This window comes from Artemia franciscana, unplaced genomic scaffold (assembly GCF_032884065.1).
Source record: "Artemia franciscana unplaced genomic scaffold, ASM3288406v1 PGA_scaffold_1180, whole genome shotgun sequence".
Taxonomy (NCBI): domain Eukaryota; kingdom Metazoa; phylum Arthropoda; class Branchiopoda; order Anostraca; family Artemiidae; genus Artemia; species Artemia franciscana.
Window position 1 is genome coordinate 122,481 of NW_027062618.1, and position 144,179 is coordinate 266,659.

General features: G+C 35.9%; 2 protein-coding genes across 4 annotated transcripts; both read right to left on the reverse strand.

The window, feature by feature from the left end:
* Window positions 1-3,569: 3,569 nt before the first annotated feature.
* Window positions 3,570-32,807, reverse strand: LOC136041237 (t-SNARE domain-containing protein 1-like). Of its 2 annotated transcripts, none has more exons than XM_065725830.1 (6): window positions 32,574-32,807; window positions 25,391-25,556; window positions 20,880-21,008; window positions 15,512-15,653; window positions 9,854-9,936; window positions 3,570-5,318 (listed from the first exon to the last, which is right to left on the reverse strand). In XM_065725830.1, exons 1-6 carry the CDS (start codon window positions 32,789-32,791, stop codon window positions 5,226-5,228), a joined length of 831 nt encoding a protein of 276 aa, XP_065581902.1. In that variant the 5' UTR covers window positions 32,792-32,807; the 3' UTR covers window positions 3,570-5,225. The 2 variants fall into 2 exon arrangements, with proteins under 2 accessions (XP_065581902.1, XP_065581904.1); XM_065725832.1 differs by having other exon boundaries at window positions 32,570-32,770.
* Window positions 32,808-36,465: 3,658 nt separating this feature from the next.
* On the reverse strand, window positions 36,466-112,473 carry LOC136041236 (DDB1- and CUL4-associated factor 11-like). Of its 2 annotated transcripts, XM_065725828.1 has the most exons (12): window positions 112,396-112,473; window positions 100,236-100,446; window positions 89,966-90,116; window positions 86,930-87,037; window positions 79,000-79,153; window positions 67,140-67,286; window positions 64,606-64,787; window positions 59,616-59,708; window positions 50,904-51,153; window positions 47,484-47,639; window positions 44,294-44,400; window positions 36,466-37,421 (listed from the first exon to the last, which is right to left on the reverse strand). In XM_065725828.1, the coding sequence occupies exons 2-12, from the start codon at window positions 100,388-100,390 to the stop codon at window positions 37,014-37,016; spliced, it is 1,911 nt and encodes a 636-aa protein (XP_065581900.1). In that variant the 5' UTR covers window positions 100,391-100,446; window positions 112,396-112,473; the 3' UTR covers window positions 36,466-37,013. The 2 variants fall into 2 exon arrangements, with proteins under 2 accessions (XP_065581900.1, XP_065581901.1); XM_065725829.1 differs by lacking the exon at window positions 100,236-100,446 and having other exon boundaries at window positions 112,396-112,463.
* Between the last annotated feature and the right edge of the window lie 31,706 nt (window positions 112,474-144,179).

Genomic DNA, 144,179 nt, shown 5'->3' on the forward strand with positions numbered 1-144,179 from the left:
TAAAGAGCTCAATTAAACCAAAAATGGGCAAAAATAAAGTCGAATAATCTTTCAAGCGTAAAACTACCACAAATCACCGTCAATAAAAAATGAAAACCAAAAGCAACAGAAATTACAATAAATAACCGAGTCTAAGTCAAAACGAGCAAATTAACATGATTAGGGCTAAAAAAAACCCACGCCTTATCAAGACCAGAACATAATTCACATTTAATGAAGAAATAAATACATTTTCAACATTTTAGCTTTTAAAGACTTTAAGTCTTAATTTTTATTATTCTTTTTTTAGTTTTTTTTTCTCGTGATTGTTTGTTGTCTAATAGCACAGCCTCGCAAGCTATGCTTTGCTGTGCTATTAATATGATATATTATTGTTTTGATACTAAAAGTTGTTCTACTACTAAGGAATAAACGTTAGCATATGTATATTAAACTGACAATCCACATCCATCAGTATTTTTTTCGGTTATTTTATTGAAAAAGTTCCAGTTTAGGTATTGCATTAGAGAGCTTTCTTATATAATTTCAGTCAATTTTAGGAGAAAAGTTAATATAATTTTTCTTTTGTCAAGAACTTTGGAAATTAAACCAAAGTTTCGTTCTGTCTAGAACTTCGGAAATTAAACCGAGAGAATTTTGAAAACTATTTATTCAAAACTCAAAGGTGATGAAAAAGGGTTAAGCTTAGGAACTACAGTAGAAAGCTTTTAAAAACAATTGAAGTAAATCTTTTATAAGGTAAAAACAGAAGAATTTCGCAAAAGAAAACATTAATTGGTTAAAACCCAAAGTTGTGGGCAGTATAGTTCAAGTATAAATCTATTCAAATATAGGAACTTTGAATAGATTGAGACGGAGGAGGAGCGTGCGTAGCTATGTTGGCCTCAGAGCGGCTTGGTGCTGCAACGAGTTGTTAGTAGTAGTAGTATCACTTTTACCGTAGTAGTAGCAGAAGTATTGGGGTTTCGCTTATGTATTTTTCTTTCCTCCCGGACTTGGACTCGTTCGTATAACAAAATACACTATTTTTAAACCAAAACAACTTTATTAGGAAAAAAACAGCGAAAGTAAAAAAAAAAAAAAAAAAAAAAAAAAAAAAAAAAAAAAAAAAAAAAAAATCGATGATTCCCCCGAAAGGAGACAAACTCGGCCGTCTTAGAACAAAAGACGTTCCTTGCAAACTGTTTCTCAAAGTTCTAAATTAGGTAGATATAATAAAAGTGGTAAATAAAAAAAAAAAAAATAAAAGAGGTAAATATTAGGTAAATATAAAAGTGGTAGGTTTGTTCGCTGCTTAAAAATTTAAATTCTAGTGCTGAATTCGTTTAACTCAATGGCATGATCACGAAAGAGCAGTGATTTGTTTAGTACAAATCATGCGTCTTTTATGAATAGAATATTCATATTTACTGTTTCAGCCAGGGACGTACGACGGAGGAGCCCTGCGGCCCCCTCAAAGTTTTAAATTTATCCGAATCTCGGGGCACTTCTCATTAAAATTATCAAATACAATTTGTGTTTTTATTATTGGACCAGGACCCCCTCCCCTTTCGAAATTTCCTGCATACGTGCCTGGACCTGTGCGTGCTTGTGGAGCTAAAAGAAGGCTTGTTTTTATTTATCCATTTTAAAAATATACCATTTACAATTTTTCGTGATTGTATAAAGCGATTATATACCAATTTTCCTAAATTAGTTTTTATTATTATTGATTAGATAATAGCTATTTTAAGTGATAATTGGCTAAGTTCACCAGTCTTCTATGAAAAGTCTGCATACGCATGGTATATCTAGGACCTCTATATGAGGTTCTCTAGTATAGTGGTTACTACGCAATACGATTCCGGTCCAAATTCTCCCAAAATCGTTTTTATTTTGTCACTATTTTGCTCTCGAGGCAGAGAATTGCAGGAAATAGCATGAAAAGAATAAGAGGGCTAAGGGGAGAATTTCGTCGATGAGGGAGGGTGTACTTTCTAATAGAGTGACCAGAATGAATCTAAAAAAATAAGAGATATGAAACTAAAAGAATAAGCCAATGCAAGGATACCAAAATAATGAAAGGAGACAGAAATTTATTCATTTAATCATTTAGAAAAATTAAATACCAATTCAGTTGTTTGACTTTTACACAGACTATATTTAGCAATTTATAGTCTAATAATTGAACAGCTAATTAGTTTGAACAGTAATTGCTGAAAACCTGTTTTTGCAAGGAATGTATTTAGATTTTTGATGACCGAGTTTTAGAATTCTTCTCTTTTTTCCTCAATAAAGTACAACCTACAACAAACATTACATAACAATAAGGAATATTGAAAATATACTAGAAATACAGCACCTGGAGTGTAAATGAATAATTGGGTCAGGTGAAGGTTCCAACCGTTAAGGGGGGGGAAGCCAGAAAGTGATTTCTAATTGGAGTATAAGACAGGGAAATAGAAAAGTTAGGCAATAATTTTTACCTTTTCAGGGGGGGAGGGGGTCTTCAGAACAATCCCGAGGCAAGTTTTCTTATTTATCCCCCCCATCTATGAACAAACTTGGTTATTGGTAACATCAATCACATTTAAAAACACTATACATAAAAAATTAAATCGTAACCCTGCTGCACAATAAAAAAAAAAAAAAAAAAAAAAAAAAAAAAAAAAAAAAAAAAAAAAAAAAAAAAAAAAAAAAAATCAACCCTGCTGCACAATAACAAAAAAAAAAAAAAAAACAAAAAAAATTCGCCTTCAAAATGGACAAAACAGTAAAAAATTATTTTCTTCTCGAAAATTTCTGAAAATAAGTGAAAGAGAGGGGAGCGAAAAAAAAATGGGCTTACATAATATACATATCAAATTGGTCTAACTTATAAATGCATAAATGAAAAAAGTTGAGGAGTTAAGGAAAATGAGCTAAGATTCCTAGGCAGACTGGTAATTCGAAAGATTAAACTTGGTCTGCTGAAAAATGTCTTCATTAATTGGTAGGAACTCTATTTTCCGTTGAAACTCAGATCAAAAGAAGAAGAATACCAAGACGAAAAATACCCCAAAAGCAAAATCTAAACGAAAAAGAAAAGATGAGAGCGAATTTAAATAAGAAAGCTAAAATTAATCCCTCCACTGTTTTCAAATCTTGATGATATTATCACAGCATTCCCAAACAAGGAAGGCCAGTTTAGATCATGTCTAGATGATAGCCATTATTTTTCTAAATTCGTTAAAATCATCCTTAACAATGCAATTTGTAGTGCTATTTCAGTAAAAAACGAAGATGAAACGGAAAAACAGGGTATTTTAAAGAATTCAATCTGAAATGAACATTCCTTGTCTAAAGATAGTTTTAATATTTATTTATATTTATCTTTTTTTACTGATTAAATCTTAGCTAACTTTTTATAATGAAAAATACTATGACTTAGACCTTCGGACGCTTGTATATTAAAAAAAGAAGCAAAAATCAATATTCCCACGAAATATGAAAATAAGACACACTTTCAGTGCTCAAAACCATCCAGCATAACCGAATCGTAATTTTGAAACAGAAACACATCTTTAAGATAAAAAAGAAACCACAACATGTAGAAAAACAATGCTTGTGTTTTTAATCAATGTAAAATTGACATAACAAAAGTACTGTAACATTTTCAAGCCATTCTCAGTCGACATCTCTTTCCTTTAAATGAAAAACAGATGCAAAGTATACAAACATGTAAAGTGGATCAAAAAGGCGAGAGATCACTTCAAAACACAATGGTACATTATCGGAGAAATTGTCGCCGTACTCTACTCATAATGCGTTCCGAACAATTCAGACTGCAACGATCCTGGCCAACGTCATTACAGAGCCTTGAATTCCCGGATATTGGAACTTGCGAGTCGTCCTGAAGGATACGGACTCTAAAAAGTTGACTTTCATCCCAATATCAAATAAATATTTGAAAAGTTGATGTTCAGCTTTCTCGTGCAGAGCTACACCCTTTTTTTTCTCCTTCTTGAGTAGTACACGTAAACAACTTAGGAAGGGATTAACCTTCCCAACACTTTTTAATTTCTAGACAAATGTACGAGTTTTACTCCTAATAAACAAAACTTGTAACTCAATTATAATTTTGTAACGCAATTATAATTTTAAAGCTTATATTTTAAGGTAAATTTCATTTTTTTAAAGCTTAGAAATACTCAGTGTTTTTCTCATGTTATTATTCTTTACCACCACTTATTGCCTTATTTCCACTTCAAGACTCCTCATTTCCTTGTTGCTCCCAGTTTTCTTGTACACAGAGCTAGACCTATGTTTTATTTTGCCTTCTTGAGTGGTACAGATAAATAACTTAAAAAGGGATTAACCCTCCCCACCACTTTTTAATTTTTCGACATGTGTGCAAATTTTACTCCTAAGAAACAAAACTTGTAACTCAATTTCACTTATAATAATAAAGCTTATATTTTAAGGTTAGTTTCATTTTTACAGCTTAGAAATACTCCGTATTTTTCTCATATTATTATTCTTTATAAAAATTAACCCCAACAGAACTGATGAGAATGGAATATTGCTGCACTAAAATATTCATTATCAGAATGTAGATTTTTGGAACATGTACGTAGAGATAGGAAATTTAGGATTAGGATAGTCAAAGTCACCAAATTATCGTATTCCTTTACAATTGGTTAGTGGAAGAATAAAACCAAATTGTAACTTAAAATCTATAGTTTAGGAACAAATGACAGCCTCTTTTGCCTTTTTTTCTTTTTTGCGTAGTTTTTGTGTTCTTATTAATTTTTCTATGTTCGTATTAACTTCCTTAAACAAGTTTTTTCTTCTTATATGGTTTTCGTTGATATCAGTGTTTTGACAGTTAATCCAAAATATTCTGACTTGTGCTATTACAATATTCGGACTTATAGTTTTTTTTTTTTATTTCAGCGTTCGCTCGTTTATTAAAACATTATCCATTTTTATCTCATTTTAATTTTTTTTAAGGAATATCCTGGAATAATCTTGGGATGTGCCCCCTGCCCCAATGGGCAAGTATGACGACAAACATAATTGACTGAAAAAACATTTCTTGATTATTAAAGTCCATGGTACCTGCCTAGAATGATGATGCTTCCGTTAATCAGTTTTATGAACTTAGAAAAACAACATCACTGAATTAATTTTTCACAACTCGAAGGAAAGACATCTTATTTAAATTTGAATAATTTACACTAAAATATGAAACAGAGTTGTAAGCATTATCTTAGCTCAATGTAAAGAACTATAGCCAAAACCAGTAGAGCTGACATGGCCACTAACAGCAAGAAAATTGTACATCTTCGTCGAGTTCTCTGAAAAACAAAAGATGATGGTATACAAAAATGATGCATGAAGGGTTGAAGACTAAACCGTGTTAACTACTTCAAGAGCACGAAGTCAACAGAAACCAATTGGTTCCCTAAAGAAAGACCAGTCAAGGAGAGCCCCACAAAACTTGGCATTTTCTCAATCCTATGTATTATCATAAAAAATTTCTGTCGGGCAAAGAACAACGAAATTTACTGCTCTATCTGCACGAAGTCGACAGAAAACAAGTCGAATGTCCTACTAGAGATCAATGAAAATTAAAAAGGAGAAGATCCTTTATTCTCTTTTTAAGTCTATTGGTCTGTAAATGCTAGAATTTACGAAAATTAACGGAATGGCAATCAGTGTTTGGAGAATTGTCCTCCTTGCGATTTTAGAGTCGTCTTAGTTCAGTCTGATAAAAGGTTAAACATCCTGCCTAGATTCACAAAATGCCTTTAAATGTTTAAATGACAAGAATAAAACAAATACAGCTGTATTTGCGATATGATTAAAATCATGCGACATGATTTTATAAACAATAAAGTTGTATAAATTAGGACCAGGGCTGCCACATACCACTCCTCACAATAAGGAAAAACTAAAGAATAGATTGGCAGAATAGATTTTATAAGACGTGATTTTATAAACAATATAAAATTGTATAAATTAGGACCAGGGCTCACAATAATGAAAATCTTTAAAGAAAAAAAGAAAGAAAACAGAGTCTCATAGACCTAATAAGTATTCGAACCAATATGTAGCTTTGATGGAAAAAGGGTATAGTTTTGATAGAACCCAAGACTGATAGCGCTATATGGAGGCGTAGCGTCTAGCAAGACTGCTTTCCAGATATTAAGCCCAAGTATTTGTTCCAGCAGGTAATCAGAAAAAAAAAACTGTGAGCCTAAGAGCGATTTTATAAACAATTCTACAAGATTTTATAAGACGTGATTTTATAAATAATAAAGTTGTATAAATTAGGACCAGTGCTGCCACATACCACTCCTCACAATAAGGAAAGACTAAAGAATAGATTGGCAGAATAGATTTGACAAGATGTGATTTTATAAACAATAAAGTTGTATAAATTAGGACCAGGGCTCACAAGAATGAAAATCTTAAAAAAAAAAAAAAAAAAAAAAAAAAAAAAAAAAAAAAAAAAAAAAAAAAAAAAAAAAAAAAAAAACAGAAACTCATAAATCTAATAAGAATTCGAACCAATATGTAGCTTTGATGGAAAAAGGGTATAGTATTGATGGAATCTAAGACTGATAGCGCTATATAGAGATGTGGCTTCGAGCAAGACTGTTTTTCAGAAATTAGAACCAAGATACTTCTTCTTGCAGATAATCAGAAAAAAAATGTGTGCCTAAGAGTTTGTCTAGTGATCTCGCAAGCGGCGGTAGACGGGGAGACACCTCCTTTGAGGGAGGTAAACAGATATGCTTTTAGAAAGCAATGCACTGACCTTTTCTTGGTAACTATACGGCTTCACACCTTTCCCAAAAAGGTTGGTTAGATAATAAACTCTTACACAATTATTATTTCAGCCTCATATAATATTGCTGTGAAAGCGCTTTCAATCTTGAGTTTATTTAGTTGGATAAAACTGGTGTCAAAGTTTTTAATAATCAGCGTTGCCGTTTTTTTTTGCGGCGGATCATGTAGAATAAATTGATTGAGAAGTATGAGAAAACAATAAGAAAATATTGGCAAAACCCCAAATATTTAAAATAAATCATGTTTCATTCGCATGCTTTTAGCGAAATCATGTTTCTTCACATGTTTTTACATGCAAGGGATTCTGGGAGTCCTTGAGAAGCTCTGTGTTACAGAAAATTCTATGATTGCTTTGTTTTGTTATTTTTCTGTTTTGAAAATGTGCTTCGCATGTTTTTACATGCAAAGCCCTCTGGGAGTGCTTGAGAAGCCTTGTGTCACAGAAAACTCTATTATTACTTTGTTTTGTTATTTTTTACCCATACATTTACTATGATTGCTATGTAGACAAGTAATTATCGTGCATAGGTATTTTCGAAGTCCATACTACCTTTCCAAGGCGCACAAATAACAGTTCAAATAGGGATAAATTTTCTTTTTAGACATTGAAAAACAATAACAAAAATTCTGGATATTTCGACCACGCATATATTGACCGTCATCAGCAGAGTATATCTAGAATTTCACTGTATATATATAATCGAAATATCCCGCACTTTTCGTCATTGTTTTTCAATCTCCATTGAAAGGATTTATCCCTGTTTGACCTGTTAAGAGTGAATGATCGTGCTATATTGCAAAAAAAAGTGGAAGTCCAAAATAAACCTGATAAACTAAGATATTTGAGGCACCCGTTTCTTTCTTTTGAAATTTTTTGTCCATCATCACATAGAAAGTTGAAATTTTTTGTTTAAGTGATCGTTATAGTGATAACACGTGAGGAGCCTCTAATATGTACACCCATTTAGAAAGGCAAGTAGACCTTCTTAGAAATTATGCTTCTTCTAAAAGGAAAATGATTCCAATAGAAATTAGAAATCTGAGCGGTTTGGAACCCTTCAAAGTGCTACGACCAGGAGACTTATCCTCGCAAACGAATAATAATGATTTTAACAATGATGGAATTATTTTGTGCTTTATACATTTCTAGTGAATTGAATGTTTACTGTTTATGTGTGAATCCCGTAGAATTGCAAGTAGCGACTTTGAATACAGTATTGGCCCACTGTTTTTAACAGATTTCACCCTTTTTTGAGTCCTTCAAGTATAGACTTGACAAAAAATGGAACGCAAGTTATGGAACAACGAGTGAAATGCTATTTCCACAATGTCAACGTGTTGCTAGGAGGATGATACCAGGATAGAACCCTCTAAAGCAACTATTTACGAAATATGACTTTTTTTTCTTCTAGAGAAGGAAGGTCACGTGTGCAGGTTTGCTTTGTCTCCCCAGGTATGACCGTAACGACCCAGTAGCATTAGTTACTAACAAAGGCTAATTTGAACAAAAATCTGAAGATCTAGTTCCGTTTTTAAGCAATAAAAGACATTATGGAACAACAAAGCGCCGATTCCTAGCAATTCTGTCCTAAGAAAGAACAGTTTTGACCCGAAAAAAGCCTAAATACTACCGAGCAAAAACTCAAAGAACTGCCGACAGGTTATTTATATATTTCCACCTCATATATAAAACAGGGTATCTTTGCCAAAAGAAATAAAATGAGCATAGTTAGTGAAAAACTGTTTATTGCAAAAAAAACAATGCAAATCTTAACTACCTCAGGCTCGTTGCGTATAATATGTAAGATCAAGCTTAATGAGATTTGTATTTATGGAAGTAAATTAAAAAAACAAAACAACACTTCTTGTGAAATCGTTGTTTTCAAAATTCCTTTTTTTTAAGAGTTTGGTTACTATTGGCCCGAGTTGTTCCTTACTTGCAGTTCTTTTCCACGGATTGTTTGATTCTACATCATATATCCTACATGTGTTTTGGAATATAAGTAGAGTTCTCATAATCACTTTTTTTCTTATTTATTTTCTTTTTGTCTTAATTTCCTTTTGCTGCCCAATTTTCGCTATTGGGAGAAATTTTCACGGGGGAATTAACGGGAGGAAATTTCTCTGGGGGAATTTCTCCGGGGAATACACCTAACTGCATTTATGTTATGGTGGTGAGTATTTCATCGTTCTTTTTTTTTTTTTTTTTTTAGCAATTTTAGCAATGGCTCCTTTTGTGGGTAGTGGTGACAACCTTTTCGTGGTGCTCCTAAGAATAACAGGCACTAATAAAGGTAAATACTACTAGTTTTAGTAACCGTCCAGTCATTGACCATCCTGCCCGGAATCTGACCACGAGGCTGGGTATTTTGTTAAACAAGCTACCAAGATTGGATGAATTGAAATCGGTAATTGGATCCAAAATCAGGCCCTAAGGGAGAAAAAAACCGCCAATTTTGTCAAAAAAGAGATCCTTTGAGGAGCAATCCAAGATGGGAGAAAGAAGTTCTCTTGCTAAGACTGGGTGTACGGATTAGATATCATTTTCTACTTATGGCTGACAATGGAAAGGTTCTCCCTCACAGCGGTCTCACTCAAAAAAGAAGAGAGCGGTTAAACTTTCCTTGGCAGTGTCAAGATATCACTATCAAGGAAGGCTTTTCTGCATAGGAGAAAATAAGATAGCCAAGCCCTACAAAAAAATACCGCATCCGATGGGATACCAATAGCCTAGTGGCTATTTTAGGGGGTAACCAATGGGTCTATGTGACCTAAGAGCTAACAAATTTGTGAGTCTACCCATTGGACAACAATTTCCTTAAATTTGGCAGATGACTTCGAATTATTCATTTACTTACTTATTTTGAAAGTTTTAATGTTTCGATTATGTTTAATTAGGAGCTTAAAATCGTCTATTGGGAGGAATAGTGTCATGTTATTATATTTTAAACAAAAATAAAGCAATCTGCTATGCCCCCCTAAAAACGTAGAATAGTTTTAAAAGAACAATATCAATAAAGAATATTTATAATTTTACCTGGTACGAGCTTGCCTTACGCAATTCTTCAGTCCCACTAGAAATATTGACTACTGTTGATTCGACATTATTTTCTATAGCATCTATAAAAGGAAAAGACAAACAATAAGGAAAATCAAGAACATTATTAGAACGATATAATGAAAAAGACTAAAATCTACAACGAAGATCAACAGTCAAATACTTTTGTTTTCAATCCGTGGTCCAAAATTAATACCATTGATACAAAAACTTTACAGGTCAAATTATGCGAAACTACAAAAAAGAGCCCAGTTTATTTTGGTGTGCTCTTACACTGCTCAAATGGCACCTCAGTCCTTTAGTCTGAGGTGCCAGTTGATGTCTTTGCCGTTTAATAGCTTAACTGGGAAATAAATCTGGAAACGATAAACAAGTCTATGGCGAATATGAAGAAAAAGAAGAGAAACAATCAAACCAATATTTCGTTCGTATACAACAAGACAACATCAGCGTAGAGAACAAGAGCTCATATGGCACTTGTGACGAGGTCGGAAGAGCCAAGAGCTCATATGGCATGAGCTCTAGCAAAATTCTAAGAATCAATAGATTAATTAAAAGGAAAATCAGAGGCTTAATGCCGGTCTGGATTTAAAATAAGAGCTCTGAGACACGAGGTCCTTCTAAATATCGAAATTCATTTAGATCCGATCACCCACTCGTAAGCTAAATATATCTCATTTTTTCTAATTTTTCTTTTCCCTTCAGCCCCAGAATGTCGAATAAGGGAAAACTACTTTATCAAGTCAATTTGTGCAGGTCCCTGGCACGCCAACCAATTTTCATCGTCCCAGCATATCCAGAAGCACTGGACCCCCCTCTAACTTTTCCAAAAGAGAGCGGATCCAGTCTGGTTACGTCAATCAAGTATCTAAGACATTTGCTTATTCTACCCACCAAGTTTCATCCCGATCTCTCCACTCTATGCGTTTTACAAGATTTCCGGTTTCCCCCACCAACTCCCACCAATGTCACCAGATCTAGTCGGGATTTAAAATAAGAGCTCTGAGACATGAGTTCCTTCTAAATATGAAATTTCATTAGGATCCGGTGACCCGTTCTTAAGTTGAAAATACCTCAATTTTTCTAATTTTTCCGAATTAACACCCCCTCCGACTCCCCCAAAAAGAGTGGATTCAGTCCGGTTATGTCGACCACGTATCTAGGACTTGTGCTTATTCTTCCCACCAAGTTTCATCATGATCTTTCCGAAAACGGAGCATGGATCCCTAAATCCGGACGGATTTCCGCAACGTGTAAATTCACGATAACACCACAAGGCAACTCGTAAATGTGTTTAGGCCTCTCAAACTCATTTTGGTAAATGTATTTTCTGCGTCATTTCAACAAAGTTTCTATTTTGGGGAGTGTTTTCATTGAGGATGCTTGTTTTAGGTGTTTCCTTTAAACAAATCGAAAAAGGGACAAATTTACTCGCTCCCTTGGATGTTTAGATATACGTTTTGCATCCCACCCCCAAATTACCATTAATCAACGCAACGGTTCTGATCTAATATAAATGAGCATTAATCGTGTATTCCTAATGTCCAGTAAATAAGCAGCCATGGTCCGGTTATTCAAAGACGTCCTAGCCGAGTGGATTGGTGCGCTGGATTTAGGATCCCTTGTCCGAGATGGCGAGGGTTCGAATCCTAGTGTACCCAATTATTTGATTTCGGACGGCGGTGACTGGCGTGACTCTGTGAGCTCAACCAGGTTGAAAAATCACAGGATGGCTGGCCCTCATCCCCCCATTGCACTTCCTGGCTGAAGGGCTTTGAGACGGAGATCAACACCGCCGGTTCGAATCTTAAGGGTTTTGTGCCGCATCCTTTGTCTGTTTTTTTTTTTTTTTTTTTTTTTACCATGGACACAGCCAAGGAAAAATTAGTGATTTGGAGATAGAGTCCTATTATCAGAAAAACAAAAAGACATCTATAACCTGTATCAATAGAAGAACATTATAAGTATTCCCATTGAAATCATGATAAAAAAGGACCGATTGCAGTCCTTGCATTCCGCCCACCTCCGTTACAGTCTCCTGGTCATGCTCATGCACGATGTGGTACTAATTAATAAGGGTTATAAATAAAGAATGATAGCCGGAGGGATAGCATGCACGGTTCTGGAAAACAAAGCAGACTTTGATTACGAAAAATATTCACCACAATATCTCTGAAAACATGAATCCTGCATCTTTAAGGGCCATTACCACAAGATGATTCCCCCCTTCCAAAAAGTGAAGCCATAGCGATAAAAATCTGTAGTAGCACAGTGAATCGATGTACAGCTTTATAATAAGGGGCCAAGCGACCGACCTACGGTGCAGCAAGGTTGGGCGACAGGTTTGCTACTTGTCTCTGTAAAAAAAAAATGCCCAGTTTCTGAGACGTCAATTCGACACCTTATGCACCAGCAATGGTCCTTGAGGATTTTTATCCTTAAAGTAATAACAAGAGCTAAGAGCTCATATGGCACTTGTGACGAGGCAAGAAGAGCTAAGAGCCAAGAGATCATATAGTATGAGCTCTAACAAAATTCTATGAATAAATAGATTGATTTAAAAAGGAAAATAAGAGGCTTAATGCCGGTCAGGATTTAAAATAAGAGCTCTGAGTCACGATGTCCTTCTAAATATCAAAATTCATTAAGATCCGATCACCCACTCGTAAGTTATAAATACCTAATTTGATGGTCGAATCTGGGAAAACGACTTTATCAAGTCAAATTGCGCAACTCCCTGACACGCCTACCAATTTTCATCGTCCTAGCACGTCCAGAAGCACCAAACTTGCCAAATCACTGAACCCCTCTCCAACTCCCCCAAAGAGAGCGAATCCAGTACGGTTCTGTCAATCACGTATCAAGGACGTTTGCTTATTCTATCCACCAAGCTTCATCCCGATTCCACCACTCCAAGTGTTTTCCAAGATTTCCCCCTTCAACTCCCCCCAATGTCAAAAGATCTGGTCGGGATTTGAAATAAGAGCTCTGAGACATGAATTCCTTCTAAATATCAAATTTCATTAAGATCCGATCACCTATTCGTAAGATAAAAATACCCCAATTTTCACGTTTTCCAAGAATTCCAGTTTCCCCCTCCAACTCCCCCCAATGTCACAGGATCTGGTCGAAATTTAACATTAGAGCTTTAAAGCACAAGATCTTTCTAAATATCAAATTTCATTAAGATCTGGTCACCCTTTCGTAAGTTACAAATACCTCAATTTTCAAAATTACCCCCCCCCCCAACTCCACCATAGAGAGCAGATCCGGTCCGGTTATTTCAGTCACGTATCTTAGACAGGTTTCCATCCAGTTTCATTCTGATCTCACCGCTTTAAGTATTTTCTAAGATTTCCGGTCCCCCAACTGCCCCCCCCCCCAATTACGCTTGATCCGGTTGAGATTTAAAATAAGAGATCTGAATTACGAGGTCCTTCTAAGTATGAAGTTTCATGAAGATCCTAACACTCCTTCGTAAGTTAAAAATACGTCATTTTTTTTTAATTTTTCAGAATTAACCCCCTCCCCCCAATAGAGCGGATCCGTTCCAATTATGTAAATCATGTATCTAAGACTTCTGCTTATTTTTCCCACCAAGTTTCATTCCGATCCCTCCAATCTAAGCGTTTTCCAAGATTTTTCGTTCCCCCACCCAAAAATCCCCCCAATGTCACCAGACAGATCCGGTGGGGATTTAAAATAAGAGCTTTGAGACACAATATCCTTTTAAATATCAAATTTCATTGAGATAACCCGTTCGTAAGTTACAAATGCCTCCATTTTTCTAATTTTTCAGAATTAACCCCCCCCCCAACTACCCCAAAAAGAGCGGATCCGTTCCGGTTATGTCAATCATGTACCTAGGACTTAGGCTTATTTTTCCCACCAAGTTTCATCCCGATCCCTCCACTCTAAGTTTTTTCCAAGTTTTAGGTTTCCCCCTCCCAACTCCCCCCCCAATGTCACCAGATCCGGTTGGGATTTAAAATAAGAGCTCTGAGACACGATATCCCTCTAAATATCAAATTTCATTGAGATCCGATCACCCGTCCGTAAGTTAAAAATACCTCCTTTTTTCTAATTTTTCAGAATTAACTTCCCCCCCAACTACCCCAAAGAGAGCGGATCCATTCCGGTTATGTCAATCATGTATCTAGGACTTGTGCTTATTTGTCCCACAAAGTTTCATCCCGATCCCTCCACTCTAAGTGTTTTCCAAGATTTTAGGTTTACCCCTCCCAACTCCCCCCCCAATGTCACCAGATCCGGTCGCTATTTAAAATAACAGCTTTGAGACATGATATCCTTCCAAACATCAAATTTCATTAAGATCTGATCAACCATTCGTAAGTTAAAAATACTTCAATTTTTCTATTTTTCCGAATTAACGGGCCCCCCAATCGCCCCCAGATGGTCAAATGGGGAAAACGACTATTTCTAATTTAATCTGGTCCGGTCCCTGATATACCTGCCAAATTTCATCGTCCTAGCTTACCTGGAAGTGCCTAAAGTAGCAAAACCGGGACCGACGGGACCGATTAACATGGCACTTGGTTAATACCAAGTGCCATAAAAACTGAATAGACAGTAAATCACATATGCTCGGCAAATCCTCCTATACTTTCTTTTCCAATGATAATCCTCGAGCTGAAATTAACCAATGAACTTATGCAGCTACGTTTCAACATTGTTTCAATATACAATGTTTCAACATTGTAGCTATAAAGTTTCAAGCGTGTAGCTTTAATAGTTTGTTTGCTTATACAACTGAACCGCAAACCCATAACAATGTCAATCTGAATACAACAATAGATGGAGTGTTGTGGACATATCTGTTAAGACAGGTAACTTACGCATCAGTTCTGTCAAACAGATTTATCATATTCTTCAACAGTTTTTGAAAGAAATTATTGCAAGGGTATTAAAAAAAACAACCTAATTCTTCAAATACCACTAATACTTCTACTGTTACCAGCTTATTGGTACATGAAGCCACCAGAAGCCAATACAGTTCCCATCCTAATCTATTCATAGCGCTATTATTTATTCCCTCCCAGGTAGTTCCAATTTACTTTATAGTCTTTCTCATGATCTCTTCCAATATGGGGACAAACCGGTTTTTGTTCTGCCACCGACGGATTTTTCTTCGTTATATTCGAAAACACAGCCAAGCTTTATTAACATCCCTTTTATTAGAGCCCTAGAAAATAGGATCAAACCACATTTTTCATAAGGTTCAATATTAGATAAACGGTCAATTAAATTGCTACTTGTATCTATCCTTAAACAGCTCCCCTAAGAAATATATAACAAATCTTCAGTGTAACAAACCGCCAATGCTTCAGTCATACTTCATCACTGCCATTGCTATGACTTCCAATGTAGGCAAGATATCCATAGTTTTCTGGCTGGGTAAACTTTAAAGGGTCCATACAATCACCCCACAAGACAAAGCAAGCAAGATTTCCCTTGCAGGAAGAAGGAGGGAGGAAGAAACTTATTACAGAGTGGAGGCCCCAAACCATCTCAGAATACCAGCCAGCTCAAGCCTTTAATATACAGCCCTATCCTCGCCAGGGAGTGTAAGGCAAATGCATTAGCATTAGATAATCATGGAGAACGGCAGATACATACTGATCGATTCGCCCTGTTCAGTCACCATATTCGCAAGCTGTTTCATGATATCATTGATGTCAACCACATTCCTTTCAAGTTCTTGCACTATTTCCTGTCTATTAGCCAATATTTCTACGTCGGCCTGCACTTGACGCAGAACCTGAAAGCAAAACAAGAATACAGGAAATGAAACCAGCAATTTGAGTTTCGCAGCATATGAGGTTTTTATCAGCAGTATATGATCTAAGGATGGACCTCCCCTAACCTATATGATATGGCGAGTCCAACGGTATAGTCAGTTTCTTTTTCATCTGCCAAACTTTCTCATATAAAATATATTGTACAATGGATCTACATTAACGTGCATCTTGATATGGATCTACATTATGGATGCCGGTAATTTGACAAAAAAACACCGGCCATAAGAGAGAAATAACTGAAAGACATGCCAATATAACCCTCCCAAGCTTAACAGGCGTACCGCAAGGATTTTTTGAGTTACAAACACAAAAGGTCATTCAAAAATTGATTTAAAAACTACATATGATGACGACCCTTTTGATCATCCGTTTGTATGCTCGGTACACTTTCAATAATATTATTCTTTGCTTATTATAAAGTAAAGCAGGCCAAATCATCAGCTTATTCAGCCGCTTAAACTCTATTTCTTCTTCGATTCTTTCATTCTTAGTCACGTTTTCGAGCTTTTGTAAAATGTACGAGCTCACATGGTGTTCGCAATAATGTTTCGTTGTGGCTGAATGGCAGTTTTACTGCTCAATGATTAAATGGAAGCTTTACTTTGTAATTCCCAAAAAGTACACTTTCGGTTGTTTCCCCCCTTTTTTTAATGAAAAAAGTGCCTTTTCCAATGAAATGATTGAAAAAAGGTATTTTTCAAAACCTAGGCTGGAGAAAAAAGCTAAGGGGGCAAAGAAATCCCTTCCCCTCAATTCCTGCATTATACGACCTAAGGGTGGATCTCCCCTAATCTTGACACGGCGAGTCCAACGGTGCAGTCAGTTTCTTTTTTATCTGCGATACTTTCTCATATAAAATATATTGTACCATTAGGGATAAAAGCAGGTTTCACCACTTTCCCATGCACAAAAATCTAGCACGGACAAAACCTAAAATTAACAACTGTTTACATCTCATATACTATATTCCTTTCAAGTTCTTGCGCTATTTCCTGTCTATTAGCTAGTATTTCCACGTCGGCCTACGCTTGACACAAAACCTGGAATCAAGACAAGTATATAGGAATGAAACTAGTTAGTTCGAAAAAATCCTGCATTAATGAAGCTTGTTCAAATAAAAAGCTGAATTTTCAAGTTTCACAGGCTCCACAACTTTAAGTGTCAATATTTTTTCCGTTGTGTTGATAAGCAAGTTTCCAATAAGTGCTGACTTGATCAGCTTTTTTGGATTTCTAATTATAAAGGTTACATACGTACAGAAGAACATCCCTAACAACTGACCGTTTCCTAAAAGCTTTAAAAGTGCACAGAAAATTGCTAAAAGCAGTTGTTTTATTTACCAACTGCATTTCAAAATGTTTGAACTGTAAGTTCCACTATTTAATGCAAATTTAAATGAATTTCATTTTTGGAAACCCTCCTCAAAAACTTAATTTTCTTCAAACTGTTCTTGCAAAATTACTTGACCATTAATTCTAAAAACACTGACCAAAAAGTGGTTTACAACTGAAACTGAAATAGAGTCGAAAATAATAGTCCAACTGAAATAGAGAAATTTTTATTTTATCTATTCTGAGGCTAATGGAACTATATCGGTATTTGAAGAAACAAAGTTTTTTTTTTCTCGGTATTATCGAAGTCACACAGAAACATAAGTTGAACGTTTTTCTTACAATAATTTAAGACTAAAATTTCCGGTTAAAAACTTATTTAGCAGCAAGTGAGGAGGTCATCCCCACCTCCTCCAGCTCCCCATATTGCATCCTTAATCAAGTATACTTCCCCAAATGAAGAGATTTAGGGTCTAAACCTATCCACCTCCATATTCGCTGGAAGCATTTCCCATTGAAAGATTGAAAGCTGAACCTAAGAATACATTTTTAAAGCTTTAGGTATCCCTCCATTACTGAATTTCCGAATAGCTGAGCTCCCTCAAATAGCTGTTATGTAACTATGCTTCCGATATAAATTATCAAAAATAGGCAATTCACTGTTGTGCCATCCCTTTTGATACTTGCAAAGCGGATTTTTTCTCGTGAAAAATATGAAATTTGTCATATCTGCATTCAAGAGATTCAAACCTACCCTTCAGATGTAACAAGATGTAAGATATCCACCTACCCTTCAATGAAAAAGTACGTGTGAAGCATTGTTTTGCATAATTTCTTTTGCCTATTTCCAAAATTTGGGGTTCCTACTCCCAGGATCGCACTTATTATGTCAACCCCAAATGCCCATTTATTCAATCTTTCGACTGTTCTGATTAAAATGCCAACTCTGCAACTTCGTTCCTTAAAAAAGCACTAGAGCTCAGAATTTGCAATTGAATGAGCTTTATTTGACTTTCGATGACCATTAGTTCTACATGAAGACTTGGAAACAAGTTGGAAAGAGCAGGAAATAAGGTGAGACAGGCTCAAGTCACAAGAGAAGCCAAACTATATTAGTTTAAATCATCGTATTTAGTAGGTTCAAGAAGTCCTACCAACGAGAGATGTTCCAAAAATACTAAAATGACAGTTAAGAAATGGTATATTTTCTAACTATTGAAAGCCAGGTGAATTGTCAATTCAGGTAGTTTTCTCTTAAATAGCATAGTTTTGAATTTTTGTGCTATACCTTGATATTTTCTCCGTATACTTCATAGTTACTTCGCAAGCTACGAAAGTATACCAAATCCTCTTTGTATTTATTAACTTATAGGTTCTACTTAATAAATTGACCTATAACATAATGTTCAAGCATTTAGTTTCAAAACATAGTAATACAAAGAATGCCTACTTTCAGATGAATAGCCTTTCCCTTTTTATTCAACCCTTTCAAAACGCTTGCTTTGCTTATAATTTCTAAACTTGGATGAAAGAATATTTGGAGACAATAATAACTTGTATACTTATTCTCCAACCGTTTTGTTTTTTAATTAATCAAAAAAAACTATTTTTTTCAACTGAAAGTAAGGAGCAACATTAAAACTTAAAACGAACAAAAATTATTACGTATATGATGGGGTTCGCCCCTTAGGCAATACCTCGCTCTTTACGCTAGAGTTCGAATTTTGTTCCGATTCTTTGAGAATGACCCCTGAATCACAAAGGCCGTTTAATTAGAATAAATAGTTCTTTTGTAAGTACTAAAAAAAAGTTTAGCGTAAAGAGCAAGGTACGTACTAGGGTGCAACCCCCCTCCCCCACCCCGAAAACCTCTGTATACTTTCCAATAACCAATACTATATGTAAACAATAAGCAAAGTTCAAAACTTGCAGCCCTTTCCCCTGGAAATGTGGGGGATTGAGTCATCCTCAAAATTTTGATCGAGTGACTTTAGGGAAAAATGAGCGTAGGAGAGGGCCTAGTAGCCCTCCAATTTCTTTGGTCACTTAAAATGAGAACTAGGACTTTTAATTTCCGTTCGAATGAGTCCATCTCGAAATATTCTAGGACCACTGGGTTGATACGATCACCCCTGAAAAAAAACAACAACAAAAAACAATAACAACAAATAAACCGTGATCTTTCTTCTGGCAAAAAATATAAAATTCCACATTTTTGTAGATATGAGCTTGAAACATCAACAGTAGGATTTTCTGATACGCTGAATCTGAGAGTGGGATTTTCATTAAGATTCTATGACTTCTAGGGGGTGTTCCCCCTTTTTTCGAAAATAAGGCAAATTTCTCAGGCTCGTTTTGATCAGTAAGATAAACTTGAAAAACTTATATATTTGAAATCAGCATAAAATTCTATTCTTTTGATGTATCTATTGGTATCAAATTTTCGTTTTTTTCAAATTTCGGTTACTATTGAGCCGGATCGCTCCTTATTTACAGTTCGTTACCACAAACTGTTTGATGTTGTGCAGCTATGAAAATACTTCGACCAAACTAAATTAAAAGCTCTGGTGATTTTGCTCGGTTGCTTGTAAAATTTTAATTTTAGGGCTCTTTGGTCCAAATTGGTTCTCTGATCAGATGATTCTCATTTAAAAAAACAAGTATACTGTGCATATGGAAAAAGACCGATACCTCTAATCAAACAGTTCATGGTAACAATCTGTACGTAAGAAACCCGTCTCAATAGTAACTGAAACCCTAAAAACGGAATTTTGATGCCAATAGATACATCAAAAGCATCAGATTTCTATGCTGACTTCAAATATATATGCTTCATCACCCTTCAACAGTTACAAGCCCGAGAATATTTGCCTTATATTCGAAAAAAGGGGGAACACGCCTTAAAAGTTATAGAATCTTAATGAAAATCACACTATCAGATTCAGCGTACCAGAAAACCCAACTGAAGAGGTTTCAAGCTTCTATCTGCAAAAATGTGGAATTTTGTATTTTTTCCAGAAGATAGATCATGGACGCGAGTTTATTTTTTTATTTATCTCTTTTCTTCCCAGGGGTGATCGCTTCGACCTTGTGGTTCTAAAATATCGCGAGAGGGCTCATTCGAACTTAAATTGAAAGTCCTAGTGCCCTTTTAAGTGACCAAAAATATCGGAGGACAATTAGGCCCCCTTTTATATTCTTTTTCATCCCAAAGTCACCCGATCATAATCTTGAAATAGCCATTTTGTTCAGCATAGTAAAAATTTCTAATGGCTATGCCTTTGAGAATGACTTAACCCCCTACATTCCCTGGGGGAAGGGCTGCAAGTCATAAACTCTGCCCATTGTTTACATGTAGTATTGGTTATTGGAGAGTATACAGACGTTTTCGGGGGATATTTTTTATGGTGGGGGGGGGGGGGGTCAGGAGGAGAAGGTTACATGGGAGGATCTTTCCATGGACAAATTTTTCATTGGGGAAGGGAATTTTCCACGAAGGAGTGCCGGATTCTCCATTATTATTTAAAAAACGATTAGAAATTAAATAAAAAAAACAAGTTCTTTCAACTGAAAGTAAGGAGCAACATTAAGTTTTAAAATGAACAGAAATTACTAAGTATATGAGGGGCTCGCCCCTCCTCAATGCCTCACTCTTTACGCTAAAGTTTTTTTTAATACTTTCAAAAGAGCTATTTATTATAATTAAACCTTTGGTGATTCAGGGGTCATTCTTAAAGAATTGGAACAAAATTCGAACTTTAGCGTAATGAACGAGGCATTGACGAGGGGGCGAAAACCCCTCATTTCTATCCAGTGATAAAGTTGTCCAAAAATGTCAGCTCATTAGATACATACCTCTACCTGCTTCTGCCGTTGCAGCTGTTCTTCTTCTAATAGAAGTTGACGATCAGATGAAGTTCTCCTTTCATCAAATTCATCAAATGGGTTCCTCCGTTTAGGTCTGGATGTTTTTGAAATTAGAAACTGTAACATAAAATAGTAAACCAAAGTAAAAATAAGAGAGAAAAAAGTAAAACTAATAGTAACAAAAAGTCCCATGGCTTGAGAATTTCCAGGGGTGCAGGGGAAATTTAATACTTATCTGTCTTTAAAAAGATTGATAAGGAAAATAGGGAAAATTAATCTCCAAATTCTTCATGACTGTATTTTCACGATTTTTTACCTTTCTGTTGTCTAGGAATAATTGAATGGTTTGTTTTTTGTTTCTTTTTTTGGACAGGCAACAACCCAGGTCACGGATTTTACACCTTGTATTCAACCTTGTCATATTTCAATCCGGCACCGTTTTTAGGGGTTTCAGGTTTTTTTTTCTTACCATGGGCCTTTGTTAGCCCTTTAATTGGGCGAACCATGGCCCTAGTAAAGGGCCATGTTCTTTTGAGTCTGATATATGTTCAGACTCAAAAGAACAAACTCTCTGTGAACATAGTACACAAAAAAGCAGTTTTAAAAGGATATTATGCCATTCTTGTTTAATAAGATTACAACCCAGCACATCAAAGTGATAATTTATGTGTCATTGTGCCTCAAAGCAGCGAAATTTCTGGGCTTGGAACTTCTAAGATAGCCTATATGTTTCCTAAATACCCAAACGGAGGTTTACAGTCATTCATCATGGCAATAACAGCTGCAAGATTCCAACCTAATGATTTCGCAATCCCACATGGAGCTAAGACTTAACAATCAGTTTATATTATCATAATATGTCAAATATTAGAAACATGAAACGTGATATTATACATGTCTGTTTTTTTTTTCTTTTCAGAGAAAAGAAAGTGGATTAGAAATTCAATCATGCATTCATCCTCGTTTAGCTTGAAACAATTTAATATTTTGAAGCGATTGGGGAATCCTTGACCAATATCCTTCATACTATACCTACTGCCTGAATATGTCACCCGGCATATTGTATTAGATGATCATGATATCTCTTTGTATGCAGCGAGTTAAAACTCTGAATTGTCAAAACCTACCAACTCAGAACAATACATTTCTAGCCAACCATAACACCTATCTAAGAACAATGAATTATTTCCAGGAATTTGTAGCCTTCGTCACTGGGTTTGGCGTGGGTCTTGTTATCCCCAAAGCATACCAATCAGACCTTTCAACTACTCGGAACATAATCGCTATCTGAAAATTTTGATTAGATATCATAGGATGATGGACAAGGGCAAAGAATGGCATGGAATGAAGAATGGTTGCTCTTAAATCAGTTTGGTCCCTAAAAAGGTCACGTGAAATTTCAGTTACCACTCGAAGGAGCTTCCATCCAATTTTCTTTAACTGCCCTTCGACATAGAATGGGTATAAAGAAAAAGTAACACATCGGAAACACACCCCTCTTTCTTATTTCTACACTAGCGTAGACTCTGATCTGTTCACATACAACACACTTTTTGCATTTCACACATTTGCATTTGGTGAGATGGTTCATCTGGTTTATTTCTTGCAACTCTTAGCGCACACATTCCAGATAGTCCTTTACTCCTGGTTATTCATCATGACTGAAGTCGTTTGGGTAGACATATTATCAAGAATAACTCTGGCCAGTAGAAATATTGCCATTACAAAAGTCATGTGACAGGACCCCGTGGCTAGGATACCAGGGTGTCAGGATGAATATCACAGCCATGCTTCGATACCAGTAAGGATAAATACAGGCAGTGCGTCGCAAAATTTTCAAGTGCTGTTCTGCTGCTTTGCTTTGAAAGAACATAGACATTACGAAAACTAGGATGGGAAGCAAGTTCTATAAAATATTCTGAATTCATATTGTGTTTAGATTTGGGGAGGGGGAAATGAGTCAATTTTCTGCATGCAGTACTATCCAATTGGGACAAAATAAAAACAGCGATATATACAACACACCAATGCAACTTAATTTTCTGGGGAGATTTTTATATTTCAAAGATATCGAATTTAAAACATACATTTTCCAGTTGGTAATATTTTCTTCTTTTACTAACCTTAGACCCAAGGGTTTTACTAATCATTGATTAAGTTTAGTTTTACGGCATTTATTACGTCAGTCTCTATTTTTTTTCCTATTTGCTCCAGTATTCTGTCTAAATCCACAAGCAACACAAAACAGAAGGACAGGAACGGCTACCCACAGCAAAGGAGAGCGATGATTGATAGAAAAGCTACAAGCAGAAAACTACTTCACAAATAGATAAGATTCTGCATAGGCGTTCGCTGTTCTTTGCTGCACTTAATGCAGCTCAGATGCCAAGACTCTTTTTTGATGAATGACTCAGAGTACAGAAAAAAAATAAACAAAAATAAATCAAAGGTGCCATGCTAAAAGAGCATATTTAATAAGTAAAAACTTTTCAAGACTGATAAATTTTAAAAGTGTATGCATCCTCCATTTGTTATTTCTCTAAATTTTAAATATCTTTCCATGATTTTCACTTTGATTTTCATGTAAGACACTTATTTACTAGCATGTTTAAGCCTTTAAAACTATATGTATGCAGATAAGAGTAAGTGCATTTCCTTGGTTAAGCCATGATCTGTCTAGTAGTAATCTCAATTCACACATCTTTTGTTTAACCTCAGAAATTGCTTCTGTCGTTCCTTAAGGTTCAATCCTATAGTTCGTGTTGCATGTAATTTATGCTAACAGCCTTTTGTTTGCAGTCATAAGATGAAACTTGCAGCTCTCTGTAGGCTATGTCATCCCACATCTTTTCAAGCTGGTAGCGTTAGTTCTACAGTTTCAATTAAAGCAACTAAGAGACAATTTTTTTAGGAACGGCCTCCGCTGGGAAGTCATGCCGGCAGTACGCCAAACAAAAAAAAAACTTTTAGGTACTTCTGGCAGGAAATTCCCTGATGTAGGTAGTCCTAACAAGTTGTACTAAGATGAGTGTATCTTGTCAGCTTAGCTCTGCATGTAAAGTTTCGACAATTCCTCCGACAGAAGATAGTGCATATTATGGTGCGCAGGGTAGCACACACCTAAGAAAGAGCAAAGCTCACCCGATTATAACATAACATTAAAAAACGCGTTTTTAAATAAATTTTCAAATATAGAAGAATTGTCATTTAACACTGATTCAGGAGTGATAATTAATATCCAGTTAAACTTAAAAGTAACAATAAAAAAAATTATTGAAATTTCTAAAAGAGCTTGGAAATCCTCAAAAACACTGATGGATAGAAAAGTATAGGATTGACATTCCGACGCTCAAAAACCCCTGGATTGTAGTGTTTAAGAGAGGGTTTAAGGAAAAGAAGTGTGGTTCAAGAAATGATTCATGGATTGTGGTTTTTAGTTCTTTATCTCAAACTGAAGAGACTCACATTTCAGCTTGGGTAAGACCAAAATGACATGTCAAGTCTCTTCTATTTGTTTTTCCTTTTAGACCAGGGCTAGCAGGCGACAGGAAATAAAAGAGAGATGAATAAAGGCTCATTTGAAAACTTATCAAAATTGGCATATCAATAAAAATTCATATTTTAATTCCACCTAAAAAGAAAGTCCCATTAGAGAACTTAAAAAGAACTTGCAGAAAAAAGTAAGAAAAATTATGTCTACTTATCCCAAAAAATTAATTGTTGTTTTTTTTTTTTTTTCGTTAAAAAATGGGAATTCAAAACATAGGCGAGTGATATTGATGAACCAGGTTCACCACCCTGAATTTAGCTGTCCTAACCACTTAGCCGTCCTAGCTAAGGAGTCGGCGCGCTGGTTTGAGAATTCTTTGTCCAAGGGGCAAGGGTTCGATCAATGTCATAGCCAGTTATTTAATTTGGGATGGGGGCCAGTTGTGTGACTCTGTTAGCTCAGCCAGAGTCGACCCAGCTTTTAAATGGGAACCTGGAGAAATCTAGAGAAGGTAAGCAGGAAGGGCATGGGAAAGCACAGGATGGCTGGCCCCAAACCTCCCATTGCACTTCCAGGCTGAAGGCCCACGAGACAGAGATCAGCACCGCCGGTTTGGACCTTGAGGGTCTAGCGCCGTCGTATTACTACTACTACTACTACCCTGAATTACTCTTTCAAATTCATCTGGACAAATTAATATTTCCTGCCTAGTTGTAGGTTTGTTTTCCTTGTATTTACATGTAGTTTTATACATTCGAAATAAAAAAACAAAAAAACATTCAAAATCATTCCCAAAGGATAATTTTTTTTCTATCACAAAACCTGCAAAACTTGGAATATTTAGATCATTTTGACAGAAAAAAAATTAAATTAGCATAGTTCTGATTGAATAAATCTTCCTTTAACTGTAGTGACTGTTGGACCATTTGCTTAGTGATTTTTTTTTCAGTGGCAACACTGACCTAAGGTTCACACTTAGCAACATCTTTTCGAGTTATGCAGATTTTACCTTTTGAAGATTTCCATATGACTGAACAGCAGCTTCGAAATCACTTTTTAAACGCTTAACATGTATCTTCTGTGTTGGGGATAGTGAGGACATCAACTTCATAAGTCCATTCACATCTACGGTTGTGTCTGATATTAGATGCTTAACAGAAGCCATGGCAGATTTCCTAAAAGATTACCAAAATCTAGTAAATTTAATGATAGGGGTATAAAAGAAAAACAGGTTTGTGAATATACATAGGTTCGTTGTTCTTGTGCTGTTATAAAGTAAAAAAAAAAAAAAAAAAAAAAAAAAAAAAAAAAAAAAAAAAAAAAAAAAAAAAAAAAAAAAAAAAAAAAAATCAGAACAGAGTACAATGTGACCAAGTATGGGGTTCTGTATAAGCTAATCAACTGGTACACATTTGACTGATGACATGTCAAACAGCAAGCTGTAAAAAAAACGACGTTTTAACTACCTTTCTAAGGCTACAATGAAAGAAAGGTTAAGATGGCCAGGCCACGTTGCAGATGACTACCATTGTTTACCCCTCCCTCCCTGCAGAAAATACACCCCCACGCCGTGGAGAAAAAGGCTTTCCAAATTTGAGGATTTTTATTTGAGGTTTTTTTTTCGGTAGGGGGAAAGAATTTTTGTACTTGTGTACGCTATTATTTGCCACTCACTCAAGTTTACGCCGTATAAAACTCGAGAACAAACCAGTTTCTTCATTAGTTTCTTTCACTTAGCGTAAGACAATACAAAGACAAATGACAGAATAGATGGGAAATATATAATTTGGGCTATATATTCGCACATAAGAGGGGGGGGGGTGAAGTATTTGGACAGTTTCAAGTCAGAAAACAATTCTTACTTCATAATATGCAGAACAATTGTACCTATCGCATTTTGCATGCAGACCCACTATACTTTACACCCCTTAATATGCAAATATTTAGCCCAGATTTGTTTCTAAAGTAACTAAGGAACTAACAAAGAAACCAATTTGTTCTCGAATTTTACACACCGTAAACTTGAATGAGTGGCATATAAGAAAAGATATTTAATTTCAAAAAATGAGTATAACAAACCCCAAAGGACCGTATTTGCATTTTGGAGTCATAAAATCATAAAATAAAAAAAATAATAAAAATACAACAACAAAAAACTGGCTAAACAATAATAAAAGTAACAAAATCAGAAAGGTAAAGCAAATCATTAGTCAGAAAAAAAGAAGACTCTGAATGTCAGAAAGTTAAAAAGGTAAAAACAAAACAAAAAAAAGTGAGATAAAATTAGCATTGGAAAAGTTTAAAAGAGAACATATAAACAATGGGGAGGAAACAAAAGAATCACACGAACATAAAACTTGGATATCACCATTACCAAATAAAAAAAGGAAACTAGTGGTTTATTTTATGAGTAATGAAGGGGACAAAGGTTTTTTCCATACCTGGAGGTTAAGCAATGGATGGGGGATAAGATAGGAACGGCCTCAGAAACAGTACTTAGCAGGCGGTTTCTGGATAAGGAGTGTCTTTTGGGGAAAATGTTTTTGGTAAGAAGGTTTATTATTGCATCTTTGCGAAGCAGAGGGACAATGTTCCTCGCCTGTGCTCAACTCAAAATTTTTCATGGAGAGAGCCGGATTTCCCGGTATTAATTGAAGACGGTCACAAATTAAATTAAATAAAAAAAAGTCTTTTCCAACTAAAACTAAGGAGCAAAATCAAAACTTAAATGAACAGACTAGATGAAAATGTTAGCAAAATGATTGAGCTTTTGTGAGTTGAGGGTGCAAGAATACAGGGTCCAATTAGTATGAGAGGGAATCAAGAAAAAAAAACTTTTGATCACTCACAGGCCCTAGTGTGATGTGCTGAATTTTGGACAATGGTATAGTAAAGGAACCAGCTCCAGAAAGCTCCAATGGATTGGCATAGATGTATTCTTCAACTTTGTCAATTTCATTTTTTGTTTAGGCCAGTCGTATGAATAGTTGGCTATGCTTAAACAGTGAAAATGAAACAGGATTTTGGTGAGGAAAATCAAGCACCCTTCCAATATATCAGCCTTGTTGATCATCTTTGCTTTGGTATGCTACAGCATATCATAAAGCAAAATCATACATACCTGTCAGAATTGTAACAGCAGAATCATATATTCCTGTCATTTAAAATGATTTTTTAACCAGTGAAGGGGTAAGGTAAGTCTCCTGGATCTGACATAAATTTTCATGAGTCTTCCTTTTGGTAAGATGTCATATGGGTTTGTTTGTTGCCATTTCATGAGCTTGTGCTCTTTGAAAATGACCCTGTCAAGGGGCTGCAGTACATGGAATGCATGGGCTGGTAGCTTGAGAATAGCAATATTCTTTTCTGGAGCAAGCTCCATAAGTGCAAATAACAAATGGGAGCCATCGTCATCAAGAATAAGAAGTGCTATTTCTTTAAACCAGTTATAGAAGAGGTCTGCTGTCTCCCATCCTTTCTTAGTATCTGAAAAATATCCATCTGGAAGGTCTTTAATAGGTAACCATGAACTCCAAGTGTTTTTCCCCAAAAAGATTACCAGTAGTGGAAGTTTCTCATCTGATGTATCAATATTTGTGGAAAGAGGTGTGTTATTATGCCCATTGGCACTATGGGATTTGAGGATTTTTCTGGGGCAAACCCCAAACCCCCCACAAAGAAAAGCTACCACGATGGGTTTTTTTCAGGGGCAAGTCCAACACTGCTTGTATCTCCTAACTGCTTTGTGAATAAAATAGCATACTAATAAATAACAGTAATTAGTTAAGCTATCCTATTAACTTATCAGCTATTCAGGATCATTTTATTATGACTATATTTTTCTACACTATCATTTAAAATTTGCTACCTACCTTGTGGCCAACAAAAATGCCCTCCTCAAAATTTTGAAATTGCTTTATTACAAAAGGAATTGAAAATGGTGGAAATATTGAATACTGTTGTCAAGCATACAAGAAAAAGGAAGAAGAAGGCATACAGAACGAAAGAGATGTGTCATTACTGTGCCAAATAAGACAGGGATGTCAGGGGGTCACCCTATCTGGTAACTCTGCTTCTCAAATTTTTTCAGGCATTCAAATTCAGAATCATAAACTTTATGAAGTAACAGTGTTCTGTCATTCTTTCTATTTTCAATTCTGCTTTTGCCTTCAGAGAGTAAACTCATCTTGTACTAATTAAAAATACAGATACAGACAGTTCCTCTGCACCATCTGGTCTCTGGGCAGACCCAATCACCTCCCACTCAAGCCACCCCAGTGAGAGTAATTTGTCACCATAAATTCAAAACGTGGTCTCTGTCTTGATAAGCAGTCGAAGAACAAAAATTATATTGAATATGTGTTTAAACTTGAATAATTTTAATTGTGGTAAAATTCTAGTTTACCTGCTTTTTGTTATCTTGGAAGAAAGTTAGGTTAGGCAAATGAAACTTTCAGTAATGATTTTAGGGCCAAAAACATACTCAGGAAAGGTATTGCCAAGCTTCCATGTTAACCCTCTATTGTTAACCATGTCTATATGTATTGAAATTTTGACAAAACAACATTTGCAGATCATTGAAAACTCTTAAATTGGGATTGAGCAAAGTTGTGAAGCTGAAGACAGTTTTTTTTTGTACTCCATTAGAGCAGAAGATATCCCCCCCCCCTTGTCCAAGCAACTCCAATCAGCAAACTACAATTGATTTAATCTATCTAGTTATATTAAAAATCCTATCATAAAAAGCATTAAGTCCTGTTTTTGGTGATTTCTTTTTTCATTTAGAAAATAATATTTAGTCTATATCTTTCTTCTGATTTTTCAATGACTCCATTTCTGTTCTATTTATAGAAATATGAAAAAAACCTCGTTTTCTTAAAGAGTTAAAGAGGCTGCATCCCAAAGTCGAACCTTAAAACATACAGGAATTAGGAGAGGCAGTTGGGAGGCTGCTGCCCCCCAAACGCCCTGCTTTTAAAGACTCTTTTGTACAGGTTTTTTGTTTTGTTAATTAAAAGAGGGCCTTTCTGAAGCCAAGAGCAGGGGGTTAGGGGGGCGGCAGCCCCCCACAACAAAAAACCTGTATATGAAGGAAAAGTCGGAGGGGGATGAAATTTGGCAGGTTTCTTAGTTGGAGCTTGGGCTACGAAATGCATCCCTCCCCATCCCTCTGCGACCACTGGAACTGAAGATCGCTTAACATTGTTGTGGTTCACCTCTTTAAAGAGGCACAAGTGTGCCTCCTTGATGTAGGGGGTGTGTTAATATTCACCATTCACTCCACTTTAAAATGTTTCAACAAAAGAAAATCTAATCCAGAACTGATAGATTGTTAAGAAAACTATGAATATGAGGACAAATATTTGACCTGCTTAAATGTTGTGAAATAAGAGGCATAGGCCTAGAAAATTTTTGTAGTTGCAATTAACTAGGTTTGCCTATTATCTTGATGAAAATGCTCTGAGGTCTATACATGATAAGGAAATATGGCAGGAAATCAGAAGTTTCAAAGGCAGTATATTTGCATAAATACTAATCTGGAACACATTAGGAACTGTAGGGAATCATTATTTTGCATTTTTTATTAATCAGCTTTTTGTATGATCTATTTGATTGAATCATGAATCTATGTGCTATATCTTAAGAACTCACTAGATTTAGGAAAAAATCACTAGTTTTAGAACAAAAATCACTAGCTAGAAGGAAACCACTAGGCAACATAAAAAAAATCATTAAAAACATTAATAAATCATGGGCGGCAACCCTGAAGATAAGTCTTCGAACCAAGATTAGGATATTGGGAGCTAATACATAGCTCTCTATGTTTATGCATTAATGCATAAACATATAGCTATCACCTTATATCACATTTACAGCCAGATAAGGTGGACTGCATCCTCCTGTAGAACAATCTTGCTGTTGAATTGATGAAGTGACACAATTACTGGGTGTGATGAGGTGAGGCATCCTACTGGTACTTCTATTCTGCATTACTCCACTTCAAATCAACTGCATTTTTGAAATAATTAATTGATTCACTAGTGACAATTTCATTGGAAAGACTGCTCCAAGTTGAGAAAGCACATACTGAGCAAAATGTGTCCTCTCTGTATTTTGAGGGCTCCTGTTGAAGCTTCATTGAGTGGCCTCATGTCATAGTGGCAGGGGAGGGAGTAAAAATGGAGTTAGCCATGTTATTCTGGTGCAATTTCTTGACAAAAATGAAATCTCCTCTGTGCTGCTGGTAAACCAATGTGGGTATCTTCAGGCAATACAGACAATCAGGATAGGGAAGCTGTTGGTGTGGGGCACAAAGCTTAGTTGCTCTTCTCTGTATGCTCTGTAGGGCTGCCATATCTCCCTTATATTGAGGATTTGTAACAGGGCAGCCAAACTCCAAATGTGGTCTTACAAGAGCATTATATAATTTTATAATTATCAGAGGTTGACACAATGATATGGTTCATTTAATTAGTCCCAGGGCTCTGTTGGCCTTAGGAACTTGTTGTATAGTGTGCTCATGGAACCTCAACTTCCTGTTAACAATCACCCCTAAGTCTTGTTCACTCTCAACAGCCTCAATTTGGATATGTGTGCCAGATTTATTCAGCATAAAATATGGAATCTGATTGTTGTGGGGACCCATGTGAAGGACTTTGCATTTTGATGGGCTGAACTCCATCATCCAGGGTTCAATAGTCAGGGTTATTACCTTAAATTACCTTAAATCACATTTGCCAGCGAGATAAGGTGGTAGATCCTCCTGTAGTTCTTGCTGGTGGTGAGTGATGTAATTATGTTGGCTTAGCTTCCCAGTCCAGCCTCCACTCGGCCCTCTCCCAGTCCCTGTCAACTCCAGCCTTGAAGGAGTGGGGAGTCTCAGCTTGGATGGTAGACTCAGATAGGCTATTCCAGAGGGGGACCACCCAAATGGAAAAGAAACCATGTTGTTCCCTTCTCCGACATCCAGGCAGGTGAAGCTTAAGACTGTGACCTCTTGAATTGTTAGCCAAAGAGGGGGTGAAGATCTGGTTCATTTCCGAACCCAAGGTTCTGAAATGCATGGAATGTAGGGTAAAAAAACCAGCAAAATTATGTAAAACTAAAACCCTTACATCTTGTTATCAAAGAGGAATTAAGAAGAATTGTATAGGCTACATCAGAGATAAGTCAAAAATCTAAGCTATGCATCAATATGGTTATTGTTAAAATTGTTTAATATCAAACACCTGAAATTATTACTTTATTGACTTACCTACAAGGAACTCTTTTTGGATATACCAATTGTCTTATTTTGATGCATATATCCTTTTGGTGTTTCAGTTTTATTCACATATTAACAGAAAGCTGATTTTCTTCCAAATCTATAGGCCTAAATGTAACTTGTATTTCTTGATATTTGTTCCATAAATTGCAAATATTAATTTTTTGTCAAAACAGAGACTAGATTTTCAATTTATGCTGACAAATTATTGGTGAAAATTTGACCATGAAGGTGGGGTTCTTTTTACTACCTTCACATTGCATTATACTGTAGTAAAACATGGGTGGTACAAAAACCCATTGCTATTTTTCTGAAATGACAAAGAAAAGTAGGCTAGTCTTTCCTAAAAAGAGGTCTTTTACCCTAGGCCTAGGCTATACAGTTTGGGCTATAGCCTATATCTCTGCAGGTGATGTTTATTTTAACAGCCTATTCAGATAGCTAAGAAATACACTTATCACCATAGTCAGAAATGCATCCTGAATCCAAATTTAATATTCATTTTTATCAGAAATGAATTTCTACCTTCAACCGTATATATACCAATTCAGAGTATATATTTTCACATTAGGGGAGGATTGGTTTAAATTCTAACTTATATTTATAGTCAGAATTGCAACCTAAATTAAAATTTAACATTCATTTGAATTAGAATTGAGCTTTACCCCTCCCCCACTAATGTACAAATTTATACCCTGAATTGAAATATACCTCAGAATTAGTAAATAAGGATGGGAGTGAAGTTAATTTCTGATACAAATGAATGTTATAGCCTACTTGAATTCAGGATGCAATTCTGATTGTAGAGGTAAGTCTGTTTCTTAATTACCTGAATAGTCTGTTAATATGAACATTATCCATTTCCTTTTGAGTAGGGCTAACAGTACATTAGTACCATATAAGTTATACAAAAACAGTCAATACCTACAGTTTAGAAAACTCTGCAGGATCCACAGTTTGGCTATCAGTTAAGGAACTGAGTTGCTTAGACAGGTTCATAATAACTAAACACTCTTTTTGAATATTGTGGATACTCTCAGCAACATGAAGGCTGCACCTTCGATATTTTTGACTAACATTGGAAGATGTTCCAGAAGCATTGTCAACAGCTCCATAGTTTTTAAAATCTGCTTGATTTAGCGCCATTGTCTTCGATTTCTTCAATAAAAAAATTTAGCTTCTATAGCATGAGTGTAAAGTGATTTTACGCATCGCCTAAAACACATACTATTAATAGAGGGTTCTTCCAAGATCAAAATAGCGTTCATCAAAAACTACACTAAAAGTTTAAATAAATGTTTTTCTAAAACAGAAACGTTAAAAATTAGCAATTTTACTTTGAAAACTTCCAGTTTTATTTTGTCCCCCTGTGAAATACGCAGCTTGACGGCAAGCAAAAAAAAAACAATATTCCATTCATAAATAGAACTCGAATGTTCCATATTTAACTAGGTTCCTACAATTTAAAGCAGTCTATTACCATTACTATATCCCCTTCCTATATCAAATTTGCCTAAGCTAGGATCACATTTACCAATTTGAATAGCAAATTGACGATAAAAAGGTTCATTGTTAACTTTAACCCTCAGATTCTCCTTAAAAAGACTCTGATATAGGGTATTCATGACGCCAATAAATTTTGGTAGAAAATTTATCCAGTTCACATAAGATTTTACTTTTTGTCACTTTACGGCTAGTTTTTGGCTTTACAGCAAGTTAGCTGACTTTCTTGGTAAATTCATACAACCTTTAGCTTCTTTCCGACTATAATAAGAGATTGTCAAATGAAAAAAAAACGGCTTTATAACTTTTAGTAAACGTTATTAGCTTTACTGACAAGGTGTGAGTCCCGTATGAGGAACTGACTTCCTTCACAACTTCGTATGGAGCCGAGAGGGAATGGAGTACAGGACTCACGATTGTGCAATTAAAGAGATGGTGGTGGATATGCCTTCCAACATATAAATACGAATGCTGGTGATAAATGACGGATTTTCACCAACTACTATAAGGAATTATCTGGCACACTACTTCCTTTCTCTTCGTGCTTCTTCACCTTGCAGTGGAAACTCATTTTAGGTAGGCAAAACACGGAGTAGCATTAGGCTATTTTGAAATGTATATTTTTTTTTATATGTCAAATAAGAAGTTTGCAAACCTTCATATTTTTCATAAAAAAACAAACAATTATACAGTCTGAAATATATATTAAAAATTTTCTTACCTGACATGTTTATTTCAGCTGTCGCCATTTGCCAAACTTTCTCTGTCACGTCTTTCCTTGAGTAGGCTGGAAGTTTATAGTTGTACAGTTCTTGATGCTTCTCCACCTCTGCTACGAATTTCACGTTTAATTCCTGGCCTGATGTGTTGGGAGCCAAAATGATTGGATATTATCAATACGGTAGCTCCCGATAATGTGGGGGCAACACTTTGCAACGCAGCTGTGACCATTGCTCGAGGCTCACATGGAACGAATTTTAGACTGATTGGAAACCCGTCTCATCTGGATTGCCTCGTGGGCTGGCCCCCACTCTACTTCGAAGCCATGATCACCAAACAGCTCTGTGTGCAATCGGTTAGAAATTCTAGTTTCAAAATAGTTAACCCATCGGCGCTGGGCCTAAAAGCCTGAGTGCGACCCGAACGTCATTTTTTTTTTGCTGAGTAAACAGTGATGTCCCGTAGCAATATTCAATTTCACCATCTCCGCAATGTGTATATACATTTCCTAAGATTCAGAATACTTATGATCCTTTATACTCTAATCATGACTACTTTTACGCTAAAACCTTCAATAAATGTAACAAGAGACTTGAGGTCAAAGTGATGATTTGACAAAATTAGGATGTGACCTAATTCCCTAGTACAAAGCTATTTCAGTTCAGTGACGGTTCTGTTGTCTTGGGCGAAATCTTGAAAAGCACTCCCCCTGACAACCCAAAAATTTCAAGTCGAATTTTTAACAAAAAAAAAAATTAATTACATTCGGTCTATTTAATTTTATTTTCAGGGAGTGGCGATGAAGATATAGGAAAAATAAATTTCAGATTGAATTCGCTTATGCTTACTGGTAACTGCCCTGTTACTTTACTTTAATAAAAATAGAATTTCAAAATCCCACAGTGGTTATAACCGTTAGGTTATTTATTTGAAATTTTGCTCCCGGGTAAGTGCTCCCTTTGTTCCAACCCCCCCAAAAACCGCCTCCTTTTCAGTGAGATAATCTCTGAGGCTTATCGTTGGTATGTTGTCTAGAAGTAATTCATTTTTCTCAGTATTGTAAAACCCCTTGGACAATATACATTGATTCATTTCTAATAAAGTAGTTGAGTTCGTCGCGCTCTGACTGGGTTAAGCAAAGTTCGAACAAATATGAGAGGCCAATTTTTCCAATACCTACGGCGCTTAAAACTACAACAGACACAAACGCGGCTGGGGGCATCTTAAAAACAAATACCCGAAATAGATGGATCATGTAGAAAACATGGAATCTAAAAGCTCTCTGAACACATTTTGGGTCTAATCACCATAGTATGATAAGCGATGCCGCTTTTACGTGCATACATCTGTTAAACTTTTGGTAAAAAGTTTAACAGATGTATATATATATATATATACAGTATATATATATATATATATATATATATATATATATATATATATATATATATATATATATATATATATATATATATATATATAAAATATTATTAAGCTTTTTTACAAAGAATTTTCCCCCGAGGGCAATGCCATTTTAAAAGTGACAACATTCCCAATTAAAATTTAATAAAATCAAAGTAGCAAAAATGCGCATGATTCAAACTATAGAAGTTTCCAAATGATAAGATTTAATACCGAGAAATTCATGAACAAAATTAAATTATTATTTGAAGTACTTTAACAAAATTCTTCGTCAATTCACTATAATCATTTTTGTCCATAAATAATACAGATATAATCTATGATCCCCTACCACAGGTTAATGAGACAATACTGACACCTCAAAAATGTTCTGGTGGGAACCACTAAAGAATCGTCAAGCAAAAGCCTTAACTATATCTCGGACAAGAACTTTTACTTCTTACAAGGCCCTTCCAAGGTAAAAGCTCTCTTCCTAATGCATACAAGGTCTATATACGCACTTCAAATTTTGGAGGGTCATTTACCTTCCTGGTACAAAGAATCAAAATGCCAAAAGTAAGCCTTTAAAGGAAAAATTGTGAAAATTCCGAGATTTCGAAATTAGTTGCGGAACCAACGGTGTGCTCAACGGGCTTGCCTTTACAACAACGTTGAATTTAAAGTTAAGATGAGTATGTTGACGTTCCTTGCACGTAGAGCTACTAATTGCTCTTACGCAAAATTCATCTAGTGAATATAAAAATTAAGTTCAGTTTTTGAACATGAAAATTCACACTCTACACTCAGTTTCTGGTAAGATTTGAGCGAGTTAGACTTTGAAAAAATAGGTAATTTATTTAGACAAGTTTTTCTAATTTTTGAACTAGTTTTTATGGTATTTTTTTTCAAAAAATCAAAAAGACTTAAGACAGAAAATCAGCTTAAAAACGACAACAATCAAGTTTTACCTATATCTTTTTAATTTTCAAAAAGGAAAATACAATTCTGTTTTTTACTGGCCAACGAGTAGCCTCATTCTTAATGTTAGGACAGTTGCAATAGCCTTTCTAAATACTTTACCAAAAATTCAAGCATTATAAATTGATACGGTCGGTGACATCTAAATGCCCAAGAAGTTTCTCATGGGCCGAGGATCACACGAACGCGTAGAAAACATACCTGTTGTGTGGAAACAATTCTGTTGAAAAACAATATACTTTTATTTCGACAATAAACCAATATTGTACTATCAAATAATATGTATAAATATTCACTTATATACAGAAAAGACAAGGATTTACCGTAAAATTAACGCCCAGACTTTGAAAAAAAAGGAAAGAAAACAAATACAGAAAAAACCACCCTTTAGAGCTTACCTACAAGTGGACTGCATTAGCCATTGAGCGTTGTACACATCTAATATCCTAAAATTAATTCTAAAAATACATCCTCATTTGTTTTCTTTCGGATTAATATTCCTCTTATCAATACAAAAGAAATGACGAAGGAGGCAATATGGCAAATCATAGCAATAAACTTTAATTAAAAAATGTAAAGCCTTACCTTTCAGCATATATTCTTTAAACAAAATGATAGCAACATATTCTCACAGATAAAAGATTCAGCCTTTCAGCTCATAGGTAAGTTCTATAAGGTCGAACTTCTGCTTTTAGAAAAAAATATAAAGCTATTGATTAGGATGGTGGGAGCACAAAACTCTCCTCCTTAAACCATTATCAATAATTCACCTGGGTGGATTGACACTTGACATGGTAATGCTATCTGTTGAAGTACTATGATTAATGGTCCATCCTTCAGCCGATGAATCACCTTGCTGACGAGCTAGAATACGAGCACTTCGACGAAGATTGGATGGAGTTTGCGGTTGGGAGATTGAGACTCTAGAGCTCCTTCTAGGATCCTGCCCTTCATTCTCAGATCCCGTATGAACGGTTGTCCAGCCTTCATTTGAAACACGTGCATTTCGTCTAGCAGATAATCTTAGACTTCGACGGGTGTTTGGATGCAAAGATGATAGAGATCGAGCAGATGCTGATTCATCTGGATGTGGGGAAGGGGAGGTGATTTCAACTATCTCATCGTCAATAGCCATAAGTCGACGAACAAAATATCGACACATAGTACCATCCCACTGAAAAGAAAAGGAAGGTTGAATTACAATTTTGCATCTAAAACGGGAGGCAGAAGAGATAAAAAAAAAGTTGTATGGAGAAGGGACTTGGAAGGAGTTACGGGTTATCACAATTTTTAGTGTTGAACATGATCGTCTCTTACTAGGTTGCTAGCTAACGCTGCGATCCGGAATATAATTATTTTAAGATGCCAATTAGTATAGCCATGAGTTCGTTCTTTATTATAACTTTAAATATAACAAACCATAAGCCGACGAACAAAATATCGACACATAAGACCATCCCACTGAAAAGAAAGACGGAATTACATTTTAGCATCAGTAAGAGGAGGCAGTAGAGAAAAAAAAATGATGTATGGGGAAGGGACTTGGAACACGAAAAGATGTTTTTATAGGCCCTTTCAGCTACTGAATAAGAATGAAATGTGAAAAGAATTTTTCACATTCTTACGGGAATCGAGGAGGTTTAAATCCCGTCTTTCCTTTCTAGAAAAAAATTATCCATCTTATACTGAGACTTTCTCAGTTGAATAAATTTTAAAGCAATTCTAAAACAAAAATCTCACGTGTCCCATAAAAAAAAAAAATTAAAAAAAAATCAGGAAGCAAAGTCTATTTCCCTGTCAATAAAGGTCAACACTGCGAAGTAAAACACATACAATCAATGGAGGATTTCAGAGGAGTTCGGGGATTCCGTAGAACAGAAAGCTATATAATATCAAGTCGGTTCCTAATTGCGGAAGACAGTAATATATATATATATATATATATATATATATATACTAGCTGTTGGGGTGGCGCTTCGCGCCACCCCAACACCTAGTTGGTCCCCCTGTGCACCCCGGCGTCCCCTTTGTAGTTATGTCCCTGTGTCCCGGTCGTCATTTATATTCCCTGTGTCCCGGTCGTCATTTGTGTCCCGGTGTCCCAGTCTGTGATTTCTCTTTGAGCGTCCCGGGCGTCATTTATATTCCTTGTGTCCCGGTGTCCCGGTCGTCATTTATATCCCCCTGTGCCCCCGGCGTCCCCGTTGTAGTTGTGTCATTTATATTCCCTGTGTCCCGGTCGTCATCCCGGTATACATTCGTTTTTGAATTGGTATATGATGAAATAAATTTTTAATTTTTTCCCTTTTTTTCCTTTTAGTTTTTTTTTATTGGTTTTGACCTTTTTTTAGGTTTTTTAGTTTCTTTCTTTTTCTTTTTAGTTTTTTTTTGAAGTTTTTATCTTTTTAGTTTTTTTACTTTTATTTATATTTTTTTAGTTTTCTTTTTCTCCTTTATTTTTCAGTTTTTTTCCTTTTTTTAGTTTTTTTTTCTTTTTTAGTTCTTATAGTTTTTACCTTTTTAGTTTTTTTTAGTTTTTTAGATTAAATTTTTTTTTAGTTTTTCACCTTTTTTCTTTTTAGTTTTTTATTGGTTTTTACCTTTTTTTTAGCTTTTTTATTTTTTTTTCGTTTTTTCTTTTTACTTTATTTTTAGTTTTTATCTTTTTTATTTTTTTTTTATGTTTATTTTTAATTTTATTAGTTTTCTTTTTCTCTTCTATTTTTCAGTTTTTTCCTTTTTTAGTTTTTTTTTAGTTTTTAGTTTTTTAAGTTTTTTCCTTTTTTTAGTTTCTTTAGTTTTTTTAGTTTTTCGGCTGTTTTATTTTTTATTAGTTTTTATTTTTTTTGTAGTTTTTGCCTTTTTTTAGTTTTTTCAGTTTTTTTTTTAGTTTTTAGTTTTTTACCTTTTTTAGCCTAACCAGGATTTGAACCTGGGACCTTCATTCTCCGTTCTGACACCCTCTCTCACCGAGTGACTACTCCAGCATGTTCATTTTGGTGTTTTAAATGGTATATTATTAACCAAATTAATGTGTTTTACAATATACTAAGCATCGTCATAACAAAAATGACGACAACTAATTTCATGACGTCAGCCGACACAGAAACATGACGTCACCTGATCCACGATCCACAGATCCACAGACAACTTATTTTTATATATATAGATATATATATACAAAAATCAATAACTTCAAGTACCAAAACAGCACTTGAATTGCAGAGAATTTTTTTTTAATGCAGAAATGGTAATCTTAATTTTATAAAAATAGTCTGTAAATAGAAAAATTGGTTAAATTCAAAAAGACTAGCTCAGACTTACTAGGGGTAAAGAAACAGGGATCAAACAGTTCGTGGTAACGAACTGTAGTAAGGAGCGGTCCGGCTCCATAGTAACCAAAACTCTAAAAAATTGAATTTTGATATCAATAGCTACATCAAAAGAATCGCATTTTAATGCTGATTTTAAATATATAAGTTTCATCAACTTTAGTCTTAGCCATCAAAAGTTACGAGCCTGAGAAAATTTGCCTTATTTAGGAAAATAGGGGGAGACACCCCCTAAAAGTCGTAGGATCTTAACCAAAATGACACCATCAGATTCAGCGTATCAGAAAACCCTACTGTAGAAGTTTCAAGCTCCTATCTACAAAAATGTGGAATTTTGCATTTTTTGCCAGAAGACAAATCACGGGTGTGTGTTTATTTGTTAGTTTTTTTTTTTTTTTCCCAGGGGTCATCGTATCGACCAAGTGGTCCTAGAATGTCACAAGAGTGCTCATTCTAACGTAAATGAAAAGTTCTAGTGCCCTTTTTAAGTGACCAAAAAAATTGGAGGGCATCTAGGCCCCCTCCCACGCTAATTTTTTTCCCAAAGTCAACGGATCAAAATTTTGAGATAGCCATTTTGTTTAGCATAGTCGAAAATCGTAATAACTATGTTTTTGGGGATGACTTACTCCCCCACAGTCCCTGGGGGAGGGGTTGCAAGTTACAAACTTCAACCAGTGTTTACATATAATAATGGTTATTGGGAAGTGTACAGACGTTTTCAGGGGGATTTTTTGGTTTTGGGGGTAGGGTTGAGGGAGGGGGCTATGTGGGAGGATCTTTCTTTGGAGAAATATGCCATGGGGGAAAAAATTCAATGAAAAGGTCGCAGGACGAATCTGGTCACGTTAGAAAAAAACGTCAAATTAAGAGCTTAATATACAATGCTGGGTGTTCGGAGCCTCTCTATTATGGAGTATAATTTGAAAATAACACAACTATACGAGCGATAAAACATATATACCACAGCCATAACTCAACTAACGAAAGAACTGCTAAGAGATAACACAACTATAAAGCGAAAACAGGTGAAAACTAACGGGAAAATAAACGAACTAAGAGGTGGAAGGGGCCCAGAGAAAAAATATAATCCTTTTTCAATTTTGAGCCTAACTTCCGCAAAGGAGTAATAATGTCAGAAGCCCCGAAATACCGAATTATTTTCTTTTCAAACAGTTCGTGGTAAGGAACTGTAGTAAGGGGCGACCCGACTCAATAGTAAACGAAACTCTAAAAAACGGAATTTTGATGCTAAAAGATACATCAAAAGAATCGAATTTTTACGCTGATTCTAAATATATAAGTTTTAATTAATTTAGTCTTTGTCATCAAAAGTTACGAGCCTGAGAAAATTTGCCCTATTTTGGAAAAAGGGGGGAAACATCCCCTAAAAGTCATAGAATCTTAACGAAAATCACACTATCGCATTCGGTATATCAGAGAACTCTATAGCAAAAATTTCAAGCTCCTATCTAAAAAATGTGGAATTTTGTATTTTTTGCCAGAAGACAAATCACGGGTGCGTGTTTATTTGTTTGTTTGTTTTTTTTTTGTTTTTTTTTCCCAGGGGTCATCTTATCGACCAAGTGGTCCTAGAATGTCGCGAGAGGGCTCATTCTAACGGAAATGAAAAGTTCTAGTGCCCTTTTTAAGTGACCAAAAAATTGGAAGGTAAATAGGCCCCCTCCCATGCTCATTTTTTTCCAAAAGTCAACAGATTAAAATTTTAAGATAGCCATTTTGTTCAGCATAGTCGAAAACCATAATAACTATGTCTTTGGGAATGACTTACTCCCCCACAATCCCTGAGGGAGGGGCTGCAAGTTACAAACTTTGACCAGTGTTTACATATAGTAATGGTTATTGGGAAGTGTACATACGTTTTCATGGGGATTTTTTGGTTTGGGGGTGGGGTTGATGGGAGAGGGCTTTGTGGGAGGATCTTTCCTTTGAGGAATATGGCATGGGGGAAGAAAAATTCAATGAAAAGGGGGCAGGATTTTCTAGCATTACTATAAAAAAAAAACAATGAAAAAAAATATATGAAAACGTTTTTTCAAATGAAAGTAAGGAATAGCATTGAAATTTAAAACGAACAGAGATTATTACGCATATGAGGGGTTCTAAAAATACCTTAGCATAAAGAGCGAGGTATTTAGGAGGAGATAAATACCTCGCTCTTTATGCTAAAATATTTTTAGTGATTTCAACTATTTATTCTACGGCCTTTTTGATTCAGGGGTCATTTTTAAAGAATTGGGACAAAACTTACGATTTAGTGTAAAGAGCGAGGTATTAACGAGGGTACAAACCCCCTCGTACACATAATAAAAATATAAGAATATAAAAGTTTGTTATGTAAGTTAATTCTTAAGTTACGTATATGTTTTACTAATAAAAACGTTCGTTGAATATTAAAAGTTTTAGTAGCCTTTTTAAGTAACCGAAAAATTGGAGGGCAGCTAGGCCTCCTTCCCCACCCCTTATTTCTCAAAATCGTCTGATCAAAACTAAGAGAAAGCCATTTAGCCAAAAAAAAAAATTAATATACTAAGTTCATTCCAATGATTTATGTGCGGAGAGCCAAAATCAAACATGCATTAATTCGTTCAAAACGTTCAGAAATTAAATAAAAAAAAAAATAGTTTTTTTAACTGAAAGTAAGGAGCGACATTAAAACTTAAAACGAACAGAAATTACTCCGTATATGAAATGGGTTGTCCCCTCCGCAGTCCCTCGCTCTTTACGCTAAAGTTTTTAATTGTTTTAAAAAGTAGAATTGTGGCAAAGAGTCAAACGTTAGCGTAAAGAGCGAGGGATTGCGGAGGGGACAACCCATTTCATATACGGAGTAATTTCTGTTCGTTTTAAGTTTTAATGTCGCTCCTTACTTTCAGTTAAAAAACTAGTTTTTTTTTATTTAATATTCATCTATATCGACTGGTGTCGCAGATACAGAAAGTAGCATACATTTGGTTTTATACTTGTGGACTTTTTTTAATACTACTTCTACTAACACCTCATCACATCATCAAGTCTACTATCACTAGTCAAGCTGCGCACACCCCTGTTCCACCCAACCCTGATCAGCCTTACATTTCATTCCATTCCAATGTGTTTCTACTTCCATTAAATGTTTTCTTACAGCCTCCTCTAGCAGATCTGAGGACGCTATACTTCCCGTTGGTACCAGTAGGACGGCCAAACAGCACGATTTAAGGCAACCTTTCATCCCAAGAATATTATTCCAATAAAAAACACTTGTCACTTTGATGTTCTTCTCTAGTATCGTGGTTGTAGCGTTAGATGCAACCTAATAAAGGACGAATACGGTCTATAGTAATATAAAAGGCCAATGCCTTCACTGAGAATATTCTGTCGGGTGAGTTAGATGCCTGTTTGTAATTAAGAAAACTATCAAACAGTTCATCGTAACGAACTGTAAGTAATGAGCGACGCGGCTCAGTAGTAACCAAAACTCTAAAAAACGAATTTTGATATTCATAAGTATATCAAAAGAATTGTATTTTTATGCTGATCTTTAATATATAGATTTCATTAAGTTTAACCTTACCCATCAAAGGTTACGAGCCTGAAGACATTACCTTATTTTCGATAAAAAAGGGGAAAAACCACTTAAAAGTCATAGTATCCTAATGTAAATCACACCATTAGATTCAGCGTATCAGAGAGCTCTGCTATAGAGGTTTCAAGGTTCTATCAGCAAAAATTTGGAATTTTGTGTATTTTGACAGAAGAAAGATCACGGATCCGTATCTTTTTTTCCCTAGGGGTGATCGTACTGACCCAGCAATCCTAGAATATCGGGAAAGTTCTAGTACCCTTTTTAAGCGACCAAAAAGAATTGGAGGGCAACTAGGCCCCCTCCCAAGCCCTTTTTTCCCAAAATGATCTGATCAAAATTTTGAAATAGCTTTTTTGTTCAGTAATGTTGAAAGATCAAATGATTAAGTATATAGGTGTTAAATGACCCCCCACAGTCCGCTGTAAGTTATGAAATCTTTGCCAAACCTTTTATGTGGAGATAATCTAGGGAATTATCCAGTGGTTTTCTTATACGTGTTTTGTTTTCTGGGAAATGGTTTCCACGGAAGGGGGCATTTCTGAAGTAATCGAGAAACCGATTAGAGATTAAAGTCTTACTCAAATGAATAAATGCATGGAAAATATTTCAGGGTGAATCGTCCACAAGCCATTTTACAGGGAGGTGGGATCCTCAACAAAGATGGAACTATCTGGCAAGAATTTGACGGTTAGGTGCGCTTTTCCTTGGACGAAATTTCCACGAAGGAGTTTTTTGTGAGCTGGAGGGGTTTATACAAAAGAGACTGTACCCTCATCAACGACTCACTCTTTACGTTAAAGTTTTCATTGTTTTAAAAACTAGATTTTTGACAAAGAGTCAAACTTTAGCGTAAAGAGCGAGAAGGTGAGGAGGGGCCAGCCTCTTATACATACGGAATAATTTCTGTTCGTTTTAAGTTTTAACATCGCTCCTTACTTTCTGTTAAAAAAAACTTGTTTTTTTTAATTGAATGAAATAAAGAAGTCTGATGAGAGATAGATAGATAGATAGATAGATAGATAGATAGAGAGAGAGAGAGAGAGAGAGAGAGAGAGAGAGAGAGAGAGAGAGAGAGAGAGAGAGAGAGAGAGAGAGAGAGAGAGAGAGAGAGAGAGAGAGAGTACTCACAGAGGATGTGACTATCTCATTTTTGTAGGGATGCCAAGCCACATCTCTTACACAATTCTTATGATCCCTGTACCTTTTCACCATTTTTCCAGTCAAAACATCATAAACTGCAAAAAATATGGAGGCTAGTCATTATATAATGGATAGCTAGAACTATAACGTACCGATTTCGGTACGAGATTGAGATAGTTTTTTCTTAATGCCAGAGGCAACTATTGGTCATTAAATATTTTTTTTTTGCTGTCCAAACGGTAAACACATAAAAGACAAAATCAATTCAATATTTGTGCCGACCAATGGAAAAAATAACGAAATGTAGGCTTTTTCATTTCACAACCAAGAAATCAAATAAATTTTTAACTTTTTATTTTATTTTTTAAACTGGAAATACTCTTCCACATTTGATGTTTCCCTGAAGTTGACTATAGGTTGGATTATTACTGAAGTCACTCATTTTTTTATATCGGATACGAAGACATTATCTTAATAGACTTTGAGTGTCATAAAATTAAATTGAGTACATCGAAATGACTTCCCCTTTGGCAAAGCATATATATATGCTGCCATCAAAATGAACAGTTTTTTTTCGAAATTGTGAAATATTCTTAATAATTCCAGTAAACATTACTTCTGGAGAGAGATCATTTTCCAGGCTAAAACCAATAAAAAAACTATCTAATATCAACAATAAATAAGGAAAGATGAAATAATTTAGTAGTTATGTCGACTGATATTATAGGCTGATAAGCAGATATATCATGGCCTAAGCGATAGCTGCAACCTAGTTCTAATTACCCTTCAACTGGGCGGCAAGATTAATTTTATGGTTTGTTAATAAAAAGAGTGTCTTATGGGACCCGGAGGGGCTGAGAAGCAGTTATATCATGGTTGAAGCGATAGCTGCAACCTAGTATAGGTAGCTGCAACCTAGTTTTAATTACCCTTCAACTGGGCCGCAAGATTAATTTTATGATTTGTTAATAAAAAGAGTGTCTTATGGGACCTGGAGGGGCTGAGAAGCAGTTATATCATGGTTGAAGCGATAGCTTCAACCATGATATAACAAGAGTGTCTTATGGGACCCGGAGGGGCTGAGAAGCAGTTATATCATGGTTGAAGCGATAGCCGCAACCTAGTATAGGTAGCTGCAACCTAGTTTTAATTACCCTTCAACTGGGCCGCAAGATTAATTTTATGGTTTGTTAATAAAAAGAGTGTCTTATGGGACCTGGAGGGGCTGAGAAGCAGTTATATCATGGTTGAAGCGATAGCTGCAACCTAGTATAGGTAGCTGCAACCTAGTTTTAATTACCCTTCAACTGGGCCGCAAGATTAATTTTATGGTTTGTTAATAAAAAGAGTGTCTTATGGGACCTGGAGGGGCTGAGAAGCAGTTATATCATGGTTGAAGCGATAGCTGCAACCTAGTATAGGTAGCTGCAACCTAGTTTTAATTACCCTTCAACTGGGCCACAAGATTAATTTTATGGTTTGTTAATAAAAAGAGTGTCTTATGGGACCTGGAGGGGCTGAGAAGCAGTTATATCATGGTTGAAGCGATAGCTGCAACCTAGTATAGGTAGCTGCAACCTAGTTTTAATTACCCTTAAACTGGGCCGCAAGATTAATTTTATGGTTTGTTAATAAAAAGAGTGTCTTATGGGACCCGGAGGGGCTGAGAAGCAGTTATATCATGGTTGAAGCGATAGCTGCAACCTAGTATAGGTAGCTGCAACCTAGTTTTAATTACCCTTCAACTGGGCCGCAAGATTAATTTTATGGTTTGTTAATAAAAAGAGTGTCTTATGGGACCTGGAGGGGCTGAGAAGCAGTTATATCATGGTTGAAGCGATAGCTGCAACCTAGTTTTAATTACCCTTCAACTGGGCCGCAAGATTAATTTTATGATTTGTTAATAAAAAGAGTGTCTTATGGGACCTGGAGGGGCTGAGAAGCAGTTATATCATGGTTGAAGCGATAGCTGCAACCTAGTATAGGTAGCTGCAACCTAGTTTTAATTACCCTTCAACAGGGCCGCAAGATTAATTTTATGATTTGTTAATAAAAAGAGTGTCTTATGGGACCTGGAGGGGCTGAGAAGCAGTTATATCATGGTTGAAGTGATAGCTGCAACCTAGTATAGGTAGCTGCAACCTAGTTTTAATTACCCTTCAACTGTGCCGCAAGATTAATTTTATGGTTTGTTAATAAAAAGAGTGTCTTATGGGACCTGGAGGGGCTGAGAAGCAGTTATATCATGGTTGAAGCGATAGCTGCAACCTAGTATAGGTAGCTGCAACCTAGTTTTAATTACCCTTCAACTGGGCCGCAAGATTAATTTTATGATTTGTTAACAAAAAGAGCGCCTTATAGGACTTGAAGAGGCTGAGAAGTAGTTATATCATGGTTTAAGCGAAAGCGGCAACCTAGTTATAATTAGGCTACCCTTCGATTGGGCGGTCAGATTAATTTTATGGTTTGCTAATAAAAACAGTGTCATATGGGACCTGAAGAGGCTGAGAAGCAGGTAAAGCTGTTATATCATGGTTGAAGCGATAGCTGCAATCTAGTAGAGAATGAACCAAGGCCCAAAATAACGAAAAATTCAAAAACACGTAAAAAAAAATACAACAAAACTGGATGATGAAAAAAAAAAAATACAAATTGTAACTGATTAGGAATGGTAACTATTATTTCCATTAGTTTTAATAGTAAACTGTTATTTCGAAAAGTAATTTATAGAAATTTCGAAAAAAAGCATGAAATCCCTCGAAAAAGACAACAGATCAAAACGAATGGAAACTTGCAGCCCCCATCCAGAACAACTAGGAAAATCACTTTTTTTTGCGAAGGCAGCACACTGCGATAAATTTTTTTTGATGAACTGAAACAGCTTTACTAGGAGAGCTACTAGAGCTGAAATAGCTGTTAGGAGAGAACTGAAACAGGGTACAGACCTGAACAGGGAGAACAGGGAACAGGGTACAGGCTCATTTGAAAGAAAGTTGCAACACCTAGTGCCTTTAGTAATTTACAAAATTTTACGAAGAAATTACCGGCTCATCGTGTCCCCCTCCCCCCAAAAAATTCCTTACGTACGCTTTGACCTTTAATAGTTAGAAATGCATGACTAATCCTAAAATTCAATTGATATGTGTCTTAATTCAATAAGCAAGAATCATAAGCTTACCAACTAAAGCACCTGAGGCACATCCTGAATAAATAAACCGCTGCCCGGTTGAAAACTTTGGTGAAAAACGTGCCCTTATAAGGGTATGTTGAACTCTGTGTCCAGTATATGTCATGATGCTTGTATCCCCTTCCAACAGAGAGAACGGGTATCTTCCTATGAACAAAATGTTAAATTACCAAAAAAAAAAAAAAAAAAAAGTCTATGGTCTATACATCAAAGCAGTTGAACAGTGTTGGATCAGGTCACGTGAATTGTACTAGTCAAGTTGGCAACGTTGTTTTAAAAAATAAAAATTAGTAAAACTTGAAGTTAATATAAATAAAAAGAAAGAAAACGTTAAACCACGAAAAAAATCTGTTCATAGTTTTTCCTGTCTACTTATAAAAAAAATCCTTTACGACGCTCAAAAAGACCAAAAAGGCTCACCTATTCTTTGGGGACTTTAATTACTATCCGTCATTTTATAAAGAGGGTTTTACGTACATAGTATTGTCTTTTTTTATTGCTCATTTCATAGACTTTTTTTATTATTCAATTTCTGTTTTTACTCAAAACATTACGATTTCTAAAAATGAAAAAAAATCCCGATTTATAAAAAAAAAAACATCGAGACTAATTTAATTTTTCCTTCCGGAATTAGAACCACTTTCGTTGATCAAAGTTCTCCAAAGAGATCAATAAATGCCCAGTGTTTATCACATCCTGAAGTCAATATCAACACAGAATGTGGAGAAACACACAAATACATTTACTCAGATGGCTGTAAATTCAAAAAAACAAACCAATCCAACAGTTCGTGGTAACGAACTGTAGTAAGGAGCGATCCGGCTCAATAGTAACCAAAACTCTAAAAAATTGAATTTTGATATCAATAGCTACATCAAAAGAATCGCATTTTAATGCTGATTTTAAATATATAAGTTTCATCAAGTTTAGTCTTAGCCATCAAAATTTTAATTGTTTTAAAAAGTAGAATTGTGGCAAAGAGTCAAACTTTAGCGTAAAGAGCGAGGGACTGCGGAGGGGACAACCCATTTCATATAAGGAGTAATTTCTGTTCGTTTTAAGTTTTAATGTCGCTCCTTACTTTCAGTTAAAAAAACTAGTTTTTTTTATTTAAATACATACTAACTACAGGAAACTTTGGAGAAAAAAATATACAAGAGATTACAAAAACCCACGGGCAAGACCAGCGAATACAGAATTTATGTTTAGGTGCGGTCGGGGGCTGCACTACCGGAACTCGGGCTCCCCATCCATATTTATCATCCCTTTGCCCCAGTAAACAGTGCAAATTCTGACATTCTAGTGGGGAAAGGTGGTTCTGTGTCTCCTGGATCCACACCTGGGCAAGGTCATGTAATTTAGCTGAATAAATCTCCTCTAAAATATTATCGCCTAATTTTTTCTTCAATCGTTGATTAGTGCTAAATGGTCGTGGACAATCAAGATAAAAGTATATAGATTGGGTGACATTAGGCTGGTCATGCCCAGGGTTGCTAGGGGTATACTAACAATTTTGGTGATTGCTCTCCCTATGTAATTTTGAAAATTTTGTAATTATTAGAAGACAAAAAAATAAAAATAAAAAATAATGGTGATTTTCTTTCTTAATCAGAAATGGTCACCCCGAGTTTATGCAACTAGCGATAATGTTGTTGTTGTAGTAATGGTAATTCTTTCAAACAGTTCACAGAAAAACAGACCGACAGTTCAAACAGAACTGTAAGGTGGGAGCAGGGTCAGTAGTAACCCCCCCCCCAAAAAAAAAACAGGATTTTGATACCGATAGGTACGTCAAAAGAATCGGATTTTATGCTGATTTTAAATATACAATTTTCATCAAGTTTAGTCTTACCCATCAAAAATTACGATCCTGAGAAAATTTGCCTTATTTTCGAAAAGAGAGGATACACCCCCTAAAAGTCATAGAATTTCAATGAAAATCATACCATCAGATTCACTGTATCAGGGAACCATACTGCAGAGGTTTCATGCTCTTATCCGCAAAAACGTGGAATTTTTTGTTTTTGCCAGAACAAAGATCACAGATACGTGTTTATTTTTATTTTTTTGTTTTTTTTTTCTTCCCAGGGGTGATTGTATCGATCCAGTAGCCCTAAAGTATCGCGAGAGGGCTCACTCGAAGGGAAATTAGAAGTTCTACAGCCCCTTTTAAGTGACCAAGAAATTGGAGGGCAACTAGGCCCCTTCCACTTCTCCCACAGCCACGCGATCAAAATTTCGAGATAGGTGAGAATGTCACGAGAGGGATCATTCGAATGGAAATTAGAAGTTCTAGTACCCTTTTTAAGTGACAATAGGGTAAGATTGGTCTTTGAATAGATAATAGATTAAATTTACCTTCTATTTCTTCTACATAAGCAGGGCAATATAAGTTATAATCAATTTTAGGTAATGTATAAAAGATTGGGTTACATTCGAATGGAAAGACAGAATTTGAACACAACGAATTATAATTCTAAATTCTAGGAAAGGCGTTCGACACGAAAATAGTGAAAAGTGCTATTCAAATACATGTATTAGCTATAGTTTCATAATAATTATCCATCCACCCCGTCATAATGAGAACGTGGGCAAAAAACGCGATCCCCGTCAGAGCGTAAAACGCGGTAAAGCAGCCATCCTTGAAAAAAGGTTAAACAGAGATTTAACTTTTAGCAAGGTTGAAGCTGAAAATAAAGCCCAAGACTTAAAATTTAGCCCTTTTCTGATTAGCACTAAATATGGATAATAATAATAAAAAATATCTGAACAAGACGAGTAAGAGCCCTATATTTCATTGAAACTTAAAAAAATCTAGTCGTATGTGAATCAAACGAAACGCATGAGAATCCTTATTTCTATTGAAATGATACTACCTATAAGAATAGTTGAAAGTACCATTCAGATGTGCATGTTATGTAGTCCCATGATCATTATCCGACAACCTCGTCACAATGCTCCGATCGAGAAAACACAAGGAAGCACCAATACTTGTATAAAATTAAATAAAATAAAAACATTTATTTTAGATTAGAGTAGAAAGCGAGGTTGAACCTAAATAAATAGGCAGGTTTACGGGGAGCTGCACCTCTTCAACCATCTACTTTTCCTGTAGGGGCTTAACATGTGCTCCAATAATAAAAGACATACCTCTTAATTACACTATTTCGATAATTAAGTAACATATTTTGGCGTAGTTTCATTAAAAAATTTAATCTTTCAGCAAAGCGTAAATAACCAGATGCCTCCCCTGTTACTTCTGGATTTCCACTAGTCTTATCATTTCTTACATTTTCAATATAGTTAACCTTATTTTTGGCTCTTTTCCAAGGATTCCCCTCACTTGAAACAAAACCCTCCGCACGCAAGTTCTTGAAATATTAATTGTCACTAAAAATAAATTGTACTCACTAAACTTCACCGGTAGTTGTTCCCAACGATAATCCCACTGAGCACTTCCAACAGCTTTCCTTGTATTTGTTTGTGCGTTTTCGCTAGAGAACCGTCTCATATCCCATAATTTTATTGTTTGATCTTTTGAATTGGTTATCAAATAGCGACAGTCTTTTCTCGAGTCAACAAAGGCGATTCCATCTTTGTGACCAGCGAAGACACCGACGGGCTTACTCTGTGACGTGTCCAACAGTCGTCGATCCCAGACCTAATAATTATCTTTAATTATCTCGGGTCAAATTATCTAGGTCAATTAATTATAATAAATGGCTAAATAAGTGTCCAATAGTGTCAGGGCTAAATAATGATGTATCCAAAAGTCGTCGATCCCAGACCTAATAATTCGGTCAAATTATCTCACTAGTTATATAAATAAGTTAATAAGTGTCCAACAGTCATGGCTAAATAAATAAATGGCAGTGTTATGGCTAAATAATGTGTGTCCAAAAGTCGTCGATCCCAGACCCAATAATTCAGTCAAATTATCTCAGTAGTTATATGGCTAAATTAATAAGTGTCCAACAGTCATGGCTAAATAATTGCCCAATAGTCTTATGGCTAAATAATGATGTGTCCAAAAGTCGTCAATCCCAGAGCTAATAATTCAGTCAAATTATCTCAGTAGTTATATGGCTAAATTAATAAGTGTCCAACAGTCATGGCTAAATAAGTGTCCAGTAGTGTTATGGCTAAATAATGATATGTCCAAAAGTCGTCAATCCCAGAGCTAATAATTCAGTCAAATTATCTCAGTTATTATATGGCTGAATTAATAAGTTCCGTGAAACAACAACCACGCATTGCGCTCTCAGGCAAAGGCAGAGAATCTGGAGATCGGTACCTGCGCTAAAAAAAATGAAATGAAACAACAAATTGTCTCCTCACCTTCTCTCATATTTAAGCCAGTGAATCGTACGTACTCAGTGGTTCAACATTCTTCAATTCCAAATCTGATAATTCAAAACGATTAAGTGAATATTTAAGTTGCCAGATTTATTGGATTTACAAAATAGCAAATTTTTGCTCTGACCTCTTTTGTGCTTAATTTCTTGAATGAAAAAAAACTTACAAAAGCATCTTAAAGTGTTGAATTTAGTACACTTCTGTTTATTGCATTTGAGATAATTCATAGCTCCATCCCTAGCTTAGCTAACTTGGAACTGTGTATTCTCGAGTCTACTATGAACCACTCTCCTCTCAATTACATCTGTATATTGGATTTTAGTTAACAAAGCTTGACTTTTATTGCTATATTTTTAGCATTTAGTCAAACAGTTCGTTATAACGAACTACAAGTAAGGAGCGATCCGGCTCAATAGTAATCGAAACCCATAAAAACTAGAATTTTGATACCAATAGACACAACAAAAGAATCAAATTTTTATGCCGATTACAAATATATAAGTTTCGTATTACCTATCAAAGTTTACAAACGAGAGGAAATTTGTCTTATTTTCAAAAAACGGGAAAACCCCTTAAAAGTCATAGAATCGCAATGAAAATAACACCATTAGATTCAGCGTATCAGAGAATCCTACTATAGGGGTTTCAAGCTCCTATATGCAAAAATGTGGAATTTTGTAATTTTTGCCAGAAGAAAGATCACGGATGCATGTTTATTTGTGTTTTCGTTTTTTCCCCCTGAGTGATCATATCGACCCAATGGTCCTAGAATATCGAAAGAAGGCTCATTTGTTTTTCCTAGTTTTTTTTTTTCCAGGAGTGATTATATCGACTCCTATCAACCCAGGAGTGATCATATTGTATCCTAGAATCGGGAAAGCGCTCTTCGACCAGAAATTAAGTTCTAGTGCCCTTTTCAAATAACCAAAAAGAATAGAGGGCAACTGGACCCCCTCCCACACCAATTTTCCCCAAAATCATCTGATCAAGCTTATGACATAGCCATTTTGTTCAGTATAGTTGAAACATCGAAAAATTATGTCTTTAGGTGTAAAATGATCCCCCACAGCCCGTGGGGAAAGGCCTGTAAGTTATGAAATTCGCCCATTATTTAACGCATAGCATTTGTTATTGGGATGTATACTTATATTTTGCTTTGGGGGAGGGTTTGTGCTTAGGATGGATTTATATGGGGAGAATCTTCCTTGAAAAGGGAAATTTCTGGGAAGTGAGTATTCCAGGGGAAATTCTGCAAGGGGGGGGGGTGTTTGACAGAATTATATTTCGAAATTCTTTTCATTTTTTTTTACATTCTCTTTCTGAAATTTTTTATGTGGAGATCTTTCGGGAGAGTTATCCAGGGGCAAAAATTATAACGCTGCAATGCAGATGCAGCTGATTTGGGGGGTTAGAGCTCATCTCTTAACACACAAATATTTCTAAAGTAAAATAAAAATATTCAATTATTAAGCTGTACAATTTCGAGAAGAATGGCATCCTCCAAGAACAATATATATACAAGTTTATCTTTAAGACGAACTTGTTGGGATACGATTCATTCAGAAATAAAATTTCCTGTCCACCCAACTTCCTAACTACTCTTAGAAGTTGACCTTGCTTATGCGTAGACTACTTCCTTTTTCCGTGATTCGAACCTCAATTTCATCTTAGAAAAAGAACAACATCATCCGAAGCTAATTAGCACAATTATAAAGTTAGTTACGAAATAACTTAAATCAAAATGTTAACTCAATTGCTATTTTTCTTCTCTCTTTTTTCTAATTATCTTTAAATTGGACTTAAGATTATGGAGACACAAATCAAACAGTTCGTGATAACGCACTGGAAGTAGGGAAAGACGCGGCTCAATAGTAAACTCTAAAAAATGGATTTTGATATTATAGGTAGCGCAATAGCGCTGCCTAAGTAAAGAACAATATTGGCCAAGCATGACTTTCTTGTTCGGTCTTAGACCAGGGCACTTCGTATAGAGGGAGCTGTGATAGAAACTTCAAAAACGACTCATTGGATTGGATATTGATAGGGCTAGTGCTCTTTTTCATAACCGAAAGTGATTGGAGGGCGACTAGCCCCCCTTATACGCCCACCATTTCCACAAACACATCCAAACAAAATTTGGGGTAGCCATTTTGTTTGACGTAGTTTAAAGGTCCAGAAATTATGTCATTGAGGATGACAACTCCCGAATCCCTCCCCCCTAAAAGCCATTAGGGCAAAGGTTGTAAGTTATGCCCTGGGAGCATATAGGTTTTTATAGAAAGCGTTGTCGTAGAAATCCCCCCCCACAAGGCAGTCACTCCCTTAGACTTCGTATCCATATTTTGATACAGTCATTTTGTTCAACATAGTTTAAGAGCTGGAAATTGTGCCTTTGAAGATGAAAATCCCCTCCCAAGCCCTCAGGACAAGGGTGTAATGTATATGCCCTTGAGGCATATAAGGTTTTTATAGATTACCGTAGAAACTTCAAAAAGGACTCATTCGATTGAAAACTGAGAGGACTAGTGTCCTTTTTATTAGTCAAAAGTGATCAGAGAGCAAACAACCCCCCCCCCTCCGACACCCATCATTTTCCCAAACACTTCCAATCAAAATTTTCAGATATCTATTTTGTTAAGCGTAGTTGAAAAAGTACAGGAATTATATATTTGAAGATAGCAAATAGCCCCCCCCCCCACAGCCAGTCCTCAGGGCAAGGGTTGTACGTTGTGCCCTGGGGGATTATAACGTTTTTTATAGAAAGGTTGGTCGTATATACTTCGGAGAGGACTCCGAAGTATATATATATATATATATATATATATATATATATATATATATATATATATATATACATATATATATATATATATATATATATATATATATATATACATATATATATATATATATATATATATATACATATATATATATATATATATATATATATATATATATATATATATATATATATATATATATATATATATATATATATATATATATATATATATATATATATATATATATACTTCGGAGTCCTCTCCGAAGTATATACGACCAACCTTTCTATAAAAAACGTTATAATCCCCCAGGGCACAACGTACAACCCTTGCCCTGATATATATATACTTCGTATAGATATATATATAAGTATATATAGTATATACTTCGGAGAGGACTCCGAAGTATATATATATATATATATATATATATATATATATATATATATATATATATATATATATACATATATATATATATATATATATATATATATATATATATATATATATATATATATATATTTATTATACATATATATATATATATATATATATATATATATATATATATAATCTACTTCGGAGATTGGATTAGCAATCTGAATTTCGAGTGCCCTTTTTAAGAGTCAGTGATCGGAGGGCAGTTAAAGTTCTTATAGAAAGGGTGTCTGTATATGCTTTGGAAGGGACTCATCTGATTGGTCATCCGAAGTTCCAGTCCACTTTTTAATGGTCAAAGTGACCAGAGCACAGCTATCCCCTTGTTTCCCCACACAAAGACAATTGGCAATTTTTTTCAAATAGCCCGAAGAACACATATGCCCCCCCTAGGCCTCAGGGCAAGGGCTGCAGGTTACGCAGCTTGTTCACTGTTTACATATAGCATATGTAATTGGAAAAAATAAGATGTTTTCAGTTTTATAACTTTAATAAATCAACAATTATTAAGGTTTTAAAGAATAAATATGACCATATCTATATTTAAGTGACAATGCATATTGATTTGTATCAGTAAAGCGGAAATGGTGTTCTGGCCTTGGGACGGCATAGGGGTTGTGACCCTTAATCATGTCAGTTTCTGCTCGGTTTAAGATTGCCTCTGTTGTTTATTGTAATTTACAATAGAATATATTTTATTCACTGCAATAGCTGGAGGTAACATGAGCATGTCATGACAAAAAAAAAGAAAAAAAAAGAAAAAGCAATTGCTGTTTCAAGGTCGAAAAAATTAAATGAGCCATAAAAAAATTAATACAAGTCGGGAATCTATTTTCACGATTAAAATAGTAACCGTTTATATAGAACATTTCAAAATAATTAATTATATAAATAGTTGATATAATAAAAGCACTCACAGACAAATACCTGAAATAAATTGTATCAAACATCAACTATTTTTCAAGGCAACATCGTTAAAATACCGAGTAAAATAAGGGACAAATGATTTACAATATCTCTCGGTACTAGAGACTGGGTAAGTCATTAACCGTGGACAATTATTTTTTATTTGTCAGAGTCTAGTGACTGGTCCTTCAGTATTGTGGCTTTCAAGGTCGGGTAGAAGAACACAATGAGCTGAGGAATTCAAAAATATAGTCCAAATCGATAAGTCAACTCATGCCTACGACTATCAAGCGAGTTCAAGTTGAGTTGTTTTAGTGCATCATCATATGTTGAGTAGTTAGGTTCAAATATAGTTTTTACATCTTTTTTGTTATCATCTAAATCTATCTGATTGATCTTTCGTCAAACCCAGATGCCAAGCTGGGCACGCATACTCAAGAGAAGGTCTAACATAGCTGCAGTATACAGATTTCAAAACCTCGGTTGGTATTCCAAATCTCTTCAGGTTGGAAAACGATCGTAAAAGTGAGGCACCTTTTTTAGTCAGATAGTCAACCTGCAAGTTCCATCTTAAATCATCGTCCAAAAGTACCCAAGTATTTTAACAGTTTTTTTTTTTTTTTTTTTTTTTTTTTTTTTTTTTTTTTTTTTTTTTTTTTTTTTTTTTTTTTTTTTTTTTTTTTTTTTTTTTTTATCGTCAGTAGGGAAATAGAAGAGTGGCTGCCAACCTTTAGGAAGGAAAAAGTCATATAAGAGCTCTTATTTTCGCTGACCGTTAGTTTTATCTTTCCTAATTCAGCTTTTAGGTCATTAGAAATTCTCGTCAAGTCAGACTGTTTCTCAAGTCAAGTCAGATTCAAAAACGTTCAGAAATTAAATAAAAAAAAAACAAGTTTGTTTAACTGAAAGTAAGGAGCGACATTAAAACTTAAAACGCACAGAAATTACTTCGTATATGAAAGAGGCTGCTTCCTCATCAACGCCCCGCTCTTTACGCTAAAGTTTTTTACTGTTTTAAAAAGAAGAATTGAGAGAAAGAGTCAAACTTTAGCGTAAAGAGCGGGGCGTTGATGAGGAAGCAGCCTCTTTCATATACGAAGTAATTTCTGTGCGTTTTAAGTTTTGATGTCACTCCTTACTTTCAGTTGAAAAAACTAGTTTTTTTGTATTTAATTTCTGAACGTTTTTGAATCAATGCATGTTTTGATTTTGGCTCTCCGCAGAGGAATAATCAAAACGAAATTTGAATATTTTTTTTTTTTTTTGGGGGGGGGGCTAAATGGCTTTCTCAGAATTTTGATCGAATGATTTTGAGAAAAAAGAGCGGGGGCGAAGCCTAGTTGCCCTCCGATTTTTTGGTTAATTAAAAAGGCAACTAGAACTTTTAATTTTTTACGAATCTTTTTATTGGTAAAAGATTTACGTAGCTTATAAATTAGCTTACGTAAAGAACTTTTGTATTCTCATGTTTTTATTACATATATGAGGGGATTCGCCCCATCGTCAGTACCTCGCTCTTTACACTAAAGCTTAAATTTTATCCCAATTCATTAAGAATGACCCCTGAATCACAAAAGCCGTAGAATAAATAGTTGAAATTACTAAAAATACTTTAGCGTAAAGAGCTAGGTATCATAAGGAGGTGAGCCCCTTATATGGGAAATAATTTCTGTTTGTTTTAAGTTTTATTGCTGTTCCTTACTTCCAGCTGAAAAAGCTTTTTCACATTTTTTTTTTTTTTTTTTTTAAATAATGCTAGTAAATCCTGCTCTCCCTTCATGGAAGTTTTCTTTTCCCATGACAAATTCTCGATGGAAAGTTCCCCCAGCATATCCCCCTCTTCTCAACCCCTCCCCCAACCAAAAAAATCCTCCTGAAAACGCCTGTATACTTCCCAATAACCATTACTATATGTAAGCACAGGTCAAAGTTTGTAACTTGTTGCCCCTCCCACGGGGACTGTGGGGGAGTAAGTCGTCCCCAAAGACATAGTTATAAGGTTTTTCGACTACGCTGAATAAAATGGCTATCTCAGAATTTTGATCCGTTGACTTTGGGAAAATAATTAGCGTGGGAGGGGGCCTAGGTGCCCTCCAATTTTTTTGGTCACTTAAAAAGGGCACTAGAACTTTTCATTTCCGTTAGAATGAGCCCTCTTGCAACATTCTAGGACAACTGGGTCGATACGATCACCCCTGGAAAAAAAAAAAAACAACAAAAAAACAAATAAACACGCATCCGTGATCTGCCTTCTGGCAAAAAATGCAAAATTCCACATTTTTGTAGAAAGGAGCTTGAAACTTCTACAATAGGGTTCTCTGATACGCTGAATCTGATGGTGTGATTTTCGTTAAGATTCTATAACTTTTAGGGGGTGTTTCCCCCTATTTTCTAAAATAACGCAAATTTTCTCAGGCTCGTAACTTTTGATGGGTAAGACTAAACTTGATGAAACTTATATATTTAAAACCAGCATTAAAATGCGATTCTTTTGATATAGCTATTGGTATCAAAATTCCATTTTTTAGAGTTTTGGTTACTATTGAGCCGGGTCGCTCCTTACTACAGTTCGTTACCACGAACTGTTTGATTGAATCTCTCAGTCCAAGTCTCCGCAGTTAATATATCACTAAATTCTGAGGGAATTAATAATATTCTAGCAAAAATGTCAGTAGCAAGTAAATAAAATAATCCGATTGTCAATATCTATGGGAAAATAATACAGATTGAACCTTACTTTATTAAAAGGTGAATATCCAAAAACAAGGTCTTCCTTAAAAAAGCTTATTTTGGGGGAAAAGTTTTTTATTTTAAATTAACTCTTTAATAACGACTCCAGAAACACAGGGTTCCTTTAATCAGAATAATAAGAAGCTTTCTTAAAAGTAATACGAAATTTTAGCGTGAAGAGCAAGATGTTCAGGAGGGGGCAACCTCCCTCATTTACATAATATTTTTTTCTTACTTTTTTAAGTTTTGATGTTGCTCTTTACTTTTAGTTTATTTAATCCCTAAAAGGGCCTAATAAATGTATTTACGTAATTCTTTGCCTTTCTTCTGGAAAATTATTTAAAAAAGAGGATCTACTAACTTTCAAAAAATTTTAGGTTGGATTTAAATAATTAAGAACTTTTGATCGCCATATTGATATACTATTTTTGAGAATTTTTGATCAACTTCTAAATTTTTACTTCTACTAATTTCAACTTCTAAATAATTTTTGTTCGTTTTAAGTTTTGATGTTGCTTTTTACTTTTAGTTGAAAAAACATGTTTTTCCTTTTTATTTAATCCCTAAAAGGGCCTAATAAATGCATTTACGTAATTCTTTGCTATTTTTTTTTTTAGCTTTTGTTCTGGAAAACTATTTAAAAAAGAGGATCTACTAATTTTCAAAAAAATTTCAGGTTGGATTTAAATAATTTAGAAATTTCGATATAATTTTGAGAACGACACCATATTGATAAACTTTTTTTGAGAATTTTCGATCAACTTCTAAATTGAGCTTGTTGCGATTATTTACAATTCTAAAGCATAACATTGTCATGTTAGTACGGCTAACAACTTCTCATTTCTATCAAAATTTCTCTTTTAATAATCTCCCATACGCTGTACATAAGACTTTGACCAATTACCTTGCAGAGTCCATCGTCACTACCACTGAAAAATATTTCAGACTTGTCATCAGCAAATGCTATGGAATTAATGTCGTCAAAGTGACCATGAATCTAAAAAAAGAGTAAAAATTATCACAATACTTAAGGTTTACAATGTTACACTTAGTAAGACATATACCGTATTGTGCTTAAAGACCGTATGCCAAACTAGCGTAATTTTCAAAAGTTGAAACAAGGTTGCTACAATTTTTACAAGTAAGTTTTAATTTTTATTCATTTTTTTAAATCTTCTGAAACAAAGCGTGTTTCTATATGACGTTCTTTAATGTCAAACAACAACCAATGTCAAAGTCCATTTAATCTTTCAGCTGGAAGCTCTGGCAATAATTTATTCTTATCCTGTCCAGTTTCCTTTACCTTATATGAAGTAAATAGTCTCAAATAAAGTCCGGTAGTCTTAGACGTTCTGAAACAAAATTTTAGACCTGGCTTGCCCAGACTCTCTCACATTCAATGATGAAAATAGTCTCTTGTAGTCTCTTATGAAGTCTTGTAGTCTTTCCCATAGGACAGTGGTATACAAACTTAATCTTACAACGTACCTTTAAAACGTTTGATGATAGGGTGACTCCCTTCCATTTTATAAAATAGAGATAGAAAATAACATATTATAAAATATAAAATGTATAGAAAGAACAAAATAATATAGGTACGAAAATTTTTACGAAATTTAAAAAGACAAACTATTACAAACAAAGGAAAAGAATAATAATTTTATATTACTGTCTTTTAACGAGATGGATGTGCTTGCCTATAATTAGCAAATAGTTTGTCAAACCTCAGTGTCACTGATAAGACGACTGCGCGAAGCTCCTTTTCTATAACCAAAGAAACACTATAATTGTTTTTCGATTAGCTAATGCAGAAAATCCTATTCAAACAGTCTGCAGTAACAAACTGTAAGTAAGGAGTGACTCACTTCAATAGTAACCAAAACTGTAAAAAACGGAACGATAACATTAGAAACATCTAAAAACTGGCGTTTTATGCTGGTTTATGCTGTTTTATGTATATGCTGTTATATGCTGAACATATAAGATTCATTAAGTGTAGTGTTACCAATCAAAAGTTACAAGCCTGAGAAAATTTTCCTGGATTTCAAAAAAGGGGGAAATACCCCCAAAAACTCAAGTTATCCTAAAAAAACCACACCATCGGATCCAAATATATATAACCCTATAGTAGACGTTTTAAGCTTGCATCTGCAAAACTGCGAATTTTTTTTTTGCCAGAACAAAGATAGCAGATGCGTGTTTGTTTGTTTTCCCCACTGATGGTCGTACTGAACCAATGGTCATAGAATATCGGGAAAGAACTCATTCATACAGAGAAAAAAATTCCAACGCCCTTTATAAGTGACCAAAAAGATTGAAGGGCACCTAGCCGTCTCCCACTCCCCTTTTTCCCAAAGTTGTCCGATTATAACTTTGAGATAGCAATTTTGTTCAGCAGATTTAAAAGGTCCGATAACTATTCTTTTGGACATAAAATGTCTCCACACAGCCCTTGATGAAAGGGCTGCAAGTTATGGAATTCGCCCATTGCTTATATATTGCATTTGTTATTGGAAAGTATAGAGACATTTTTAGGGGAAGTGGGTATACTTGGGGGAGGGAATTTTCCACGCGAAGGATTTTCCGGGGGGTGAACTTTGCAGGGGAATTTTGTCAGAATTTATATGCTTAATTCTTTTTATTGGTCCTAATTTCTATTTGCCAACTCAATTTTACATGTGGAGATGTTCCAGGGGAACTGTCCGGGAGAAATTTTTCGGCGGAAGAAACTTTCCACTGGAGGACGGGGGGATTTCTGGGAAAATTTCAACGGAGAGGAGATTTCTAGCGTTATTTGAAAAATGATCAGCAATATAGTGTTTTTTTCAAATGAAAGTGTGCTAACGCGAATTTTTCAATCAAAATGGTCCTTAATAAATTTTTCGAGGGAAAATTTTCGGCGAGGATGGAATTGTCCGGGGGAAGATTCCCTACTGGGGGGGGGGGGGATTTTTGCGAAAGCTTTATTTGACAAAATACTATATTCTCTCTTAATATGTAGCCAAAATTGAATTAGAGATGCTTCCTGAACTTCCGTTTTAGAGAATTATTAAAAAAAAAAACAAGTTTTTTAAATGAAAGTAAGGAGCGACATTAAAATTTAAAACGAACAGAAATTACTCCGTATATGAAAGGGGCTTTTCCTTCTCAACGCCCCGCTTTTTACGCTAAAGTTTGACTCTTTCTCTTAACTCTACATTTTAAAACAGTAAAAAACTTAGAGCTGGCACAACCTTTTCAAAATTGTATAGAAATAATTCATTTCACTTGTTGATAGACAGTCTAGAGAACTAAGGTAGATAGGCATAGATTAAGGGTAATTCAAATTCTCGGCACCTGGGGAGCCCCGAACAGAAAAAAAAGCAGTACAAGGACTGCTCTGTGGAGCACGCAGTATGACTAGAGAATATCGAATGTTTACATTTTAGTTAATGCTAGAAGGCCAGTTTTGCCTCCTAACATTGACTTTGTACTCTTTGTACGAAGCCAAACTCAATTTCTCTGCAATATCTCAATTACCTTAAAAATTTCAATGGATGAGGCTGTGCAAAAAATATGTCTTCAGTTATAATATTCTCTTTAACACATAGAGGACATCCAATTAAGTAAGCAGTTTTAAGGCGAGTTTCGAAAGGCGTATCTGAGAAACAAATTAATCGCAAAGATCGTCTCTAACGATTGTGTTGAACGGAGTATCATCCATAAATCTTGCTAGTTTTACTTTGAGATGGCAAACTTAGCTTTTTTTTAGCCTGGGCCTCTGAATCCCGTCATTCACGAAAGGGTTAATATATTTCACGTGACTGCGTAGTTTTAATTTTATCCAATTTTTTATGTCAATGCTGACTAATATTCCAGCCTCCCCCTTAGACTGATCCGTACCTTGCTAGGGAGGTGCGCCTCTAAGTTTTGAGAACGCTGCACTAGAATGTTCTGGAACATACGAGTCGAACCTATTTTTTCGGGGGAGAGGAGAGAGGGGGTAACCCTCCACCCTGATTCAAGCCTTGAGTGTATGGAATATATATTTTTGAAACAAGTTATAGGTTTTCTTTTAGGTTTCACCCCTTCAAAACAATATAAAACCACAGTGCCTTTGGAGGTTGTATTGGAGCCTTAAACACGGGCATGGTAGTAGCGACATATCATGATAATAGCGAGGTATTATATAGTAGCCTTTCGCCCACAGATTATGATATTCTTTGTCCTCATCTTATCCAATCTCCCCTACCTTCCAGGAAGTAAATCTGTACCTCTCTTTGAATCCGGCCAGTAAATAGAATTCCAAAAAAGAATCTCTTTCGCTTTTGAGTTGACTTCAGATTGATTTGCGGTATGCGGCCATTTGCTCCGGACACGATATGTAAACGATCCAGGTATTCAAGCAATCTGCACTTTAGGGAAGCCATAGTTCATTACAAAGCAAAGAATAATTTTTATTTTTAGTAGACTAACTACATAACTATCTTCTCCCCTTAGGCCTGAAAACACATTCCAAGAAATCGCAGTAGGGTTATAATGAAATAAAAGGTTGAGATGGCTAGGCCACGTTCTACGGATTAAGGATGACAGATTACCGAAGATTGTCCTTTTTGGCCAACCGTCTGGGGCTAAAAGAAAAGCAGGTCGTCCTTGTCTGGGTTGGGAGGATGTGATAAATAAAGATTTAAAGGAAATTGGAACTTCCTGGGAGGGTGTCAAGAGGGAGGCTTTAAATAGATTAGGTTCGAGGAGGAGCGTCCGTAACTCTGTTGGCCTCAGACGGCTTGGTGCTGCAGTGAGTTATTAGTAGTAGTAGTTAGGATAGTTGCTTTTACGGCGTCAATATCATTTGTAGGGTAGCTATGCAGTATCTGCTGCCTGTATGTTCAGATTCGTTCTTATAAATATGCTTCCTTTTTTTCTTTTATCCTCTCACTATGTGTACAAAATATCTAAGAATGCAGTAAAACTTAGTAAAAAATTACATACTAGAATTTATCTGGAATTTTTTTTAGGAGAAAATGCGTGATCGCAATTTTCCTCGGTTATGGCTTTGACGTCTCTAGCTCAGGGACACCATTTAATTTTTCCTGGATAGAACGAAGCTTTTCTAAGAGGGAGAGAGCTGCAACATAATACTTGAAGAAAATTGAATTGTTCCCCCCTTTGAAGGAAAAACTTTCAGTTTTTTTCATCAAATGTCTTATTCAAATGTACTATAAGAAGTTTATTTCTTCACCAAAAAGGAGGAGGCAGAGTTGCCATGAGCTCTTCTTCTCGCTCGAGTTCAGTACCGCCAGTTTAGATCTTAAGTCAGGCGGCACACCTTTTATCTACTTTTTTTTAACTATAGAGGAGTAGTGACATGTTTTCCAAGGTCATTGGTTAGTATTCAAGGTAAGTATTCTGAGGACTTTGATTCCTTACAAGCGAGCTAAAGAGACCCAAAAATAGGGAGTTCTATCCATGTTTTTTTTTTCGTCGAAATTTTGTCTAACACACAGTAATACAACAGGTTTTTATTACTATAGGGTATAGGGCAACAACCTCTGAAATAGTTACATATGTGGTTTTAATTTGGTCAAATTAAAATACCATTCACTTACCCGAGTATTAAAGTAGGTTTTGTAGCACTGATTCAGACACGTAGCTAAGTAGGTGGACTCCACACCTGACCCCTCCAAATTCACACGATTTTACCCAGACCTTGCAATAAATTGACCGTTATTAATCTAATCTTCTTTTGGGTAATAGCGAAAAGTAAATTTTTAGAATGAACACCAAATGAAAGAACTATTTTTTTTTAGTTCAAGTGTAACCAACCTTTTTTCCGTTCAAAATCCGTGGCCAGAATCTGAATCCTTATTAAAAAAATTTACTGATGAACAATTCTAAGCAATGCATTGACATACCTGCATCTTTCTTTGATTGGCTTCAAGATCATATATATACATCTTCCCATCTGTGGCCCCGCACAAAATTTCACTTCCATCGCTTGAGTATGATAATGAAAAGACACAAAACCGCCTATCAACAGGGTTTAAGGGTAATGCTTCCTGGCGACCAGATTCATCCCATAAATTAACAACATGTACTGAAAAACGAATAAACTTGTTTGGACAACCAGTTCATTTATATTCTCCGTATAAAAGAAAAGGAGAGAAAGAAAGAGCGACAGAGAGAGAGAGAAAGAGCGAGAGAAAGAGAAAGAGACAGAGAGAGAGAGAGAGAGAGAGAGAGAGAGAGAGAGAGAGAGAGAGAGAGAGAGAGAGAGAGAGAGAGAGAGAGAGAGAGAGAGAGAGAGAGAGAGAGAGAGAGAGAGAGAGACTCTCCAAGTTTTGCTGCTTCTTGTTGGTGTCTTGTTCGTTGGGCTACGGTCCTTGTTGGTTTTCGCACAAATTATTGTTGATTATTATATACAAATTATAACTTAGCAATAAAATATACAATTAGCAATTAAATATACAAATTATAACTTAGCAGAAGTTGACATTAAAAAGATGCAAAGAAGAATTGAAGCTAAGTTTTTGCCGAGTGAGGCCAAATAGATTAAGCAAAATATATGCCTACTTAGGAGTTAAGTGAAGAAAACGTTTTGTACTAAATATAGCCAAATTGAGCCGAACTATTGTATAAAGTGCAGAACTTTCATAGTCTTAAAACCTTGAATCTGATGCTTGACAGAAGATAAACCAAAAACGTCACTATCTGAGCTCCAACTGGCATGTTGGATTCCAAGAAAGCTCGTCTCATTTTTCTAGAGAATACAAACAAAAATACTTTGAATATCTATCTGAGGCAACGTTCTAGCATTGCCACAAACATTGGATCTGGCAATTAGACTGGAGGGCAACCCCTACCTTACCCTGTTTTACTATCCTCCCTAACCCTTAAGCACGTCAGTGAGCGGGAATAAAAACACATTATTCCGTTCTCAGTCTCATGTGTTTAAATAAAGCCCAGATAGTAATTTCGATCTTTTTTTTTGCGTCCTATGTTAACACAAAAAAGTTTTGAATTACAATCAAGTTGTCAACAATCCATGGCTAATTGGAGAAAAAGCCGAGACAGACAGTGAGAGGGAGAGGTACAGATGGCATAAGCTCTTTTCGGGGTTGTATAAAAAAAACTTCAGGATTATTTTTTTTCTAGGAATGTATAAAAACTTTGATACAGTCATTTTGTTTAAAACAGTCGAAAGATCCAACAATCCAAAGAGACACTTGTTCCAATATCTGATTTATGATGGAAAATGTAGAGTTGGTCAAGTACAGTTCCGAAACGTGGGCGCTTAGGAAGACGAATGAAAATTTGCTAGGTGTTTCCCAGAGAAACTGTCTATGGATTGTTTTGGGTATCCTTTTGACAGCCCGTATTTAAAACATTGACTTGTATAAAAATTGGGTCCATCCCGCCTTTTATAGCTATTTTCATAAAAGGAGAGAAAGTCGGTATGAGTAGAACATGTTTTGAGGGAAAAGGAAACAAACTCAGGGTAGAATTATACAAAAACAAACATTTATATAAAATTACAGATTCTCTAAATAAAGATTGGTTAAATTAATGATTCAAAATTTACGAATAATTGATGTCAACTGTACTTCTAAGGAACTTGGATATCTCTTAAGAAAACTTCAGCTTATAGCGTCGTACCGTACTGAAAGCATTAGTGTTTCTATAATTATGTTTTATGAGCTAGTTCTTTTAGTGAGTATTTAACGAGTGGTCGTGTTATCCATCCATTTTAGCATTCGTTGAAACCCTTCTTTTGGACATCTTTTTCTAGGATGTACTTTCAAACAGAATATAGATTTAATCCACATTACAAACATTTTTTCACCGGTATGACTGCTAGATAGTTTTTCCTCTGTATCTACAGTTACAAATAAATCTTAGATGGTACTAAAAAGCGCTTTATTTTTTTTTCATATTAATCGTAGTCAAACACCAAAGTCACTTTAAAGTCGGATAAAAAAAAAACACCATGATCTGCCAATGATTCGTGTCATTGGACAGTTTTAGTGTCATACTTGTGCTACAGAAGCACACAAACTGAAATTGCGAAAATTTTCTTACCAACGTTAATTTGTTATCATGTATTTTCTACTAGAACCATGTCTTTGTATCTTTGGTCAGATTTGGCAATCAGATAGGGAAATAGATGGCATACTGTATATAAAATAGATGGCACTCAAATAGCAAGCTATTCAAAGCCTCATCTCTTTTTGAATAAGAATCTGCCTTAAAATCTTCATCCCCATTGGTTGTTATAGTGTGAACACTACGAATCTTTTATACATAAATTTTACATGCAAAATACCTATCTTACCAGTGAGTCAGAGCTTACCTCGAGATGAGACTGACGATTTTGCGAGTAGTTTAATTACAAGAAAAGTTTTGCTTCATTTCCAATTTTTGTAATATTAATTAAGGAAAACTAACTTACTATTTTCGGACCAACTTGAGTAGATAACTTGTCTGCCATCTGGAGAAAACGCTGTATCTACAATACTCCAGCCAACGTCTAGAGCTCGAACTACTTTCATTAACTTCAAGTCATCACATTTTGAATTATACAGCCTTATATTTCTATCTAAAATGTTCATAAATACAGTTAATTGGTGCTCAGACATCCTGAATTAAAATAAAACTTTAAAGGCTATTTTCTTCAGCTATTGCTACCATTATTATTACAATTGATCACAGCAAAAAACCACCTAAGACCTATATAGCTCTGTATCTTCCTCCTCCGCCCTAATATGGTCAAAACTTCACTCTTTATGCCTCAAGTACGAATTTTCTTTAAATACTTTCTTATGACCTCTTCGTATCCCATTCAGAGATTGCTTGCGTTTTGTTTGGCCTCACATAGACAGGCAGTAAGGAAAATCGTTTACATTCTATCATCTGTAACCCACTACCCAGCAATCTCCATCTTCCTTCTGTTCTAGTCCTAGAAAGTGGAACCAACTGCATTTCTCACACAGTTTGTTGTTTCTTAAGCGTAGCGCAATAGCAATGTTTCCTATTCCTTATACCAACTCTTTAAATTAAAATTCCCAACCTTTAATCTAAATACTCAAAAACAGTGGATATTATAAGTCAATTTGAGACTCTTTCTATTTATCACGCTTCTTATATATTACGTGGATATCAAAACAGAATGATATAGAAAACAGAATGGATATAGAAAACAGAATTCGTTATTTATATAGAAAAGCAGTAAGATCCTTATTCTTAATTGTTCCAAGTACAGATAGCACCTACCGACAAGTCTAATGTGTGTTTGTGTGGATGGGGAAGGAGGTCCCATTTTATAACCTAATTATTAGTAGCAATTATTGGTCATTTGCTTTTATCTTCATCTAGAAATGGGGAGAAAAACAAATTGAACCTTCTTTTTATGATCGTAACAGATCACTTCATACATATATAGGTTCACAAAAATACAACAAAGCACAAAGAATATTAAAACAAACAAACATAATTTGAATACCAATATATTTAAACTTGTACAAAATTGAAAATCAAGACAATGTTTTCTATTCTCGAAAATACGAAATTTTGAAATTAAAGTTTAACCTTACTGTTTCAGTTATAGACACGGAAATATTTAAAGATGACACCGCAAAGAGGGGAGGGATTTTATTTGATCCCAGATAAGACTGGCTTTTATATGAATGGAAAACAGATACATTTACCCTGGACACACCATGAGTAGGTAAAACGTACAATGCTTCCCCCTTACTAAGCTTATACCTTTAGCGCCATCTATTTGGTCACAAATGGAAGCTATAGATGGTTGCAGAGTCGCCATGTTTATCCCTCATAATACGAAAAACTACCAAAATAAAATCAGGTCGATCTCCAACATTCAAACGATAACTTTAAAACAGAGATTCGAAACCTTTGAGTTCTATCGGCCGTTTTAAGAAAATTCTGACGTAGATTTAAGTTTAAGACACAAACAGCACTGATAAGGGACAAACAGATAAAGAGCTCCGTGGGTATTTTTGTAATGTGTTTTTGTTAAATATAGAACCATAGGATTTCAGAGTTTAATTTCAGTGAAATCTATAAAGGAAAGACATATTCATAAAGACATAAAAGGAGTTAAATCTGAAGGGATCAAAGGTTAAGCTAAGCTCGTATACTTTCATGGCAGTGATGATGGTTGTAGGCATTGAGAACCAACCTTCCATCCTTAGGCTGCAGAGGGAATCTGTCAACGCACAGCAAAGTTATGGAAGGGTGTAAAAACCACTGAGCTTCCCGTCGAGCAAGGTGGTGAGCTGACAAGCTCCGGATGACCCACAAGACTGGGAGCTTGCGACCAACCCTATTCCCGAGAAATGCCAATGGATCTAAAACCTAGAAGAAAGGATAAAAAATTGGTAAGGATGTTCCCGGCAATCGGCATGGCCTCGGTTTTTGCGCGGATGTCGAGAAGTAAATACCGCTGGTAAAGTACATCTTGATGAATTATTGTTTTATTACTGATGTCATTTTTAACATAGGCTAATACACCTTTCAACATGACATTCCAACGACAGTGTCACTAACTGACTTATTTGTACTTTTACGCCTGGGCTAGGACACGCACTATGTAGGACCGCCTGGCGACAAGAGCTGGCGGACAGTTGACTTCCAAAGGTTACGGTCTTGGGTTAATCTGTGATCATGTCTACAGAGACCATCGATCAGATTTAGGTCAGACTTAAGAGTTGATCCAAGTTTTAATTTGTCCTCCAAAATGTTTTCTCCAATCCGGCTCTGCTTTGCGACCTAGGCTTTGATTTATGAAAAATTCAGGTGGTCTTCGGCAAACGTGGTCGAAATAGGACAAGCTCCGGCAGCAAACGAGATTTACAGTATTGTGTTTCTGGTCACATTGCTGGCAGATGACCGTGTTTGGAACTCAGTCGCTGAGACGTAGCTCTAGCTTTCTCCAAAGACGTCAGCGTTCAAAAGTACTGGGGCCGTGTGTCCCGGCAGCTTCTGAGAGGCACATCTCAGAGCCATACAGTAAGATAAATCAGACTAGGGCATTGTAAATACGGTTTTTATTCTTCGGTGAATTTCTTTCTTATCCCAAAGCAGCTCAAAGACAGTAGAAGCTGGTGCAGGGCGAGATCAGAATTCTTCACTGCATTTACAATTTACCTCAATATATCATACGAAACACTTGAAGCTAATGGCAACTTCAATTTGTTATTGGTTCAGGTTCATAGACGTAAAGTGTATGTTCGGAGCATTAGACATAGTTCCAGTCTTTTTAAGATTAATCTTGAATCCGACTTGGACTGCAACTTTGGAGACTTTCAGAAGCATAGCCTGGATTTCATCGACAGGTTTGCCAAGAACAGCAACATCATCAGCATAAAAGACGTCAATGGTGCTGAAGACAGGGATAGAGTAGACTCCATCGAAATTTAACTTTTCTTTTTTTCTTTATCGAATCAACAACAAAGTTGAATGTTGCGGGAGAGAGCAAACCTCCCCACCAAAGCCTAAGTCGAATAGCAAGTAGAGTTCTCCTCAGACTTGAAGGCTGGATGGTGTTTGTTCAAATAAGTCAAACGATCTTAAGCAGGACAGCACTTCCTTCCATAAACGTCCCTGGATGACTGAATTGAAGGCCGTATTGATGTCTACGAAGACAGTAATAGGTTTTTTTATGCTTGGTTCTGTGCTCAAAAACCAGTCTCAGGGTAAAGAGTTGGTTAATACAACCCATGCCGGGTCGAAAACCAGATTGGTTAGAGCAAATTCTTTCGTTGCGGACCCAGCGGAATCGGTTAAGGAGGAAAACTGCAAAGAGCTTTCCATCAATACTTATAAGTGAAATTCCTCTATAATTTTTATATTAAGAAAATGATTTCTTAGACCTGTCCATTTACAACTAAATTAAAAATATATAAAAAATGGGTAGAATTTTTAACATTCTACCCATTAACAAACATACCGGACATAAAACAAAAATGAACGGAAAACTCATACTTAAACATAATAGTTCCTTAACTTTTCATTCTGTGAGAGCCCCATATCAGGGGATAGTACGGATGTACAAAATTACACGTATAGCAGACAGCTTGCCTTGTTACTTCATTGTCTGTGCTTTGATGGTCTACCATATTGGAGCTTGTTTAAATGTTTTTTTTTCTTCTCGTTTTTTTTTCTGTATAGCGTTTGTTTTCTTTTCTTCATATTTTGTTTAGGCTAGTTTTTTTTTTTAGCCTTTTTTTTCCGTTGATAAAGGCTTTCCAGATGTGAAGCCAAAATATTTGGACATTTTTTATTATTTTCGTCTTATTCTTTTTTTTATTTTTCCGCTTAGTCACCTTTCTTAAAGACTGAAATTATAACTGAGCCAATAAGAGTAGCTTTGTAGACTTTAGCCGGGATAGAAAGAATTCCTGGCACTTATGATTTCTCAGCTATTAATTGTCTCTTTGATCTCTTGTATTGAATAGTCGACAATGAAGAAATAGAGATACTTGGCTGGAGCACAATGGCACTACTATAACAAGAGCTAAGAGCTCATATGGCGCTTCTGACGAGGTCGGAAGAGCCAAGAGTCAAGAGCTCATAGAGCTCCAGCAAAATTCTAAGAATCAATAGATTGATTTAAAAGGAAAATCAGAGGCTGAATGCAGGTCGAGAATTAAAATGAGAGCTCTGAGACACGAGGTCCTTCTAAATATCAAAATTCATTAAGATCCCATCACCCACTTGTAAGTTCAAAATACCTCATTTTTTTCCTAATTTTTCCTCTCTTTTCAGCCCCCAGACGGTCGAATCGGGGAAAACGACTTTATCAAGTCAATTTGTGCAGGTCCCTGAAACGCCTACCAATTTTCATCGTCCTAGAACGTTCAAAACCACTGAACTCGCCAAAGCACTGGACCCCGCCCCTAACTCCCCCAAAGAGAGCGAATCCAGTCCATTTACGTCAATCACGTATCTACGACATTTGCTTATTCTACCCACCAAGTTTTATCCCGATCTCTCCACTCTAAGTGTTTGCTGAGATTTCTGGTTTCCTCCTCCACCCCCCTCCAATTGTCACAAGATCTGCTAAGGATTTAAAATAAGAGCTCTGAAATGTGGGTTCCTTCTAAATATCACACTTCATTAAGATCCGGTAACCCGTTCTTAAGTTAAAAATACCAAAATTTCTCAAATTTTTCCGAATTAACAACCCCCCGCCTCCCCCAAAGATAGAGGATTCAGTCGGGTTATGTCATTCACGTATAGGACTTTTACTTATTCTTCCCACCAAGTTTCGTCCCGATCTCTCCACTCTAAGCGTTTTCCAAGATTTCCCGTTTCCCCCTCCAACTCCCCCAATATCACCGGATACGGTCGGGATTTGAAATAAGAGCTCTGAGACGCAGGGTACTTCTAAATATAAAATTTCATTAAGATCCGATTTCCCATTCGTAAGTTCAAGAAAACTCAATTTTTTCCATTTTTTCTGACCCTCCAGCCCCTCAGATGTTCGACTTGGGGAAACGACTGTTTTCAAGTCAATTTGTGTAGGTCCCAGACCCGCCTACCGATTTTTATCGTCCTATCACGTCCAGAAGCACCGAAGTGGCCAAAGCACTGGAAATCTCCCCTCCCCCAACTCCCCCAAAGAGAGCGGATCTGTTCCAATTATGTCAATCACGTATCTAGAACTTGTGCTTATTCTTCCCATCAACTTTCATCCCGATCTCTCCACTCTAACCGTTTCAAGATTTCCAGTTTCAAAGATTTCTGTTTCCCCCCCTCCAACCCTTCATGTCCCCGGATCCGATTTAAGATTTTCATTAAGATCCGATCACCCATTCCTAAGATAAAGATACCTCATTTTTCACGTTTTCCAAGATTTCTGGTTTCCCCCTGCAACTCCCCCAATGTCACCAACATAAGCATGTCACCAAACAGCTCACTTGTTTCAGTTTTAGTAAATAGTCAAACTTTAGAGCATAGAGTAAGACATTGAGATTGGCCCAGGGGCAACCCTTCATATATGAAATAATTTCTGTCCGTTTTTTAAATAATGCTGGTAAATCTGGCTCACCATCTATGAAATATATCCCTCCCTTCACGGAAAACTCCTACATAGAAATTTATCAAACGCAAGGTGCACCCCCCTCCCCCTGTCAAATTCCTTCCAGACAGTTCCATTCTCGCTGAGAATCCCCCTCCCTGTAAAATTGCTTACGGACGATACAGCCTGAAAAATTCTCCTTGACATTCTTCTATCTGAATAAGAATTTCATCTCTAATCGGTTTCTCGATCACTCCAGAAATACCCCTTTCGTGGAAACTATTTCCCAGAAAACGAAACACGAAAAAAAACCCCTGGATAATTTCCCCGGAACATCTCCACATGCAAATTTTGGCAAAGAAAATTAAGATAATTAAAAAGAACTCCACAGAGTAATTCTTTTAAATCACCAAGTATAACATAATACCCTGGAATATTCACCCCCCAGAAATTTTCCTCCCCATAGACTTCCGCCGCAAGCACCCCCCCCCCCAAAAAAAAAAGAAGTCTGCATACTTCCCATTAACAAATACTACTCGGGAACAATGGACAAATTTCATAACTTACAGGCCTCTCCACACGGACTCTAGGGAGGTCATTTTACGCCTAGGATAACCTATACGCCTAAGACACGATTATTTAATCTTTCAATTATACTGAACAAAATGGCTATCTCAAAATTTTGATCTGATAATTTTTGGGGAAAATGGGCATGGGAGGGGGCCCAGTTGCCCTCCAATCTTTTTTGGTCACTCAAAAAGGGCACTAGAACTTTAACTTGAGTCGAATGAGCCCTCTCCCGATTCTAGGATACAACGGAATCCTAGGTTAATGGTCCTATTATAGAACCACTGGGTCGATAAGATCACCCCTGCAAAAAAACAAAAAAATAAACATGCATATGTGGTCTTTCTTCAGCCAAAAAAAAAAAAAAAAAAAAAAAAAAAAAAAAAAAAAAAAAAAAAAAAAAAAAAAAAAAAAACAGAATTCAAATTTTTTGCAGCTAAGAGCTAGAAACCTTTACAGTAGGGTTCTCTGAAACGCTGAGTCTAATGGTATAACTTTAATTAAAATTCTATGACTTTCAAGGGATGTTTCCCCCCCTTTTTTTCGAGAATAAGACAAATTTTCATTGGCTCGTAGGCTTTGATGGGTAAGCTTAAACTTAATGCAACTTTCATAATTGAAATCAGGACAAAATCCGATTTTTTTTATATATCTCTTGGTATCAAAATTCCGTTTTTTTAGAGTTTCGGTTAATTTGAGCCGGTTCATTACCACGGACTATTTAATAAAGTTACTTTAAAAATTCGGTCTCAGTGCATTCAGATGAAACGTCAAGGAAAATATAAGAATATAAATTACATATACAAATGAACTAAATATACTCTCATAGAAAGGTTCAATAGTTATGGCTTTGATAGAACGTCAACGAAAAAAAAAAAAAAAAGATCAGGTTATTTAGCTGCCGTGCAATTAAGTACCAGTGCTTCCACTATCCCCAAACTTTCGAGATTTCCCCAAATGAATATCCTAATACTACTACTAATACAAATCCCCGCAGAACGAAGCCACCCGAGCCCAACATAACTGTGCAAGCTCCTCTTCTATCCTAACACATTCAAAGCTTCCCTCTTTACACCCTCCCAATAAAATCCCTGTTTCCTTTAAATCTATTTTTACGAAATCTTTACACCTTATTTGGGGAAGACCTCCTTTTCGTTCGGTCCTAAGTGGATGCTTGAAGGGACTTTCTTTTAGCTATCTGGCATCCTTCATCTGCGAAACATATCCTAGTCATCTTAGCCTTTCTCTTTATGCAGTCCTAGAAAGTGGGATAGAGCCACAATTTCCATGCAACTTAATGCAACAAAATATCCCACAGACAATTCCTGTAGAAAATAGCGAACAAATCCTCCTCCATCTTCTTAAACACCCACATTTCAGAATAATACTTGGCCTCTGTCATCAAATTAGCTTTCAATATTAAAACTATGGATCGAAGACTTATATTAATATTTTTAGTTTTTTAGACTGTGAACGAACACCCTGAGCCTTAGCTATTTTACTTTTAACATCTTTACTGCATTCAACATCTTTCCAAGTAATACTAACAATGCAAGGGAAGCTATCTACTTGATGAATCTTCTTGTTACCACATTTGTAAGTCCCTAAGCCGACTCGCAAAAAAGCAGAAGATTAAAAATAACCTTTTCACCTTCATTTATTCCTAGTCTAAGCAACTTAGTCTTGTTAGCGTTAATTTTCAAGTTTATTCTTACACTCTCAAAACCTCAAAAAAAAAAAAAAAAAATCAGTGTGCTAACTTTTTCATCTAGGACACTCAAATCATCAGTATAATCTAAGCCTAGGAGAGTTTTACCTTCCTACTTGATTTCATGTTCTCCAATAATCTTTGCAGTGTTCCTTAGGACAAAGTTCACCGTAATGATCCACATAAATGGGGTGTTAACATTTTCATCTAGGACACTCAAATGATCAATATAACCTAAGTCTAGGAAAGTTTTACCTTCCCACTTGATTTCATGTTCTCCCATAGTCTTTGCTGTATTCCTTAGGACAAAGTTCATCATTACAATCCATATAAAAGGGGATAAAAACGGAATCTTGCTGAACTTCTGATTCAATACGAAACCAGCAACTCGTAAACCAGCAAATTCCAGACCACTTCTCGTAAATAGCATTAATCACTTCTATACACAAAGAACTGATAACCGATCTTTCTTTCAGGGTAATTCAAGATAATACCAGAAAATACAAGGACAGTAAACTACTACTACTACTATTAACTCACTGCAGCACCAAGCTGTCTGAGGCCAACACAGCTACGCACGCTCTTCCTCCAACCTAATCTATTCAAGGGCTCCCTCTTTACACCCTCCAAGGAAGTTCCCATTCCCTTTAAATCTTTATTTATGACATCCTCCCAACCCAGACGAGGACGACCTGCTTTCCGTGTAGCCCCAGACGATTGGCCAAAAAGGACAATCTTCGACAATCTGTCATCCTTCATCCGCAGAACGTGGCCTAGCCATCTAAACCTTTCTTTCATAATAGCCCTAGAAAGCGGGACTGAACCACATTTATTGTACAACCTACTGTTTGAAATACGGTCAGTCAGCCGTCTGCTGACTTTTCGTCTGCTTTTCGGAGCGCCCATGCTTCAGAGCCATATTTGACCACTGTCATCACTGTAGCTTCCAATAGTCTAATCTTGGTTTGCATACTTATCTTCCTATTCTTCTAAACTTTTTTTAACTGTGAAAAAACACCCTGAGCCTTAGCTATTCTACTTTTAACATCTTTACTGCTCCCACCATCTTTACTAATAATATTACCAAGGTAATGAAGCTGCCAGCCTGATCAATCTCTTCGTTACCCAACGTCACATTTCATTTTCACTTATTCCTAGCCTTAGTGACTTAGTCTTCTTAATATCAATTTTCAAGCCTATTCTAGCACCCTGGATTCGCAAAATCTCTAAAAATTTATTCATGTTGCTCACACTTTCATCTAATATGCTTAAATCATCAGCATAATCTAAGTCCAGGAGCGATTTTCCTCCAAATTTGATTCCGTGGTCTCCAATTGCCTTTCCTGTGCTCCAAATGATCCATATAAAGGGGGATTGAACACAACCCTGCTTAACTCCTGATTTAATACAAAACCAGTTGCTAGACTCATTTCCTACCTTAACCGCAGCAGTATTATTCTCGTACATAGCACAAATCACTTTAATGTATTTTTCTGGTATACCATATAAGGATAAGACCTTTGCTAAAGCTCTTCTGTCAACAGAATCGAAAGCTTGCTCATAATCGATAAAACTGAGGACCAAAGGTGTTTGACAGCGAAGGGACTTACCAATTATTAACCTAAGAGTGAAAACTTGGTCGACACATCCTCTACCTTTTCTAAAACCGCACTATTTTTCCCTTAAAACTTTGTCTACAGCATCTCTCAGTCTAAAAAGTATCATATTACTAAATAATTTGCTATCACCAGAGACTAGACTAATACCTCAACAATTAAGACACTCACTCTTGTCACCTTTCTTATACAGTGGTTTAATTAAGGTTTTCCTAAAATCATTAGGTACTTCTCCTTTTAAAAAAATCCTATTCATAATCTTCAGTAGCTTATTTCTAACCTCAGAGCCACCATATTTGAGAAACTCATTTATCAGACTATCAGCACCTGGAGCCTTATTATTTTTTTATCCTTTCAGTACTGTCGCTAATCCTTCCTCACAAAACAAATCTTCCTTCACATCCAAGGTATCACAAACTTCTTCATTTTCATCTATATTTTTTCTTGCAACTGTATCTCGGTTTAGCACATTCTCAAAATGTTCCGCCCATTAACTTTTTCCTTATCACTAATTGTGGCCCCATTCCTATCTTTAACTGGGACTAATCCGGATGACTACTCTCTTTTAATTTATTAACATGCCAGTTTAATATTTTACTATTATGCCGTCTAGCTGCATCTTCCAGATCCTTAGCGATTTTATCCATGGCCTCAACTTCGCATCTCCTTAGTTCATATTTTAATGCTTTCTCCACTTTCTTTACATTCCTTTTGTTTTCATATGATCTATCACTCAGGTAATTTTTGCACAAGCCCCTTCTACTCTTTATTAAACATAAAGCTTTTTCACTAATATTCCTAGCTGCAGTCTTAGCACTCTTCCCTAAGACACCATCAGCAACTTCACAAATTGTTTTTCTAAAATTATTCCATCCATCTTCCACATTGTCAAATTTTAAACTCTCAAGTTTAGTATTCAACTGTTCCTGGAAGGTTTTTCTCAAATTTTCATCCTGGAGTCTACCAACATCATAACTTTCCGGGAGGTAGTTACCCTTCTGAAATTTCAGCTTTAAATTAACCTTAGACACTAGTAGATGGTGATCTTTACTTTTAAGATCAATAACAGCACTCCTATACACCCTAGTGTCTTGCATTGATCCTGCTAGTCTTCGGTTTACAATAACATAACTAATAAGGTTTGCTGTCTTACCATCACGTGAATACCATGTCAACTTATGGGCCATTTTGTGACCAAACACCGTATTGGTTATAACTAGGTTGTTATACCTACAAAATTACATAAGTCTATAGCCATTAGTATTTTCTTTTCCTAAGCCAAATTTACTTAGGTTTAAGATACCATCTATCCCTATTCCTACCAACCTTGGCGTTAAAATCTCCTTGCAAATACACCATATTTCTACCTGGTACCCTGTCTATTTGCTCCTGTAACTGCAAGTAAAATTCATCTGAGTCAATAGTATCTCCGTCAGTTGGTTCAATATGGGCATATACTACTATAACTGATACCCTGAGCTTTTTAGCCATAAAATGAGCGATTAGTATTCTATTATTAATACCTTCCCAGCCTGAACAAGACTTAGCTTCCTTATTCATCATGAGCCCTACTCCCTGTCTATGTACCCCATCCTTCCTGCCTGAGTAAACAAATTCTATGTCACCTAATTTCATACTTCCTACCCCTGGGATATGAGTTCTGAAACTCCTAATAAATCCAGTTCAAACCGTCTGAATTCGTCAGTCAGAATGTCGATGCGATAGTCATTTTTTAACGTCGTAACATTCCAAGTTCCAATTTTCATGTTCTTTAAATCTTTAAAATTATTTTCGCCTCAGGAAAAGCAATGATCCCGGATACCAGAGCAGGACGGGGACCAGCATATCTTCTCAAGTCTACAAAGAAGTGCTTAAGCCGGCTTAGAACCGGACAGCAAAAAGTCCCTGGGACCTCCAGTATGTTGGAGGCTTTGTGCAATCCTGGGCCCATCCTGGTCACAACATGGTTTTCAGCACTTGGCAATGCTCTTCTATCAACAAGAGTCAAAATCCTGCACAGACAGTCTCAAGTCTATTACCTCCGAGTCATTATATATTCATGCCTACAAATATTATGCTACTACGGGGAGGCAACCCATAGTAGATAAATTAGCTAGGAAGAGGTTTTTCAGCCCGAAAACGCCCATCAAAACAAACCGGGTCCAGAAAAATATCCAATAATCAGAATCCCGTGCGAGTAGCGCTAATCATTTCCAGACCCCTCGGATATTTTCCCTCCATATTTTTGTAAGTCCCAAAGCCGACTCCCAAAAAAGCAGAATATGAAACTGGCAACATTCCTTGTATTCACACAGATTTTGGCAAAAAACAACAACAAAAAAAAAACAAAAAAAACATAAAGACAAAAAGGGAATACCTTGCGAGGCACTTAAGAAGTGGTTGCCATCTGCAGAATACTGACCACAAAAGAGCTTAAAACCATTGACATAATATCGCTCATCACCACTCGGTAAAAATTCATTCTGAATCATCACTTTGTTTCCAAGTGTCAGTCCATGTTTTGGACTTACCTACAAACAGTACAATGAAATAGCCACAATAACTGCACATTTTGATAGAAAAAAGCCACATTATGTGGCTTTTTTAAATTAATTTATTTTCAAAAGTGCAACATTTGTTGTCGTCACTTTTGATGGCGCATGTGTGTAAGCACATCAATACCATATAGGCACATAGTTCCCTTCATCCAGACCTATATCCAAGTAAAAACGAATCGAAATACAACATAGAAGTTAAAGAAATACAACATATCTCATGAGAGGAGGGGAGGGCAAGAAACCTCTACTGAAAAATAGTTCAGCTAGTTTCTAAATATTTTATTTTTATCTTGATCCATGATTCTTGTTCCCCTGATTTATTTTTCTCTCGTTGAAGATGGGGCCCAAGGGGAAACATGCACCAAGACACATCTGAGGGATAGATTTTGACACCCTGACTAAAGGGTTCAAGGACAGAGCTAGAGGATATGAATAGATGTCAGGCCTAAAGCATTACACATGATGATTCTTTCCTAAATATACCAAAATATTTTGGTCAAGATTCGTCAGAATGAGACGTTCACTAAGTTAAGCAATCCCAAAAGATAATTTTAACCTTGACAACGAACCCCCAGAATCAAGTCCGGGAACGCAAAATTTAGAGAATGTAATTAAAAAAGCGCACCAGCTTGTGGGAGGAGATGGCTGTACAATGTTGGCAACGCTGGCCCTTGAACTAAAGATATCCAAGGAATCAATACGCAAGATCTGGCCTTTGATTTGAGGTTTTTAAAGAAGTCCGCTCGTTCGATTTCTGTCTTCTGACTGATTTAAATAAAAAAAACAAGTTTTTTTAACTAAAAGTAAGGAGCGACATTAAAACTTAAAACGACCAGAAATTACTTCGTATATGAAAGAGGCTGCTTCCTCATCAACGCCTCGCTCTTTACGCTAAAGTTTGACTCTTTCTCTCAATTCTTCTTTTTAAAACAGTAAAAAATTTTAGCGTAAAGAGCGGGGCGTTGATGAGGAAGCAGCCTCTTTCATATACGAAGTAATTTCTGGTCGTTTTAAGTTTTAATGTCGCTCCTTACTTTTAGTTAAAAAAACTTATTTAATTTCTGGACGTTTTTGAATCAATGCATGTTTTGATTTTGGCTCTCCGCAGAGGAATAATTAAAACAAAATTTGCATTTTTTTTTTTTTTGGCTAAATGGCTTTCTCATAATTTTGATCGAATGATTTTGAGAAAAAAAGAGCGGGGGAGGAAGCCTAGTTGCCCTCCAATTTTTTGGTTAATTAAAAAGGCAACTAGAATTTTTAATTTTTTACGAATATTTTTATTAGTAAAAGATCTACGTAACTTATAAATTAGCTTACGTAAAGAACTTTTTTTATTCTCATATTTTTATTACATATATGAGGGGGTTCGCCCCCTTGTCAGATCCTCGCTCTTTACACTAAAGCTTAAATTTTGTCCCAATTCATTAAGAATGACCCCAGAATCACAAAAGCCGTAGAATAAATAGTTGAAATTACTAAAAATACTTTAGCATAAAGAGCGAGGTATTAGGAGGAGGTGATCCCCTCAAATGGGTAATAATTTCTGTTTGTTTTAAGTTTTAATGCTGCTCCTTACTTCCAGCTGAAAGAACTTTTTCATATTTATTTTTTCATTGTTTTTTTTTTTAATAATGCTAGTAAATCCTGCGCTCCCTTCATGGAGATTTTCTTCCCCCATGACAAACTATCGATGGAAAGTTCCCCAGAATATCCCCCTCTTCTCAACCCCTCCCCCAACCAAAAAAATCCTCCTGAAAACGCCTGTACACTTCCCAATAACCATTACTATATGTAAGCACTGGTCAAAGTTTGTAACTTGTTGCCCCTCCCACGGGGACTGTGGGGGAGTAAGTCGTCCCCAAAGACATAGTTATAAGGTTTTTCGACTACGCTGAATAAAATGGCTATCTCACAATTTTGATCCATTGACTTTGGTAAAATAATTAGAGTGGGAGGGGGCCTAGGTGCCCTCCAATTTTTTTGGTCACTTAAAAAGGGCACTAGAACTTTTCATTTCCGTTAGAATGAGCCCTCTTGCAACATTCTAGGACAACTGGGTCGATACGATCACCCCTGGGAAAAAAAAAACAAAAACAAAAAAACAAATAAACACGCATCCGTGATCTGCCTTCTGGCAAAAAATACAAAATTCCACATTTTTGTAGATAGGAGCTTGAAACTTCTACAGTAGGGTTCTCTGATACGCTGAATCTGATGGCGTGATTTTCGTGAAGATTCTATGACTTCTAGGGGGCGTTTCCCCCTATTTTCTAAAATAACGCAAATTTTCTCAGGCTCGTAACTTTTGATGGGTAAGACTAAACTTGATGAAACTTATATATTTAAAATCAGCATTAAAATGCGATTCTTTTGATGTAGGTATTGGTATCAAAATTCCAGTTTTTAGAGTTTTGGTTACTATTGAGCCGGGTCGCTCCTTACTACAGTTCGTTATCACGAACTGTTTGATGAACAAATGAAGACTGATTTTGACTATTGCGCAACGTTTTTTCTTAAGGTTTTGAGCTCAAGAGCTATAAATATGACAACCCAAACAGAGGAAGTGCAGTCTTATCTGCAGACCAAGAAGGCATGGTTAGGTATAAAAAAGAAAAATAAGCCCTCATAGCCCTGTTAAGACCCGTTGGATCAAGTCGACCAAGAAGACAATTTGCATAATCTTTCTCAGCACTGATAGCCTTGTGACTGTGATTTCAAGCAGTTACGTCACCAAGTGTCTCCTCGTAGGAACAGGCCGTTTTGTCCCATATTGCTCGCAGTAACCACTATCCAAGCAGTTCTCACATAATGATGACGCCCTAAGACATATCATTCGCTCAGTCCAGGAGTAAAGTCGAGAGCTCTTCACCAAACGGAATTGCATATTGAATTGAAGATATTCCACATTTTTTTTACGAAAAAGATAAATAAACAAATAAAAACGCCAAACCATTTTGCGATTATTAAAATACACTTATTCGCCAAGAGTTTCAAGATGAATAGAGCAACCAGTTTCTTTACTCATTATTTACAACCCTACATAAAAAAAACGACAGCAGAAGATACAGCTGCTTCAAATTAAAAAAGATTTTCTTATCAAATCTAAGCTTTCGGAAGTGTCATGTTTTAAATACGCTGATGGCCTTCTGCTTATTACTCGGTCAAAAGTTGGTCTATCAAAGAGCGTTAATAAGAAACGATCATCTCTTAAAAAAATTTGTTTGTCGCTAAATATTGCTAAATGTGAATATTTGTCATTTGATGGTAAGTTATATAGATATGTCAGTATTCTATTGTATAATCTGTATTGCTGTCATTGCATTATTCTTCGTCTTCCAGCCACGGGCGCCTCAGAATCCTGATGCGATTAAATTTCAGCTCCCCAACTATGTCTGATATTAAAGAGAAATTAAGAATTGGTCAATTTTAAGACTGTCACATATCGTGGTTGCTACAATAGGCATAGTCTTGCAAAACTTCATTCAACGTTTTGTGATCATGCTATTTTTTGTTCCTGGGCCTTACCCTTTGTTTTGTGATAATGATCTGAATTTAATTCGTGTGCTCCATTTACGGTACCAAGTTTTTTTTTCCGTACCTGTAGCACACTTATTAAAATACATAATAATTAAAAAAATCAATATAGTGATACTGACGCCTGTTTTTTTATTATCATCAACATGAACTTGCCTTTTATACCTCTCTATGGCCGGACTGACATCAACGCCTCATCCGGTTCTTTAATGTTATTTAAATTTTGCATAGCTGTTGATCTGTTATATATATGTATATATATATATATATATATATATATATATATATTATATATATATATATATATATTACCTTCTGTTTCAGGTACCTTGTTATAGGTACCGGACCGGACTGACTGGCCATATCTCAAACAGTAAGCTATACGAAAAGTGTGGTTCAATCCTACTTTCTATAATGAGACAAAGCATGAGAGGACTTGGACAAGTTCTGAAGGATGACATATTGCTAAAGATTGTCCTTGTCGGTCAACCGTCTAGGGCCAACGGAAAAGCGGGTGGTCCACAAATGGGATGGGAGGATGTCGTTAGGAAAGATTTAAGGGAAATGGTAACTTTTTGGGAGGGTGTAAAGAGGGAGCCTTTGAATAGATTGAGATGGAGCAGGAGCATGCGTAGCTGTGTTGGCCTAAGGCGGCTTGGTAATGTAACGAGTTGTTAGTAGTAGTATGTGAAGCTCTCCACTAGATCAATCTTTTCGTCTCCCATGATGTTTCAAGGCCCTCTTTCCCCTTCAGGATTTTTTTTCAAAGGAATGCTGAAGACTAGGACATGTCGGCCCAAAGCACATTTTTTTATAGCTTTAGGCCCCACTCCCATTGAAAACATTTCGATTTACAACATTTAAATTAACATCATTGTAACAAGAGAACCCTACTTCGTTCAGTATATTTTAAATTTGCAAAATATTTACTTCATTTACCCCCCGTGGACCCAAAATTCAGCATTAATCCGTAATTATAAAATAGCCAATCCATGGTATCCGCTTCTTATACAGTGATATTTAAAGTTGTATGTATGTAAAAGTTGTTCAGTGGTTTATAGACGTTCTTTATTAATTGTTCTGATAGTTGTGATGACTCTTTTCTTCTTTCTCCTATTCCCTTTTCTTGTCGTTTTCTCTATGTACTCCGTCTCTGTGTACTATTGTATTGTATGATGGGCGAAAAAATGGGTTAAACTGCATGGTGAAGCAGAACATCACTGTGGGACGATCCTTTATAGAAGGACAACTGCAGCAGGGTGGAGGATTCATATTCATGGACAATGGCCTCTCTAAACTTGTTGTGTTCCCTACCTGCTGGGTATCATCTTGTCACAGTTGCCGGTCCTAAGTCCGGAAAAAGTGAGGATGGTTGGGCGACAAGCTTGCACCCTGTCCCCTGGACTTGCTTTGGCAAGGACGACTATCTTGCAACGAAAAGCATCAATCAAGCCTCGGATATTTCTTCGAATTTACGATGCCGACCCCAGCATGTCCCCAATATCCTGACAACGGTGGTCAAACCATTGGATGATTAAACCTCCTTGAAAAGGGTGGTATGAAAATTACTAACCAGTGACATTAACAGTCTCATTTGGTCGGATACTGGCAACACAAGGAGAGCTGGTGTTGGTCTGGTTCTTCATAAGAGAGCTAGAAATGCATTTATATCCTATAATGCCATATCAGAGCGTCTCCTTGCAGTCCACCTGAGACACGGTCATGGAAGATTCTTTGTAGTTGTATGCTATGCGCCAACAAATGAGGCTGACCCCGATGATAAGGATTAGTTTTATCAAACGAGCCACCAAAATGAAGATTCTTTGAGAGTCAGTCTATCCGATCCAGCTACACGGAGCTGAAACTTGGTCTATAACTGCAGCTGTCCAGCGCCGTCTCCACACTCTTAAATCTAAGTGGCTTCGGACAATCGAGGGAATCCGGACAGACTTTGTCAGCAACGACCGTCAACATAGTATGACTTTCCAGTCACCTTTGTCGCACCTGGTTGCCGACCAGACTCTTCGCTCGTTTGGACATCTTTTGGGATTGCATACCGACACTCCGGCTCAGATTCTTTTCGACTTTGAACCAACTAGTAGTGGCTGAAAGCGTCCAAGAGGAAAACCCCAGTTCATCCTGGATCAAGCTGGAATTTTGCTTTCTGATGCAGAGGCTCTTGCTGCAGACCGTCCCACGTGAAGAAGGCTGACGACGCTCTCAAAGCCACCCCGGCATAAGCATTAACTAAGTAAGTATGTACAGACACAAGATATTTCTGTCATAAAAGTATTATTTCATATATCGTACTTCATATACATTATTATTACTTATCTCGTACTTTATGCATATTTAAAACGTGAAGTAAAACATATAAAACACACAAAAACATAAATAGAAAACACTAATAACAAACACATAGAAAACACTACATTAATAGAGCAACAAATAAAAATAAAGGAAAAAAAAATAAAGTGAAATTCCAAACCGAAAGAAACTAACTAGCCGGTGATGAAGAGAAGCACAGACGCAAGATGCATTTGTGATATTTCTGTGCTCTAGTTCTAGTTTCTCAGTAATATCAGGAACTAGAATTTTTTTTCAATAAGAGCCCGGTTTTTCGATCAAGGCGGTAGAAACAATACAGATTTACAAAATCGAAAATAGTTAATTCAGATTCTTTTTAAATCTTTTCCCTCAAGAAGGATACAAACTCTAGCAGCAAAAAGGATCTAGTGGTTACGGAAGTTGAGCAGAGCTTGGCCAACCAACGTCTGTTATACTGCCCTCTTTTAGAAACAGTCTTGGCGTATCCTAATTGGACTTTCTTGTTAATATTTACGACTCTCTGCTGACTCAGGCTTGGGATACTGCTAGTAATAGAAATACTTAGCCACCAGAGAGAATCTACAAGAGGGATAAAATCTACAAGAAGGATACAAGAAAGCTTGTACTGTTAGTAATAGAAATACCTAGCCACCAGAGAGAATCTGCAAGAAGGATAGAAAAACCCTTACACAAAAGGGGAGAACCAGAATACAAAAAAAAGAATTCACATTTATCTATGTTAAGAGAAAGGCCAATATCCGAGAAAGAAGTAGCAACGAGAAGTTATATCAGAAAGATAAGTTTTTATTAGATAAGTCATATTAGAAAGGAATTCACGTTTATCTACGTTAAGATAAAGATCAGTTTTGGTATGGCTTATAAGAAGCAGGTCATCACATATGCAAGATAATAGACATAAGGAAACCCCTATAAATAAGCAGCCAAAATCTTAGCTAGAACCCTGTAAATACATATTTTAGATAGGATGGGAGATAAAACTCCCTCTTGACTCAAACCTCTTTTCGTTTTAATAATATTTGTTGGCAACGGTTTCAGCCAAAGAAAAGAGTTATAATACAAATAATGAAGAAGCATTTTAACCAAAAGGTTAACGTCATAACCATTAAGAGCACGAAAATGCTGCTGTGACATAAACTATCAAATGCTTTAGATAGATCTAAAACACATAGATAAATGCTCTTCTCTTAGAACAATTTTCAAGAAGTAAAGAAGATAATACACGATGAGCATTCTGACACTCTGCTTCAGGCCGAAAACAAAACTCAAACTCAAAAACAAAACAAAACTCAGGCCCTTTCTCTTAGAACAATTTTCAAGAAGTAAAGACGATAATACTGACACTTGCTGTCAGTATTAGCTGATGAGTATGCTGATGAGCATACTGACACTCTGCTTCAGGCCGAAAACAAAACTGATTGTCCCCCTTAAATATATTATCGGTCACAAATGGTAGAAGCACATATTCAAAAACTTTACTTAAAGCATAGGAGGCAGTAATGGGTTAATACTCTATACTCCACTGTGGCTTCCTATGCCCTCATATCAATGGAAAACTAACCATATTCCCGTTCAGCATAAACATTCTGGTATATAACGAGCACCCAGTCTTCACAATCATCATTGGTTACACTATTTTTAGGTTTAGTAACATGATTAGAAACAAGTATCATGTCAAAGACAAGAAAAATCGAGCTTTATTTAAAGAAAACTAAATTTTTTCTAGCTATTTGCCAATTTATATGAATTTGCAACTACTGATGATTATGACGAAGTAGGGGAGATAATACAAACCACGTAAATCCGTTAGAAACACTAATCTGGACTAGGGTAAGCCTGTATAGCATAATATATTCTTTTACTTACTTCTCGGGCTGTGATTAGATTGAATATGTTCCTGTTCAGATAGTTTTCAGCGCCTGGATAAGGATGTACGCCACCTTGCATAAGCGTTTGAACAAAAATATCATTTTCCTAAAAAATTAAAACCCTGTTAACTGCTTGTAATTACTTATAGTCAATTTTCAGTTTATCTAACTCACGGTAAGTATTTATAAGTCATCGTTTTTTCCCGTTGCATGTCTTAGGTAGTTTAATATATTTTTACTTTTTAGTTTCATGATATTCGCATGGTTTCGGGAACCTCTGTAGAACTTCTGAAAAATCGTTGGGATGCAATGAAATGTATTTCATTTCAGCATTACTTTTACTGCTGCATATACTACTGACAACTCATCGTCAAACCGCCTGAGGTCGGCACAACTGAGCACCTCCTCTGCTCAGATTCTCACTATTTACTCCATCCATATAGGCCCCACTGCATATAAATCTTCAGTTATAACCTCTTTGGACTCCACTCGAGGATGCCCCATTTTTCGGGGGCAATCCATAAAGGACAGGTTTCAGCAGCCAATTACCATAAAATGTGACATAGCCATGTCACAGTGTAGCAATGTTCTTTCAATATAACCTCAAAAAGTATGATCTAAGCAATGTACGGTTTAGTGTTTGATATAAAATTTATTCTAGCGAATTTTAAAAGTATTACGGGAGGTGAATTACTCAAATCTTTTCTTAATCTATACTCAAAAAATTACAAAACGGAAAAAATATGAATTTTTAACAGCATCACTAAAAAGAAAACTAAGAAAGAGTTACTTTAATATTATTGGTAACTCGGTTAAAAAATCTGTGTCGGCACAAGAAACTCACTATTCAAATTCGACAAACAAGAAGACGAAAATTAACAGGATAGCAAGAAGAGCGAAAGAAGATGAAAAACCTTGAAAGCTTGCACTGCCAAAAACCCGGTTCTCAGTCAGTAAATACAGCGGTTTTATTGACTAAATTCCAATTAGATTAAGAAATGAATAAAATCAATAAGAAGATAAAATTAATCAAATAGATGAAAATAGCAAAATAATATTTACTAATTCCTTCATCTCATTTAATGATTACAACAGTTTCGCAGCCAATAGGTGATTCCATAAAAACTTTGGTACTCGGTAGAAACTAGAGGGTGGTAGCACCGCATTTGTAGTTAATATAGTTAAAAACTTGAGCTTGGTGTTGGAAAAATGTTTAATAAAGATTTTTCTTCAATGTTTGGTTTTTTCTTCAGCGTTCAAAAACACTTTCATCAACAAGTTAAGTAACTTAATAACACAAGTATTTCCGAAAACACAGTAGTTAGTAGTTTTGACATGGTTTCCATGTAAACGAATATAGAAGTGGCTATTTCTGAGAACTTAAAAACAAAATAGAAAAAAATTATAACTTCATCGAAGTTTCGGCGACAGGAATTGATTGTGAAGTGTTAGTGACTCCACTTAAAATTTGTAAGAAGTTTTCAATGCATTTTCAGTTTCGTGATTCCTTTTATCAGCAAATAAATGGGCTTCCAATGGGGGCACCTTTATCCGGGGCTACAGGCAAATATTTATGTCGAGAACCTTGAAAATTGGGTATTAAATTCTTATTTTTGAAACACGTCTATTGAGGTCACATGGATGACGTAATTTCACTTTGAAATTGTGAGGAAATTGAACTTCGGGGTTTCTTAGATGATCTTAATACTTATGATATAAATTTGCAGTTCACCCTAGAGATTGAAAATAGACTACCGTTTTTAGATGTGTTAATAAATGATAATAATGATAAACTGGATTTTACTATCTATAGAAACCAACGCAAAACAATAGATATGTTCATTTTAATTTAAATCCCCCCCCCCATAAGTTAAAAGAGCAATTGAAACTTCTCTCATTGGTCGTGTCCTGAAAATTTGCTCCAATTCGTACATAAATAGAGAAATAAATTTTATCAGAGATATTCTTTTTGGTAACGGATACTCCATTCCTTTTGTCAATAATACCATTAACCGTAGACTAAACAGACGTTATCGTAAAATCAAAGATATTTCACAAAGTGAGGCTCCTAATAAGCCCTCAAATATAATCTGTATTCCGTACATCCCAAAAATCAAAACAAAATTAAAAAAAAGTTTGAACAAAAATAATCTGTAGGTAGTTTTCACTAACAATTTTAAAATCAGAAATATCTTAAACTCTGATAAAGATAAAACCCCAGTTACTCGCTAAAGAGGGGCTTATCATATACCATGCGACTGTGGCAATTACTATATTGGCAGAAATCATCAGAATCTAAAAAAAGGGCTAGACCAGCATAAAGAAAATATAGATAAGGCATTGATTTCTAACAGTTATAATAACTCCTTTCCTTCTGCTTTAGCTTGCCATATATTTATTAATCGCAGCCACACAAAACTTTTTGAAAAATCTTCTCTCATTAGTAATAATTTGGGGGTAAAACATGTGGTTCGGGAACCAATCGAAATTAGTCCCAAAATAAATGTTATTATTTCTTTAAATAGGGACTTAGGGAATATTCACTAAAATCATTTTACTCAAATTTAATTAAAAATGATCTAACAAAATATTTTACTAAACCAATTTACAATAGTATGGAACCCGCAACAAAAAGGCCTTTAAGACTGGCTGCCAAAAAAACGAGATTAGCTTTGAAAACTTGTATTTAATTATTTTATTTCGTTTAAATGAATTTATCATCTCACATCGTTTTATTTATCAGTCCTGGTTGAACTTCGTTGAAGTAAGGATGCTAGGGCTGTTCTGAAAAGTTTTTTAAAAACATTTTGAGTTTTAAAGTTCTCATTTTAATCTTAATTTTTATATATAGATAATTTTTTTGTATGTTGTGCTGAAGACCTAAAATTCCAAGATTTATATGAAGAAGTACGGTCTCTCATATGTGTGAATCTGTTTTTATTATATATACATTTTATAATATAACTTGCTATGATTCAGTCTTTTTCACCTAATCTATTTCTTATTTCTCAATTAAAATCCGGAATAAGCTCACCTTAAGAGTGTTATTCGCCATTTGCTCACTGTACGGAGCCGGACTTGCCGTTCTATCCCACAATAGACGCCTATCTAACGGGTCAAGGGGGTCTATCAACCGGTCATATGATCCATTATCATACATATCGGCAATGATGCGTATCCGATTACTGCAATAGAACAAAAGGATATGAATTAACGATAGTTTGGGTTTGGGAATAAAAGAGGATCCGATATATATATATATATATATATATATATATATATATATATATATATATATATATATATATATATATATATATATATATATAATATATATATATATGATATATATATATAATATATATACTATATATATATATATATATACTAGCTGTTGGGGTGGCGCTTCGCGCCACCCCAACACCTAGTTGATGGGGCGCTTCACGCCCCCCCAAGCCCCCCCGCGCGCGTAAGTCGTTACGCGCCATATTAGTTACGCGCCATTGTAGTTGTGAACCTGTGTGTCTGTGCATATAAATAGATTGTCAGGTTTACTGACTCTTGAACATGCAACATATAATTGTCCATGGGAAAAACAATCCGTATTCAGATCTATACCTCATTATTCTAATGATGTGTCCCTGTGTCCCGGTCGTCATTTATATTCCCTGTGTCCCGGTCGTGATTTGTGTCCGGGTGTCCCAGTCTGTAATTTCTCTTTGAGGTTCCCGGTCATCACTTATATTCCCTCTGTCTCGGTCGTCATTTGTGTCCCGGTCTGTAATTTCTCTTTGAGTGTTTTTTCTTTTTAGTTTTTTACCTTTTTTCTTTTTTCAGTTTTCTTTTTCTTCTTTATTTTTCAGCGTCACTATGAAGTACATATCGACGAACCTTTGTTTTTTTAACTTAAATCTGGTAGGCATTGATGACCTTATCCAAGTCAAAATCCCAAACCGAATCATCATCGCTATCATTTTCAGTTTTGATATGTTTTGACTCTCGCTGTCCAGGTGGATTTTCATCTAACTGCGCGGTTTTGCGTTCTTTAGCCGCAAGCCTGTTTTCTTGCTGTTCTTGTGATTCCTCGGAACGCTTTCTTTTCTTACTTTCTCTATCAGCAGCAAGTTTGGCATAAACTCTTTGAGCAGCTTCCTCGGCTGTTGCCATTGTAGGTTCTTCAGTCATTTTACAATTAAACATTTTTCCGTCTTAAATACCGTTAATGACGTCACCGTCAAAGCAAAAATGACGACAACTAATTTCATGACGTCAGTCAACACAGAAACATGACGTCACCTGATCCACAGACAGAAACACAGACAGACAACTTATTCTTATATATATAGATATATATATATAGATATATATATATATATATATAATATATATATATATAATATATATATATATATATATATATATATATATATATATATATTCTAATCCAGAGGACTAATGTACATTTGAAACCAACCAAAATAAGAATGTAACATAGCTGTTTTCAAGAAAGCCTATAAGATGGTCCTTATACGTCTAGGGGTAAACGGAAAGCAGGTCGTCCTCGGTTGGGGTGGGAGAGAGTCGAAAGAAAAGATTTAAGAAAACTAGAAACTTTTTGGGATGGTGCAAAGAGGGAGGCTTTACTTAGATCGGGATGGAGGAGGAGCGTGCGTACCTGTATTGGCCTCAGGCGGTTTGATGTTGTGGCGACTTACTAGTAGTAGTAGTTTTTTGTTCTGCATTGTACATACACCGAAAAGTTCTTTTTGAGGGGCGAAGAGGGGAGAGAAGTATTATCAATTTCAAGGAAATCTACTAGTTAGTAGAAGAAATCGATTTTCGGCTACTATTGGCTGTGGTTTGCTCGTTATTAGGTCAAATTTATTCCTACAACTACGGTATTTCAGCATATTAGTGTACCCGCGTAATTAAACTGGGCAAAAGATTGGCAGTATATTGGGCGTTTTTCATGTGCCTTACTCCAAAATATTTTAATAGATAAAAAGTGGTTAGAAAGAGAAAGAAAGATGGCGAGAGAGAGCGGGTGTGTGTGTGTGAGAGAGAGAGAGAGAGAGAGAGAGAGAGAGAGAGAGAGAGAGAGAGAGAGAGAGAGAGAGAAGAGAGAAAGAGAGAAAGAGAGAGAGAGAGAGAGAGAGAGAGAGAGAGAGAGAGAGAGAGAGAGACTTGTAATTTATATATATATATATATATATATATATATATATATATATATATATATATATATATATATATATATATATATATATTTATATATATATATATATATATATAATATATATATATATATATATATATATATATATATATATATATATATATATATAGTGCCGAAACCCTATAGGCAAATATATATTCAATTCTCACGTCTCATTAGCACAAGTAAAAAAAACATCTTTAATATTTACTTCCCAGACTTCCTCGGATATTGCTGAGATAACTCAATTGGAATTCTATATTTCAACTTAAATTTGTTTGAAACTTCAGTACCGTAATTGGAAACCTAATTGAACATCTAGACTTTTCAGAACTAACTGAAGGAATCCGGTATGTCCTAGAACACCAAAGAGCCAAAGTGGGGGGGGGGGTATGACAATTAGCAAATATTGTAGTCAAAACCAGGTTACGAATAAATCTGAGAGAGTTCTGCTAGCTACAACTATTAAATGGAAAGCTACACCAGTTTCAGTAGCCAGATCATGAACAACACCCTAAAGTCACAGTACAATCCAAGAAGGATACCAGGAGAATAAGAAATCATGAAATTCAGAAAGTGTTTTGTAAATGTTTAGCTACAGTGCGTCCATAAAGTCTGGACACAAAGGATAGTTGGATATTTGCGGGATGTAATTAAAATTCAGCTTTATTTTAACTATTTATTTTTCAAATAACATCCACTTAAAATTAAATAATATTTTGCCAAATAATGCCATCAATTACATTACAACTCAAATTACATCATTATTTAAATAACATTATTTTTTTTATTAAAATATCGTCTTCAATACGATTTTCATCAATTGAAATGCAAATCTCAATGCGTTTCAAATATTTGCCAGAAATCAACGGAATAAATAAGCATTGCAAACAATTTTGGTGCATATACTCGACATTCAGAGAGTCAAGTGCGTTTAATCTGTGATTTTCGTTGAATACACTTCAGTTGAGTACCCCTTCTTACTATCCACACTACCACCCACTTTTCCCACACCCATTCCTTGTCCAACACTACCTACAATTTTCATTTTAATCCCACAAGCCGTTCAAAAGATATTGCAGATAATTGATAGTACATTTTTGGTGGACATATTGGTGGATAAGAGATAGAAACTGCTTCCAGACTTTACAGACTACAGGTTAAGTACTTTGATATGCTACATATATTTCGCATAATACAAATTTACTTACTTACTTAGGTATCGGCCATCCTCGTGGGACTTTTTAGTGCCACTACTCTAGACAGCTCATGCGTAAGGGCTCTGTACATTACTCTATCTCGTGTCATAGGTCAAAACTGGGCTATTTTGACGTTGTTGAAGTATAAGTTCTCCATCCATCATTTTCGTAGTCTGCCTCGTGGACGAAGGCTATTGAGGGATCCTTCAAGGGTGATTTTCGGGAGGCGGCTCGGTTATTCACTTAACTTGGCTGAACCGGCACAGCTGTTGTTTCTTGATTTTACTGAGAGTGGTTTCACTGGACTGGAGCCTTTGAAGTCCTTCCAAATTTGTGATTTCTCAGTGTATTTGATCTTATGAATGCGGCAGAGGCATCTCACCTCGAAAGCTAGAGGTTTCCTTTCGTCTTCGGTTTTCAGAGTCCCTGTTTTGCATCCATAAACAACTATGGGGATTACTAAACTATCGAATAGGCAAATATTGGGTTTGTAGGATAGGAGGTCACTTTTCCAAAGGTTGGCTAGTCTTCGGCAGCTAGAGCCAGCAAGTGAAAATCGATGTTCCACGTCAGAGCTACGGGAATTATCTGAGGAGAGTTGTCTAACAAGGTACAAGAAGTGGTCAACCGTTTCAACCTGTCTCCCGCCTATGGTGATAATGGGTGAGTTGTCTAGTTCCGGTCTTTTGGTTACCATGACTTTGGTCTTGATGGCATTGATCTCCATCCCGAACGGCTTTGTGGCATTAAAGAGTTTATCAGCTTGTGCCTGCAGTTCTCATGTAGAGTTGGTTAGCACATTAATATCATAAGCGTAGACAAGATTGTCTATTAGCAGCCCTCCGATTGTTGGGCCATATTCCAACTGCATCAGTGACAGAACGGCATTTAGAAAGAGGTTGAAGAGATGTTGTGATAAGATGCAACCCTCAAGTACTCATGACGAAGATTTCGAGCTCTTGAACTGATCATACAGACTCTTGATTATTTGGACTATCTCATAAAAGATTCCGCAGTGAAGGAGGATATGCCAGAGTCCTTCGCGCCATATCAGGTCAAATGCCTGACGGAAGTCAACGAATAGTTAGTAGAGTTCTTGGTTGAAATCAATGCCTCGTTCCATAAGTTGTCGAACAACAAATATCTGATCGATTGTTGATTTCCCAGGACAAAAACCGACCTGATATCCTCCAATGGCAAAGGCAGTTGTTGCTTATATGCGTTTGAGTATGACTTTTGTCAGGACGCGTGGCTGATGGCTCATGAGGCTGATCGGACGGTGGTTTCCACACTCTTCTTTGACCCCTTTTTGTGAATGGGTACAATAGCAGCCATGCATCACTGACGGGGTATGTGGCAGGTTTCCCACACTGCAAACACAATGGCATGGTACTGATCAGTTACATCATCCGATCCAACTTTAATGAGTTCAGCGGTGACTACGTCTGGACCAGGGACTTTTCCTTGTCTGAACGACTTGATTATTGACTCGGTTTCTGACTTGAGTGGGGGTGACGATGTGGGTTCTTGGTCGGGTATGGGGAAGCCGGTTAGTATTTCAGGATGCGAAGCTACTGGGGGATTCAGTTTATCGTTAAAGTATCCTTTCCATCTTTCAATTTTCATCTTTGAACAGCTACTCTCATTTCCTTCTTTTTCCAGGATCACTGATGCCTGCGGCTCTTTTTCCAGCTTAACTCGCGTACCATTCGGAAAACGGCTCTGCTGTTCCCCTTCTTGAACAGTACTTCACAGTCTCTGAATTTCTTCCACAGGTGGTTGCGTAGAGCCTTTCTGTTCTCTCAGTCCACTCTTCTCTTGAGGAGCTAGTAAGTATCCCGGCTGTGGCGGTTGGATTTATTACAATAAAGTTGGGTTTCCTCCTATATCCCAATGATCTTACCTGCGATCCATGGTTTTTCATTGGGAGTTTTTCGTCCAAGGACGTCATTCGCTGTCTCTATGATTGCTAAGGTGGCCTTCTTGGTCAGGGAGTCTATCTCATTAGGTGTGGTCAAGAGAGAATGATTTTTCAGGATCTCTCGGAATTTTTCAGATACAGTGGAAGTGCAGGTCTACCTTTTTTCAGGATCCCAAAGCTGATCCACCTGAAATCTTCACACTTGTGTTGCTTTTTGCAATTTTCTCATTCTTAGCTTGAACGTTAACATCAGGACTGTGGTCAGAGTCGAAGTCTGCTCCAGGCTATGCTACTGTGTCAAGTACGGATGACTTGCAGCGCTGCGATATCAGCATATAATCAATCATGTTTTCGGTTTTACCATCTGGGGTAACTGAATAACTCGTAACTGTTCGTTATAAATAACTCGTTTTATCAACAGAAGTCTTGCCGTAGTTCGCCTCTCGCATTGAGTTTTCCGTGACCAAAAGTCCCCATATTATCGGACCAACCGGTTTTATCCGTACCTACCATAGCGTTAAACCCCCCTATGACAATCAGTACGCCTTTCTTATGGATTTGATCGATGACGCTGTCTAGCGTGAAATATAATTTTTCGCATTCTTCCTCACTTCTGGCAGAGCTTGGGGCATAGAATTGAACAACAGAGATATACTTGGCAGCTCTCTTCAGTCTTTAGACGGCTATCTTTTCCGAGACTGGGGTGAAAGAGATTAGAGATTTTTTGGTAGTTAGTGATACGGAGAATCCTACACGTTGTTGATGAACTCCGTCCTTGCGGTCGGAAAACAAGAGGGAGGCTCCAAAGAGGTTTTCCTCGCTCGTCCGGGGGAGGTGAGTCTCAGAGAGGCCGAAAACATACATATTGTACTTCTGTAGCTCTGTAAGGGCAAGATCTAGTTTTCCAGGTTGCAAGTGGTCGGATCTTTAGCGTGCCAAAGTATAGGGTGGTTTTTGTCAGAACAGAACAACTGTACAAATTTTCATCCTGGGAAGGGGTCGCCCCAGGCCTATGATCGTCGGCTGCCCCGGAAGCGACAGGTTCGTCGGTTACCCTGTACGATGTAGCATGTAAAATCGCATTACCATCGTTCAAAATTGCTTGTGCGTCGGGTTACCCTGGACGCGGTAGCAGGTGTTCGGAAAATACTCAGCCCTTTTTCATGATTTTAAGAGAGGTGGTTTCTTGGCTAAATGGCTGGTGGTGGCAAGCCACTCCTCTCCACAACCTTGCAGAGGCCGTTGTCCGTAATCTGAATCCTACACCCTTCCACAGTTGTCCTCCTATAGAAGATCCTCCCACGATGGTCTTCTGATTCACCGACAATTTAGCCCATTGCTAGGATAAGGTTTGTAACTGACGGGACGTGTCTACACGTCAGTGGATATATTGAGTGAAAATCGGAGGGGCCTTCTTCCTCCTCCACCTGTATTTACAGCCCCCGGGCGAGGGTGCCCCAGTCTCGATTAAGGACACCCAGAGATTGGGTTCCTCTTGGTCCGCGCAATAAAGGTACCCTACTTATCTGTAGGGCGTTCCCATATCTTCAACCTAGGGACGCGCTGAGTGGCCTGGGGGAGGCCTCTGCTGAGAAGATGACTCAGTAATTTCAAAATATAAATTTATTTTTCTGATTTTAGCCATCGTGGAATCACACAAGCTCTCTAGATTGAATGACAACCAAGGTCTCTGCCCCCCCCCCCAAAAAAAACACATTAATATCAGTTTCACATTGGTTAAGTGTTCCTATCACACTGATTCATACAATGTCCACCAGAATGTAAACTTGTTTCTATTTGGTGGATGAATATTATCTGACGTTTCATAGATCAGTTTACATACTTGTGTTAAAGAGTAGTCAAGTAAAGGCACAATAAACGTTTCGAATTGAGCACAAAATTTCGATGTGCACAATGTGCACACAACCTGCAGTTGATGCATCTGAAGAAAATATTCATTCCCTTATACGTTTTCAACAAGGATCCGAGATGAAAGATTTTAAAGTGACTCGCATATTCAAGTTTTCTCGTCCGTTCAAGTAAGGGACTCGAGTCCTGGTGTAGCTGGTTATTTGGTTTGGAATGAGGGTCAACGGCGTGACTCTGTAAGCTCAGCCGGAGTTGACCCAACTCTTTAATGGGTACCTGGAGAAATCTGAGAACAAAACACGAGAAGCGTTGGATGATTTGCCCCTAACAATACATTGCACTACTGGCCAAAGGCATTGAATTAGGAGATCAGTACCTGCGCAACGCAGACCATTAGTTTTTTTTAAGAAAAAATATATTCAACAACATCACATATATAAGGCTATTTATTACTACACACGGAAATGATGGAACCGGTTTTCTTGATCTTTAAGAACTAATAAAAAACGAAACAAGAACAAAAACAAAATCAACTAGAGGTCCTTGGAGTAACCTGTCCAATTGCAAGGCTAATAAACCAGCCCCAATAGCTTGGGCCCAACAAGTAAGATATGACTTAGGACCAAAATCTATGCCAATCCTTACTTTTCTTCATCAACTTGTTTTGTAAAATTCACTCATAAAAAAGAAAGAAAGAGAAAATACTTGATGTTCATATCACTAATCTAAAACTTTTAATGGAGAAGCAATAGGCCAATACAAAATATGTAAGCGGATATAAAGTATTTAAATTATTAACCCCAACCCTTTTCTCTCAAACAATGTTCAACTCAAGTTTGACCTCAAGAAAATAAAAACAACTAAAACGCTATTTAGCATTACCGCGTTAACTATGCGAACAGAAACAGAAATATTAGTTTTCAGGATACTTAATTACCAATTAAATATCTTTAGTCTAACACTAGATCAAAACCCACAATACTCAAGTTGTAGAAAAACATTTCACCTCATAACTAACCACCAATGTATATGGTCCTACTCATTCAATAGCAGTCGATTCACTTGTTCCTTTGGTTCAGTTTATGTTTAGTGGTTATCACTGACAAAACAAATAATTTCAGAATCAATTATGCTCTGTTTTTCATTAATTACTCTGTTATTAAGACATTTCATCAATTATGCTCTTTTTTTTCATTAATTACTCTGTTATTAAGATATTTCATATGGCAGTTCATTGTTCACTAGGTCTACGGAATCACGTCATTGGTATGCTACTTATTAAACACTGGAAAGGGAACATCTTTTTGTTGAATATAGCTTCGTTCAGTGGGTCCCACATGCAGGGGCGGATCCAAGATTTTCTTTACGGGGGTGCATAATAGGTTGCTTCAATAAACTTGCAAACGAAGAAATACTCCCAATTTAAAGGGATCCTCGAGAATTATGTATCGTGTGTAGGTAGTGGAAATGGTCGTAACTTTAGTCCAAAATCTGGCGAGGGTTAAAGTTCTAGTAAATCTGTTGAAATTAAAATGGTATAAAAATGTTAATACAAAAAATATTAAGTTATAGAAACCACCCCACCATAAAAAAAATAAATAAAAAAGCTATTCACCATCAAAATATGATATTTATTGTTTTCTGCATAATTTTTTGCCATTGTGCTTCTGACCACTATAGCAAGTAAGTTAAGCTTTTTATGTCGCTTCATGTCGCCTAACAATGTGGCATCCCTTAGTAACTATGATAGTAATGAAGAGTAGGAAATGAGGATAAAGATACAACTTGTATATTCGTAAAAAATACATTTAAACGTTAAATACTAGTTCTTTAGGTGTGTAACAAGAAAAACAGAACGAAGATATAGAAAGACATAGAAGGCATTTAAAACAAGGGTTTTAAGTATAGGCAATAGAGCATTAGCAAATCACTGTTTACTTTTAAATTAGTCTTGTGGCCACATGTGGGAACCACTAAAACTTCTATTGATACTAGTAATTTTCAGTTCCTAGCCCACGCTGAGGTACCCAAAAATTTTCATTTGTTATATTTTTTCCTGTTAGTTCTGAAAAATCTATTCTTTTGCACAAGTGTTGTAAGTTGATTCCACCCCCTTTACTGAAGCTATGGGCAATTCCACTCTCTTTAACTGTTTTATTTAAACAATTTAACACAATGAAAAACTTTAACCCCCAATAGAGAGCAGAGCTTTTAATATTAGGTATACTGACAAAACACTTATTAACAAAGAAAAAGAAACCTGGTTAATGACAAAAACAAAACATGAGTTATAAGAAATACTTGGTAAGTTATTTACAGGAGGCCATCTCAACGTGGGTACACCATAAAACACGAACTCAATATATCTCAATCCTAATGTTCCATCATTGCAGGTAAAAGAAGTGTCTTTAATATTTTCTTCCTTAGCATCTGTTGAGAAAGCCGATTGAATCAATTGGAATTTAATCTCAACTTAATGTTACCTCAAACTAACAGTAATTGGTATCTAACTGAAAATTTGGAACTAACAGAAGGAATTCAGTATGTTCTCGAACAATTAAAAGCTCAAGAAAGGAGTAGGATAAGCACAGAAATAACTACCAAAACGTGTGCATGTGAAACTGCTGTATTGGAATACTAAATTCTCTTATGCGTTTCATATCTCAAAAATCCAAGGAAGAAAAAAGCAAAAAACTTGGTATTCAAAAAAAGAAGCAAATTCAAATTTCGTGAAAACTTTGGCGTTATCCCATGGTATAAAGGGAATTAACGCTACCCGAAACACTGGTATTGAGGCACTGCAAAACCGAGATGAGCTAAGGGAGGGGACTGCTGATCCTGTATAACTCAGACGAAATTGGTTTGTTTATGAAAAGCCACAAACTACTGAATATGAAACCCTATCTATGTCATTCGCCTTCTTCAGGCGGCAACGTTGGCCAAGAGCCATCAGGACCAGTGAATAATCAGTGCATGCCTATATGGGTTGGGGCAAGAAACCCCATAATTGGGCATACCCTGATTGGCTACTCATTTGTGGGTATGCTGCAAGCTTCGTCTGAATAAGACTAATGAAGACAGAAGTCAAGTGACAAATTACCTATTTATGAGCCTTTCAAATATCCGCACAACATCCTCCCCTTCAGAGTCTGAAGTATCTTCAGCCAAAGGCCGGAAAAGAGCCGTTTCATCTAAGTCCATTGATCTATTTTCTTCCTCTTCACCACTTGATTCTTGATTTTCCATTCTTTCCATTCTGTTGTTGCTTACTGAGTACTTGAAATTTCGAACGTGGACATTAATTTGCGAATCTAAATAAGTACAAAAATAAAGAAAAAAACCTTCCAGAGGATGATACTGAAAAAAAGAAACGACACCTTCCAAAGGATAATATTAAAAATGATTAAAAATAAGAGGTAAAACAAAGATAAATGAAATCATACTAGACAAAATCAGAAGATTTATCTATAAGTACAACTTGGTCAAAAATTTGAAATACCTAGCTCAATTATTGAAAACAACTATAAAATCAACTAAATCTGCATTACTAGAGCAATTTTGAATTGTTAAAACGATCTTCTGTCAGTTCTCCCAGCGGCAGTGTTGTGGGGGCAACACTTTGATTTTGTTCCTTTGCCATTAATTAAATACAATAGGTAACCTTACTAGTTTTAAAATGCACCAAGTAAACAAGCTACTGTTATAACTTTGCCCAAAAACACAAAACCTAACACAATCCATGTTGTTATTCTAAAATTGCGAAAGCTAAAGCTATGTTAATTTCACATCAGACCATATCACCTACAGAATTTCCTATGTAATTGTTGTTACTTGATTCTATACCTACTAACAAGTGCTTGTCACATAAACACTTTACAAATAACTGCAAAACTACATCACAGCATTATTACAGTGGCTTCTTAATCTTCCTTTGAATTGTAGTGCATCTGGAATGTTTGTTGGTGGTGGCCACCCATCTTCTCATGAGCTGCGTAGAAAATCTTCTCTTTCTATCCAGACAGGGATACTTGCTTCGGATAATCCCATCATTTTGGTGCTTTCTGATCCGCTTTTTCGCCTCTCTCTGCCACTTGGGCTGACTTGGTCAAGTGTGATTTACACACAACAATTTTGAAATGTACCATTGTTATTTGAATGAACTGTTTTTTTTTTGTTTGCTGATTACTTTTTGTGTGTTATTGATTTATCTGTTTTTGTACTATTTATGTCCTTTTTTTGTAAGTGGCCCTAGTTGGTCTTAAGTTTAATAAATAAAAAATAAATAAAAATTATATCGTTATTAATAGTCATTACATGACCACTTGCACAGAGTCAAACTTTACCATCCTAGAATACATCTGAAGAGAGTAAAAGGTAGACCAAAGAGACAAAGTACATAACCTATTACCTCCTATGGTGAACAAACATTTACATTTTTTTTTTGCTTTAAAAGCTACTCATTGTAAAAGAGGGAAAATGCTGAAATGACAAAATTTTGAAAGCAGATAGTGGCTGGGCTTTAAAGCTCAACAACCTGATTTTTTTAGTTAATTTCTTGTTGACTTTAGTGTCTTTCGAGTCAAATTTCATGGGATTGTTGATGCTTTATTGTGGAAATTAGGTAGGGCTCAGAAGGGGCAGACAACTCTGACATTTCCTACCCTTCCTACAAAACCTTCCTACATTTATGCTGAAAAATTGGCAATGGGAGGTGCTCTTCAAGGGATCAACAGCTTTGTGAATCTAACGATATAGATAAAAAAATTGCATATATTTCCGCTTTGTATAGGATACAAACTGCCCACTTTTCTACTAAAAAGCTGACATAAAGAGGTTAAGGGGTATTTTCCTTATCTTATCAAACAATTTGTGATAATAAGCTGTAAGCAAGGTGCAACTCAGCTCAATAGTAACCAAAACTCTAAAATAGAGAATTTTGGTAACAATGAATGTATAAAAAAATTCGCTTTTTATTTTGATTCCAAAAATATAGAATCATTGAATTTAACGTTATCGACCAAAAGCTACGAGCCTGAGGATATTTAAAAGCTACGAGCCTGAGGATATTTAAATTCTACAAGCCTGAGGATATTTCCCAATTTTTGGAAAAGCGAGGTAACACCCCCAAAAAGTCAAGGTATCTTAATGAACACCATTAGATTCTGTGTATCAGAGAACCCTACAATGGAAGATTAAAGCTCCCATCTACAAAAATAGGGAATTTTGTTGTGGTTTCTTGCCAAAAGAATGATCACAGATACATATTTGTTTGTTTTTTCCCCTGGAGGTGATTGTATCAAACTAATGGTCCTTGAAAATTGGGAAAGGATAATTCAAACAGAAATTTAAAGTTCTTGTGCCCTTTTTAAGTGACCAAACAGACTGGACAGCAACTAGCCTCCCTCTCACGTCTCTTTTTCCCAAAGTCATCCAATCAAAATTTTGAGATAGCAATTTTGTTCAGCATAGTTGAAACGTCTGATAACTATGTTTTTGGGAATGACAAGACCCCCAGAGCCATCAGGGCAGGGACTGAAAGTTATGCATATCACCCATTGTTTACATATAGCACTTGTCAGTGAGAAAGGAGGGCATGTGTGACCTTTGGTGTCCAAAAAGAAAAAGGGCATTCTGGTGATTCTTTCAGAGAATGTTGAGGGAAGATTTGAACTGAATCAAAATACAGTAAATGCATACAGGTTATCAACAGGGCGTAACCAAGGAATGAATAGGTTTATTAATTTGGAACTTTAAACAAATGATGAGATGAGTGATCAATTGACAAAAAAAGCAATATTTACAAGCTATTACTACCATACTAGTACTCCAACTACTAATTCCATTGCAACCACCACAAAGGCTAAGAGTGTTAAGATGAATATTTCAGAGTACTGAAGGGGTAATTGAACTAAAGTAAAACTATGAACATACAGTGGCTAACTGTATTCAGTTGATATTTCTGGGGCTTATCAAATGGGCAAAAGGCAATATGTCAATGCTAATCCTGCTACTTGTACTAGTTTTATTACTGTTAATAGTACTAATAGTCCTACAACTAGTAATACTAGTATTCTTACTACTATTCTGATTACTACTATAACTATGACTAAGGGTATGAAGGTGAAATTTTCAGGGAATACTGAGGGGAAAAACTAAACTGAATCACAACATGCTATCTGTGTACGGTTTTCAAAAGGGCATATCAGCAATATCTAGGGAACGGCTTGGTGTTTAAAGTTGAAAGTCAAAGGGCTTGTTGAGCAAACCAAAAGTCAATATTTGCATCCTAGTACTACTGCTGCTACTGAAGCTAAGAGTTATAAGGTGAAAATTTTAAAGGATGTTGAAACAAAGCTTAACTAAATCAAAACACACTATGCACTGACAGGTTGTCTTGTGTATGTATGGTGGTTGTCTTGTATAAATTAAAACATACTGACAGGTTGTCTCAGTTCATGTTGCACTGACACTCGTCAACACAGTCGTCTCCACAAGAAGGATGACCCATCTCAGATATCAAATTATAGGCCTATTTATCTACCGACTATTTTCTCAAAAATTCTTGAAAGTTTATGTATAACAGATTTGTGCGTTTTTTTCAGGCTGTTATGTGTAAGGATGCCAGCCCTGTATTAACCGACTCTCAGTTTAGCTTTAGAGCTGGATTCTCTAAGGAGTATGCGCTAATTGATGCAACTGACTTCAGAAACTTGATATTAGACTTAAGGTAATTGGTAGTTTTTTTGCTTTTTAAAAGCTCTTGACATGGTCAACCATCTGTTGTTGTTGAAATTAGAAAGATATGGAACAAGACACCTGTCGCACTGGTGGTTTGAAGCGTATTTTCAGATCATTTTCATTATATAAAGATCAATGGCATTAAATCGTGCAGTCTGCCCATAAAAAGTGGAGTTCTCCAGGGATCAATGCTGGGTCCAGTACTGTTTCTTCTCTTCATCAACGACTTAGAACCAGGTATGTCAGAGAGAGTGTGATCCGTGATCTTTGCTGATGATGCAAACATTTTGTTTGTGCTGAAAATGAGTCAAGTGTAACATCATTAGCACAGAACATTATCCATAAATTTAACTCATGGTGCCTTGGAAACAACATGGTTGCTAATGCATCTAAAAGTGGTACAGTAATGTTTAGAGTGGGTCATCACTCCCTGTTTGATTTTCCTCGGATATTGAATTTGTATTTTAGTAATGTTCTTATTCCACAAAATCAGGTAATTAAAATTTTGGGTGTGCTTTTGAATACTAACCTTTCTTATAAGCCTAAACTCTCCTATCTCCAGAGTATTCTTTCTCGTCAGGTGGGCGTCCTCCACAGAGTTAAATCCTTTCTTTCTGTTGAGGTAATGTTCTTACTGTATTATGCGCTTTTCAATTCATGACTTTCTTATTGTTGTTCTGTTTGGGGTGTGGCTTGTTCTTCCCTACCAACTTCTATGAGGAGTCCCCAGTCTAAAGCTGTATTTGGCCTTCCCCCATGGTACCCCTCTGTTGATTAATATAATGATGCTGGTAGTAAAAAAATTTATTCTCTGGGAAACAAGAAGTGTCTCCTAGCTTATAAACTTTTACATTGTTCCCTTGCTACAAGTCTGTGTAGATTTTTCAAAAAAGCTCCTTCTTCAAATATTTCCCTTTCCCTTCGCAAGTCCCATCTATCCATTGAATTTCCACTGTTTTGAACTGGTTTTCCTGGCGTTCCCCAGGTTATCTAGCTACTAAGCTACAGAAGTCTCTTCCCTCTTATATTTCATGTTAGAAGTCTTCTTCCATATAATTCAAATCTGCTTCTGGCTTTTTAAACTTGAGTAAAATTTCCATATTTTGATCTTTGCCTGTATTTTATTTTTGTCCATAAGCTTTTGCCACTTTTTTTCTTTTTTCCCACATTTGTAACGTTGCTGTTTTGATTAAGCCCCCTACAAGCTCGGCTTTTGGGGCTAGAAAATCCGCCATATTTGTTTCATTTTTTTGTTTTACTCTTTCAATTTTTTGTTGTGTATTGCTGCATTGCATTAGACTTAGATTTTATAGTATTAAATAAAAGAATTGAACTAAATTATTGTTATAACTACTACTAGAACTACTGAAGCTAAGGTTATTGCAATGAAACTTTCAAGGAATGTTGAAGAGGATAGTGAAATAAACTGAAACGCTATGGGGATACAGGTTATTAAAACGCCATAACAGCTATATCTAAGGAACAGTTTAGAGTATTAAGTCAAAATTTTCAGTGCATGTTAAGGAGGATGTTGAACCAACCAAAACGTACTATATGAATACTCCCCCCTACTACTTCTATTACTACTACTAACAGTACTATTGAGGCTAACGGTATTAAGCAGACGTTTTTAGAAAAGGTTGTTCAGAAAATGAATGTTAAATTAATTAGAAACATCCTGTATGTATGCAGGCTGTCAAATTGGTTTATTAGCAGTATATCAAGAACATCTTAGATTGTTAGGTTGAAACTTAGAGCATGTTGGGGGGTATGTTGAGCTAATAAAAATGCACTGTGTGCATACTACCACTGCTATAAGTAGTAGCACTATTACTGCTGTTAGTATTAATATTACTAAGGCTAATGATATTAATGTGGAACTTTCAAGAACTGATGAGAGAGATGTTGGGCTGAGTCAAAACACATTATGTGCATGCAGGTTATTAATAGGCTGTATCACAAATATCTCAGAAACAGCTTAAAGTATTAAGTTGAGACTACCAGGACATGAGGAGGGGATGTTGTACTAGACTAAAAGGGAGAATGTGACTATTATTACTGCTTACTATTAATACTACTCCTGCTATCACTAATACTACTCCCATTGCTTTTACTATTGCTTCTGGTAGGCTATAGGGTATACCCTATATCTCATAATAGGGTATAAATTAGAAACTTTCATGAAATGTTTGTTGAAAAAAGGATAATTTTCAGCAAGGTGCAAAATATGTCCCTGTCTCCAAAAGACGTGTGGGGGACCTTTTGGACTGAATCTTTTGAGCTTTTGAACTTTTTAAATCTAGTGAAATTTTGGCCTTAATCACCCATCTTTTGAAAATCATTAATCATTTCCTTAAACTGCATTTTACAAGATCTTTTTGTTCAAAACTATGGCCATACATGTGTTTTTTTTTCAAAACAATTTTGGACTTGATAGACAATAATTCTCCCCATATTCTTGAAAAAGTGAAGTGCTGGAAATAGGGTGATAATCATTAAAATTTGACCTTAATTCAACATTATGATGAGGTTTATCACTTTCTTTTTCCATACATATACATATTGTAGGCCTAATGTTTGATTATATCCTGCATAACAACATCCAAAACATCATCAATATCAACAGAAAGATCACACATAATTTTGGTATGTAGTCAGATGTTATATTAAGTTGTTGTATTGTAACTCATTTCACAGAAAACATGCTACAAGCAAGGAATAAATTGCATATGGGAAGCAGGATTTACAAAAAAAAAAATATGAAAGGGTTTACTTAAAAATAGCTTTTGAATTAAAAATAGGGATGTGACTTGATCACTGAAGACTAGATGATAGAGATTGATCATTGTGGCCTCTAATTACATGCTCCCAGTACCAAGTAAATAAATGGATATTCACTTTCTATCTTAGAACATTAACGGTGGTTTTATTAACAAAAGACCTATTCTTGAGAATATGCTCTAGAATTATGATATTCTGTATTTACAAGAACATTTCCTGAGTAACCACAGCCTTGGTTTACTAGACATTAGTGACAACTCCAACTTTTTTTCAGTTCCAGCTAAGAAAAGTCCTTCTAAAGGCAGAGCTTCTGGTGGTATTGCTATGTATGTAGCATTGAATCTTAATTCAAGTACTTTATTTTCTAGTGACAGTTTTTAGCTGCGTGAGTAGGCGAGTGCATAGTAATAAACATATATTTACCCACAGATTATGGAGATAAAGATTGGGAGAGAGATTTTGTATTGTCATTTAGTAAACTTAGTTCATGTCTTCATGATGTCCTTCAACTGAAAATATCATGTTTCATAATATATGATTTTAATTGTGGTTTAAATTGCACTTTGTTTTCAGCTTCTATCTGTGCTTCTTTACTATACAGAATATGTGGTGATGATACTAAAGTTCAATAGAAATCTGCTAGGTTTGTTTACTTACATTCATTCTTCCACTTGCACATCTAGCCTTAACCATGCTGTGTTGTATAATCTTGACATATTTTGTGTTGACGTATTCTCTAAATTTCAAGTTTCAGACCACCTTCTGACTACTTTTAGTTTTAAATGACAAGCTTCTCTGGTTCAAGTGTTACAGGCTCATATTATTTCCCTGCCACAAGTGGTATGCCCATCACAATTAGAAAAAAATCAACATATCTCAGTACACTGAAACTTATGATAGCATACTTAACAGGATCAGGATTCCATTTCATCTTCTGCTAAAGCCTTCCATTAAAGACATTAATAAAGTCAGATTAACTCTTGAGATCTATCCTCTAGAGATCTGCCATGGAGCTTTGCATGATGAAAAAAAGGCCATTGCTCTTAAAAAAAAAATCTGTATTGGCACCCACATTCCTGGGTGATCACAAAACCTAGTGCTGTCTGAAGCCTGTGACTGGGCTAAGTTCTGGTACAAGTTGTGGAGAGAATGCCTATGCCCCCATCAAGGAATAGTCAATGAATTAAGAAAAGCATCAAAAAATGTTTTGCCACAGAACCTGGCCCTCACCCTCATTGATGTAAATTGCAAACACCTTATTCCAAGAAGGTTGAGAATTCACCTGATCTACTGTGGAAGCTACTACCTTGTAGTATCTCCTCCAATTTGCCAGACCCAAATGACATTCCTCTGTCCAAATGAGCATCCCATTTTTCAAATGAATTCTCTGAGCCTGGTCCTGTTTTAGAGTTGCATTTTTGTGACAAGCTTTACAACTTCATTGATGTATCTCCTGATCTTGATTTTGTTGTTACTTTTGATGCTGTTGTAAAAGCCATATCTCAACTCAAAAGGTAAGCATCTTGTGGGATAGACAAGGTGAGGACTCTACACATCATTGTTCTGGTGCATCATCTCTGCCTTCTCATGCAAATGATATTTGATACAGGTATTGTTCCTTCATTGTTCTGCATTGATGATCTTACTCCAATTCCCAAAAACGAAAATCTGAGTTGCAATGTTCCTCCTTTCATCCCATCACTGTCTCTAATATGCTCTGTAAACTTTTTGAGCTCCTTTTTGTTGATGATCTAAGACTAAAATGCGACATTCCCCCACGCCAGTTCAGTTTTCAGGCTAATATTGGCTGTTCTCATGCTCTTACAACAGTTTTCAGGCTACATTCCCCACATCAGTTCAGTTTTCAGGCTAATATTGGCTGTTCTCATGCTCTTACAGCAGTTTTTACTGCTCTTGTTGATGCAGTTGGCTCTTCATCAATCCCCATACAATTGCTGTTATTCTTGTGCAAGGCCAAACTTATCAAATCCCTTAAATTTGTCTGTCATCCCTGTTACAAAAGGGACTAGACAGGGAGCTATTGCTTCCCCAACCCTGTTCAATAATGGTGTCCTGGATGCTCAGGCAAAATGCCTTCCTTTTTACATTATTAAGGGAATCAACGTGTCTCTTGTTTGTTATGCTGATAGCATCTTGAATCTTAGCCCTACAATACAGTGCACTGAGCAGAACTTCAAAATCCTCAAAGATGAACATGCAAAAATCAGACTGTCTTCCAACTGTGAGAAAACCAAAGTTATTCTTTTCAATTGGCAAATTCACTCTACTTCTTTCCTGAATCTTGATGGTTCTCTTATCAAACCTGCAGACCACATTACATACCTGGGCCTTACAATTGGCTCATCTATCAGCCACACACACCATTTGCAGATATCTCAAGTTGAGTGTAAAATTAGAATTTCTTATGCTGGAATGTAAAAAAATAACTACACTTCAACCATAACCTTCTGCTATCCATCTATAATGCATTTGCCCTTTCCACATATACTTTACTCCTTTCAGATGCTTTACTTGCTTTACATATGCTTTACTCCTTTCTTGAAATTCACAGGTAAAAAGCACCTACAATCAATCCTCCCCAGATTTACTAAGTATCTTTTACATTTGCCTCCTTGGACAAGAAACTATAAAATTATCCATATGTGTAAGCTTGTAGATCCAAATATTAGTACTAATAAATCTTTATCCCATTTTCAAAGAAATTTCCATCACCCATGGTCATCAATTTGTTTGCAATAGTTTCTTTGTATTAATGTAATGTATGTAATGAAGGGTTTTTTATCATATATTTGAATTGTCAATGTTTGTATCTTTTTATTTCCTTTTGTTATCTTTTGTGATTACTCATCTATTGTACATTTTTATGGAAAATAAATGAATAATAATAATAATACTGTGCTCAAATGGCCAGAACAACCTCACCAACAATATCCATAGAATACTTAAATCCTCCAAATTCATCATAGTGACCTCTAGGATAGTCATAGTACTATTTGACTTAGAGTTTTAAAGTGCACTCATATTAAAAAATAAATACAATATGTGATTGCTTTTACCTATAAGGGAAAAAATTCAAGACAATCTATGTCAGTTGGGTACTTAGATATAACAAGATCTAAAACGGATAGCATTGCTCCAACAAGAAATCTAAAGAATCAACTGACTTTGGCCCAAATTCAAATCAGAGCATGTTTTGCTCAACAATAACCAACCTACACCCAGGGCATCAAAGTCATCAAAACAGCCACAATTTTTAATGAAACTGATGGAATATAAGTAAGGTAACAGAGCAAGGCTCTAAGTAAGGCTCTCATCTTTTAAAGTGCTGGCAACACTCTTTGAAAGACTACAATACACAACTACTATACACAGATTTTGGGACTGAATTAAATGTCTCAAGTCCAAACTAACTATCTTATGACCATGACTTTTAAACTCAAAACTAATATTTCAAACCCAGAGATGAAGAATCATAGACATACTCAACTCATTCATAATTATTAATATACATTATATCTTCTTATTTGTGATGCAAAAATGGGCATATGAACTATTAATTATGCTAAAAATAAAACAGAAGATTAAAAAGATTTATAGATAGTTCATTTGATGGATTTGATCATAATAAGTGAATGCATGTGACACACCCAAAAATGGTAGTTTTTCTCTTAATCCTATAAGATAAAAAATAAAAAAAGGGGTTTCATTTTAAGAATACCTTCAAAGGTTCAAAAAGAAGCTTACAAGGGGAACAAAAACCATTTGAAGAAAACCTGTTAGAAGCCAAATAGAGTCCATTTTGGATTGCAGGTGCTTATTTTCAGAAGAATAAGAGACATAATGATTGATGTAGTAGTGAAAGATAATGAATGAATATATCATTTAGGGCTATATCTGGCCCCATTGGGAGTTTAGGGCAAAAATTGTGATGGGGACAACCACTACATTTGGAAAGGTGAGTCAATTAGGGAATCAAAGTGGTATTTCTCTTTTGTTATTATAAAATCTCCTTTGCACATGAATTTTCATCCATAAAACATGTTCTAGCTATCTTAACCTTTCTTCCATTATAGCCCCACAAAATTACTTATATAATTGCTAAAGGTTGCTTTGCTTCACTTTGTAAAGTGAAGGGTGTAGAAGTTTCAATTTGTAAAATGAAGGGTGTAAAGGCTTCACTTTGTGGGGTAAAGTGAAGCAAAGCAGCCTTTAGTGATGATGTATCCTAAGTAAGTATATTATAATGTTTAAAAGTAGTTTTCAGAATTTTATAATCTTTTCTTTAGAAGTGGTCATGCACAGAAACTTTCATCATAGAGATATGGCTCCTCTGAAGGAAGCATTATAAACAAAAACAACACCTAAAAGTGTATACAAAGCTCAAGATTAAATGATAATATTCTTACTTTGTAATATATAGCAAGTTTCAGTTGATTACACTGTCATTTTTCCTTCATTTTCATCTATGCTTTAAGTGATTCTTTTGACAATACTATTTCTTTTGTTTTTATATGACACATGCCTAAAAATCAGATTCAAAAATGATGCTATTCACCTGGTAGAATTGCAAAGTTTGAGAAATATTATAACCTGAATTACCTTAAGTTTAAATGTGATTTAAAAACTAAATTGCACTTGCTAGTGATAAGACAAAACCTTGTATCTGCCCACTTAATGATGATAGTCAAATTTTGTGTCATCTGTAGCATCCCAAGAAGTGTGCCATGCTCTGTTCAGCCAGTCCCTATGAACCAACAACTTGAAAACATCTACTCAGGTAGAGGTCACTAGTCTTTGACTAAGGGAGTTCTATAGACTGACAAGTCTATTGGAGAAGGACTTGTTACTCAGCTTGGTACTTTCTTGTTTCCAGAAAAGCTTTTGAGAATGACCATGAGTTTTCCTAGGATTGTGAAGTTGAAAAGGCCAGGGATGGTATCTTCAGCATTCAGAAGGTTGTATAGTCCTATTGTTATTACAATGCCATATTTGCAACAACATGTATTTAAGGAAATTTGGGATAACCTACAATCAACATCATTTCCAAAATATTTCTAAAGATGCATTGCAAATATATTCATGAAAGTACCTTTTTTTCAAATCTGACAGCTGTATTTTTTATAAAATCATTTTTTTACAAAATGACTTAAAAACATGAGTGAAAATTAAAAAAAAAACATTTTTATGTGACTAATTGAAACTAGGGTAAAGTTGTAGTACAGCAGCTCTCCAACAGGTGATATACTAGCCTAGAACAGAAAGAGATGCATAGTTAGATTGCTAATTTTATGGTTAAAGCCATGTTTGTGATAATCACCCTCACCTGTCTGATGATCCTGTATATAGCCTTGATATTAAAATATACAGGGAGTTAGAAGTAAGATTGGGTGAATTTTGCATAAATGCAATACTAGAAGTTGGTAGCAAAGAGCATAGCCTAAATAAGAGATTTTAATGTGCTACTCTTTTTGTTTTATAACATTCATTTCAGAAAAGCCCTAACCCAACAGTGCATTTTTTACATAATTCCTCCCTATGTATCCCTGATCTGCAACTTTGCCAAAAGGGGTAGGCTACTTACAAAAAGGTAGTGTTGGCTATCAGGTCAAAAAATGATTTGTTAGACACAGCTTAGCCTATTACTTGTAAACAATTAGACTTAACGTTGCCCGGAGATCCTATCAGAGGCCTTGAAAGACACGTAAATATTTTTCTATTACCTTTGATTTTGCTAATTTTTCCAAAAAAATCTCTACTTTATTCTCCTTCATCTATCACCTAACATATCAAATCATTTGGGGTGCGTTTCTTTACTTGTCCGATTATTAATCTGATTAATCCAAGCGTTTCTTTAGACACATATGACGTCAGAGGTTAGTCGGATTATCCCCACAAACGCTCAGAATTACTTGTCCGTGAGCTGGCACTTTATAACCCCCAAATAAAAAGATTATTTGAGGATTGTGACGTCAATGCTACATATTTTTTTAAATGGGTAAACATGTGAAATCGTTAAGTCTAGAGAAAAGACAAGGAAACTGTAAATAATAGAAATAATCTTAGCTTTTCAGTGACCTGTAAGTAATATTATGCATATTCCTTAGTATCTAAAGGGTTTTTGGTGTTCTAGGCCTGTCTTGCATAGGCTAAGCTTCATAAGGAGTCAGAAGAAAAGTTTTTGTGTTATTAAAAAGGTTGATTCTTAGGGAGGCAGCTATCACATTGGTGAGTTAGTCAAATGTTATTATATCAAACAGGCCTAGTTTCTAAACCATCCTATAATTATTAGTTGGAAAAAATTTAGAATGATTAGGCCAATACCTATAGCCTTTTATATAGTCTATATTTGTTGAGATTGCTATTTAAACTGGATTTTTAAGATACAGTAGGGGTAAAATTTTACTTTAGCTACTTTTGGCTATCTTTGAAAGAGGTTAGGCTAGGAAAATGAAACTTTCAGGTATGTGTCTACAGGCTAAAGTATGTCCCAGGAAGGTATTTTGAAGTACCTACTTCTACTTCTTTTCCCTCTAAAGGGTCCTGAAATTTTTGGGTGCCTTATTTTTTGGTTATCAGTTTCTTTTTCTCTGACCTTAGTTCTTAATTATTCTGGCCTTAGACAACTCCTGTTGATTGAGCAGAACTTTAAGCCATAACACTGTTTTTTTCTAATTCTAGAAATAATCTTTTATGCCACCTCATTATAGGTTAAATATATGGCTTATATTATTTATTCTCCATGAATTTTTGTTTTATTTGATTTCATTGATGTCAGTTGCTTTCTGTTAAAAATACATTTATTTTTTTACATCAAGCTTCTTCTTTTGTGAAAAAATTTGAACTGTTTTTCTTTTTATATATTGTATAAAATGTAAAGGAATACCTGGCCCTTCATTTCACAGATTCAACTGAGAGTATTTGAGGCATCTTACATCAAAATTCATTTGACACATTTTAATGGGTTTTTTTTTAGATGACATAGGACACCATTAAAGTTTTGCATTTGCTTTGCTAAAAATTGTCTTAAAAAGTGCCAAGTTTAGAGAGTTATGTTAATATTTTTCTTGCTGATGAGTATAATTTTTTTTTTAAATTCCTTCTGTTTAAAGAATTTTAGAGAGATTCTGAGCCAACCATGGGTATATTGTTGTCACAAATGATTTTTCTCAAATGGGCTTGTGGAAAACAAGTAGAACATATAATTTCTCTTTTTTTATCATTTCAAAACCAGAATATCACAAAACTAAGCATTAATATTGCTGATTGTACCTTAAGTAAATACAATCCCTGATGGAGTTTTGTTGATACCTGTTTAAAAATTTATTTGTCTTAATGAAATACATATTGTTTGTGGGACAGCAATGAGCAACTATGACTTGAGTTATTTTTTTTTTTTTCAATATTTTCTTTTTTCCAAATAATTTTTGTTCTCTGGTGACATTTGTGTTCCTTCCTAAGTGGCTGGCACTCTAGGTTGAGAATCTTTTATCCAAAGGGCACAGGTTTAATTTCTGGCATTAGCAGTTTATTTGGTTTGGGACGAAGGTCAGTGATTTAACTCTGTAAGTTCAGCCAGAATTGGCCCAAACTTAACAGGTTACCTAGAGAAATCTGGGGTCAGTAAGCAGGAAGGACATGCAAAAGCATAGGATGACTGGCCCCTAGCTTCCTATTGCACTTCCTGTCTAAAGGATTACCTGGTCCTTTACTAGGCTTCTGACTTAGCCAGAGGAGCTTTCTTTTAAACCCATTAAATATAAGTACAAAGGAAGAAATGCCAGTAAGGTGGTCCTTCCTTTTCAATGAATTTTTGATGTACAGACAACAGTATAGGTCATAAGAATTGGCTGGTGAATGTTTTGCAAGGTTTAAAAATTTAGGGCAATTGCTCAGGTTGGCAACTGAGCACAAAAGTAAAATTTTGTGAATGGTTCTTCTTTGTGAATGTTATATTTATGTCATGTCCAGAATTTTAAAGTTAATCTTCATTGTTTTTTTTTAATTTCCATGGCCCTAGGACTTTAGTGTATTAAAACCTACCTATGTCCATCCATTTTCTTTTAAACAGAGAGGAGTTCTATGTTTCCTAGCTTCAATAAATTTATATGCAATTTTGAGACCAGGGTTACAAAGTAGGTCAAAACTTGCAAGTGGAACTATGATATGACTAATTAATTTGTAAGAAATGTATATCAATTTAAAGATTAAAAAATTATGTAGAAAACAAACAAGACAAATAAATAAAAGTATCCCTTTACAACCATTTAATTAAGTGTAACAAATGTAGATTATCCCTAAGATTGAAATGAACAAAGCTTCAATTATGAATCTGTTTTCTTTAAACAGACTGAAGGGACAAACCTCCAAGCTATGACAAATTCAATCTCACTTTTGATCTCTTTCCTTTTCAATAGGAACTTTCTTTGGATTTTTTTTCAACCAAGTAAAAACATTAGGGACATGATCAGGTATAAGTGACCTTCCACTAAGCCTACATACCCAGGGGAAAATTGTGCAGCTATACTAATAATTGGTAAATTTTTTGTTGTTCATATGTTTGATTTACAAATAAAGTGAACATACTCCTTGATGCCCTTTTTTATTTTTTACAAACATAATAAGTGCTTCAAGTACAAGTTTTTGAGCTCTTGAAAATGACCAAAGTATACTCAAATAGTTTTTGGGTATAAGAAAGCTTAAAACATTGGTCTCAAACTTACTGTTTCATTATTAATCCATTTTTTACATGTTGTATAATCTATGAGCACTGATTTTCTACAATTAAGTTGGATTAATAAATTTTACAATATTATGCTGTATTTCTTCTTCTTTGATGCCAAATTTTCAATTAAGGTATGTGTTTTTGGTCATTTTTGACAAAATAATGTATGTTTTTCACTGCCAAAATTTGTTAGGTTAAGTAAGGTCAAAAAGTGCTTAAACTTGAACTAGCAAAATAAGCAATTATTATATTTGTAAAGAACATACAAAAAGGCCTCAAGTGGTATATTCATTTTATTTTTAAATCAAAATATGAACAACAAGAAATTCACCTCTAACACGCCTAATTTGCAAACATATAGCCCAAATTATATATTTCCAATGTTTTCTGTTACTTGTTTGTCCAGTTCTTGTTTTGCCACAGTTGCCTCAATTAACAGGTACAAGGGTTGAGGGATAGATTGGCAGAATCAATAGAAAATATGTAATTTCAGCTATAGATTTCCATATTAGCAGGGTTGGGGCTAAAGTAGAGCAGGGCTGCATGTAGAAAGCTATAATTATTATGTAAATTACAAAGAATCATCTTTTTTTAACAGGTTTTCTTCTATAGGTCTACAGGTCCTTCTCTTGGCTTATACCACATCAAGCATTATATAACCAAAGAAGAATAAGTAGCAAAAAGCTATATATACATAAGCACATGTTATTTAACAATGACTTCTCTAGTGCTTAACTATGACCCCTTAGTAATATTAACAAGAAACAAGGGTAAAACTGGTGCAAACAGTATTACTGGCTTTCATATAAAGTGAATATACCAGTTGATGCCTTCTTATATGCTCTTTACAAATATAATAATTTCTTCTACTGCAAATTCAGATTTAAGCACTTTTTCACCTCTTGACCTCTTAAAAATGACCTATTAATGGAATCATTACAAATCTGTAATAGTTTAGAAACAAATTTGGGTTATATATTTGCACATCAGGGGGGTGGGGGTAAAGCATAGCATATATTATATACGTAGACTAACCATTGCTGTTTTTTTTTTTAATGTGTTTGTGCACATCAAATTTTAATGAAAAGAGAAATCACCAGTGCAACAGCACACACAAAAAAATTCAAGCAATGGTTAGTTTAAATATTTAATATATGCTACACTTTACCCCCACCCCCTGATGTGCAAATGTATAGCCCAAATTTGTTTCTAAACTATTACAGATTTGTAATGACCCCATATATAGGTCATTTTTAAGAGGTCAAAAAGTGCTTAAATATGAACTTACGGTAGAAGCAATTATTATATTTGTAAACAGCATTACAAAAGGCATCAAGTGGTATATTCAAATTATATGAAAGCCAGTAATACTGTTTGTACCAGTTTTACCCAATGGTAAAACTGGTGCAAACATAAATAGGTAACAGAAAAAGTGAAATTTAGTGTAAATGACAATCAGGAACTGGATCAAGGGGGCCAAAAACAGGGCTATATAATTGGAGTTCAAAGAACGTGGTGATTTTTTAGTGAAAAAAAAAAGCACTTCCCTGGCTAATTTAGGACTTTGAATTAATTAGCCTACCAAAATTTTCCTATCCTATGCAATTGAAATAATTTTCCCTTTTCAGAGCATTAAGACAATTTATCACAATAAAAAATATCCAAAGCATCTTGAATGGAATGACTTAAAAAGGCAAATGACAACCACAATTTGAAATCTTACAATTAAACTTCTGGCCACACAAATTGTATTAGGCTACCCAGCTCTGAAATAATTGCTGAAGCTGTATTTGCCTGTAAAATTTGAAACAGGCCCAAAGTCCTAGCCTCTTCCTTGTCAAAACTTCACATAGCATTAAAATAATAATTACACGTGACCAATGTTGTTATTATTCGCAATTAATCTTGCCGTTTTCAGTAACACGTGGCCAGACAAGTATTTGTTGCTATCTTTTAGGGGTTAAACCTCGATTAGTAAAAATCCCATTGGACAAGTAAAGAAACGCACCCTTGCTGTTTCTTCCTCGGGGTCATGGCACGGTTGATACATAATGGATTTATGCTTTTCTGTTTAGCCCGTCTTTAACCTTCATTTTCAGGTGAATTTGGCCAAGTGCCGTAAAGTTAAAACAAAACAATTTAAAATTAATATGTTTCATCTTTTTTTCTCTTCAAGAGATCAGGCACTCACGTAATTCAGAATGAAATCTGGGCAACCTTCTGTTGAATTGAGACATTTTTACGTTAGGTGATTTACCACTAACCTCTATTTTGTAATAGCAATTGCTTTCCAGCAAGATTTCCGAAAACTTTTACTTTTATTTCGAGCTTCTTTCCTCTATAAAAGGGCTGAATTTTTTTAAATCTATTAAAAAAGTCTTGAAAAAAAGACTAATTTGTTAAATTTAACTTTGTGTTTTCCTAATTGATTTCTTGTTCACCTTTCATCGGCAGTTTGGCTCATTGACACTTTAATCAAGCAATAATGTTTCAGCCAGATAGCAAAAAAGTGAAAGAACCAGCGTTGGTGGATCTGATGGAAAAAACTAGTAAAAAATTAAAGTCTAGGCTATTTCTTTCATAAAATAGCATTTTTAATTTGTACATTCCTTAAATGGCAATTCAATTTAAAAATTCTAATCAGTGTGAGGGTGTGTGTGAATTTTTCGGTGCCCTTTGACAATGTTAGTTTTTTGTGTTCCCTCCCGGCAATTTCATATTTGATGAAAAATATTTTATCTGTATATAATTTAAATTGGAACCTATTAGATGCTAAACTCAAGAATAAGAATGCCCCTAACCGTCTGGATCAATGACTGGCCAGCTAAAAGTATGCACCAATCAAAAACTAGTTAAAACACCTAGAACGTTATGCTAACGCAATTGATCGCCCCACTTAGCCCACGCCAGAACACTGTAAGGGTTTCACCTTACGTTTCTTCTATCTAAAAAACTTAATGTAAGCCTTTGAAATGGTTTACGATTAAGTGTCTAAAATGAATCACCAGTCAGAAGCAAGCTTGATTTTTCACAGACTTTATGTTAAGTACTGGGTTAAGCCTGGTTACCTAAAATGAAACCAGTAGTATTCTCAATATAGAAAACAAACATATGGAGCTTCCTCAAAATAGTTTTATATGGTCCCAAAATGTTATGATATCATTTTCTTGTGACATCAAAAACTTTGCGTAAAACGGATACAATAAAACAAGCAAAGCTACTGAAAAAAAATTGGGCAATTTTTGTCTGGGTTACAGGCTCATTATCTTATCTGAAAAAAAAGAATCAAAATTCGGAACTTGAAACTGGACTAAAACCAAATTGTTTTTTAATGGCTCTCTTGAAATGTCTTGGCGCAATAAGTGAACTGATACAACATATAAAAGTAAGTCATGCAACGGGTGAAGTCTGGCAAAAATGTTAGTTTGACACAAAGACATTGTAAGAACCTTCACAGAGAATATTACGATTTTCAACATTTTTATCGAATGGCACTTCAACTTTGTTTCATTTTAGCATAACACTAGTAATTATTCTGATGTACGATTAGACAGACTGTTTTATTTCCGACTTCTGAAGTTTATTCTTTCTGTTTGAACTAATAGTAAGGTGGCTAAATGCCAATTATCAGTAACCTGTTTGACTCGCCGTATATTAAACAACAAGCTGTATGAAAAATTTGGTTCTGCTCCCTTTCTAGGGCTATAATGAAATAAAGTTTGAGATGCCTAGGTCACGTTTTGTAGATGCAGGGTGACAGATAGCCAAAAATTGTCTTTTTTGGTCGTCCGTCTAGGGCTGAACAAAAACAAGCATTCCCGAATGGGATGAGAATAGGTCGTAAAAAAGGATTTAAAGGAAGTTGGTTCTTCTTGGGAGGGGTAAAGAGGTAAACTTTGTATAATTTGGAATGGAGGAGGGTCATGCAGAGCTACGTTGGCCAAGCAGCTTGGTACTGCATAAAGGTGTAAGTAACAGTAGCAGCAATACTAAGTTTTAATTCATTTAAAGATACTTAATGTTAAATAAATACTAACTTAAATAAGTTAAAGTTATATACTGACTTAAAGTTAGTATTTTATATTCCTCCAAATTAATATATTGCTGAAAGTGAGTTTGACTTTTTGCGGTTTTGGAAATTTTTTTAACTCCCCTCCTTTCATGCTGTACCAATAGAGTCTAATATTATCTTATATTATTTTGTTTATATTCATATTTGTGTTGGTATTTTCTCATACTTCCTTCTTGGCCACGGAGTCTCAAGGGGGATACCTTGTTCAAACGGATTTTCATTGGTGTAAATTTACTGTAAAATAAAAGAACTAGGAGTGCCAAAATGACCCAAAATTTTGCTTGTCCCTGATAACTCGTAATTTTCAAAGGACATAGACAAGGCAATGTAGACTCAACGAAAAGAAAGTAGTTTGAAGATTCGCATAATGTATATGTGACACCTGAAAAAAACAATTTTTGTTTTCAAATTTGCTTAGACCTACAGTACATGTTGCTCAGGATAAGAGAACCTTAACAGCGATAAAAAATGACCAAAATCCAATGAATAAACAGCTAATTTAAAAAAAATGTACTACTGATCCTTGACGCCAACGATAGGCAAAGATTTGTTTTTTCTCAGGTGAGAACGAGTACGTGCCTACGGTTTAGAATATGGAGAAGGAGATATTTCCGTTTATATACTGAGGTGTATACCATAGTCGTGTCTGAATCTCCCAAACTCAGCAGGTGGAGAACCTCTATGGGTTAGGGCGGCCCTTCCAAACAAATCATTGGGACTAAATCCCTACCCTCCAACCTGCAAGATTACAAGCTATTTTAAAACCTCCTTGGATTAAATTAAGGGTAGATACAGTAAGTCTGCCATCATCTTCCATGGAGACGTTGACATGCATCACAGCTTATGTCTTCGTAGCAAAAATACGAATAAGGATGGGTCTGATCCGTGTGATCTTTCACTTTCATATGCATTCAAAAAATTTAATGAATCTGATACTTACCATTGCCAAAACTGATCATCTCATCTTGATTTCTTCCTTACAGATCCCACAGATTCCTTTGAGGTTGACACCTGTGTTTTCACAAGTGACCACGTTCCCGTCATTACACGTGGAGATCTTTCTATCTCTCCCCCATTAAGGGACGAGTGAAAAAATCTAGTAATGCAAAAGAGGAGTTTGGGATGGCTTTAGAAATGCTCCTCAGCAAGGGAGAGTCTCTCTTCATGAAGGGTCTCAATGAGCTGTGGAAAAGTTCCAGCAGGCCATCATCAAGTCTATTGCAAGCTGTGTCCCATCGAAGCGAGTTTTTTGTGTCCAGTAAGGGCAAACCTTGGTTCAATTTTCACTGAAAAAAGGCTCTGAAAGGGATAAATACTCTCAATGAGTGAAGAGGACAGATTTGGTTTCATAAAAATACGTTAAAACGCAATTCACATGACTCAGCAATCTCGGCCTCGGTACAGGAAGAAATTCGCTACTAAAATTATAAATTATTTCAAGAAATGACTATTACTATTACTCAAGAAATGCCTATTACTAAGAAATGGCTATTTCAACATCTGTATCAGACGGGTTTGGGGAAAACGGCCATCGGGGGACTAGTTGCGTATAGATCTCTTTTGACTCTTAAAAAGCAAACTAGAACTTTTAATTTCCATTTAAATGAGCCCTCTCTGAAGTTTATACGAGCATCCCTTCCATAAGAACTGCATATACAACAACGCCTACACCCAGGCACTGGGGGTAATATCGACTCCGGAGTTTTTCTTATCTGATCTTTAAATTATTTTTAATCAACGAGCTATCTTAAAATTTTTACCCGATGGATTTGGGGAAAAAGGGTGCGTAGAAGGATGCGGATAAATGCCATCGGACCTCTTTTGATTCTAAAAAGGTGAATTAAAACTCTCAATTTCGAATGAAATGAGCCCTCTCTGAAGTTTATACGAGCATCCTTTTCATAACAACCATATGTGCCCCCACAACGCCTGCCCCGAGGGTCCTGAGGGATTGTGTCGACCCCAAAGTTTTTTTTTATCTGAACGTTAAACTATTTTTAACAAAATAGCTATCTCCAAATTTTTATCAGATGCATTTGGGAAAAAGGGGCGTGGAGGGTGGGGGCTAGTTGTCCTCCGATCTCTTTTGACTCTTCAAAATCGAAATAGAATTTTAAATTTCCAATCAAATAAGCCCTCTCTAAAGGTTATACGAGCATCCCTTCCATAAGAACCATAAATGCTCCCAGGGCATAACTTACAACACCTGCCCCGGGGCCCTGAGGGATGGCGTCCCCCCCGGAATTTTCGTTCTATGATCTTTGAATTATATTTAGAAAATGACTGTCTCAAAGTTCTTATCTGATGGGGTTGAGGAAAATAAGGGGTGGAGGGTGGGGGTAGTTTCCCTCTGATCTCTTTTGACTCTTAAAAAGTGAACTAGAACTTTAAATTTCCAATCAAATGAGCCCTTTCTGAGGATTGTACGAGCTTCCCTTCCATAAGAACCTTATATGTCCCCAGAGCATAACTTCTAACGCCTGCCCCCGGGTACTGAGGGGTTGTGTTGACACAGGAGTTTTTCTTATCTGACCTTTGAACTATTTTAAAAAATAGCTATCTCAAAATTTCTATTGGATGGGTTTGGGGAAAAAAGGGCGTGGGGGGCTAGTTGCCCTCCGATCTGTTTTGACTTTTAAAAAGTGAAGTAGAACTTTCCAATGTTCAAGCAAACAAGCCCTCTATGCAGTTTATACAAGCATCTCTTCCATAAGAATCATATATACCCCCAGGGCATAACTTGGGACACCTCTCCACAGGCCCCGGGGGTTGTATCGACATCGGAGTTTTTTTTATTTTTATTTTTTACCTGACCTTTGAACTATTTTTAATAAAATGGATATCTCAGAATTTTATCGGAAGAGTTTTGGGAAAAAGGCGCGGGGGGTGGGCTAGATGTCCCTGGATCTCTTTTGGCTCTTAAAAAGTGAGCCAGAACTTTCAATTTCGAATCAAATGAACCCTCTCTGAAGTTTACACAAATATCCCTTTCATAAGAACCATATATGTCCCCAGGGCACAACCTTCAATGCCTGCCCCGGGGTCCTGGGGGTTTTGACGACAAGTGAGTTTTGTTATCAGACGTTTGAACTATTTTTAACAAAATGAATATCTCGAAATTTTATCGGATGTATTTGGGGAAAAAGGGGCGTGGGATGGGGCTAGTTGCCCTCAAATCTCTTTTGACTCAATAAATGGACTAGGACTTTCAATTTCAAATCACATGAACCCTCTCTGAAGTTTTTACGAGCATCCTTTCCATAAGAACCATATATGTCCCAAGGACATAACTTACAAAGCCTGCCCCAAAGCCCTGGGGGTTTGTGTCGACCCCGAAGTTTTTGTAATATGATCTTTGAACTATTAAAAAAATATGGCTATCTCAAATATCTTGTTGAATTGGTTTGAGTAAAAAGGGACTTTTGACTCTTAAAAAGTGAACTAGAACTTTTGATTTCCAATCAAATGAGTTCTCTGTGAAGATTTTACGAGTATCCCCTCCATATGAATCATATATGCCCCCAGGGCAAAACTTACAACGCCTACCCCGGGCCCTGAGGGATTTGTCAACATCGGAGTTTTTGTTATATGATCTTTGAACTACTTTTAACAAAATGGATATCTCAAAATATTTATCGGATGCGTTTGGGGAAAAAGGGCGTGGGGAAGGGGCCAGTTGCCCTCAGATCACTTTTGACTTTTAGAACGAGCATTAGAACTCTTGACTTCCAATTGAATTAGCCCCATTTGAAGTTTATACGAATACCCTTTCCATACGAAGTGCCTCTGAAATGCCTTATTGGAGCCGTATGGCCTTTACTATAGGCAACGCTATAGCGTTGCCTCTGATTCCAAATATATAAAGTTTGACGTTGTCAAAGTTATCAATGTTATTTCTTAGGATTAATGTTACCCAACAAAAGCTACGAGCCTGAGAAAATTTCTCTAGTTTTTGAAAAAGAGGGAAAGCACCCCAAATCGTCAAAGAATCTTAATGAAAATCGTACCAATAGACTCAACGTACCAGAAAGCCATACTGTAGAAGATTCAACCTCCAATCTGCAAAAATGTCGAATTTCGCATTTTTTTTTTTTGCCAGAAGAAATATCACGGATGCGCGTTTACTTGTTATTGTTTTGATTTTTTTTTTCAGGGATGATGGAACTAATGACCCTAGAAGATCGAGAGAGGGATCATTTGAACGAAAAAATAAAAGTTCTAGTTCCCTTTCTAAGCGACCAGAAAGATTGGGCAGCAAATGACCCTCCTCGCATGCCTCTTTTCCCCAAAAACACACCCCATCAGAGTCTTGATATAGTCATGTTGTTCAGCATAGTTGAAAGGTCCAGTAACTATACCTCTGGGGATGACATGACAACCACAGCCCCTGGGGAAAGGGCTGTAAGTTATGAAATTTGCCCATTGCATGCATATAATATCTGTTATTAGGAAGTAAACAGACACTTTTCTGCGATATCGAGGAGTTTTTTAAGGGGTGATATTTCACGGGATGAATTTTCTGTGGGAGGGAAGTTTGTCGAGGAAAAACTTTCCAGGGGAAATCTTAACAGGGGAATTTGCAAGAACTCTTATATGAAATTCTTTTTATTTGTCGTACTTTCTCTTTGGCGACTCAACTTTACGTGTGGAGATGTTCCAGGGCAATTGTTCGTGGGATATTTTCAGCAGGGTTTGAATTGTCTTGGGGATTTTTTTGGGGTGAATATCCACGGGAGAAATTTTCCTTGGGGGAAAATTTCCGCGGAAGAAACTTTCCAACTGGGGGGGGGGGGTGATTCCTGGGAAAAATATTCCATAGAGGGAAGATTTCCAGCGTAACCTTGAAAAAAATACGAATTTAAATAAAAACAAGTCTCCTTTTCAAATGAAAGTATGCTAAGGAGAATTTTCCACACGGAATTGCCCACAGGACATATTCGGGCGGAATTTTCAGTGATGATAGACTTTTTCGGGGGAATTCTCCGAGGAGGAGATATTTTATAGGAAAGGAACTTTCCATGAGGGAATTGTTCATGGGGAGAATTTTCCATGGAGGGAGAGACAGATTTCCCGGCATTTTTTGAAAAAGGCTCAGAAACTAATTAAAAAACAACAAGTTATTCCAACTGAAAGCAAGGAGGAACATTAAAACTTAAAAAGAACATAAATTATTCCAGTAAATGAGGGGGTGCCCTCTCCTCAATTCCTCGCTCTTTACTTATTTATTTTTCCCCAGAAGTACTTCTTATGGAAATAGATGGTCATGGAATTTATTTTTTTGGGTGGGGGGGCTTATTCTATTAGAAATCGTAAGTTCTAGCTTTCTTTTACGATTCAAACGCGATCGAAGGGCAACCAGCCCCCCTTCCATGCCACTTTTCCCCAAATACTTTAGACCAAAATTTTGAGATAGTCTTTTGCTCAGAATAATTCAATGGTTAAATAACTATGCCCCAGGGATTGACAAAATTCCCCACAGCCCCTGAGACAAGGGCAATAATCTATATAAGCTGTCCATTGTTAACATATAATGTTGTTTATTGAGAAAAGGTGGCATGTTTGATCCTGGGTCCCCAAAAAGGCATGGGGGACTTGGGTGAAACCTTAAGGAAATGTTCTAAGGAATGTTGAAGATAATCAGAACATGCCATGTGCTTTCTGTTTGTCAATATGGAATATCAGCAATATCTAAGAAAAACCTGGGGTTTTAAGTTGAACTTTCAAGGTATGTTGAGGGGATGTCCAAAAATTGGAGGTCAGCCAGTCCCCCTCTTTGCCCTTTTTATTTTCCCCCTCTTCTCACCAATGATCGGAATTTTGAAATAGTCGTTTGGTTCAAATTAGTTTAAAAGTCTAACAGCAATGTCTCCAGGGATTCCATACCCCTCCACAGCCCTGGGTCAAGGATTGTAAATTATCCATTCTTTACAAGCAGGATTTATCACTATGAAAAGGTGAAACGTTTGATTCTGGGCGTGTCCGAAAAGACTAAGAGTTTTAAGGCCAAGCTTTGGAGAGGAAGAACTCGGGGGGGGGGGAATGCTAAACTAGATCAAAAGGCATCTTGTGTATCAAGTTTGCTCAAAAAGGCGGATCCGCAATATCTTAAGAAAGGCTGATGGTATTAACTTGAAACTTTAAGGTTATGTTGAGGGGTATTTTGAAAAGTGTCTGGAGGGATATCAGTCCCCCTTCCCATGCACTATGGCTGCCCTCCCTCTAAGAACATGCGATCAAAATGATGAAATCATTTATTCCTAGTTTAAGTAACTCAGTCTTCTTAACATTACTTTGCAACCTATTCTTGAACCCTGAACTCTCAAAACCTCCAAACATTCTTTAAGTTTGCTAACATTTTGTCTAGGACGCTCAAATCATCCGAGTAATCTGACTCTAGAAAAGTTATAACTTTCACCTGGCTGTCCCGCAGCCATTGCCGTGTCCTATCAAAATTGTCCACGTAAATGGGGATAAAACCCAGCCCTGCTTAACTCCTGATTCAATTAAATAAAAAACAACATATTTCAGCTGAAAGTAAGAAGTAGCATTAAAACTTAATGAACAGAAATTGTTACGTATATAAGGGGGATTGCCCCCTCCTCAATACCTTGCTATTTTCGCTAAAGTTTTTTAGAATCTTTAAAAAAGCTCATTATTCCAATTAATCGACCCCTGTGTTTCAGGAGTCATTTAAATATTTGGAATAAAAGTCAAACTTCAGCGTAAAAAGCGAAGTATTGGAGAGGGGACATCCCTCTAATTTAAGTATTAATTTCTGGTCATCTTAAGTTTTAATGTTACTTCTTACGTTCAGCTAAAATACTTGTTTTTTATTTAATTTCTGATCTTTTTTTTTAATAATACGGGAATTCTGGTTTCCCCTCCATAGAAAATTTTTCCCCTGATGAAAAATTCCTCCATGGAAAGCTCCTTCCACGTAAAATACACCCTCTAGAAAATTCTCCCTGGACAATTCAATCCTCACTGAAAATTCCCCCTGACAATTCTGAGAATTGTCAGAAAAGTTCTTGCTGACAATTCCGCTTGAAAAATTCTCTTTGGCATTCTTTTTTTTTTAGAAAGACTTAGATAGTTTTTCAAATCATACCTGGAATCCCCCCCTTCGTTGAAAATTTCCGGAAGTCCCCCGGTGGAAAGATGCTCTGGCGGAAAATTCCCCTACGGAGAACTTCTCCCACAGAAAATTCCCACAGAAGAGTTGAATTGACAACGAAAAAGTAGGACGGAAAAAAAAATCTTAAGAATTCTGGCAAATCCCCGAGTATAGTATTTCTCTTGGAAAGTTAAACCCGAAAAGGTTCCTCCCCACGAAAAATTCTCCCAATTGAAAATCCTCTTCCAGCTGAAAATATGCCTCCAACAGGGAAAAAAACCCCTCCCAAAGTGTCTGTATATTTACCAATAACCAAGTTTCATAACAATGACCAAGTTTCATAACTTACAGTCTTTTTCACAGGGGCTTTGGGGAGTCATGCATTCCACAAAGGCATAGTTATTGGACCTTTCAACTATGCTGAACAAAATGAGTATTTTAAATTTTTTATCGGACAGTTTGAAGAAAACAGGGGAGTGGGAGAAGGTCTTATTGCCCTTCACTCTTTTGGTCACTTATAAAAGGGCACTAGAACATTTAATTTTTGTTCAAATGAGCCTTTTCCCAATATAGTAGGATCAGTGGCTCTATACGACCACCCCTGGAAAAAAAGATAAAGACGTATCCGTGATCTTTCTTCTGACAAAAATTCAAAATTCCACAGTTTCGCTGATGGGAACTTGAAACCTCTATAGTAAAGTTCCCTGAGATGCTGAATCTGAATCTTTTGACGGCGTTCCACCTCTTTTTTCAAAAATCAGGTAAGTTTTCTCTGGCTCGTAGCTTGTGAGGGGTGGCACTAAACTTAATGAATCTTATACATTTAGAATCAGAATAAAATGCCAATCCTTTGGATGTATCTATCAATGTCAACATTTGTTTTTTAGAGTCTCGGTTAGTTTTGAGCCAAGTCGCTCCTTAGCCTACTTACGGTTCGAAACCACAAGCTGTTGTATTTCTAATCAGTTTGAGTTTCAGTTATTGATTGATAGCAACTTATTGATAGCGTTTGTTTTAAACTTGAATTACTAGCGTTATTGATTGCGTTTTTCTTAAAACTTGAATTACTATTTGACTTTAGCTCACTACTTATATATTGGACTTGCTAGAAACTCTATTAACAGTTGTCCTATAGAACTTCGATGGATGCGTACGCGGAATATTACTCAAATAAATGGAATGAAAATCTGCATAATCTTTGTGCTTCTATTGGATTCAAACCATTCTGATCTTCGTCTTGTCATCATGTCATTAATATTTGCATATACAAAGATTAAATCTACGACCCCCTAAATATGTCATTAAAGTTTCAAATTAATTCCCTTGGACTTCATGAGTAATCACAAATAAACCCTTTTGACAACCTTAAATATCTATAATGTCTTTGGATTTAGTTCAACATCACCCTGAAAGTGTTAATTTACCACCCTTATCCGTTTCCAAGATACAAGAAAGACATCCTCTTGATCATCTGGATGCACATAGTGTCTATAGATACAACTCAACACCCCCCTCAGCATACCCAATAAGTTTCAACTTAATACCCTTAGACCTCATATATGTACTGGATGGATGTCACAGCCCTTTTGCATACAAATGTTAATTGACCGTATCACTCAATATGCCCTTAAAGTTTCTGCGTAATTCCTTTAGGTTCCTGAGGTACCACAGATAATCCTTTTTGACAATCTTGGTGTAAACAATGTCTTTTGACTTAGTTAAACATCCCCCTCAATATTTCCTGAATGTTTGAACTAAATACGCTCAGCCGTTCCTGAGATATTCCAGAAACGAGTAGTTACCACCCTTCAGTTTCCCCCAGCCAAAAAACCGCTACTTCTTTCTTTCTTTAATGATTTTAGTTTAATGAAGATTCTTTCAATTTCCAGGTCTTATTAATTTTCTGAGAGATGCAGGTACATGTTACATCATAGGGAATGTTTTTTAAGAGAAACGAGCCCATAGCAACCAATTCTATCGGGGTCCTAGCAGTCAACACCAACGGGGCCTTAGCATCCAATTTCAGCAATAGCTCCTAACCTAATCAATGGGGCCCTAGCATTCAATTCAACCGGAGCCCCTAGCGAGCAATTCTAGCGGAGCCCCTAGCAATCAATTCTGTTGGGGCCGACTCCGTTGGAGCCTTCTAGTATCCAATTCCACCATGGGGTACCTAATCTTACCACTTGGGGGCCATAGCGTCCAATTTTATTGGAGGGCATAGCATTCAATTCCATTAGGGACCTAGCATCCAATTTCTTTGGGGGTCCTAACGTAACCTAACTACCAAGGGCCCTAATAATTATTTCAACCGGTGGCCCTATGGACCCTAGACGTTAAGTCCATCGGGAGGCCCTAGCAACCAATTACATTGGGGGGCCCAGGAATTCAATTCCATTGGGGGCCATAGCATCCAATTTCATTAGGCCCTATTAACCATTTCAACTGGGAACCCTAGGGGCCCTAGCAGTCAATTCCATCGGGGTCCCTAGAAACCAATTTCGACGGAAGCCCTAGCATCCAATTCTATTTGGGTCTTAGCATCCAATTTCATCGGGGGCCCTAACCTAACAACCGGGGGACCTAGCAACCATTTCAACCATGGGCGCTGGGGGCCCTAGTAATCCATTCCAATGGAGCCCCTAGTATCTAATTCCATTGGGACCCCTAGCAACCAATTCCACTGATAAGAAATTTTTCAAGACGTTTCAAGACATTTCAAGAAGTTTGATTAGTACAACTTTAGGTCTTACTTAATGGGGGAATGTTTCCCAGTGCTAAAGACGATGTATTCAAATATGGCTTGCTCGTTCAGGCCCTATGGGGAGATCTCCGGTTGTAACCGAGTGGGACACACACGTAGGTGCTATATAATGATAGTGCATATGTGAGTGCTCCGTAATATTTTTTGAGATTTCGTTTTCTTTCAAGGCGTTTTTCTCAGGGAGCCTTTATATTATAATGATGTTTTTTTCCGCATTAGAATTCAAAAGGGGTTTCCCCTCAATGGAACTGTGTTTTGGACATCTGGAGCAACAAGCCACTTTATTATTCGGGAAATACTTTCTAGTGGGAGACGTTTCGAAATATATATAGTTCGCTTGTTTCCTAACCATTATCTCTGAGCCGTGTAACTATCCAGCAAAGCTATTGATTTCTGCTATATTTAATGTACCTCCTTGCTACATTATATTACGGTTCTAACGTGTCTTAGACAGGTTAAGTTACATAGCAGATGTTACATAGCAACGGTGTTAAATTGTTCATTACATAAATGATTACGTATTGTAGTTTTATCCTGAAACAAGAAATCTAAAGAATGAAGGGTTTTTATTGTGCATACAAATATTGTTAACAGAAAAACCTTATAAAATCCTGAAATCACAAAAATAGCATTTAAAACTCAACAAACGAAAAACAAAACGTGATAAAAAGCTTATAAAGGTAAAATATAAGCAAAAAGAACCATGAATTAAAGAAAGGCGGGGGTCCTAGCAACCAATCCTAGAGGTGTAGATTGTTATTAGAGATAAATTTTAAACCATAATATGCACTTTGAGCCAAGACAATGCCTATTCACACCAACGTGGTAATATGTGGCTAATCCACCCTAGCGGGCAATTCCAGGGGGTGGTTGGTTGGGAAATTCAAGCAATTTTGAGAGTTATTTCTGAGATATATTAATGAAATTACCTCGTTTCTCTGACTTAGTGTTAGATTTCATTCTTTTAACACCTCCCACCTCCTCTTTAAGCTGTACAACATATTAGTCCAAGCAATTCACATCAGCATGGCACACTATGGATGGTACACGGAACCTCCTGGTACTCTTCGCCATTCCAAAGGCATGTTCTTTCAAAATTATGATTTAGATTCAATGACTCGTGTTTTTGTAAAACAACCTCAAAGCGATACACCATCTTAATTCATGCCACCATTCCACACTGTGACTGGCCCTCTGCCACCTTTTCCAGGAAAATTATGAATTAAGTCCAATGGTTCGTGTTTTTGCACGCCAACCTCAAAGTGAGGTTTGACCTCACTTTGAGGTCATTCCTAAGACCATCTCAATTCATGCTACCGTACCACACTATGACTGTCCCTCTGTTACCCTTTAGCGTCCCCTCATCATTCCTAAGACATTTTTGGATATTTCTTGTTAAAAATAATGCAATAAATCCAATGCTTCGTGTTTTTGCAAGCCAACCTCAAAGCGATACACCATCTTAATTCATGCCATCATGCCACACTATGACTGGCTCTCTAGCATCCTCTAGCATTCCTTCATCATTCTTTAGAAATTTTTCATATGTTTTCTTGCTAATAATCTTGAATTAATTCCATTGGTTCGTGTTTCACAACGCAGCCCAACGTGATACACCATTCCCATTCACACAACCGTGTCACACTGTTCCTTGCCCTCTGGCACCCTCTACCTCCCCCTCATCATTCCCATTACATTTTCCAGATATTTTCTTGTTAAAAATCATGCATTAAATCAACTGGTTTATGTTCCTGCAAGCCAACCCTCCTTGATAAACCATGCAATTTCATGCCACCGTATCACATAATGACTGGCACTCTGGCACACTCTGATACCCGCATTATTCCTATTTTTCTTAGATATTTAAAACAAGTAATATCTAATCATATTTACACCGCTTCGGATCCCGGTTACAGCGGTTCCACCTCCTATTCTGCTAACTTCCACAACGCTTCAACCAGTATCATTTCCCACTATGTCCACTCCAATCCCATCTCTGATTCCAGCTCCAGTTGCCTCAGTTTTGAATTCCACACTTCTGCCCTCCAATTCCACAGCTCTGATCTCGCCAATTCCGCGTCAAGTTCCACAAATTCTAAGATTTTGTATGTGGCATCCTCCGTGAAAATCTACGGCTGACAAATGGCATCCCTCTCACACAAATTATCACGCCTAAAGGGCTTTCAACCTTTTTCCCATTTAAAATAACTTTATAAACTAAAAAATGACCATTTTTTATTTGAACAGCGGAAACTTGCCATTTCGTTGTTATATTGCAATGTTCCATGGCAATTCCCCGTCTTTAGCACTCCTAAACTAGCATGTGAAATCCTCGGACAAGCATTATCATGCCTAAAGCATTTTAAGACATTTTCCTACAAAAATATTAGTGTAAACTAAAATCGATCGTTTAAACTTGATGAAAAACCCCAATAACATCTCTTGTGATGACTTCTGAAATTCAAAGTACTTGTTACAAAACCAAAAAAGTACTTCTTATGAAACTTATAAAATAATTATAAATATTAATTATAAAATAATTTATAAATTCTTACAAAATATATTCTAAAAGATCACAAATTCTTCTCACAAAATACAAAATAAGAAAATGAAATCTCTTAAAATAATGCGTAGCACTCAAATGTGCGCTGTCATTACGTAACAACTACTTGCGTGTCCCCCTCAATCACAACCAGGGATTCCCCCAACGAGGCCTGAAGAAACAAGTCATGTGTGACTGCATCATCCCTAGCACTGGTAAACATTCTCCTATTGCGTAAGAGCTAAAGAAATCATGAAGAAAAACATGTTTTGAAACGTCTTGAAAAATGTCTTGTCGGTAAAATTGGTTCTTAGGGGTTCCATTGGAATTGGATGTCGAAGGTTCTTAGCCCCTGAAGGTTTTTAAGTAAGTAACACATGATTCGCTTAGAAAAACTAACATGCACAATTAACATGACATAATATGCACCTGCGTCTCTTAGAAAACATTCCCTGTGACGTAACATGCACCTGCATCTTATAGAAAATTAATATTACCTGGGTCTCGAGGGAATCGCCGTTCAACTTAAATCATTAAAGGAAGAAAGGAGCGGCTGCGGGCCTCGTGGAAACTGAAGGGCGGTCACTACTGAAACGCCGTTTTTACAATCTAGATGCAAATAGTGCCTCTAATTCAGTTTTACTTCCCCTCTAACTTTCTCTGAGAGTTTCAACTTAACATCCTGTTCTTTGGCTGAGGTACTGCATCTATGTGCTATTTTAACAACCTGGATACACTTAAAGTCATTTGATTTTTTACTATAGTTTTAACAGTAGTACTAATAGTTCTAGCAGTAGATATACCGATAGTAATACCAGCAGAAGTAGAGTCACAGTCGCATTCGCAGTAGTACTAGTTTTAACCACAGTCACAAATAATTGCAGTCATAAGCAGTCACAGTCCCAAGCAGTTTCACTCGTTTCCGTAAGTAGTCGGAGATGTAAGTAGTCACAGTCGCAGTCACAGTCTTCGCCGTCACAAGTAGTCGCAATCTTAAGTAGTTACAGTCAAAAGTACTCATAATTGCAGTCGTAAGTAATCGCAGCAACATAAACGAGTTGTCACAGTTGTGAGTAGTTGCAGGTGCAATTAATCACAGTTGCACCTAGTCGCAGTCTTATTGCAAAGGTGGTCACAATCCTAAGTAATCATACTGGCAGTCACAAGTAGTCACAGTTGCAGTCTCAAGTAGTTCAAGTCGTAGTCACAAGTAGTCGCAGCAGCAGTCACAATTAATTGCAGTTGCTAGTAGTCGCAGTTGGAAGTTAGTGGCCCAGAGAGTATATCGCAACTATTCGCAATCACAAGAATTCACAATTGCAAGTAGTCAAAGTCGCAAAAAGTCACAGTCGCATGTTGTCTTGGTCAAAAGTAGTCACAATCGCAATAAGTTGCAGACACAAGTAGTCCCAGTCAATAATAAACACAGTCGCAAGTAGTCGCAGTCACAAGTACTCTCAGTCACAGTTGCAAGTGCTCAGAGTTGCAAGTAGTTGTAGTTGCAGTTGCAATTATTCTTAGGTGTAAGTAGTCGTATTCACAAATGATCGCGGTCAAAGTCGCAGCATTTATAAATGTAACAGTTACAGTAATAACAAGAGTAGCAGCAGTATTAGTAGTAGTAGTAGTAGTAGTGGTACTAGTAGTAGTAGCAGTAGTAGCGGTAGCAATAGCAGTAGTAGCAGTGGTATTAGTAGTCTTAAGCGTATAGTGTCATTTCATTAGTTCAACGTCCTCCTTAAATGCCTTGAATGTTTAACTTAACACCCTAAGCCATTTCTGAGATATTGCTGATACGTCCTTTTGACAGCCTGCATGCACATAGTGTATTTTGATTTAGTTCTACACCCCCTCAACATTCTCTTAAGGTTTCAATATAATATCTTAGCCTTTGTGGTAATAGTAATAGCAGTAATAGCAATAGTAGCAGTAGTTGTAGTAGTAGTAATAGTAGTAGTAGTAGTAACAGTAAAAGTAGTAGTAGTGGTAGCAGTAGTAGTAGCAGTAATAGTAGTAGTAGCAGTAATAGCAGTAGTAATAGTAGTAGTAGTGGAAGTAGTTGTGGTAGTAGTAGTAATGCTAATAGTGACCCTAGCATTAGCAGTAGTAGCAGCATGATTATTATTAGTAGGCTTTTGCTTAGTTCAGAATTCCCTTCAGAATGTCCTGAAAGTTTCATGAAAGCAATATCCTAATCTATTCCTTGGAGACTGTTTCTACGCCCTTTTGCCAACCTGCATGCACACAGTGTGTTTTGATTTTGTTAAACACCCCCTCAACATTCCCTGAAAGTTTCATTTTAATATTCTTAGCATTTTCTGCAACCCAGGATCAGACATACCCCTCTTTCCCAGTAACAAATCCTATATGCTAACTATTGACAAATGCTTCCCTTAAAGCCCTTGCCCCAAGGACTGTTTAGGGTCATGCCATCCCCAGAGGCATGATAATTGAATCTTTTAACTATGTTGAACAAAATGGGTATCTATAATTTTCAATAACATGTCTTTGGGGGGAAAGGGCAGTAAAAAGAGGCGTAGAAGGGGTGCTAGTTACCCTTCAATCATTTATGATTCTTAAAAAGGGTACTAAAATTTGAATTTCCGACCAAATTAGTGCCACTCCACCCTAAGTCTCAACAACAATTTTTTCCATACGGAGTGTCCTGGTGAAACGAAAGGAAAATAACAAATAAATGAATAATACATTGAAGCCATTTTTCTATTTACTTTCACTCTTAGCTCTGCCTATGATATATATATATATATATATATATATATATATATATATATATATATATATATATATATATATATATATATATATATATATATATATATATATATATATATATATATATATATATATATATATATATATATATATATATATATATATATATATATATATATATATATATATATATATATATATGTATATATATATGTATATATATATATATATATATATATATATATATATATATATATATATATATATATATATATATATATATATATATATATATATATATATATATATACATATATATATATATATATATATATATATATATATATATATATATATATATATATATATATATTGAACAAGTAAATGTTCAAAAGGGGATAAATCCATTTATTTAGACATTGAAAACAGGTACAAAAGTCTACATTTCGATCACATAAACAGCAATATATATATATAGCAACATATGTATATATATATATATATATATATATATATATATATATATATATATATATATATATATATATATATATATATATATATATATATATCAAACAGTTCGTGGTAACGAACTGTAGTAAGGAGCGACCCGGCTCAATAGTAACCAAAACTCTAAAAAATTGAATTTTGGTATCAATAGCTACATCAAAAGAATTGCATTTTAATACTGATTTTAAATATATAAGTTTCATCAAGTTTAGTCTTACCCATCAAAAGTTAAGAGCCTGAGAAAATTTGCCTTATTTAAGAAAATAGGGAGAAACACCCCCTAAAAGTCGTAGGATCTTAACGAAAATGACACCATCAGATTCAGCGTATCAGAGAACCCTACTATTAAAGTTTCAAGCTCCTATCTACAAAAATGTGGAATTTTGTATGTTTTGCCAGAAGACAAATCACGGGTGCGTGTTTATTTGTTGTTTTTTTTGTTTTTTTTTTCTTTTCCCCAGGGGTCATCGTATCGACCAAGTGGTCCTACAATGTCACAAGAGGGCTCATTCTAACGGAAATGAAAAGTTCTAGTTCCCTTTTTAAGTGACCAAAAAAATTGGAGGGCATCTAGGCCCCCTCCCACGCTCATTTTTTTCCCAAAGTCAACGGATCAAAATTTTGAGATAGCCATTTTGTTCGGCATAGTCGAAAACCATAATAACTATGTCTTTGGGGATGACTTACTCCCCCACTATCCCTGCGGGAGGGGCTGCAAGTTACAAACTTTGACCAGTGTTTACATATAGTAATGGTTATTGGGAAGTGTACAGACGTTTTCAGGGGATTTTATTTTTTTTGGGGGTGGGGATGAGGAGAGGGGGCTATGTTGGAGGATCTTTCCTTGGAGGAATCTGTTATGGGGGAAGAAAAATTCAATGAAAAGGGCGCAGGGTTCTCTAGCATTACTATAAGAAAACAATGAAAAATAAACATGAAAACGTTTTTTCAAATGAAAGGAAGAAGTAGCATTGAAACTTAAAACGAACAGAGATAATTACGCATATGAGGGGTTCTAAAAATACTTTAGCATAAAGAGCGAGGTATTTAGGAGGAGATAAATACCTTGCTCTTTATGCTAAAGTATTTTTAGTAATTTCAACTATTTATTCTACGGCCTTTCTGATTCAGGGGTCATTCTTAAAGAATTGGGACAAAACTTACGATTTAGTGTAAAGAGCGAGGTATTAACGAGGGTACAAACCCCCTCGTATACATAATAAAAATATAAGGTTATGAAAGTTTGTTACGTAAGTTAATTCTTAGGTTACGTGTATTTTTTACTAATAAAAACGTTCATTAAAAATTAAAAGTTCTAGTTGCCTTTTTAAGTAACCGAAAAATAGGAGGGCAACTAGGCCTCCTTCTCCACCCCTTATTTCTCAAAATCATCTGATCAAAACTAAGAGAAAGCCATTTAGCCAAAAAAAGAATTAATATACAAGTTTCATTTTAGTAATTTATGTGCAGAGAGCCAAAACCAAACATGCATTAATTCAAAAACGTTCAGAAATTAAATAAAAAAAAACTAATTTTTTTAGCTGAAAGTAAGGAGCGACATTAAAACTTAAAACGAACAGAAATTACTCCGTATATGAAATGGGTTGTCCTCTCCGCAATCCCTCGCTCTTTACGCTGAAGTTTGACTCTTTGCCACAATTCTTCTTTTTAAAACAATTAAAAGCTTTAGCGTAAAGACCGAGGGATTGCGGAGGGGACAACCCATTTCATATACGGAGTAATTTCTGTTTGTTTTAAGTTTTAATGTCGCTCCTTACTTTCAGCTAAAAAAATTAGTTTTTTTTATTATTTAATATATATATATATAATGAAAAGAGAAATCACCAATGCAATAGCACAAACACATAAAAAAAAAGAAAAGGAAGACAGAAGGAGAAAAGGAAGACTGTTTTCCTACATTAGTGATTAATAAGGATCAGCACTTGAATGAGGCCTTAACCCTACTCATCTATACAATCACATAGGTCAAACAGCATAGCCATACACAATCAACCATAAAGAATAATCCATGGACAGGCAGTCGTGTCGTCAATAAGTATAAGTCGTCATTTACAAAACAATAAAAACAGTAAAGACAAATAATTCAGAGGCAACAACCCAACACAAGGGCTAATCAGGAGAATACACACTTGCCTACAGGGTTTCGGCACTTTAAATTCTTTACCCAGGCAAGTGGCATGCCTACCATAAATTCCCCATGGTATCCCCGTGTTAGGTATCACCCCCAAAATATATGCCTATGAAAAAACAAGCAAATGTAGAACAACCAAGTAACACCGAAACAAGCTTATCCTACCTTAATTCTGGCTCTCATGTATTTAAGTTACCAATTCACAATCTATATCAAAACTAAACAATTATTCAAAATCGCTCATATGACCTAGATAAAAATCAAGGAAATGAATGTAAAATAAGACCATTTAAAACGACAATATATGCAAAATCCTCCGGAAATCCACCGTCAAAAATTAGGGACACGAAAAACTCAATAACAAGAAAAATCAAAATTAACCAAAGATTTCGCTAAGTACTTCAAGATAATTCTTTTTGTATTTATTTAAAAGTTCATATATATATATATATATATATATATATATATATATATATATATATATATATATATATATTGACCAATACCTCGGTTTGGTTAATTTTAATTAACCAATACCTCGGTATTGCTCGATTTGTTCCCAGCAATATAAATGACGATGAACGTTGCGCACTGATTCCTAAATGTGTCAGTTCAAAACAGATTGGCAACACCCGCTCGTTTTGATTGAAATTTGAAACCAAAGTTGATCTTATGAATGCCATAAAAAATCCCCCAGTCATAGATTATGAGAGGATCAAAGTGGCTGAGAATCTCTCCCTCCCGATAAGATGTTTCAAGTGTCAAGCTTACGGGCATATATCCAGTAGCTGCAAAAATGAAGCTATTTGCGCAGTCTGCGGTGACCATGGTCATTCAAGCTCCAAAACATCTCCTTGTTAAAGGCCCAAGAAATGTGCATTGTGCAAATCACAGGATCATCCCTGTTACAGCTTCAAATGTCCAGTCGCCCAAGGACTTTTAAGTAAAGTTAAGTCAGCATAATGGCTCGAGCCTTAAGTTTCTTATCATGGAATATCAATGGCAAAGTGGTTGACAAAGGTCTAGTCCTCTCTGAACTTTTAAGTACAAATGAAATAATTTTTCTGCAAAAACATTTTTTGTCTGATGAAAGGAAAAATCTACTCAGCATTTCACAGAATTCTTATCTCTTATTTCACCCAGGGAAAATGAATAAGAGCCGTGGCCGACCTTCAGGCGGATTAGCTATCATTTCACAATTTCCCGTCAATCTCCTTGAGTCGAATGACCATTTCATTGCTGCGGAATTTTCGAACCTAATCTGTACAAACGTTTACCTGCCAACTAATTACTGCTCTTTGCAATCAGAGAATAAATTCATAAATGCTTGCAAAAAGCTAGCGAGTTTTGTGAAGGGAGTTTCAAAGCGTCCAAATGCTCGAGTTTTGATCGCAGGAGACTTTAATTGTGACGTAACAGACAGTTCATCGCCAAGAACCCAACTCCTTCCGAATTCCCTCCCCCCTTCCTACTCAGTTGCTGACAAAACGGAAACTTTCACGTTTATTGGTGTCCTGTCAGCGACTTCTAACCTTGATCATTTTATTGCATCTTTCCCCTGTGAAACTATCGAGGTAATTAGTGATGGCTTTTATTCGGATCACCTTCCAATAAAATTAAAAAAAAATGCTTCATTTCATGCCCCTAAACAGCCAGATAAAAAATGGTTTTATATAAAAGACTGGAAAGAAGTTAACCGCGAGATGTTTCGTTTTGAATGTGATAGAATATTAAATGAAATGAAGGTGCCCTTTCATTTGTTGTGCACGCGCTCGGGCCTTAGTGAAAAAGAAATAGCCATCGGACTTACCACCTATCTAGCAGATATTAACCATGCATTAAAGTGTGCTGAAGCTTCAGCTGTCCCGTGCAAGCGTATTAGGAAAGGCTCTCAAGTTCAGGGTTGGTAAAAAAAAACCTTCCCTTATTTCCGCGTGCGAGTCTTCTAAAATTTGGCTGAATATTTGGAAGGATTGCGGCAGGCCTAAGTCTGGGACTATAAATGGTTCGCGGCTACGTTTTAAACGTTTTTTTTTTTGCTAAAGTGTTAAGAAAACATAATTTTGACCTTATTGAGAAAAACGCTCATAAAATAGCAGAGAACCCTTCGAAGCCTTGGAAAAAATTTGAACGCCCTTGTGAACACATTAGTGCAAATAATATTCCTGAGCCTGAGTGGATTAAATGAAAAAAACAAGTTTTTTCAACTGAAAGTAAGGAGTGACATCAAAACTTAAAACGCACAGAAATTACTTCGTATATGAAAGAGGCTGCTTCCTCATCAACGCCCCGCTCTTTACGCTAAAGTTTGACTCTTTCTCTCAAGTCTTCTTTCTAAAACGGTAAAAAACTTTAGCGTAAAGAGCGGGGGGTTGATGAGGAAGCAGCCTCTTTCATATACGAAGTAATTTCTGTGCGTTTTAAGTTTTGATGTCACTCCTTCCTTTCAGTTGAAAAAACTTGTTTTTTTTATTTAATTTCTGAACGTTTTTGAATCAATGCATGTTTTGATTTTGGCTCTCCGCAGAGGAATAATCAAAACGAAATTTGCATATTTTTTTTTTTGGCTCAATGGCTTTCTCATAACTTTGATCGAATGATTTTGAGAAAAAAAGAGCGGGGGACGAAGCCTAGTTGCCCCCCGATTTTTTGGTTAATTAAAAAGGCAACTAGAACTTTTAATTTTTTACGAATCTTTTTATTGGTAAAAGATTTACGTAACTTATAAATTAGCTTACGTAAAGAACTTTTGTATTCTCATGTTTTTATTACATATATGAGGGGATTCGCCCCATTGTCAGTACCTCGCTCTTTACACTAAAGCTTAAATTTTATCCCAATTCATTAAGAATGACCCCCTGAATCACAAAAGCCGTAGAATAAGTAGTTGAAATTACCGAAAATACTTTAGCGTAAAGAGCGAGGTATTAGAAGGAGGTGAGCCCCTAATATGGGTAATAATTTCTGTTTGTTTTAAGTTTTATTGCTGTTCCTTACTTCCAGCTGAAAAAGTTTTTTCACTTTTATTTTTTAATTGTTTTTTTAAAATAATGCTAGTAAATCCTGCTCTCCCTTCATGGAAATTTTCTTCTCCCATTACAAATTCTCGAAGGAAAGTTCCCCCAGCATATCCCCCTCTTCTCAACCCCTCCTCCAAACCAAAAAAATCCTCCTGAAAACGCCTGTATACTTCCCAATAACCATTACTATATGTAAGCACAGGTCAAAGTTTGTAAATTGTTGCCCCTCCCACGGGGACTGTGGGGGAGTAAGTCGTCCCCAAAGACATAGTTATAAGGTTTTTCGACTACGCTGAATAAAATGGCTATCTCAGAATTTTGATCCGTTGACTTTGGGAAAATAATTAGCGTGGGAGGGGGCCTAGGTACCCTCCAATTTTTTTGGTCACTTAAAAAGGGCACTAGAACTTTTCATTTCCGTTAGAATGAGCCCTCTTGCAACATTCTAGGACAACTGAGTCGATACGATCACCCCTGGGGAAAAAAAAACAAACAAAAAAACAAATAAACACGCATCCGTGATCTGCCTTCTGGCAAAAAATACAAAATTCCACATTTTTGTAGATAGGAGCTTGAAACTTCTACAGTAGGGTTCTCTGATACGCTGAATCTGATGGTGTGATTTTCGTTAAGATTCTATGACTTTTAGGGGGCGTTTCCACCTATTTTCTAAAATAACGCAAATTTTCTCAGGCTCGTAACTTTTGACGGGTAAGACTAAACTTGATGAAACTTATATATTTAAAACCAGCATTAAAATGCGATTCTTTTGATGTAGCTATTGGTATCAAAACTCCATTTGTTAGAGTTTTGGTTACTATTGAGCCGGGTCGCTCCTTACTACAGTTCGCTACCACGAACTGTTTGATAAATTATTATAAGCATGAGTTTTCTTCTCCCGATCCTGCTCTTGAGTCAAAATTTGAAAAAGAATTAAGTGCTTGTCTGAAAAAAAAACGAACCTTCGACATTTATAATTAAGCCAAATGATGTATCGTTCATTGTAAAAATACTAAAGAAAAGAAATTCCGCGGGAGTTGATGGAATTACTGCCAGACATTTTGATTATGCAAGTGCTCTTCTTTTTAATCATTTATCTCTACTTTTTTCAAATTTCTATTGAAAACAGAGTTGTTCCTTATCAATTTACAGTTGGTCAAATAGCCCTTATCCCAAAAAAGGCAAAAAGGATTTTACTGCGTGTAATTCGTTCCGACCTATAAAAGTTTCTTGTACTATTCTTAAATTGTTTGAGTCAGTTATTTTGGATGAAATTGTTTCTAAATGTTATGTCCCACCCCACCAGTTTGGTTACCAAAAAGGTATTAGCCGGGAGCATGCCATTTTTGCTTTAATGAATGTTCTTGCTGATGCAGAAAGAAGTAGATCACAGATTATCCTTTGTGCTTTAGATGTTACTCGTGCTTTCGACTCCTGCATTTTTTTCCAAGTTTTATTTGAAGCGTATAAAAGAGGGGCAAATTTTTGTATAGTAAAGTGCCTTCTGTATATGTACCATCACCTTAAGGCGAAGTTAAAGGGGGGATCTTCCCTTTTTGATATTTTGAAAGGAGTCCGTCAAGGTGGCCTTACCTCACCTTGTTTATTTAATAACTCTGTTTTAAATTCCCAAAATTCTGTTGCATAAATGCCCAAAATTTTAGTTGTATTCACCCTGGATTAAACTTGTCTTTAATAACTTTTGCAGATGACGTTTTGAATCTGAGCCGTACTTTTAATGGATGTGAAAATGCGTTTAATCAGCTTTACAATGAATATTAAAATATTGGGCTTTCTTTCAATGTTGAAAAAACTGCTGTTGTAGCTTTCAATTTTAAAGAGACAAATGGTCCTATTTTTTTTTTCTTTAGCTAATGCTCAAGTCCCCCTTTCTCAAAAATTAGTTTACCTTGTAATGCCTGTTGGAAAAAATATGAAAGAAACTGTGAAATTATCCCTTGAAAATTTGAAGAAAAAACTGAGAATTGCTTATGCTTCATTTGTATCTAATATTAAACACATTGATAAATTAAATCTTGCGAAAATTTATAATAGCCTAGTTGTTCCTCATCTCCTTTCTCTTTGTCCGGTTTGGCAGTTTTTTAGTGAACCTCAGAAACTACCTGGTCAGTTACCCTCCTTGGACTAGAAATAGTTACTTAGTGAACAAATTCCGCCTAGTTTCTCCTACATCTATTATTGATAAAAGGCTTCATGATTTTCGTTCTTCTATGTGGATAGTGTCTCACCCATGGTCAGCATTACTTATTAATTGTTTGTTTGTGTTGATTTGTATTTATTTGTAGCTTTTTTTATTTTTTTCTCTTATTACTCCATCTTAAGGGCGTTCCGCCCTCTTTTTTGTAGATGGGTTATAAATAAATTGATTGATTGATTGATATATAATGAAAAAAGAAATCACCAATGCAACAGCACAAACACGTAAAAAAAGGAGGAAAAAAAGTAGACAGAAGGAGAAAAGGAAGACTGTTTTCCTACATTAGCAATTAATATAGATCAGAACTTGAATTAGGCCTTAACCCTACTCATCCATACAATCACATAGGTCAAACAGCATAGCCATACACAATCAACCATAAAGAATAATCTATGGACAGGCAGTCGTGTCGTAAGTAAGTATAAGTCGTCATTTACCAAATATTAAAAACAATAAAAAAGCAACAAATAATCCAGAGGCAACAACTCAACACAAGGGCTAATCAGGAGAATACACACTTGCCTATATGGTGACAAAAAAACATTTTTGGATATTCTGGCGTTACTAGTGGATACGTCAAATTTCTTTTTGCATCCTTGAATTCCTCTTGACCCATGGAACAAGCCTTGAGACTTCTTCTAAAGTAAAAATTTGTTTACAAGCTTCCATATTGTGGTAATTTCCGACACAACTAATACGTTTTTGATAAAACATTAGCAAACAGTTCTAATTAGCTATACCAATTCTGTTACGGACGTCCTGCCAAAAATTGCTGTCAGCTGTAATTAGCTGTAATTAGTGTAATTAGTAATTAGTGTACGAGTGGATGACAGAGGAAAGCACATTTCATGTTGCTCTTCCAAGTTGTTTGCTCAAGAAAAGGTGTTTTTTAATCTATCCCTTGAAATCGGGGTTACACCTATATTCTATATTGCTGCAACAGCAGATTTAGAAATTTTGTTTTCAAAATGATATAATTCTTCATCTCCGTAATTTACAGCATTGAGACTTAAGTTTTTCTGTTTAACAGTTCGTGATAACGAACTAGAATTAAAGAGCAACATTATAGCAACCAAAACTCTAAAACAAGGAATTTTGATAACAAATAACATGTCAGAAATGGTTTTTTATGCCGATTCCAATTATATTAGATAAAAAACTTTTTTTAATTGAAAGTAAGGAGCGACATTAAAACTTAAAACGAACAGAAATTACTCCGTATATGAAAGGGGCTTTTCCTCCTCAACGCCCCGCTCTTTACGCTAAAATTTGACTCTTTCTCTTAACTCTACTTTTTAAAACAGTAAAAAACTTTAGCGTAAAGAGCGGGGCGTTGAGGAGGAAAAGCCCCTTTCATATTCGGAGTAATTTCTGTTCGTTTTAAGTTTTAATGTCGCTCCTTACTTTCAGTTAAAAAAACTTGTTTTTTTTTGTTTAATTTCTGAGCGTTTTTGAATCAATGCATGTTTTGATTTTCACTCTCTTTACATAAATAATTAAAACAAAATTTGTATATTAATTTTTTTTTGGCTAAATGGCTTTCTCATAGTTTTAATCGAAATGTTTTGAGAAAAAAGAAGCGGGGGAGGAGGCCTAGTTGCCCTCCTATTTTTTGGTTACTTAAAAAGGCAACTAGAACTTTCAATTTCTTACAAAC

Coding starts and splice junctions, on each gene's coding strand:
- LOC136041236 (XM_065725828.1), bottom strand. CDS start 100,390: ATGGAAAGAATGGAAAATCAAGAATCAAGTGGTGAAGAGGAAGAAAAT. Junction 87,038..89,965: donor TGGCGAATAACACTCTTAAG/GTGAGCTTATTC, acceptor TTAATTTTTTAG/GAAAATGATATTTTTGTTCA. Junction 37,422..44,293: donor ATGAGATAGTCACATCCTCT/GTGAGTACTCTC, acceptor TTTTCTTTTCAG/TGGGATGGTACTATGTGTCG.
- LOC136041237 (XM_065725830.1), bottom strand. CDS start 32,791: ATGGCGCTAAATCAAGCAGATTTTAAAAACTATGGAGCTGTTGACAAT. Junction 21,009..25,390: donor CATATGGAAATCTTCAAAAG/GTAAAATCTGCA, acceptor TTTATGTTACAG/TTTCTAATTTCAAAAACATC. Junction 9,937..15,511: donor TGAACAGGGCGAATCGATCA/GTATGTATCTGC, acceptor TTCCTTTTATAG/ATGCTATAGAAAATAATGTC.